General features: G+C 45.9%; 4 protein-coding genes and 1 non-coding gene across 5 annotated transcripts; 1 reads left to right on the forward strand and 4 right to left on the reverse strand.

Annotated features, from left to right (window-relative positions):
* Window positions 1–12,186: 12,186 nt before the first annotated feature.
* Window positions 12,187–24,519, reverse strand: chrnb3a (cholinergic receptor nicotinic beta 3 subunit a). Its single transcript, XM_023812423.2, has 6 exons — window positions 24,089–24,519; window positions 18,050–18,201; window positions 15,756–15,800; window positions 15,028–15,137; window positions 13,949–14,834; window positions 12,187–13,379 (listed from the first exon to the last, which is right to left on the reverse strand). The coding sequence occupies exons 1-6, from the start codon at window positions 24,147–24,149 to the stop codon at window positions 13,245–13,247; spliced, it is 1,389 nt and encodes a 462-aa protein (XP_023668191.1). The 5' UTR covers window positions 24,150–24,519; the 3' UTR covers window positions 12,187–13,244.
* Window positions 24,520–41,357: 16,838 nt separating this feature from the next.
* chrna6 (cholinergic receptor, nicotinic, alpha 6) lies at window positions 41,358–59,972 on the reverse strand. Its single transcript, XM_023812456.2, has 6 exons — window positions 59,769–59,972; window positions 50,049–50,188; window positions 48,298–48,342; window positions 45,288–45,397; window positions 43,816–44,821; window positions 41,358–42,356 (listed from the first exon to the last, which is right to left on the reverse strand). Exons 1-6 carry the CDS (start codon window positions 59,824–59,826, stop codon window positions 42,231–42,233), a joined length of 1,485 nt encoding a protein of 494 aa, XP_023668224.1. The 5' UTR covers window positions 59,827–59,972; the 3' UTR covers window positions 41,358–42,230.
* Window positions 59,973–71,001: 11,029 nt separating this feature from the next.
* On the forward strand, window positions 71,002–71,073 carry trnaq-uug (transfer RNA glutamine (anticodon UUG)). The gene has a single exon. It is a non-coding gene; the product is annotated as a tRNA-Gln (tRNA).
* A 2,751-nt stretch (window positions 71,074–73,824) lies between these two features.
* On the reverse strand, window positions 73,825–94,000 carry chrnb5a (cholinergic receptor, nicotinic, beta 5a). Its single transcript, XM_023812453.2, has 6 exons — window positions 93,539–94,000; window positions 81,226–81,371; window positions 80,387–80,431; window positions 79,281–79,390; window positions 74,934–75,888; window positions 73,825–74,560 (listed from the first exon to the last, which is right to left on the reverse strand). The coding sequence occupies exons 3-6, from the start codon at window positions 80,411–80,413 to the stop codon at window positions 74,414–74,416; spliced, it is 1,239 nt and encodes a 412-aa protein (XP_023668221.1). The 5' UTR covers window positions 80,414–80,431; window positions 81,226–81,371; window positions 93,539–94,000; the 3' UTR covers window positions 73,825–74,413.
* Window positions 94,001–97,492: 3,492 nt separating this feature from the next.
* On the reverse strand, window positions 97,493–123,830 carry LOC111844193 (E3 ubiquitin-protein ligase RNF38-like). The gene is made up of 13 exons (XM_072707101.1): window positions 123,516–123,830; window positions 122,097–122,686; window positions 107,696–107,754; window positions 103,710–103,888; window positions 103,348–103,621; window positions 103,094–103,270; window positions 101,831–101,998; window positions 101,511–101,672; window positions 101,005–101,108; window positions 100,700–100,784; window positions 100,389–100,510; window positions 100,168–100,267; window positions 97,493–99,683 (listed from the first exon to the last, which is right to left on the reverse strand). The coding sequence occupies exons 2-13, from the start codon at window positions 122,650–122,652 to the stop codon at window positions 99,621–99,623; spliced, it is 2,049 nt and encodes a 682-aa protein (XP_072563202.1). The 5' UTR covers window positions 122,653–122,686; window positions 123,516–123,830; the 3' UTR covers window positions 97,493–99,620.
* Window positions 123,831–144,179: the final 20,349 nt, after the last annotated feature.

Here is a 144,179-nt window from a genome sequence, read left to right on the forward strand (position 1 = left end):
GGAAATCCATTTCTTAAGAAAACACACACTTTATTTACAGAGGTGCTGCTCGAGTGTATTCTGATAGAATGTCAGGCCCTATCTGCGTTACGCTTGTCTGACGGGCTCCATGGTTCCCTTGTTTATTGTGGTCTCATTACTGTTACTAATACAGAATCGTTTCTTTTTTTTTCTATTTTCTGAGGAAAAATTCTCCTTCCCTTTGGACATGATGATAAGTTAAAGATGCTCCTTTTACCGGAACCCAGGTCATCTGAACATAGGAGTCTTAGCTGGGTGTTAAAACCCATCTGCGTCTTCAGTGTCTGTCATGTACACTCATGCAGAAGCGGCAGAGACGGCATTGATCAGATAAAGAAAATAAAATCACTTTATGTGTAGTTTGGAGGGACGGATACAGTTCACAAAGAAAACTCTTTCTGAGAGGAGGCGTGTGTTTGTACGACGTGTGTATTGTGTTTAGGGATCGATGTAAGAAGCAGCTTCTGACAAGCTTTGGAAACTGAGAAGTGCTGCGTTCCTCCTGTGGTGACGTGGGGAGCAGCAGATGTTACCCAGAGGCCAGTGACATCAAGAACTGGAAAACCAGACGAAACCACGACAGATCAGCAGTGGCGGCCCAGTGGCAGCCCAGCAGGGCTGTTTGTGTTTGGTCCATCCCCAAACCCAGACTCCTTAAGAATGCATGATAATTGGGCTCATTCCATATTGTCTCCATCATTATCACTGCACTGCTCTTGCTGCTACACTGTCTCTCAGGTTTCTTACTGTCTGCACTGCTATAACATTGCGCAGTGCACTTTCACTTCATTACTGCACTGCTCTTGCTGCTACACTGTCTCTCAGGTTTCTTACTGTCTGCACTGCTATAACATTGCGCAGTGCACTTTCACTTCATTACTGCACTGCTCTTGCTGCTACACTGTCTCTCAGGTTTCTTACTGTCTGCACTGCTATAACATTGCGCAGTGCACTTTCACTTTATTACTGCATATCGCACATCTGCAATTCTGTATTATATTCTAAGTTCTATTTAAAAATTGTATTTTTATTTTTTTCATATCTTTTGTAACTATTCCTGCTTGTTCCTTCTTAAATTATTCCAATAGTTGCACAGTTCAGCATACATTTCACTGCATGTTGCACCTGTATACTGTAACTATGCATGTGACAATTAAAAAATCTTGAGAAAAAAAATGTACTTAAATTAGCATACAAACAGGAAAACAAATCATATACATTTTTACCATAGATGCAAACCTTCACTCCATTACTACCACAAACTTCATTCAGAAGGTTACAGATATATCGATATGTTTCCCCAAGTCCAACTGCCCAGAACCCATCGAATTCCACTATAATTTGTAGGTATATTACAGCCCTAAGGGGAATTTAATATTCACATAAATACATTTAAACCAAAAGTAATCACCAAACGTTATTCCCTGGTCATTTCAAATCATAATTTCCCCAGTATTCCCATAGCTAAAATTGAGTAGTGATGCTTCAAACCCCCCCATAGGGAAATTGTCTTGGACTTTTCTTCAAAGGGACTTGCCAAAGTCAGTACCCTGATGGACCTGGTAGACGCCTGTCCTTATACAGCATGGGATTAGGCACCAAACTGGGAAGTTGGGAAGCGCAGGACTTCAGGAAACCATCTTGCCATTCCTCACACTGAATTCCGAAAGCCTCAACCTTGTGCCACACCACTCCTCTCCCAAGGGGGTACGTTTGTGACAAGATCTCACAAGACATTGCGTGCGTGTAAAACATGTCGCATTAGTCGCTCATTTCATCTGTCAAACCTCCCAGGCCCCTTAAGATTGCAGCATCCCATAATTACGAAAGTAAACACAGCTATATATTCGCTTACGCATCAGAGGAGTGCGCTGAGGTCAAAGAGACAGGCAGACTAGTTGATAAGATCATTTTACTCTTTTGCTTTTACATATGTGGCAGCCACAAAGCACTGACCCACACGCAACATTTGATGCGCTCTAAGCAATAAATTGTAATCGCGATAGTGTGAAATGTAAATTAAACACATTTAAAGCAAAAGCTATTGTGTCTCAACTAGGTAAAAAAGCACAACATGCTGCATGTAACCATCCGTCTTCTTCCAGCCTGGTCCGGGTTGAGGGGGCATGTAGCCATAGCTGATGTAATATTCATCACAAGGCTGCCCGAGCCCTGCTGCAATATGGCGCTGTGCCCAGTCGGGGCCACCAGGTGCCCGTGGCATATGAAGGAGCCCTGACGTCCACATGAATCAGCAGCCATTTTCACAAAGCACGCAGAGCCGGGCGCGGCTGTCTGTCGAGGTCGATTACGGCCGAGCGCGGGGAGCAGCGGAGACCCGGGATGCTAATGAGGCGCGTTCGCCGGCGAGACAGCAGCTCGTGCTCGCGGCGCGGTCGCCCCGGTACGACATGAGACCCGGGATGCTAATGAGGCGCGTTCGCCGGCGAGACGGCAGCTCGTGCTCGCGGCGCGGTCGCCCCGGTACGACATGAAACCCGGGATGCTACTGAGGCGCGTTCGCCGGCGAGACGGCAGCTCGTGCTCGCGGCGCGGTCGCCCCGGTACGACATGAGACTCGGGCTCAGATTTGAGCTCCGGAAACATTTTCCTGTTCATTCAGTGACCGTCATGTATCTTTCAGAAACGATAACGTGACGATAAAGATGTGTCATAAGCGAAAATTAAATGCTAATATAGTTTACATTTTCATGCAAAAATGTACCATTCTGTATTCTTATGATAAGCAACTCCGACTTGAGTGAAATGAGTTCAGTTTCATTATTCCTGCCCTCTACACCTTTCACTACTAGGAGTTGTGAAATTACTACTTCTGAGTAACACGGCCGTGTTAAACCTCCAGCCAGTACCGCTGGGACCTCCTCAGCTCAAATACGAGCATCGCTCAGTATGTCTGACACTCTGAATGCCCCATATCAGGGCTGAAATGCTCTGCTCCTTTGTATTGCTTTTTGGCAGTGCTTGTCATATTGACGAATATAAATTTGTTTGACAGTGGCAGGTTTTTGGGAACACTAGGTGGTAAAGCCATACACCTTCTAACAACTCACGGCCATTTTGTCCCATATCCTGTCCCGGATGTCCACTGCCTTGTGTCTCCTGCTGCCACGAGGTCTCAGACTCGCTGTTACTCTGTACTGAAGAAGCAGTTAAAGAGAATGGATTCCTGAAAGCTAAAGTCTGGTAGTTCAGGATGACCTTGGATATAGTGTTTTATTTACACCTGAAGACCGACAGAGATTCCAGGGAAACTCACGGAGGAATCAGATCCTCTGTTGCAGACACACACACTACATAAATCTTTTTATCATTTTTATCTTTTTAAATGGCGTTGGAAATTGTGTGCAGTTCAGCCGTGTGGCAGGAGGATTTTGTGACAGAGCGGAGTTGAATTGGCTCCGTTCCTGTGAAATAGTGTCTGGGACAGCAGAGAGAACCGCAGGGGACAAGGAACTGGGCAGGGAGTTGGACAAGGAGCTTCAGAGGGAGCTGGACAGGGAGTTGGACAAAGAAGGACATTTCTATTTCAGGAAAACAATGGTTTTTACAGGAGGAACATAATGAAGACGGAACATAACTACCGGCACATATTTTAAGGTAATATTAATATCGACTGTCGAAGAGAGACAGAAACCCAGAATAAAACCAAACAAATGGGTGAGGGGATGGAGAGGGCCTGCAGGACTGTGAGGGCTGGGATACGTTCTGGGGGTGGAAAACAGCAAAGACAAAACAAGAAGACAATACCTTCCTATTCTGCGAGGGGCAGGAGCACTACAACAGAACATACAGTAAAAGTTATTTATGAAGACTCAAAGAAGCAAAACCCAAAAGTGCACATTCAGCCACCTGGTGAATTCTTTGGGTTTGACCTTAAGAAGCCTTTGCTTTGGGATACATGCAAAATAAAACAGAGCATTGTGTGCAAGACGAGGGATAAGCGGAAGCAATCAGCCTGAATAACTGTGGTCACCTGACCGTTCCTCCTGAGTCAGACGGCAGCTCTCCATTCTCACATGTAGCTACTTATACAATGAATTTGCCTTGATGAAGAAGGTCTCTAATGAATGAAATTTTGCATTTCGACAGATTCCTCTTTTAAGCTGACATCCTCCTGCAAAAAGCTATAATAAAATGTTAATATATGAGAAACCACGGCCACAATAATCTCACTGGGAGACGGTTAGTCCCGTGCATTATTCATTAGGTTTTATTACACATTTCAAAGATTTAGTCCTCCTTGAACCTCAGCAGGTCTTACGTTTTTATCTAGTTCTGTCTTATCTTGTCCCTGCTGTCTTATACCTCTATGTTGAGGAAATTGGGACTGAAGGGTTGTAGCCAATCTGCTACTTTAACTCTTTTGGTGAAAGTACTGTAGGTGATCAAGACAAGCCCCTCCCTATCTAGGACTGGGGGACCATTTCTCCTGCTTTTTTACAGTGTGGACTCACGGTCTCTGTAGCCTAAAGAACCACGAATACACCTTTAACGGGGCTCTTCAAATCTGGACCTCGATTCCAAATCCAGGCCTTGGTTTCAGTTCTCCCAGGTAGTTAGTTTAATAATTACTGATTCTGATTGGTCAGAGGCTTCACACCTGACTGACAGGTAAAGGAGGGCTGGAAAATCAGCAGGGCTCAGACCTTAAGGACGGCCTTAAAACATGAGCTGTCTGATCGTCTGTGGTCTCTGCATAGTAATCAGTCGGGGTGGGGTGGGGTGGGGTGGGGGCTGTGATCAGAGTGATTTTGCCCTTAACAAGGCCCTTAAGCCCCAATTACCCCAGGGGCTGGCTGACCTGCTTCCTGCCCCTCGCTCAGGATATGAGTGTCTGCTAAACGTAATGAAGCTTGTAGGATTCCCATTACCTTGTTTCCCTGTCCTCCTCTCCAGTTGTCCTCCTCTCCAGTCGTCCTCCTCTCCAGTCGTCCTCCTCTCCAGTCGTCCCCCTCCCCAGTCGTCCTCCTCTCCAGTTGTCCTCCTCCCCAGTCGTCCTCCTCTCCAGTCGTCCTCCTCTCCAGTTGTCCTCCTCCCCAGTTTTCCTCCTCTCCAGTCGTCCCCCTCCCCAGTCGTCCTCCTCTCCAGTCGTCCTCCTCTCCAGTTGTCCCCCTCCCCAGTTGTCCTCCTCTCCAGTTGTCCTTCTCCCCAGTTGTCCCCCTCCCCAGTTGTCCCCCTCCCCAGTTGTCCTCCTCTCCAGTTGTCCTTCTCCCCAGTTGTCCCCCTCCCCAGTTGTCCTCCTCTCCAGTTGTCCTTCTCCGCAGTTGTCCCCCTTTCCAGTTGTCCTCCTCTCCAGTCGTCCCCCTCCCCAGTCGTCCCCCTCCCCAGTTGTCCTCCTCTCCAGTTGTCCCCCTCCCCAGTATGGACTGTCCCTCCTTACATACCAGATCAGCCTCCGCTATGAGTGACAAAATCATTATTAGTGCTCCTACACATACATGACTAAATATAATTTCACATCTTTACATAAATTTATTTAGCTAACTTGAGAATTATTGACCACCACAGCTAGTTATAGTTGCGATCATAATAACGTCTCGCACTGCATTTTTTTACAGTCTTGCACCAGCTTGCGCCAAACCCTGCATCCTGTCATTTACTGCACGCCTGTTGCTTTTCCTAAAATCTAGATATTTCTTCAGTGCCTGTTCCCATTTGTTTGCCGTAGTGCGATAACCAAGCTGGGTCAGCGAGTGATAAAACGAAAAAAGGGAAACCATTTTGTAAAAGGTCACATGCTAATCGTCACAGTTACATGCTGGTAATGCGAGTCAAGGTCCAAGATCCAGCAGCCCACGGGGTCGCATCACTCCTGCTAGTCGCTTGTGCTGCCCACCTGCTCCGAATATATCTGTAATCTTCCTCCATTCCTTATTCCTTTCTTTCTTCAGGCCTATTAAATACCACCACACTCCTTTGTCCTTTTGCTGTCGCTTTCCTTCTTTTTTTTGACATGGTTTGGGCCAAATTAGCTCCCAGAGAAGTTCACAGGTGTTCTTTGTAATTAGCTGCAGTTCAAGCCATCCTGGGGCTGTACCACTTTCGGGGGTGCTCATTTACCCCCATGAATTCTGAAGATATAGACTTGGTTGCAACCACCGTTGCAATGTTTCGAACTCTTGTGTGTGTTTAGGCTGCACTTGGGGGGCAGTGGGGGCCTGTTTACACTCCTCACTAGCTACTCGATGGGGAATCCTGCACATTAGGGCTCCAGCAGTCGATCTGTCAAAAGCTGACAAAACTGAGGTAAAACAGAATCATCGGGTTGCCCTGTGCTCGCCCACACCCAGTCCCACTAAAACACTACAGTTACTAACTAAGACAGGCCTCAGCTGGGATGGCATGAAGAGTACAAAGCCATTGCACATACTGAAGGCAGCACAAAATCACTTTGGGCAAACGGCTGTGAACAACGGCAGGATTTATGTCACTTTAGAGGCATCACACATTGGTGCTGCTCTGCAAACAACACAAACTGGAGGAGCAGCTCTGCAAACAATGCAAACTGGAGGAGCAGCTCTGCAGACAAGGCAAACTGGAGGAGCAGCTCTGCAAACAACGTAAACTGGAGGAGCAGCTCTGCAGACAACGCAAACTGGAGGAGCAGCTCTGCAGACAACGCAAACTGGAGGAGCAGCTCTGCAAACAACGTAAACTGGAGGAGCAGCTCTGCAGACAACGTAAACTGGAGGAGCAGCTCTGCAGACAACGCAAACTGGAGGAGCAGCTCTGTCTAATGAGTGGAAACTGGAACGTGACTTTGTGGGGGTTTCTTGTTACCTTGACTTCCATTCAGCTGTTCTTCTTCTTCATGTTTTCCAGACACTCCTGAGGGTGATGATCCAGTGGTATTGGTTTTGTTTGAGCTGTAGCTGAAGGTCAATGCATTTGTGAGAATATATTTAACAGGAAAAAATATCTGTAATCCCCTTTGGTTCCTTATATATGAACGACTCAAATGCTGTTCCAGGCAGAACTCTGAGCTGGAAATATAACTGGCTTCAGCATGATCCCTTACCGAAGTCCCTGTAACATTTTAAGACATATTGGCGTTAACATGAACCACGCACACAAACACTGGGCAGCCAAACAATCACTACAAGAAATATTACATTAAAGCATTTTTTTTAGGAGATGCTGAATTTGCTTGTTCTGTAACCAGCTAAACAAACATTATCTTCTGACTCTGCTGGCTATTTATTTATTTAAAATATCTGACAGTTTGACACTAATGTATTATTATTTATAGCCTTCAGGAGTAGACTACATAAACCGATTGTACACATGTAATTTTATTTAATCGGGGTTAAAGAACATTGGATTGTCTGACAGAGAGTAGCACTGGCTGAACATCCTCAGAAATTCGACACGGTCCTGAGGTCATTAAGCCTCCAATAGTCAAGTCACGCTGGAGAACCAGGGATAATTAAAGCAAAACTACTGTTGCCCCTTTAACAAAACAAAGGCAGTAAATCATTTTCCAAATGCCAGGTTGCCCATCATCACCACGTTTACACCGTGCCCCAAAAACATGCAAAGAATCATCTTGTTACACGAAATAAATAAGAGACTGCTGAATATATCGAAAAGCATGTAAACACATAAAATGTGGGCCATTCAGTTGGACTAAAGCTGCATAAATGTTACCTTGTATAAACATTCCCAGGGAACAGAAGACCCATCCTTCACTCTAAAGGCCTTTCATGCTCAGTCTAATTTAAGAACAGGACAGAACCGGACTCACATAAAAGTAAAGCTGACAGTTACCTTCCTGAATGTCCAGGCACTATGAATGACTTTCCTTGTCAAAGCCATATAGCCAAATGCAGAAAATCTTATCTTTTCTCTATAAAAACAGGTAGCTTCCCTTGGCTTTAGATGCACAGCATCAAAACAAACAACACACACACACACACATATAGGACCAAAACCGCTTTGGGGAGAAATTCTCTAGAGAAATGTGAACGCAGCTACACTGAAAATTATTATTATTTCATACATATAAAAGTCCCGCCGGAGCCAGCTTACCTTAATCTCCCGAACCGTGTTTGTACCCTCAAAAGGTTCTGCCAAGTTATTTATTTTAAGTATGTTAATAAATAATCCGGCCGTCAATTATTTATTACGAATTATTACTGCATAATGATGTGCCAGTACACAGATAAATTATTTTGCCTAAGATGTAATTAGAGCAATATGAAAGTCAATGATACATGATAAATAATACAACCCTATTTTACAAACACTGGAATGTTTAGCTAAATTGGGCATCATTAAGTTCCTCAGAGGTAGGTAATATGGTGTATTCAGTTCAGTTCAGTTCAGTTCAACTTTATTCGTACCCAAAGGTAAATTTGCTCACTAATTACTATTCACATAGTACGTTAAATGAGTATGTGTGTGTGTCCACCCTGAAATGGGTTGGAATCCGATCCAAGACGTCACACTCCTGGTGATAACTGGCACGGGATGTCGACAACCCAGTACTGGATAAGCTGTCATGGATAATGGCTGAATCCATGAATATTTTAATTAGAGCTTTAAGGGAATCTGTGTGCGTAGGGCTTAATTGGATATAAATATTTAATATCAGAATTTAAACAGGGAGAGTAGACCTAGCGTTATAAATGAATGCATTAACTGAGCACCTTTAAACTATTTGATGGCTTTGTTTTGTCGCTGCGTGGGCACATGTGAGTTTGTCAGTGACAGACCGCAGTGTTAGTGCCCGTGGTTTCCCAGGGTCAGACAGGAAGGCTGCGACAACATAACGACAAGAAATAAATGAAATAGACCGTGGGGGAGGTTAACGACCCGATACGAATAGTTCAGGGCCAACAGGACACTCAAAGGATGGCCGGGGGCTCCATCCGGGGCGAACTCGAACACGCCGATATACGGAAATGAGGAGAAAACGGAGAAAGTCAGTATGGATGAAGCCAGACTCCTGAGGCTCCCTCTAGTGGCTGCTTTTGGCCACTACCACACTCTCTATCATCGGAGTGGTTTATATCAGGCGATAAAGTATCTTTAAAGTTTTCCTTAACTGCGTTTACAACAGCTTTGGTGCTAAGGGGTTACCTTTCTTTAGGTTCCCAAACCTGCCTGTTGGTTTTGGTGTTTTTCCCTAAAACTGGGTCCGCTTTTATGTTTTGTTTATCTAGGATATGTGTTTATCTGAAACAATATACATTTCTGAGAAGCGGGCATAGACGGTTCCTGACGGAAATGTGAGTTAACGGTCAGATTGAACTGGCAGCCGTGTGATTAAAGGGTAGCAGCCTAACCCAACCAGCCGCACACTATACATAAAGAAACCCTACTCGTTAAAATGACGTTACTCCATCGTGCAGGTAAAATGAGCGACCTGGTTTGTTACCCTTCCCTCACGCAGAAATCTGTATACAGGTCCACCACAAGGGGGCGGCATAGCGGAGCAGAGTTAGCACCCCTGAGTCTCCACCGTGGCTGTATGTGCGTTGAGTTTGCACCTCCTCCCCGTGCCCTCCTGGGGCTTCCTCTGGGTTTTCCAGATTCCCCCCACAATCCAGAAACATGCTGAGATTAATTTGAGTCATCGACACTGACTATAGGTGCGCATATGTGACCAAATGGTGTGTGAGCGTGTCCTGCGGTGGATTGGCGCCCCCTCCTGGACTATTCCGGTACTTGATGGATTATGGATAGGTCAAGTGGGAATGGAAAATGAATGGATAGTCCTCCATGCTTGGTATTAGACGAATAAAGTGAGGGATGGACAGCAGGGGAAGGACTAATTATCATATCCTTCTCAATACGTCTAAATCATATGTCACAAGCAACACTTTCAATCAAGCGCTGATGGGCGACAGCTGCCTTTGCTGGATTTGTTACTGATTGCATCTGATTAAATTCTAATCATAATTTACCCAGTTTTCACATTTTTTATCTTGCACCCCTGTTAAAAAATTCTAGACCTTAATATGCCCATTAATATAATTATGCAGTGCAAATTATGGACAGTAATTATTTTATTAAGCAGATTACCGAATAGTTTTCTTGTCATGCAGAATTAAATTGATTGCTGATTTATCCTTATTATGTTAAAATGAATATTTTTGCTATTGCTTAGGTTCACAGATGATGCTAATCAAATTGATGTAACATATTTGAATTTTCGTTCACTCACACAAACACGCCCGTAATACGCTTCCTTAATTATCTGTACTTTCTAATGCCATGATTGCAATGCCTATAACGTAACTTCATATCTGCCAGGTGAGATCCATGAGAATATGGGGACGATATACAAGCTCAATACTCATAACAGTGTGGTTGGGAATCGACCCAACAACCCTGGACAGGGGAGGCCGAAGAGCTAACCAACCCAGCACTTTTAAGCGTTAAAGCAGCACTTTTTGCCTTGTGCTTGTTGAGGGTTTCCTCTGAATTTCCAGTAAACCATGCAATGTCTGCAGTAATTCCCAAGAGGCTTATCGTGACCCAGTACTGGAAAATAGATGGATTAAACTAAAAACATATGAAAGCTACATCCAATCCATATGACTGATTTGAGGTTTGAGTATATTTAACGATTAAATATTCAAACAAAATGTTAGAATTTCACAGTAAGTCATATAAAACAACAGCTTGTGTCGGTTTACAAACGCATAGTGTATAAAAACTCGTCTTAAACATTGTGTTATGTGGCAGCGCGTTCAGAAACCAAGGACCGGGAGCCGCAGAGGAGCTCATAATCTCTCCACTCGATGCGCCTGCGCGGTCCGGCCAGAGAGCGGCGACGGTAAGCGCTGGGTCTCGCCAGAGGGATCGAAACGCTTTCCGGTGTTGATTGTTGTCCTCTCTTGTGCCAAGTCCTTAATCATCTGCTTTTCATTTCGAGCACATGTTCACCGAAAGGAAACTGTTAAGCTGCATCGTAAAACGGTTGTATAAACCGTGAGACAAATTTTATAAGCGCATCACACAGCCATCAGGGAGCCTTTTGAGAAAGAGTCACAGTGTCTTCCCAAAGACTCCAAAGCAGGATCTGGCAAAAGACGAGCACTAAACGTCGGAATAGCTTGAAAACAAATGTTCTGCAGTTGTCGTCTCAACCATGTGTGCCAATACAGCTGCAGCCGTTTGTGCTCATTTTTATTTATTTTTATGTTAACGCTCATGTTTGTGGTTAATGGTAAGACAGTTAAAAACGTTTCAAATTAGGGGTAACTAGGCCTAAGTGAAGTAATTTCACACCCGGTGATTTAGAAATATTGCCACAAAGAGCATTCGAATTCATTTTTTGTTTTCATAATAACAACCTATTTGTGTTCTTTTGTCGCGATTATTATAGCCTTGTGGGACAATTAATCAGACATGCCTATTGCGTGAGTAGCCTGTGTATTTGCTGGCTACAGTGATAGCGACGTCACGGTCACTTCTTTGGATTCAGTCATCAGTATCTCTTGTACTGCTAGTAATTTTCACTTTCTATATAACAGCCTTATCAGCTTGTGGAATTTCACCTCATATCCCTGACATTGTGGATCTGATATTGTACAACTGCGCCACTGAAACTGATTACAGCTTTTTTTTTTTATGAAACTAATAAACAGATGGACGCCTGATAACTTCCTCACTTTCACATTGGTTATGTTGCATAAACCTTCATTTAATCTATTTACCGGACACTTATGTATGTATTTTATATAATGTAGCTTAGTATTTTAATATATTTCAACTACATGTTTTACTACAACAATTCAGGCTAACCTAATGCACGAAAATCATGAATAAAATGAAAATTTGAAATGTAATATCGTTTCTGCACACTGCCTACTGTATATAGTTATAGCTTAATCAATGCGGAATTTTACTGTGGTCACTGTCATGACTGTAGGGATAGTGGGAATGGGACATAATATTAATCCCCCCCATAACTGTCACTATTGGTCTCATGAGCAGCTGCTGCCTTGACAGTCATCTTTATGTTACTGTCTTTCAGCCCATATTGTCACAAACGCCATCAGCTGCCTCTCTTCTGGCCAGTATTTTCTTGACATCGCTCGCTCCAGCTCTGGATACTATAAAGCAGATATGATTTCAGCCCACAGTGTGATGTTCTGTCACGGGAAACGACAGAGGAAGCAGTCAAGACAGAACGGGGGCTCTTATATTTAATAATGTGAAATAACAGCTGTAGGTTAAATACAGAACCAGATGATAAAACCCATGCGTTAAAAACGCAGACAAGTGATGACATAAGTCAAGAAATATGGGTTATAGTTAGACAGCTATTACCTATTTTTTTTAAATGGCTTCAAACGTAAATGAACATTTGCTGCCATCTAGTGGTCAAACCAAAAGTTGTGGTAAATTACATTACTTAAAGTTTAACGATCCCAAAGGGAAATGCTTGAACTTCTTGAGTTAACTATTCTAAAATCAACTAATCCTGAGTTTAATTTAGCGTACCCAAATGCCATAAATGTTACACATATTACATATATATAAATTTCATCCTCCCTGGAGTCTAGGCATTGACACACGTAGGCAGTTTCAAAGAGTAGGATTTTCCACTCAACAAATCATGCTGCTGTTCTTCTGGAACACAATCGAACGTGTGAAAGGGAGCAGGAGCTATGGATGACGTGACTGAAGGGACTTTTTCAGTGTGCAGGGGAGGAAAACGTAGGTTATTTCAAAGTCCCATGGATGTGTGGTTGTGAGACAGTCTGGCACATTCCGCCGACCCATTTCTGACAGGTGCTTACTGTATCATAGCTGATGAGCACCCAGAAGGTGCAGATTCTGTACAGTAACTGCAGTGTTGGCAGGATTAATGAGGCATCAAGCCAGACTGTATATTTTTTGCATTTTATGTACCGATCATGTCCTTAGATTTACAGTACATACAGATTTTGGGAATATACAGTCAATTTAGGTTGGGAAACTGGTACAAGGATGACATTTGTAGGGTTTTAAGGGCACTAGGCCAAAATCTCACAGCTCACCTTGGAGCCAAAGTCAGCCTATACATGATGATGGGGATACAGCAACGACGATGATGATGACGATGATAATGATAATGATGATGACGATGATGATGTTGATGATGACGATGATGATGACGACGATAATAATGATGATGATGTTGATGATGATGTTGATGACGACGATGATGACGACGATGATGATGATGTTTGGCCCTCCAGAAGGACTCAGGAAGGTGTGCTGAGGTACATCTGCAGAGCTGGGGTAAAGATAAAAATGGTGCCCAGGATGGACACGGTGAGGAAGGCCCACAGAAAAATACGGTCCAAAACCTGGGCCACAAACTTCCAGTCCTGGACCACCTAGAAGACGGGAGACACGCAGGCAAGAAAGGGGGAAATGAGAGAATCAGTGCATGGCAGTCACAGCCTCTGACATGATGATTTGAGAAATTTGAGCTAAACTCCTAGCACACACATCCATTGTATGCTTGTAGAGACAGACATTCAGTGACAAGATGAGTGAAATGCTAAAACTAGGAGTGTAACGATTCTCCAGATCAAAGGTTTGGCTCAGACCTCATTTGTAGGGGTGACAACAAAAATCAAGGAAAACGTCTGGATTTTATTAATCACAACAATTTGGGAAACCGCCTCTGTGACAAACATGCAATTCACTAATAACTAGTTTAATTAGGTGTGGTTACTAATTGTCACCCTTTTGAAACATTACAATGAAGCAGCTGTACAGCTGTATCAGTATTTGAATTGACCAATTAAATGTTTGGCACTCTGAGACACTTTAGCAAAGTCAATAAAAAGACACATTTACAAAGGGCATGAGGTTTAGAACATCATTTCAGAAAAGCATCCTTCTAAAAAGCCCTTAGGGACTCCAGTCGAGCAGTGATGTGGTTTAATTTGTCTCTCACCTCACGGATGAAATGCTCTTTCTTGATGTGCCGGGAGATGTACCGCACAGAATCGGTGGCCCTCTCCAGCAAGGCCAGCCAGGCGATGTTCTCATCCTCCTTGCCAGCCTGAGGCCTGGCTTGCTTTTTGCACCGGGGCTTGAGCTCAGGGCTACGTAGCTGAATGTCCGGATAGCGGTAGCGGTCGGTGTGACCCCGCATGCACAGCAGCCTGGGCAACTTCTGCAAGAAGAGGCTCTTCACCCAGGGCGCCATGGGGTGGTAGGTGGCGGACGAGCGGTGATGAACGTTGATGACGAAGACAGTTACGATGATGGAGAAGGTGACGAAGATCATGATGAAGAGGAGGTACTCGCCGATGAGTGGAATGACCTTGGACGAGGAAGGGATGATGTCCTCGATGACCAGTAAGAAGACGGTGAGGGAAACTAGGACGGAGGTGGACAACGAGAGCTTCTCACCCTCATCGGAGGGAAGGTAGAAGACCAGCACGGTGAGGAATGACAGACCCAGGCACGGGATGATGAGGAACAGCGTGTAGAAGAGCGGGAGCCTCTTGAGGATGAAGGAGTAGGTGACGTAGGGGTAAGAGTACACCCCGTCCTGGCGGCTGCCTCTGGCCCCGGTAGCATTGAGAATCTCCCACTCCCCGTTGTCAAAAAAGTCCTTGCGGTCCACATGATCATCCACCAGGACCAGGTCCACCATGTGGCCGTCATAGGTCCACGAGCCGAACTTCATGGAGCAATTCTGCTGGTCGAAGGGAAAGAAGGTGACGTCCATAGTGCAGGAGGATTTGTAGCTGGCCGGCGGCGTCCAGGTAACGGTGCCGTTAAACTTGACGATCGCTTTCGTCATCAGAGAGCCCTCAAAGCGTCCATCAGCGCTAAGGACGGAAGAACAGAGGGTGTGAAAACAGGAGATACTCTGAGGAAATGGAGGAGAATTAACTGTTCACAAGTGGTCAGAGAACCTCCACTGAATAGATATATCTACACCCAACAAATAGCTTTGTTGCTAAGACACCAGATCGATACATCAACCTGTCAGTTCCGCACTTAAAGGCACACGGTGCTCACTTCTCATACAGCACGATGTCAGGCAGCCAGATGGTCTCTGAAGGAACTCGGATGGATGTGATCCCACCATAATCTTCTGGGTTCCACCGCATCTTATAATCGATCCACTCCTGGATAGACGAATGGCCAGAAAAGGAAGGATACCCTCATGTCACAAACAGACTGTCACTATGTTTGTTTGTTTGTTTGTTTGTTTGTTTGTTTGTTGGAATTTATATTCCACTCACACACAATAACACACTGGCTCATTGCCTGAACTACAACAGAATATGGGGGAATATTCTGGAAGATGTGGCATTTTTAGCCCAGAGTGCGAACTGTCCTGGGGACCATTTTAGACCAGTGAGCTTCACCATCAAACCGGCATCAAAGACGCCAGCCACATTACGTAATCTTTCAAGTAAGCGACATATTCACATTCGAGGTATAGGACATAAATAATATGACAAGGAAGGTTAAAAATAAGTGACATCCTATAAGATTTTTTTAAAATATCATGCAAAATGTCATGTATGGATTTAAAAGAAGCAACATATGCTGACAGGTTTAAAAAAACAGCATATGTCAGGCATTAAAAGAAGGTGTATACACCACAAAACGATGCAAATGGCAACAGAGGGATTATAAAAGAAGGTTGACTAAAGAAGTGAGATAATGAGCAAACTGGCATAACTGAAGGGGTAGAGAGGATTCAGCGGCAGAGTGTAGGTGTGGAACTTCAGACCGACCTGCCACAGCCAGACGTTGGTGGTCATAAGCTGGTTTTTCTCATCCTGCGTAAACAGAAGAGTGAAACAGAGTCAGCGTGCTGTCTCTCGACTACATTAGCAGCCCGTTTGGTATGTTATCGCCGTAACCACGGAGATGCCACGCAGGCGGCCGCGCAAAAAGCAGCACTTGGGAAGAAATGGAAGACTGCTGGGTACTGAACCAGTGAGGCCAGAACACGCAGAAAAGTGCTATTATATGTAACAGGACACAAGACACCACATTTTATCAGTGGCTCAATGCTTCCGAAATATAATTCTCAACAGAAACGTTGTTTATTTCACTTTTAGGGTCAGATTTTACCGTGGACAGACACCGATGTAATAAATGACGCACAGTGTTTGATAAAAATAAAAACAAAACAGTTCACGTCCAATCTGTGTTTTATATCAGGAAAACACCTTAATCCTCACAACAAAACCCCCCCAAAAAAGATCTGCAAGCTGAGAATTTATAAGCAGCAAGGGAAAATGGTGTGAGTACATTAGACATAAAAGAAGGTGCATCATATTGATTTGAGGCTTGATTCTCATATACAGTCATCAAAACATGCACAACAAAAGAAGATGAATGAAAATATTTGTGCTGAATTATCTGAAATCAACGGGAGAGAGACTCTCTTATGGAATCGGCTGTATTTTATAGTTATGACTCGGGGTGTATGAGACAGCTTGGTATTGGGCGGGCGACACGATTTAATGGCTTAAATATAATATTATATGTGGTTTAAACGAGACGGGAATAAATGTACGAGGTGACTGAAGTAATAAGAAAAAAGAGCAGAATTCTCCTATGACCAATACGCGTAATAAATGTGTTTAAAAAAATGTGAATTTAAATAATAGTGTTTAGTCCCAGATTAAGTGTTTCTGGTGGCGAACTGGAAAACACATGTAAATAAATGGCTGAGTAAATATGGGCATCGCGAGCAGCGGGAGCCGCCAGCCGCCTCATCGCCATTCCGTCCCCGCGGCCGCTGAGTTATACCGCCTCGCCGGGCGGCATATTTCAGCACCGCGGACAGCTCCGGATGGATTTACGGCGGCCCTCCTCATCGCTTACCACGCAACGAACGGCCATACGCCGCAGCGGGATTGATTCCCCTCCAGGCAAAAAGTAAATAGCCAATTTCTTAAAATTACCCCCAGAGCTTTCCTTATCAGAAGGCCTGAACCGGCTGTCCTCCTGTACATCGCCCGTCATCGGCTCCCCCTGTATACTCGCGATCTTTTCTATTTACAGTATGTCTAATTAGCATTTTAATTTTTTATAATTGATTCCGTTTCCCTTCTTCCTTCAATGCACCATAAGAAAATTACATTTGGTGCAACAGCAATGTATTTCTGGGATAAGAGTTTCTGGAATATGTAGCCTATGATGAATGCAACATGCGACGGGTTGGATTTACATTTAATCTCAGTCTTCAGTCAGGTTTATAATCACGTAATAATGTTATGACATGAATGCCCCCCCATGCCCGCCTCCATGCCTGTGAGTCACGCGCTGGGTTGTAGGCCTATCATACTCTCGTGGGGTGTTTTTCTTCAGTAAGTCTACAGAACCAAGACGTAGTTCCCACAACCAACCAAAGGGGGCGGTAATGAGCTGTCGTCCGACTGTTGTACTGCATCGGTTCCATTCCTGAAAATCTTTGTAATGAGCAATATTACGAGTCTGTGTGCATCAAGGGCGTAACTTTGGCTGGAACATTGAGGGGGGGGGTTGAGGTCTCCACCCATTACGGAGGAAACATGATTATTGGGGGCGTTGTATTAGCTGGTTTTGATTTATTGGGGGGGGGCTACAACCCCCCCACCCCCCAGTAATTTACACCCATGGTGTACATTACCGCTTTAATGGTCGGATCACTCTGCCGAACCAGGGATTTGAACCAGCTACCTTCTGAGTCCCGACCCACAGAGCTGCCCCCAACAAAACATTATTTTAACACTTTTTTGATCAGTGCATAATTTTACACAAGTTCTTTTTCATAATTTTGATGTCTTTATAATTGTTTTTAAATGATGTAGAAAAAAGTAAAAAATAAACCTTTCTATGAGTAGGTATGTCCATACTTTTAACGGCTGCTGTACATAACGATCCATATCCATCAGTGTCTAATGCATCCCCTGAAAGGTGAGCCTCTACTTTAAGGGATATTAATTTATAAAGACAATGTAGCTTCCCATCGGCCTCCTGAAGGACAATCAGACTCCATCTGTTGCTCCATCTGGAAGAGGGAAGACTTCCTTACCACATCCACCAGCTGGGAGATCTTGAGGCCAAATCGGACGGTGATGGTGTCGTTGGCGTGCAGGACAGGCCGGACCCATTTCTGGTATCCAAGAAAGAGGTTCCTCAGGAGGGAATCCTCCATCTCGGCCAGGGATACGAAATCCTCCAGGGCTGCCCAGGGTGCGGGGGGAACAGAGTGATAGATATTAGCAATAATGTGCTAAAAACACTTACTAAAGTATGTGGCTAGACTGGGCATTGGCATATTGAATGTTTTATTGGGTCGATGAATATGTCCCCCTCCCCGCACTCTGCAAAATTTCCCATGGGGCTGTGGGGGACCCTAAAGACCGAGGACGATTTTTAATCCCATTCCAGCCCTGGCAAGATAAGCGATACAGAAAATCATATAGCAGCCATTATTTATCTCTGGAACTCGTGCACGGCGTGTTCCGTCTTATAGGTAATACATCCTAATTTAGCAAAAACATTCAGGGATTGTAGAACAGGCGTGGACTTGCTCAAACTGATGGTGGGGGGGGGGGGGGGGCAAAGGCTCCTCATCTTCCCATCTCCATAATGAAGTGGATCCCAGCCAGCGAGAATGTCACATGCCACACATCTGCACCTGTCACTTCCTGTCGCACAGCCAAGATTTCCCTCCAACAGTAAAACCACAATAACCGCCAATCCAGTGATTCTGTACCAGGTTTAAGGACATTTATAATTCCCCTTCCCCTGTGCGAAACTTTATACAATGAAAATTACGGATGGAAATTGAATTGCGAATTCGTCTGCAAAATTCTTGAAACGATTCTTTGCTCCGGTGTCTCCGGTCCCTGTCTCTAGGTCCTTGAGGACCTAGAGACAGTCCACATTTTTGCTCCTTCCCAGCTCCCAGAAGAAATGCAGACTGTCTGGCAGGGAGCTTGCAGGGAACAAAAACATAGACCAGCTATGGGTCCCCGAAGACCGGATTGGGAAACACTGGTTTACACTATAAAGACTTTAGGTGCGAAGAGTGTGCTGTCCCACTGTATCCATTCAGGCCTGGCTGAATACAAATACACCCCTAACCGACGCCCAGTGCTGTCCCACTGTATCCATTCAGGCCTGGCTGAATACAAATACACCCCTAACCGACGCCCAGTGCTGTCCCACTGTATCCATTCAGGCCTGGCTGAATACAAATACACCCCTAACCGACGCCCAGTGCTGTCCCACTGTATCCATTCAGGCCTGGCTGAATACAAATACACCCCTAACCGACGCCCAGTGCTGTCCCACTGTATCCATTCAGGCCTGGCTGAATACAAATACACCCCTAACCGACGCCCAGTGCTGTCCCACTGTATCCATTCAGGCCTGGCTGAATACAAATACACCCCTAACCGACGCCCAGTGCTGTCCCACTGTATCCATTCAGGCCTGGCTGAATACAAATACACCCCTAACCGACGCCCAGTGCTGTCCCACTGTATCCATTCAGGCCTGGCTGAATACAAATACACCCCTAACCGACGCCCAGTGCTGTCCCACTGTATCCATTCAGGCCTGGCTGAATACAAATACACCCCTAACCGACATCCAGTGCTGTCCCACTGTATCCATTCAGGTCTGGCTGAATACAAATACACCCCTAACCGACGCCCAGTGCTGTCCCACTGTATCCATTCAGGCCTGGCTGAATACAAATACACCTCTAACCGACATCCAGTGCTGTCCCACTGTATCCATTCAGGCCTGGCTGAATACAAATACACCTCTAACCGACATCCAGTGCTGTACCAGTTCTCTGACGCTCCATAATCAGCTCATTGAGGCTGACTGTCACCAACTGGGCCTGACAGCATCTCTCTTTTGACACGTCTTCACACCCATCTAACTCTGCTCCTCTACCATCTTCTCTCTGTCCAGCCCTGCACCCTCTACACGAGCCCTACAATTCTGTCCCATTCCACCACCAAGCCATCGAACCACTCTTGAATTTTCCTGTATCAGCAAAAATTTGATGACCATTTTCCACAAGTAGTTCAACGATAACATCAAGAAAGTCAATGGTCTGTCACAATTACTTCACCTCCTGAGGTCGATTATCATATATACTCAATGCTAGGTATTCCAGTCTGTAAGTCATTATGAGGAGCTCTGCTGGAAAGAGTGAGGTGTACCATTTAAAGCTGGAACATTCTACCTGCACACAGTGGTAGAGATGAGAGTCCAGCCAGAAGAAGCAAATAACTAAATAACATCCATCCAGCTTCTAAATCGGTGTTTCCCAATCTGGTCCTCAGCAACCCATGGACAGTCCAAGTTTTTGCAAAAATGTGGCAGGGAGCCCGGATGAAGCAAACACTGTTCGAAATCTAATTATCCAGTACAGGATCACAACCAGAATGAAAGCCTATGTAAGGACCAATAGGGTACATCGCAGGAGACGCATAGGATGGAATTCCAGTTCATCACCAAGCAGGGCAGCTGGGGGTAAAGGGCCTTGCTCAAGGGCCCATGGACATGTGACCTTTCTGCTGAGGCTGGGCTTGAACCAGCGACCTTCTGATCTGAGTCTGCTGAGCCACATGCTGCCCCCATGTTAACCACACACGGATTGTTGGAGAACGCTGAAGCTCCTGCAGGAATCCCATGGAAAGTCCCCACAGATCCAGGACAGGAATCGAACCCTCAACCGCAGTGCTTTCAAGCTACACTGCCACCCAGCTTCAAACCACCAGTGTAACGATGCTTCAGAGCACCCAATGTGCAGTGTCAAATGAGTCACAGAAAAGGCACTTTCTAAAGCAAAGGGAGTTCTTTGCAAAGCGAGTGAAAACACAGCTCGCTAATGAGTCCTTGGTTCGACATTTGTTATGATTTGTTGTGAATCCTCATTTAATTACAGTCTGGTTATTCAGACAGGGGTTGGCAGGGCAAGCAGGCAACGACTTATTTAGACAGCCGAAATTTCAGCGAGTAAATGAGTCCCGGAGATGGGCGTGCACCCTTGGAGCGTCTCACGGGAATGAGCTACTCTGAAAGCATCTTCATGCGACGCCGCACGGCGCTTATCAAGCCCCGGGCAGGAACAGTCCAAACAAATACGCAGAATAATACATAAATGTACCAGGGACTGGACTGGACATCTTCTGCAAGAATTCACAAGGGGACGGCTTTTTTCTTGGGGTGTAGTGAGAATGCAGTTATGCTGTGAACCACAGCAGCAGAGACCTTAGTTATGGGCATGTTTACCAGGAAGGAGGGCTGTTTACCGCGTGTGTGCATAAGGGCACGTGTTTGGGTCGTGAGGCTGGAAGGAGAAGCAGTTCTTCAGCACAATCAGCATCTGAATCACCGCTGTGATGCATGTGAATGATGACTGGCACTGTGGTTGCAGCCTTTTTGCCAAACCCAATAAGGACTTCAGTGTGGCCTATCAGATCCCTACAGTTCACTTAGGAATGATTCCACTGATATCGTCAGTCAAGGTTAAGTGAAAAAAAAACCCATTAAAAGCCAATTGCATTACAGTGCAGGTAATAATACATTTTATGTGAAACTTACAAGGACATGATAAATGACCACTAGAATATTTTTTCAGAATAAACAACCGACCCATTTTTTTTTTTTGCAGTATGGACACACATGTCAGCCATCCAGTTGTTCCAGATCCAGGCCCGGGGGGGGGGGGGGTTGGGTATGTGCGGGCCGACACGACCTCCAATCAATTACAAGAAATTCTTCAGGAAGTGAGGCAGGGAAGTAGGTGTGAGGGGCGCTGTGGGGGGCGCTGTGAGGGGGTGCTGTGAGGGGGCGCTGTGAGGGGCGCTGTGAGGGGCACTGTGAGGGGATGCTGTGAGGGGGTGCTGTGAAGGGGCGCTGTGAGGGGGCGCTGTGAGGGGCGCTGTGAGGGGATGCTGTGAGGGGATGCTGTGAGGGGGCGCTGTGAGGGGCGCTGTGAGGGGATGCTGTGAGGGGCGCTGTGAGGGGATGCTGTGAGGGGGCGCTGTGAGGGGCGCTGTGAGGGGGCGCTGTGAGGGGGCGCTGTGAGGGGCGCTGTGAGGGGATGCTGTGAGGGGGTGCTGTGAGGGGGTGCTGTGAGGGGCACTGTGAGGGGGCGCTGTGAGGGGGCGCTGTGAGGGGGTGCTGTGAGGGGGCGCTGTGAGGGGGTGCTGTGAGGGGGCGCTGTGAGGGGCGCTGTGAGGGGGCGCTGTGAGGGGCGATGTGAGGGGGCGCTGTGAGGGGCGATGTGAGGGGCGCTGTGAGGGGGCGCTGTGAGGGGGTGCTGTGAGGGGGCGCTGTGAGGGGGCGCTGTGAGGGGGCGCTGTGAGGGGCGCTGTGAGGGGCGCTGTGAGTGTGGTAAGGCCCTTCAGAGGATGCACCACGCGTCTAGTCACTGTGTGGCACCCTAGAGGGGACCTCAGACCCAGTAATGAAATGTGCCTTTCCGATGTCCCACTAAATGTGCAGGAGTCCTGATTCTGCGGACAGTTCCACTGAACAGGTGCCCTCTGTGCCAAGAGACCTGCAGTAACTAACCAGTCCCAGGAAGAATTTTGCATCTTGTCTAGTAGCGACACACTGTCACTGCAACTGTGATATTCACTTTTTTTCTCCTTCTAAATTACTCAAGGCGCTGCAAACATCTGATGTAAGGAAAATGGGCAGGTGACCTAGAAATCATTCATTAGGAAAGACCCCAGTTCTTGTGAATCATAAATAAGCTCTGGGGCCCCAAGTACCCCCAGCTGCGAGGTGCCACAGTGGTGTGACGGAGTCAGCATGAATATCCTTTGAGGGCTGATGGGCTTTTAAAAGACCTTTAGGAAAAGGCTGTGACAAGTCCTGGAGCTCAGTCAAGACGGTGATTAAGAAGAGGGAGATGGAAAGCGGCATACAGAATGGGTTTGGAGCAGGACGTCCCGCCAGGTCCAGCTGCTGAATGCGGCATGCAGGCTCAGGCAAACCCCTCAAAGGCCGAGGAAAATCGAAGAGTTCGGCTGAAAATCCTCGTTAAGTCCTGAACAAAGAATATCCAGCAGACAGTACAGGTTCCACAGCTAAATTGCCTAAACACACCTACTTTTTTTATTTTATTTTTTTGCTTTCACATTTATTTGAGCCTTTAGCGTTTGCAAAGGGCATTTAGTGAATATAAAGTATTCACACATCCTCAGGTCATCTCCTCCAAACAGCTTAATAAAGGCTACTGAGCACCAACATGAAATCCCACTGCTCTGCTCAGAAAGTCATTCTCATTCTAACATGACCTTTAATCATTAGCTCTCATGGCTATTTTTGACACTAATAAAAACAAAAAGTACATATTAATTTGTCAAATACGTATAATCACAGCATTCCCATAATGTACCTATAACACCAGAATAAAATGAGAAATGGGAATAAGAATCCGGCTTCAGCTCATAAACCACAATGCTGGAAAGGTAAAAGGACAGACTAAAAGTGCTCCAGCTGTCGGGATCTATATTAATGCGCTATTCTCTCAACTTCATGCTATTTGTAAGCAGGTAACCAATGGCATTTTAAGCATTATACCCGAACAAAGAATAAAACATCACAAGCGAAGATTATTGCATCCATCTATCCATCCTTATTCTAACCTCTTATCCACAAGAAAAAAAAAACACCGGGATCAACAGTTCATCCCAGATGAGGGCGCTACACATCTATCGATTAATAATAAATAATTTCTCGAAATTCTGGACGGTTTCAGGAGAATATCCCCTTCTCGTTCGTTTGGAATAAGCGCTGAGTATGAGGTGCACTGGCGCCTCGTCCTTTTATCGGATGACAATGCTGATAAGCAGGCGGTAATCGATCACTGTCATTTGTATTTAGCCGAGCACCTACCGCACGTGAAAATCAATCCCCATCATCACTAAAAGCTACTTTTAAATTACCGAAGACGGCTGATCACGAAGGCGACGGGCCGGACTGGGGGACCCGGCAACGTGCGCGATGTGGACGCGATGGGACAGTGACATCTTCACCCGGTTTTCACCCCGCTCTCACCCCGCTTTCACTCGGCTTTCACCCGGCTTACCTCGGACGGTGGCCGCAGCCAGCGAGAGCGCCGCGCAGAGGAGGGCAGCGGCCAACTTCATGACACCTTCCCACACAGCGGCACCTCCCAGCCCGGGGCTACTTCATTCTCATCGGACGGGACGCAAAGGGAGAAGAGCAGCCCGAGAGCGATGCTGTTTCCGCGAAGACGCCCGGGGACGTCCAATGCAACCGTGAGACACTTTATCCGCCGCGCCGTTATTCTGCTTATCAGCGCCGCCTCCCCCGCACTGATGTCCCATTGATGTGGCTGCGCGACCCGGCGGATGGTGAGAAGCCGGCCGAAAGGGAGGGGCGGACTCGGGGAAGAGGAGGTCTGGGAGGGGGGAGTACGGCGCTTTTAACGGGCAGCCAATGGTAACAGCATCGCGGGGAAGATGAAGGGAGAATGGAGGAAGAAGGCAGAGGGGATGAGCGGAAGGCTGACGGATGGGTTGAGGATGAGCGGGGCATAGCACCAGCTGGAGAATGGATGTGGAATCGTGGGGCCAACAGGCAGGAGTTCTGCAAATGTCTAAGACTACTTAGCTGGGAGTGTAATCAGTTAGTTTGTGTATCTATAATCAGTTTTGTCAAGAAAAAATGTTCATATAATGTTTTTTAAATGCTGTATGTTGTATTGGCCCAGATTGCAAAGATTGTTATTTTATTTATTGTATTCAGAGGCAAATTTTCAACACAATACAGGGTAATGAGTTTTTTTCTGCATAATAAAATGGATTTCACATACGGCCGGCATGGAGCTACATCACTTCCTGTTTTCTAAGCTGCACGGGAAGAAGGTGCAGGAGGAAACCCCAGCTTCTACACCATTTATCATACCGCAGGAGGCAGTGCCATCCAGTCGCACGTGCTAATTGTGTAGGTTTGTGCATCATTCTCGTGCGAGTTGAAAGGCACGGGCATTAGCTATTGGCGGCTGGTGCCTTTATGAAAGCATGCATTATTTAAGCTCATGTAAACCTGGAACTGCATCCATTGTATCCATCCGTTTTCAGAGACCACTTATGCAGCTGGAGTCTGAAGCCGCGTCACCGTGCACAAGGTGCGGGACTCGCCGAATGGGACACCAGTCCATGGGATGGAACTCGCAGACATTCATTCAGGACCACCCTGTGAAGCATACGGCCCTGACTGTGGGTGGAATCTAAATTAAAATAAATTAAAGTAAATATCTGAGTATGATGCCCCTCAGCATGTATTTGGACTGTGGGGGGGGGGGGGGGGGGGGGGGGGGGGCGGGGAACCGGAGTACCAGGAGGAAACCCCACCAAGATATCCAGTTTGAACAGACTGTTCCCATAATAATATCACTGAACCAGTTTCCACATCAGGGGAAGGCAGTGCTGGTCAATTCATTAAGCGACATTGGTGGCTGCCTAGGGCACCATCTTCTGAGGGGGCGCTGCCTTAGCGAGCCGATTGGTGGTGAAGCTGGCCTAGGGCACCATCTTCTGAGGGGGCGCTGCCTTAGCGAGCCGATTGGTGGTGAAGCTGGCCTAGGGCGGCATCTTCGGAGGGGGTGCTGCCTTAGCAAGCTGATTGGCAGTGAAGCTAGGGCACCATCTTCTGAGGGGGCGCTGCCTTAGCGAGCCGATTGGCGGTGAAGCTGGCCTAGGGCACCATCTTCTGAGGGGGTGCTGCCTTAGCGAGCCGATTGGCGGTGAAGCTGGCCTAGGGCACCATCTTCTGAGGGGGCGCTGCCTTAGCGAGCCGATTGGCGGTGAAGCTGGCCTAGGGCACCATCTTCTGAGGGGGCGCTGCCTTAGCGAGCCGATTGGCGGTGAAGCTTACCGGCGATGGAGCCTGGCTAGGGCTTTATCAGCACTGGGTGAAAGGGGGGGGGGGGGGTGTTTAAAGGGTGCCCAGTATTGCTGGCTGTGCCAAAGGCCTTCAAGACCAAACTTTATGCAGATGATGCAATGACTCCCACACAGGCAGTAAAAATCAGTTTAGGAGGAAGTTCTTGGTTTCTGGAGTGAGATAGTGAATTATTGCTATGTGGGATGTATAACTGCATGACTGTGGTATTCAAGAGTTCTGCGGTTGATTATGGCCTGATGGTCCATCATATCTATCTTTACCCCTTTTCTTGGGAACTGACACAGATCTTCCTCCATTTTACAGGCAGACTTTCCATGGTTTAAATCAGCATTTCTCAGTCCAGTCCCAGGGGACCCACAGATGTGCTGAGGCTGGGTTGGAACCGGCAACCTTCTGACTACAGGCACACAGGAGTAGCCCACTGAGCCACACGCTGCCCCAAAGTAGAGCTTCCCAGTACAGTCCCTGGGGAGCTGCAGACAGTCCGCGTTTTTGCTACTTTCCTGGGAGGGAGCAAAAACACAGACAGTCTGTGGGTCCCCGTGGACCAGATTGGAAGACGCTGGTTTAAAGCTCTTTGTGAAATGCACAGTTGTAGCTGTCAGTAGGAGGAGGGTTCTGGGGTGGAGCAGAGTGGACCTGAGGTACGCGTGCGTTACTGTGTTTATGCAGCTGGAGCCACGATGGCAAGGTGGACGCATCATCAGAGACGGTCTGCTCCCCAGTCCCTTCCCAATCCCAGGCTAATTAAGGTGGCCTCCAGCCTCATCCTCCCGCTTGCATCACACTGGGATGCTGTTCTTCCTGTCAGCGCTTTCCTTGGCTCCACTCTCACTCTTCCATCTCTTTCCCTTCCCAGCTCACTCTGCTGTGACTCCAGCCTCCTGCATGTCATTTACCACAGTGTAAACACACTCAAACACAGCAAAAAACACTGAAGGACTTTTCTTCTTCTTCTCCTTTCAACAGAAATCGACTTGTGTGCTCGCCCATGCTCGAGCCATGAAACCGGCAAGGCTCTCCCTCATTAAAATGTCGTCATCCAAACCCTTTTCCTCCATAACGAGTTCCCCAGGAAGTTTACATCAAGCAACATCATAAAACGGCATGTCGAGGATGGGAAGCAGAAAGCTCTATCGATGAAGCAATACTTTGAGAATCTGACGTAGTCTACCCACGACCAGGGATAGGAATTAAACTCATCCACTCGCCCGAGGCAAGTCATTTAGACAAAGGGAGAGTACAAGAAGCCCAACATTAGCCCGCTAGCTAGTAAAAAAAAAAATTGCATGTGGGACTAGAATTTTTACTGAACTAGCTCAGGTGGCTAAGAGCAAAAATTCTTAACTTTCACACCTGCCCACAATATTGTGCCTAAGGCAGTTGAGTCCTCCGTTGCTCTATAAAGACTTTGAACACAACTCATCTTAAGCCAATGCATGCTGTATATGGTATAAAATATATTTTGTCAAAATTGCCCTGTAAGTAGCTGAAGAGCTTAATGATGATAGTACTGATTTATTTGGGACTCTACAGCGTCTACATGAGCACGATTCCCTGAATTGCCCTCATTTGAGCCAAGACTCAGGCCATGTGTCTCGCATGGAAAAGCATAAAATCCAAAGTCCGGCGACGTTTCACACACTGTCCCTATGGTTTATCTCCCAGCTGATGCCGCATCACACTGTCATTTTCATGCCACGCTGCCCTTTCCCATTGACACAATGACCTTCTGTTACATCTCAGAGTGGTTATGCTGTCATGAAGGCTGCTATGTTTAGCAGACACATTCTAGGAGATAATGTTGTTTTATTGTTCATGTTAAAGGCCATGGAGACGGGGGGGGGGGGTGGTTTAAGTGGTGATGAGCTTGCAGACTGGAAATGTGCTTAGCTGAACAGTGCTGATACAGCGTTTAACAGGCGTGCTTAAGGAAAATATGTGATATGGGTATATTTATCATCTGGTAGCCCAGACCAGGATAAGCAGCAGGAAGATGGATGGATGGATGGATGGATGGATGGAGCTCTGACAGGAGCGTCATTCGGTTGCATGCTGCTATTTTCCTGCTGCCAATGAAATAAATATGTACACCGTTACAGAAGATCATCTAGTCATTCAGAGAGGTTAATATATGTAGGATTAAGAAGGTAACACTGCAATGTCATTCCAAGCACATACTTTACATCATACACCTCACCTAAAAAAGATTTATTTAAATATATTGTATAAAACTTCAGAGACAGTCCACTAACAAGCATGAACTTCAGCAAACCTGTCAAATTTTGAAGTTTGCATATAGCGTTAAAAATTCACTCAGCCAGGATTTTTGGCTCCTTACCTGAATGGGTGTATAGCCAATCACAGCGAGGCTGCATCAGCCCGAAACCTGCAGCAGTCCCACCTGAATTATCATTGGCCCCCTGGTGTCCCGCCCCCATTGCCAGTGGCCTAGAGAACTGTCAATCTGACAATGCTCAGCGCCATTGGATCAGAGTGCTGTCAAATGCTCCCTGATTCTGTGACATTCGCTGCCTGTAAACTTGACAATGCTCAGCGCCATTGGATCAGAGTGCTGTCTGTAGCTGCTTGATTTGGGATGCAGAATCATGATACCAGATTTTTCAAACAGGAAAAGAGACACAACATGAATTATAAAAAGTCAAAACATGCACGTTGGAGGGCCGACGGATAACACTTTATGCTCTATAGGCACATAGGTCAATAATAATGATGATAATAATAATGATAATCAAATCGTGCTCAGTGTTCAGCCAATTCTCAATGCTGTATTTATTTCAGATGGAATTTTCTGATTTCCCCTGAGTCCCCCTGACTGGCGATTGGTCCCCCCCTGAGTCCCCCTGACCGAGGATTGGTTCCCCCCTGAGTCCCCCTGACTGGCGATTGGTCCCCCCCTGAGTCCCCCTGACTGAGGATTGGTCCCCCCTGAGTCCCCCTGACTGGCGATTGGTCCCCCCCTTAGTCCCCCTGACTGGCGATTGGTCCCCCCCTGAGTCCCCCTGACTGAGGATTGGTCCCCCCCTTAGTCCCCCTGACTGGCGATTGGCCCCCCCCTTAATCCCCCTGACTGGCGATTGGTCTCCCCCTGAGTCCCCCTGACTGGTGATTGGTCCCCCCCTGAGTCCCCCTGACTGAGGATTGGTTCCCCCCTTAGTGCCCCTGACTGGCGATTGGTCCCCCCCTGAGTCCCCCTCACTGAGGATTGGTTCCCCCCTTAGTCCCCCTGACTGGCGATTGGTCCCCCCCCTTAGTCCCCCTGACTGGCGATTGGTCCCCCCCTGAGTCCCCCTGACTGAGGATTGGTTCCCCCCTGAGTCCCCCTGACTGGCGATTGGTCCCCCCCTGAGTCCCCCTGACTGAGGATTGGTTCCCCCCTGAGTCCCCCTGACTGAGGATTGGTCCCCCCCTGAGTCCCCCTGACTGAGGATTGGTCCCCCCCTGAGTCCCCCTGACTGAGGATTGGTTCCCCCCTGAGTCCCCCTGACTGGTGATTGGTCCCCCCCTGAGTCCCCCTGACTGAGGATTGGTTCCCCCCTTAGTGCCCCTGACTGGCGATTGGTCCCCCCCTGAGTCCCCCTCACTGAGGATTGGTTCCCCCCTTAGTCCCCCTGACTGGCGATTGGTCCCCCCCCTTAGTCCCCCTGACTGGCGATTGGTCCCCCCCTGAGTCCCCCTGACTGAGGATTGGTTCCCCCCTTAGTCCCCCTGACTGGCGATTGGTCCCCCCCTGAGTCCCCCTGACTGAGGATTGGTTCCCCCCTGTGCCACCCAGAGGTGGACATTTCAGGTCCAGAAAGTGCAAATCCAATCCAGGATTTTGTTTCAACCAACCATGCAGCATAACGAGTCACAATCACAGAGTACTCAACTGATTGGATGAAAGAAAAATCCTGGTTTGGATTTTTACTTTCTGGACCTCAACTGTCCGCCTCTGGTGCCACCCCTTTAAAAAAATCCTATAACCGCCCCGCCCACATATTCAGCCGTATTGCTGGGAGCAGGAGGCAGCTGATGGTGGGGGGGGGCGGAGGGGCTATACCCCAGCCTATGTTCTCATAAGCTTATGCCTGACCTGATTTACTTCGGTGGTCAGGTGCAGAAACCGAACACGGGAACCCCGTGAAGAGTTCCGGAATGTGCTCAAGCGACCTGGTTCATCTGCTCCGTCAGTAACGGCTTCTCATTTTAGCATGAAATTGTGGGACAAAGACGGAAAAAGTTCAGAATAAAGGTAGGAATTTTCCAACGAATGTCAGCCCCACTTGAAAAAATATAAATATTTCCCTTTATTTTGCCTACTTACAGCTATTGACTCGTTTGCGATTTTGGTGAGAGCTCCTTGGGTTTTAAGGCTGAAAATAAAAGAAAATCAGGGACCAGGCTTGTGTCTGCTATTCTTCCCAAGCTGACGCAAGTCGAGGAATGAAGAGCGGAAAGGACAAACAACCAGCATTTGTCTTTGCTAGCGAAGAACCATCTATTGAGGCGAAAATGTACCACAGAGCAGAGTTTTCGCAGGGCGTAAATAAAACTCCTTATATAAGACACTATTTGTGGCTCTGGAGCTTGTAAATTTCACAAAGAGCACCTCCTAGTGTTTGAGCCCGAACGCTTCAAGAAGTCCAGGAGAATCCCAACACCTGTCAGATAGACTCGGCATATGACTGTATCTTGACATTTTCTCTGTTTGTCTGGCTAGAAAAAGATGAGAGACAGTGACTGGCTGTGTTTAGCTAACCATAGGTTATGCTCCACTGTAATCTCTATTAGGATGATCAGAATCATCCTACTGTGCGTATGGAGTATAGTTGAACTAAACAATTCAAAGTAGCTTTATAATTTTCAACTCTGTGAAATTCAGATTTGATTTCAGAACAGTGATGACAATAGCATATCACATAAACAGCTGTAGCTTACTGGAAAACTCAAATAGGAGTGTGTCTCGTAAGGGCAGGTTTGAGCCCCCAGAAAAATTCATTTGTAAGCAAGAGCCTGTTAATCACAATTAAGTTCTTTCAATTTTCTGCTCCGGTTGTGTCAGCAGCAACTGCGGTTGTAGGCTAGGTGCTGCTCAGGAACTGGTCAATTAGTAATGAACTGGAAGGAGAAATCGCTTTCAGACAGAGCCGTGTGCATGCAGGATCAACAACAGCTGTAAGGCCGCACTCCCATGCAATTTCCCATAGAGGAGGCGTTTACACTCAAACTGTGCAAGATGATGCATGCAGATCGACTCCCCTCTCTTCCAAACGAGTGTGAATATTTTATTAAGCGCAATAACACATCAACCCAGCTTGTCTGCTTCACATTCTTGTTAAAAAAAAACAGCATAAAACATCTTAACCGCTATACAGCTGAGAGGATAAGTGTTTTTTTTTTAATCAAATGCAGTTAGAATCTTAGATATTATAAGAAGAAAATGCCACGAATAAGTAAGTGAATGATTTGTTGTATTCAGGTTCTTGCATACATTATGATTTGCCCCTAAGGCAGAAAACATTCTAAGTTTTATTATTAATATAATAAAAATACTAAAACAGAACCAAGAGCCAGTCTCATGCAGCACACCCCTACAAAGGCGACCAGTGTAATTTAACAGCGCATCTGTCCATGACGTCTAAGCTGTTTGTGCAGTTATTTAAAGTTTCTACCATAAATCCTCTGGCCCATAAAGTCGTTTTACTTACCTTGCTGCTATATGCAAAACAATTTTGCCCTTGGGATCAATAAATTTCATCTTATCTTATCTTTTTCTACGATATATGAAAATACGGCCACCCCTATATCGCTCACAAACTTCCAGACATCACTGTTTATTAATTTTCCACGCAAATCTAAAATTAAAATGAGATAAGGGACGACTGATTTGTTTCGCACCAGTTCTTTTCCTTCTGCCACCTGAGGCTCCCATTTACACCCCGACATCCAGCCAATCGCAGGCGGCCCTGGTTACTCGATGCATCACGGCCCTCTGTGAGGTTGCAGTGTCAGCACTGTCAGAGAGCTGTCCAGCCAAGTGCAGAGACACACATAAACAGGCCCAACTGTCTCAGTCAGCATTTTCTGACCCTTATCCTTGTGTGGGGACCAGCTAAGCTTTCAATTTATTACACATCTGAGCTATAAATATGTGAATATGAATCAATTTACTTTTCATTGGTGTTAAAACAGATGGTTGTTGGGAAGTACTGCAAAATTTACTTCTTAAATGAGGACTAATTAAAGATGAGAAAATAGTATAAAATATAAATATTAGATTCTTCTAATGTAACAGGAGTTTTTAATTCCACACATGGTTGGACTAATCTGTCACAGCGCGAACATCTAGAGGTATTCTGAAACATCTTTTGATGTCTTTGACTTGAATCTGACAGCAAAAAAAAACAACAGAAAACCTAGAAATCTAGGAAGGAAGATAAGTGACCAGAAGAGAAACTCATGAGACTTTGGGCGTAGCTGGATTGCTGAGACGGTGCGTGAAATGTGTCAAGAACAGGCCATCCAAAGATGACTGCAGTGGATGAGGGAAAGATGTTTTTAAGCAGAAACTTGCAATGTTTGTTACTGGAACATGTTGCTGAAAATAAACAGCAGAGGTGTGCATACTAGGGGTGGCTATCAGCAGAATTCATGAGCGACACAAACTGTACAGCTGGGTCTAAGGCCATTTTTAGGCAAAAAACAAACAGACTAAATTGGCAAATAAAAATAATACCAAGCACTGTATGTGTCTTGGGTAGTGAGAGGAAATGTTTAACACGTTTTATCTGGGTAGCAAATGCACATTTGCTCAGAAAAAAAAGATTTTAACATTGAAACATGTGCAAATTAATAGTGACACAACAAAAACTACGAGGAATATCTTTGTTCTCCGGAACATGACTGGTATCTTGCTGGATGGCTAGAAGAACATCCTCAAGGGTACCTCAGCCATTGCATGATTTTGTTCAATTTCACCAACCAGCTGAATTAGCCCAAAACAATATGCTGGAGGTCAAATCAAAATATTCATGGGAACAGTAGATGTAATAACATAGTTTTACACGTACAGGAAGATCATTCAAACATAATTTTCTTTAACTGCGGAAGGGCGGAATCTGGGGGGAGTGCGCTGCCCCCCCCCCCCCCCGTCACCTGAGTGACCAGCATTGCACATTTTCTGCACAGGCACTTACCATTACCAGTATGTTGGTACCCTATAGGTGGACAAAATAACAGGTTATGTGTGCATCAGATACATGCGTTAACAGATAAGGCAAGCAAGATGGATTTTTTTTTGCCCCCTAAGTGCAAATATCCAACTCCGCTTATGACTGCTAAGGTAGGACCTGCCTAAGACATTTGCACAGCACTGTAGTTCTAGAACAAGCTTGTGGGAGTTTTAATCAGATGTCTTGGTCCCGCCTCCTCTAGTTGCTTGGACAATCCGATTGGTTATCTCCCTGAACCAATCATTTTTTGTTCTGCCCTCAGAGCATTTTTGTGTAAGTAAAACTCCCACGGGCCTGGGAGAACATCAAACTGATGGGATGGCTGAAGTGTGGTGGAAAACAGCCGATGACCGTACCATAGCACCTGCACAGATGCTTCCAGAAGCAGCCTCTAGAGAAAACACGACATTCATAGTTTATCATAATTATTTTCAGTTGTAGTGATTTTAATGTCACACTGGGTGTATCCACAGCAATATAAAGAGTGTATAGGCATTTGTGGTAGATGCCATTGTGACACTTTTAGGTGAATGAATGGAATTGAGACTCTGAGAAAGGTCAGAGCCAAACTCCCGCCAAGCCAACAAATTTCATTGTGTCTAATCATCTCCGTATGTCTTTGAGGCATTTTGAACAATTTGGCTGTTAAAAGGCACTTATCGTGTCAAAGTGCTTTCAAAGGTGTCAATGACTCATCATTAGGAAGTGCAAATGAATGCTTTATTGATGTCAAATAAATTAACTTGGCTTCAATATGCATTTTAATGCCAGTGCAGTCAGAAACTATTAAACTATTACTGAGAAGATACTATTAAACTATTACTGAGAATTAAACTATTACTGAGAAATACAGCAGTATTTATTTTTTAGCCTTTAAAAAGATCTATATTTCCACCTTCTTGGTAGTAAATAAAGCAAAATAAAACCATAAATAAAAACGAACAATTTTTCAAGAGTGTTATTACAACACAGTGGTAATTGTTGTTAGCTGTAAAAATTCTTGCATGTGAATGACACACCTGTTATTAGAGTTAATTGTTTTGCTCTGGTCTTATTACAGAAAAATGACACAGCTTTGTCTGTAGGGAAAACACTTCAATTCAATTTGAATCAAATAGATAAACATTAACTTTATAGAACATTTCATGGCATCTCTGTACTTTGTTCTTCACACTGAATACAGTACAGCTCCCTCACAATGCAGTCCATGATCATGCATCTGTTTGTAAAATCAGCCTTTGTTCAGTGAATATGGTTGTCTGGGGCTGCTTCCGACACAAAGACATCTCCATTCCGATAAAAGTCTCATTATTCTGCTTGTCACAACCAACATCTTGCCTCCTAAAATGACACCATTACAGAGCTTGTTTGTTCTCAGCGTTGACATACTGTTAATGATCAGGCTCCTCCCACTTCCTCATGCAAGGCTTGTTTTGGATAAATGCACACTCTCAAAGAGCTCAAGTAAGATCAAGTTGATGCGTTACGAACCATCCATCCATCTTCAGTGCACCTAGACCCTATCTTGGGAAGCACAGGGACCAGCTCAGGAAGACCACGGATTGGGATGTCTGTTCATTGTTGACCACACACTCATATCAACGCACACATACATTCACACACCATCTAAGCACCATTACATGTATTATTCTGGCAGAGATGTTTATCTAACAGGCACATACCTAATACAGAAAGACTAAGACTTTTTTCATAGAGCTGGTTATTTCTAAGTCAATTGCCAATATACCATTTACCATTCTACCATTTCTTTTGTTATGGGATTTGAGCCCAATAAACTCTTGGTTACGATTCCAGTTGATTAAAGGTTCAGGCCCAAGAAATTCACTATTCAGATGGTATCACAGCAAACCATTTGGCATGTTTATGGTGATGTCACTGAGGGTTTGTGAGCAGCACCAGCACTTGGTTGAAGGATGGAGCCAGCAGGTGATAGATTCTAGGAAAATTATATTTTTGTCATCCCAAAAGCAACATCTGTGAAACTGCCTCTAGGCCGGTCATGAAATGTGCATCCTGCAGCCAGTCCGAGAGTGAAACATGTTTAAAAATTTAGGGACAGTTTGAATAATGCATGTTGCCATTTGGACTGCCTCCATAAGACCTTAGAAATTACTTGAACTGAGTCACCTAGAGTCACTACAAAAGTACAGCTCATATGAAGCCCTATATTCTGAAATGAGTCACAGTAACATTGAGTCATACCTCTAATTTCCCAGTCAGATTAGGTTTTTCAGAGAATCTACATGCAGGAAATGGAACATATCATTGCTGTCTGACATAAACCATGTTTGTCCACTTTTTGAAGATTGTGACTGTTTACTATAGATGGAATACGCCCATTATCCTCTGTCTACTGATAGCATTTACATCTAATTAACCAACGAAAAGAACAAGTGACAAGAGTGTAAGTTTGATTTCAGCTGGGATTGGGAGGGACCAAATCAGCAACGAACCCCCCACCCCCAAACACATACGGTACCCCCACAGTATTGGTTGGTACATATCTGGACCTTCCACACCAAAATCTATACCCTTGTTTAGGAACCCATCTGTTTAACTAGTATTTATGTTTGTACTGGTTATTATTTGTATTCATGACGGTCATTAGTACGGATCACTTAACATTGATAGCTAGATAGCTAGCTAACTAACATCATTGTTAATTGTGAATATAAAGCCAGATTCATTTTGTATCTTGTTAACACTGACATATTTGCTTTGCCGCTTACAGCCTTTTAAAACAAGCTGTGTAAAGACAGGTCTCTATTTGCGCAGCTAAGGGTCTCTCGTTACATTGCAAAGTAGTTTATGAGAAAATGTGTTTTTATTCCTCTCAAAATAATGGAATTATGGGGATACATGTTTTGCACTGGACAGTGACGATATATTTATTCATCCGGACTTGTTAAAAAAAAAAACACAGCACTGATATTATTTACTAATACATTTCTAAGTTGCTTTCCGTTTACTGGTTTATGTAGATGGATATTTTAAAGCATCGCATCCCTGCACTGGAGCAGGGGTCCTGCAGCAGAGGCGAGTGGCTGATGTTTTACAGCACCTTTTCCGTGAGTGCCCCCGCCAAACCATTCCAGCTAATGGAAGATGTTTATTGAGGGCCCATTTATATATCTCCTGATGTAACCTTTCCATTTCCTGGTACTGTAGCATATCCTACTCAGGGTCACGGGAGGGGGCTGGATCCTATCACAGGCAACAAAATGCACAAGGCTGCAATACACCCTGGATGTGATGCTAGCTGATCTACCTTTTGTCCTACACATTTTCTAGTCCAGGCAACGAGAGCCGGTCTGCTTATCTACATTCGGGGGAGGGTAGGGGGAGGGAATAAGACAATGGGGAGTGACAGACTGGATTGGGAGACTGGACATATGCTGGGCCCGGCTGTCCTTTTATAAGGGAGGGTACTGGGGTGAATCGGAATCTAATCCCGTGTCCTGGGAACGCACTGTCCACTGTTCTACAGGACCGGCCGTAATGAGCCCATAATGAGTCCATTTGGATTATGCAAAAAGATTTTAGTCTGCATCAGCCCTGGATGTCCTTCATTAAAGGAACTCATTACTCTTTCAGCATTAATCTGTTAGCTCAAAGACTAGGACGGCACATGGGCCTCTCTGGATTAAATCTTAGTTTAAAATATTGATTCTGTGGTAAAATGTCTCACTATTTTAGAACCAATCACACACAACTGTAATGCACATCATTCATTCTCCTTACGCTATTTATGTATGAGGCATAAATTTGAGATTTAAACAAACCAAGAGGATTTGTATCTTCCAAGCCAATGGAAGGCCACACAGCCGCTTCAGAATATTTATTCGCTGCTAATCACCCCTCCCTTGCATTGGCTGATGTGTCCCCACCAATCAGAAACCGGCTCCCGTGTCCACGGAGACGCTTAGGTATTAGTGGCTGTAAACGTGTGAGTGTGCACGCCCACGAGACCACAGAAAAACGCACAGGTGGGCATCTCTCTTATTATTACATTTAAACAGATTTATCGGTGCTCATGCTGATTTTGTCGCTCGGCTGAATTCAGCCGTGCCAGTGAAACATTACAGAGTGACGCCTCTTTTGTGTCTCTGGATGTTCAGGTAAGCGAGGCGCCTCTTGGTGTATAGTGTGAGAAATCTCTTAAAGGCACATACACGCAAATCGGAGAGAGCGGGCCTGTCGTTAATGATAATGAGTCAGCTTCATTTTCATTGCTCTTGTTTACACTGGAATATAAGCCCTGCTTACACCGGTCGTGCTCGGTGCGTGACGGCCGAATATGCACGATGATATTCTGTAAGGAATAAATACTCTCATGGGGCTGTTTCCTCTGCCTCAAAGCCCTCTCAGTTTCTTTCTTTCTTTTTTTTTTTTTCCCCCCCTGTCGTGTCCGGCAGTTTAGCAAGCAGGATGTTAGTCTGGGTGCTTTATTGTGCCAACACTTTTATTTTGCCAAGTGGAGCTTTGGATTAAGCTCCTCTTGTTACTTGAGATATACTCTTTATTCACCAGTTTAGATTATTGTGCCACAAAGCCGGAGCTGACGGGGGAAGTTAACTGAGGTAGAGGAGATAGAGAGAGGAAGAGAGGAGGGAGAGAAAGAGGAGAGAGACAGAAGAAGAAGGAAAATAAATAAATAAATAAATAAATACACAAAAAATTCATAAAAAAAAGAGGGGGGTCAGACAGAGAGAGACAAGGAAAGAAAAATAATACATGACAACTGAAGAAAAAGTAGAGCAAAAAGGACAGAGTAACAAAAGGACAGAGTAACAAAAGGAGAGAGTAACAAAAGGACAGAGTAACAAAACGACAGAGTAACAAAAGGACAGAGTAAAAAAACGACAGAGTAACAAAAGGACAGAGTAACAAAAGGAAAGAGTAACAAAAGGACAGAGTAACAAAACGACAGAGTAACAAAAGGACAGAGTAACAAAAGGACAGAGTAACAAAAGGACAGCTTCTGCATCTTACTGCTGGACATTGTATCATCACACCAGCTGCTGTTATCTGAAAAATAATATCCAGGTACAAACACAAAAAGTATACATACAAAGAAACCAATGGTACCAGCATGATAGGGAATATGCTTGTACCAGTATCTGCTTCTGGAACTAAATACATTAATATCTGAGAAGAAAGAATGGAAGCCAAACACACACACACACACACACACACACACACAACCAGACAAGGAGAGAGAGGGATAAAATAGGGCAAGAAAGCCCTGGGCTCTCTTGTGTGTGCGTGTGTGTGTGTGTGTGTGTGTGTGTGTGGATGTGAAAGTGTGTGTATGTGTGTGCGTGTGCATATGTATGTGTGTGTGTGCAAATATACGTGTGTGTGTGTGTGTGTGTGTGTGCATGTGTGCATGTTTGTGTGCTGTGAGTGTGCATGAGTGTGCAGGTTAACATGGAATGATTCCCAATGAGTGTGCGAGGCCACAACCACGCCGCCCCGGGGCCCGCAGACAGCCAGGAGAGCCCCGAGCGTCATGGACCCAGCCGCCCCACAACGGCCAGGCACCCGGGCCCCCCGCCACCACAGGGCTGCACGTCCGCCCAAGGAGGCAGAGGGGGGAGGCACCGGGCGCCCCCTACTGGCGAGCATGAGCCAGGAACCCCACGGCCACAGGCGGCAGTGCACCGACCCCCCCTGGGGGCGGGCCACGCAGGCACGGATAGAGCCTGGAGCCTGGGCCACCCGCACGCCCCGTGGGGGCCCTGCCAGCCCCAGGGAGACCTGCCCCCCCCCAATAACCCCCACCCGGGGGACCAGGGGGACACCCTGAGAGCCACCAGGCACACCCACCCCTGGCTACCCCGACCCCCCCTTCCCTCCCCAGTCCCCGCACCCTCCCTCCCCCAAATCCCCTCACTGCTGCCCCCACACCGCCCCATCATCCACATGCCCCCCCATTCCAGGACAAACATGCAGACTCACAGATCCATGCATACACACATACACACTCTCAGTCACACACTCTCAGTCACACCTGCTCGTCTTTGAGGTCCGGCAGCAGATGCCCTGGACACTTTCCCTGGGGAGTCTGGGTTCCGTCGAGGGCCTGTTTACACCAAGCACCTCTGCACAGGTATAAATCCCACCCCTGGGTTATTCTCTTTTGGGAACAAATGGTGACAAGGGAAAAACTTATATTAGGCTGTAACAAACAGGGGCGTAAACAGGGGGGCGGGGCCTCAGGGGCACTGGCCCCAGCTGAAAGCCAATTGGCCCCCAGAGTACCCACTCCCCTGTCACTCACCACTTCAACACGTATCATTGGCTAATGGCCCCTTTGAATGAATTATCGTGCCTCATATGCTCCATCGTCAAAAAGAAATCCTAAACCTCCCCCCCCCCTCCCCCCGGTAACAAACACACGTGTTGAAGATACAAGCGACATTTCCGTGATAGCGTATTTCAAATAGTTTTCCCATAATCTCTATTTCCAGGCACCTCTACTTAAATAGTAACATACTTACGCCTACAGGCTGACAAGTAGAAATGAAATTATTTTTTTGCCCATAACTTGACTTTTGTGACTTGAAGTAAACAACTCTAATATCAAATATGCCCTGTGAGAAATTAGTGTATTTTTCTGTACAAAAAATAATGTTCCTGGTGGCTCATTGGGTGACACTGCTGCTTCACATCTCCTGAGCTTTAATCCTGCCCCTGAGTTTGCAAGTTTCTCCTCGCGTTGCACGAGTTTCCTTTGGGTGCTCCAGTCTCCTGCCGTAGCTGAAAGACCCACAGTAGGGTTAATAGACATATTTAAATAACCCTGATTGTGTGTGGGTGCACCCTGCGATGACCTGGCATCCCGTCCAAGGCCTGCTGTGTCCTGTGAGGCCTGAAATAGCCTCCAGCCCTCCTGTGATCCTGGCCAGGATAAGTAGTCAGAAGACAGATGGGTGGAAAGTGACTCTTCGCTAAGGTTTAACCTACACAGTCACAGGAACACAGATCTCCATTCATCACCCAGCTGCTTATCCTGTACAGCAGAGTTTCTCGACCCATGTTCATGTTCATGTTTTTGCTCCCACCGCGCTCCCTGCTAGACAGTCCACATTTTTGCTCCTAAAATCCGTGGACTGCCCGGGGCTCCATGAGGACCCTGAGAAGCACTGCAGTGTTGGGTTTCAGGGAGGCCAGCAGTTTATGCCAGGCAGCACAGGGCACAATGCCAGTCCATCACAGGGCACGCTATGGGCAAGGTAGAGATGCCAAATCAGTTAACTGCCTGCTTTTGGACTGAGGGGGGAAACCCACGTGACATTGGGAGAATATGCACACTGCACACACACAGCTTTTGGGGGGGGGGGGGGGGGATTGGACGCCTGGAGACCCCCACTGAACCAGCATGTCCATGCCCATTCAAACTCAAAAAAGGAGCAGAAATATATGCTATGAATGTGCATAACTTAATCACTATAAATTCACTCATTTTCAGCATTGTGGGGGGGGGGGGTGGACTGATGGTAAGCAGAAGGTGTTGGTGTTTTTGAGCACACTGGGACACTGGCTCCTGATGCCCTGGGCCACTGGAATTATCCAGCTACAGTAACGTCTGGGAATCCTGGCTTCGGTCTCCATTTTAATGCCTTCCCTTGCTGGCGCTTAAGGTCCGTCTGGCCATGTCGTGTCCTGTGCTGACTGGACCTACGGCGCATGAGCTAAGATCCCATCAGCCACGCCGAGGGCCACGACAAAACCCTCACGCCGTCACCGCCATTACCGCTACGCTGCTGTACGTTTAAGAGCACATTAGCAAATGAGAACACTCACTACACACAGCATGGTAATGATGTACGGATCTACACAGGCCTACAATACACTTAAAAAGAGATTTAGTGGTTCCACTTCAGTATAAATGCCCAAAAGGCAGCGAAAAAGAAACATTTTAAAGTAAAATTATCATTTTACATGATTATCATAATTGTGACACATTTAGTCAGTTAACAGCTATATAATCTTATTTTGTTTATAAAATGTGGCTCAATCCTTATTTTTCTTTACATATTATATACCGGTCTTAAAATTGTTCAAGAGTATATAGAATCTTTCAAATAATTTATTAATTTATTGTCTCTAATAAACCAACAAGCAAACAAACGAAACATTTTGGAGATTCACAAACTACCATGGAATACGTGTAATGAATTGCACTGAAGAATCTGGTACATCCAACAGTCCGACAGTACATATGAATATACATGAATGCGTGATTCCATTTCCTTCAACAATGCTAATAAAATGAACATACATTCCATGCTGCATCACAAGCGTGACATCTGTAATCCAAGGGCGTTGCATGCTTCTCAGTCTTGTTTACAGGAGATATTCCAGACATTTAACACACTACGTTGGAAGACTGTCCCAGAGTGAACATATTGCAGAAATTATTCAGTAAGTAGGGAAATGTATTCTAGCACATATGCGCATTGGCTGCAATGTGCACTGAGCACATCAAAGAAATTCAAACAGAAACACTGAAATGTGCTCGAGAGGGAAATAAGATCAGCCCCCCGCTTCCCTGTGCTGTGTTTTTTATTAATGTTAATGTTAATTAAATATGAGGAAAGGAGAAACAGGAAATAGCCATATGTTCACTATATGTAGGTTTTTGAAGTTTAAAATATACTCAAAGCAATATTCAATAGTGCTTTTCAAAAATAATTTAACAAATGTATGATTAGTCATCATTTTTATGGTGGAAATCTGTAAACAATTATCCACATTTTCGTTATTAAATAAGGTTTTTCCATTGAAAAAGTCTCTCCTTAAATAACAGGAATTCATCTTCATTTAGCAGTGCCACCCCAGGGAACTGGATGCTTTTTGTTTTTTTATTCGACAGCAAAGTCTGCAAAAATGTTATTCGTCAGCATGAACAAAAAAATCCGGTGGTCTTCTAAAATTTATAAGTCATTTACATTTTACAACAGCATATGCATTGTCACTGTTTCCCAACAAAAACAAAGTCCTAAAATGTGGCAATGGGAGGACATTGTGTGGGATTTATGTGAAGAAGCCAATGAGAGGCTGCAGGAACAAGCCAACGGTCCCCGAGACACAGACCAGCACAAAGACCCAGAGGAAGATCCGGTCGATGACCATGGCAACGTACTTCCAGTCGTCTTCCACCTGTGAGATAAAAGGCCGTCCGGGGGGGGGGGTCAGTGGTCCAGAATGCAGGCGAATTGGAGAAGAATGAGGACCAGAGCAGAAACACAACAAAATAAAATTGACCGAAGATACGTGACAAAAGGGTAAGAAGCATGGAAATCGTAGTTACGTAACGCAGGGTAAATATTCAGGGTGGAATTGAATATGGATAAGTGGAGAAGAAAGGAAGAAAAGAGGAAAGGAGAGAATAAATAAGAAAAAGGAATAGCTGCGATACTTCAGCTCCTCATTAGGAGATCTTCTGAATGACAGCGTGATATATTTCTAGCAAATATTCATCACCCATACAGGAAAACCTCCCCATCTATCATTCTATGCTAAACAAACTAAGAAACTCTCCAGTTTCTCTATCTATTCCAAGAAACTTTCTACATGTCAGAGTTCATTATAAGCATATTACTGCACTTTGTTAATTTGGTATCTGGTATTTTGGACGGTCAGTTTTAAGAAAAACTCCCAACAAAATAATGCCCATATCCACTGATTTCCTTGCTTGAGGTGGTCGTTTGCTCTGTCTCGCGTGTGCGTCTCAATGAGAAAATTATTCAAGGGGACCAGACCTGACTTCCAGACTTCTGGAGGAACTTGTATTATCACTCGACTGGACAAACTCACCTTACACATTTCTCTGTTTTTAGAGGTGCCTGAATTATAGGATGAGCCTAGCTAATCACCAGTGAGCTTTTGGCCACAGGAGAAATGTCCACCACTTGCTAACGTAATTTTTGATAGTATTCTTCCTGTTCCCCCCCCCCATGTGAAGTTAACTGTAATTTTTTAGGTCTTTACACCAATTCTACTGAAAAGTAATCCACTGAGTCAACGCGTTCCTACATATTGACTCAATAGGAACATAGCTGTACAGCATCCCTTGACTAGCTGCATGTCCTTCCTTGTTATATCTTATACTGGGGTCTTGAATGGAAGCAAATCCTACAGTAAGAAATCCTACTTGTGGAATGTTAAGCAGACCTACATCTTTTATGCATATTTCTTCATGATCAAAGTCACGGTTGGCCGTGGGGTACGGATTGCAGAATGTAGGGGTTGCTGTTTTATTTCATTCTGAATTTTATGTGTCTGCAGCTTCAAAAGGGAGTTAAAAGTATTTTTTTTTCCACCTCTTTTCCTTCACTGGTGTTAAGTTCGACCTTTCTTGAGTCTAGTTCTACTTCTTTGGTAAGACTAGACACCAGATCAAGGTTCCCCAGTTCCGGTCCTGGGGGGCCAGTTTGCTACTGCAGATTTCCCTGCTCAGAGACACTTACTAAACCTGGTAATTAGCTGATTAATTAAGATGTGTCAGCAGGGAATCTGCAAACTGTGTTGGATTCTGGCCCTTCAGGACCAAAATTGGGGAACCCGGCACAAGATGCTAATTAGCAGTTCGACATGCATAGTAAAAAAAAAATGGTACCTCTTTGGCTTTGTTGCGACTCCGCATGTTCTCCGCAATGTACTTGACGCTCTCGATGGCCTGTTTAATCTCGGGCGAGACCACGGAGAAGGCTACCACTTTGTTGATGGGCTGGGAGCTCAGCTGTTGGACCAGTTTGCCAGAGTCCGCATCCGAGTCACTGTTGGTATGCCGACACGAGCACTTGTTGGTGTCCGCGGGCAACGTGCTCTCACTGTACTCCAGAAAGTTTGTGGCACCTTGCTCAGAGGAGCTATTCTTGCTCTTCTCAACGCTGGCTATGCCTTTGGCTAGCCGATAGTCCATAGGCCTACGCATGAGCATGACACGGGGTAGAACCAGCAGGAAGACGGAGCGTACCCACCCGGGCATGGTGTGGGTTGTTGGCGTGCGGTAGTGCACGTTAAGGACGAAGACGGTGATGACGATGGAGAGCGTGACGAAGATCATGGTGAAGAGCAGGTACTCGCCGATGAGCGGGATGACCAGCGAGGTAGAGGGGATGGTCTCGGTGATGACCAGCAGGAAGACGGTGAGGGACAGCAGCACCGAGATGCACAGGGTGACCTTCTCCGCACAGTCTGAAGGCAGGTAGAAGACCAGCACAGTCAGGAAAGAGATGAGCAGGCAGGGGATGATGAGGTTGACGGTGTAGAAGAGAGGGAGCCGGCGGATGTAGAAGGAGTAGGTGATGTCAGGGTAGATCTCTTCACAGCAGTTATACTTAATGTCGTGCTTGTACCCAGGAGCATCAATGATCTCCCACTCGCCACTCTCCCAGAAGTCCTTGAGGTTGACCTTGGACCCGATCAGGACCAGGTCAATCTTGGCCTTGTCATACGTCCAAGATCCAAACTTCATGGAGCAATTCTGGTAGTCAAAGGGGAAGTAGGTGATGTCCATGGGGCAGGAGCTCTTAAAGATGGCCGGGGGAACCCAGGTCACCGTCCCGTCAAACTTTAGTAGCGCTTTGGTTTTATCTTCCACCAAAAAATCGCCCACAGCACTGACAAACAAGAAGAGTGTCACATCTAAATGAACATTATTACTCAATTTCAAGGTCTAGCTCAGGGATCTTCAAACCTGGACCTTGATTCCAAATCCATGTTTTCAGTTCTCCCAGATAGGTAGTTTAATAAATACTAAATCTGATTGGCTAGAGGCTTCACACCTGACTGACAGGTAAAGAAAGGCTGGAAAATCAGCAGGGCTCAGACCTTGAGGACCATCATCTGAATAACCCTGGTCTAGTCTACCCTAAAAATGTTATAATTACGACTTTGAGAATAAACAAGGGGTAGGTAGTTTTGCGGTCACTGCGTAGCTTAACCACCTAAATGTTGTCAGATAAAATCCCAGTTTTCACACCATCCTGAACTGCTTTAGCGATTATCCAGCTTTACCAATAATAAATCCGCATTACTTTGGATGCAAAACACCGACAGTGTAATACAATAACCACGGTAACTTACTTGTTGTACAGCACAATGTCCGGCCTCCATATTTTATTTGAGGGTACACGGATATACTCAATACCATCAAACTCTGCCGGGATCCACTTCAATTTGTAGTCATTCCAAATCTGGAAGAAAAAAAAAGAAAAGAAAACTTTTAAAGTTACATGATCGGAGCTTCTTTAATTTCTCTTCTCGTTCTTCTTGTGTCAGTTTTTAGTTCTGAGACAGGATTCCTGGGACAAGCTAAAGGCTTTAATGGTCTGAATCAAAAGGTCTGAATTAAGCACATTTTTTTAGCATGTAGCTAAAAGGGAGAAAGTTCTCTTTAATTCAGGAGAAAACCAACATTTGAAGGGATTCAAAACCATTAACGTAGACCAGTAGACTGCAAAGTCACCATTAAAATCTTAAGTACAGCCACAGAAAAAATTAAGAGACCACAGCACAATTTTTTGTTTCACTCATTTCTCAGTTTATGGGTCTGTGTCTGTGAATAATATATATCTTTTTAGCAAACTCCAGCCTGGTTCTTCCCTGTTCCTCATTGATGAAGGGCTTCTTCCTTGCTTTATGGTCTTCAGTCCTGCTTCTAGGAGCCTGATATGAACTGTCCTAGCAGTGCACTTCACACCTGCACTTAATGTTTCTCATTCTTTTTGAAGGTCACTTGATGTCATCCTCCGATTTATGAGGCACTGCTGGATAAGTTAACGGGCATCTCTGGCATTAGAAAGTCACTTCCTCTACCTGGCTGGTTTCTGGTCATTCCCAGTGTCTCCTGCTTCACCTTGTGTTCTGCTTTCTCATATATTTTGAACCTGAAAGCAACCTGCTGCTCAGTGTAGCCTCTGCCAGCAGAACCAGGATTAAACCGGGATTTAAAAATGCAGATTTGTTTAAAAATATAGAGTGGTCTCTTACTTTTTTCCATGGCTGTATATGGGAATGGATTATCAGTGTGCAAGTATATTGGGAAAATCCCAGTATGTATTGCTTTCATATGAGTATTTTGATTATTGGGTTGTTTTTTTTTTCCATATTTTCTGGAATGTTGCCGACTCAATTCTGTGAATCAGCTACTGTAACTCATTTAACGCAATTTATTGTGGTCAATAGCTACAGTCTTTCATTATTTTTTTGTTAGCTCAAAGCACTGTGTGCTAAAGCTATTAAAATAAAGTCTTTGCACATGCAAAATGCACAGTATTGACATGTCATCTCCCCTCAGTACACTAATCCCCAGCACGCTTTGTTAACGAGGTTTCACTCTGACCTAATGATGCACTAGCACAGTGCTCTCCTTAAGCTGTAAGAGCAGCGAGAGCTCTCAGCTTGGGGTGTGCATCACGCTATACCACATAGGGCTCCCATTCCCTGAAATTGCCCCGATACACATTGTAAATATTTAATTTGATGCTTACGCACCAGCTACTGGCCAATACAGACTCGGTTCCATATCTGCTGAAAGCGTGCTGGTCTCCTAAAGAACAGAATAGCATTCAAAAGGAGGAGGGGAGGTGCCTAATTCAGCAGCGTAGCAGGAAGGGTTGGGCGTAGATGCAAGCATTTGCAAACTAAAGTTTGCTTTAGTTTCAGGAGGGGCTCGGTTGTGGAACCGGGGGTCAGGCCCATATTATTCCGATTAAAGTTCTAGCAGTATACAAATTATAAGTTGGTTTGAATAAGTGTTTCATGTGAGCTGGATAAGCCTTTGGAAATCTTTCATGCAACGTTAGACAGGCACCTTAAACATCCGCCTCTCGTTTGAACAGCTCTCCTGACTATTTAACGCGCCGTATCACTGAGGGCACCTTCTGAGCTCCAGCTAACCCTGCTCTCGGTGATAGCACAAGCTGGGCTCTTAGGCGCTGTGCTCCGCTTGATTAAACTCCTGCCGGGTGTTGTGAACCACTCCATTAACGGGTCGCGCCGGCGACGGCAGAAAGCACGGACGGAGGTGACATTACTGCTCAAATGGCAGGCAGCACGCTGACTCTGACGCTGAAATAACAGTGTGGGTGTTAGCGTCAGCCTTTTCGGGAGCGGCTGGATGTCTCATCAGTGGCTGGATGCCGTCTGACCCCCAAGTAGCCTTCTCATAGTTTTTGTACTGTAACATGTCATACTATACTATATGACAACACTATACTGCACTATACTGCCAGCTGAACCCAAGCTAGTTTTCTGACAGTTTTTGTACTATAATATTCTATTCTATACTATACTTTACTATACTGCTGCCTTAACCGCAGCTAGTTTTGTGACTGTTTTTGTACTATAAACACATAGTCATACCATAACATTATACAATTCTATACTATAGCATAGTTCACAATACTATAACACCGGCTTATAGTGATCATCCTACAAAGGGAAGGCTGGCTTCACCAGCAATGAAAGGCAACCGGATGATCTTTCTTGCCAGTAAAGAGCCTTTTTAAGGGAGCTTGCCAACGGTGAGCATTAAATACAGCAGTGCTTGGCATGGCACAAGAATCGAGAAGGGGGAAAAAACAGGTGAAAGCAAAAACAGGACAAATTAAACCTGCGATTATCACCAGCAGATGTTGACACAGCTTTCCAAATATTTGATTCCAGTCTCTCCAAACACATTAAAAAATGCAAAATGAAGGTAAACAATCTCTCTTTAGCATACATACATACATAACATTGTTGTGATGCTGTTTATTCTGCACTCTGACAGGATGAAGATGCCATCCTCTGTCAGGAGTCACAGAAATCTGGCTCTACTTTCTTCATATTAACAGTCATCTATTGCAATATGGACACTGACCCTCTGGATTTCCGTGCAAAGAAACTCACAGAGGGCGTACATCAGGGTCAGAGGTTCTGCCGTCGGAAGGTTTTAATCTCATACTCAGCAGAGCAGCCCTTGAGCGAGGTCCTTAACCCCGGGAAAATTCTCCATGGGTGCGGATTGTGCTTCCAGCCCTGCGCTCAGACCCTGATCTTCACCTTCATCTCTATATATGCAAGACTTCCCAACGTAGCTATTTCAACTTACATGTCTTAGCCAAAGATTCGTCTCCATAATCTGATTCACTTCATCCTGCAGTGTGGAAACCAAACACATTATGCATCATCAAGGATCACACTGCAGAATCACCTTTAAACTGGACAGCAAGGGTGAAGTGGAAGAAATCTGGGGAAGGGCCTCAAAACACAGTTCCTGTTCATTAGTAATTAAAACCTCTTATTCATTTAGTTTTATTTGTGGCTTTTTATTGAACAACTTAAGGAATGGGGAATAAAAGTTTATTGTAATAAAATGCTTTTGCTCTCATTGTGGGAGTTTATTAAATAGTAACACTTGGCTAATAATTATCAGTGTGCTGGTGGGTGTGTGATTCAGTGGGTTAGAGCACTATAGACTGGGTTCAAATCCCAGGGCTGCTGGTTCAAATCCCAAGGTCAGCTGAGTTATTTCGCTGTTGGGCCCTTGAGCCTTAGCCCCAATTACTCCTGGGACTGGCTGGCCCAGCGTTTTCAAAAATGTTTGTTGCTTCAGGTAAAAGTGTCTGCTAAAAATAGCTGTTCAACTTGCAATGTATTTAGTTCTGCAGCTTTGGATCAACTAAAATTGTGTGATGTAACAGGCCATTCGTACTTTTATTGTCAACACTGTTATCTAACTTATCGGCAGGTCGCATATTAAATAAACCAACTGTGAAGAAAAATGTATGTATTTTAGGGTACCGACATAAGACATTCTATTTTTAACTGTTGACTATTCAGCAGCTATTTTACTGGCATTTACATTTAAAGTATTACAAACTTTTGTTCAAATTAACATGCATTTTCTTTAAGAAAACAGCAGCAGACGACTCTTAGAGCAGCTGGTAGTTACAGGTCTTGCTGAAGGGCCCAGCAGTGAAACCGCCCTATCAAACCCAGGATTCGAACCAGCAACCATCAGGTTACAGGCGTAGGAGCCTAACCGACTGAACCCCACCCCCAATGCTTCACAGTACATCTATATTTAAAGGCAATATCTGAAAGGAAGTGCACATCTTCCCTACGCGATTTAAAAATGTTTTTAGTAAGAAATTCTCAGACTATTGCCATGACACACACACGTGAATAATAATTAGCTTTTAGCGACGGGAGCATTCATCTGAGCTGCTATCTCGTGTAATGCACTAAATTGAAAATGCAAGTGCATTCAGAGGCAGGCGCAGACTTTGAGGGCCCCCTGCCGCGAGGTGTTCTGCAGGGCGGTGAGGGGGCTGCCGTGTGAGCATGATGGTCTGGTGGGAAGCCAAAGGCACCACCGCGGCCTTGGCGTGTTCTCCCCGTGTTCTCCCCATGTTCTCCCCGTGTTCCCACAGTCCGATTTTGCTTGGTTACTTATGGTTATGGTTAGAGCTGGATAGGGGTTAAGGTTGTCTTAGTTAGAGTTAGCATTTTTCCCCATAGGAATGAATGAGTGGTCCTCATAAGGATATATTTATCCAACGTGTGTGTGTGTGTGTGTGTGTGTGTGTGTGTGTGTCGTGTATGTATGTGTGTGTATCCTGTGATGGACAGGAATCCTAACCAGGGCCCCCTGCCCTGCGCCCAAGTGATTCTTTATCAGGTCAGTGGCTTAGGATGGTTTATTGAATATATGTCCTTTAAATTGTACCTTATACAAGTCCCAACCTATGTTGTACAAAGCATAATATTTTATTTTAGTGAATAAACAAGAATGAACAATAAATGGTCTACAATTTGTCCACTCTGCTTTAATGAAGAAATGAATATTTCCAGGCTTACGACTTTCACCAGCTGCGATATTGAGACTTCGAACTGCACGGTGACTGGATCGGACACGTTTTCCACGGGCCGGATGTACTGGTTGTATCGCTGGAAGAGCCTCCGGAAGAGTCGATCTTCCCCTTTGGATGAGAGGCCGTCTGGGCAGATGGTAGAGGAAGGGGGGGGGTTACCAGAAACGTCTGTCAGACCACTTACCGCCACAGCGAGTTCGCAGTCTATTTACATAAACACGAGACTCTCTCCAGAAGAGCGACACTAAAATAGCTCATCTCAGACTGTCGCACTAAACTTTTAAGCAATGCTTTACTGAAGCTGTTAGTAAATATCCCTACTACTTTTCTTACCAATAATGCAAACAGAATGACAATAATAAAGATTAAATTAAAAAAAAAAAAATAATTCAAGAACCACATAAATAGTTTTGACTGCTAATTGTGCAGCTAATAATGCTACTATACTATTGCATGACTTTTATTTAGAAGATGCTTACATCCAAAGGGTCAGACAGTCTTTGGGGCTGTTAGAGTTAAGGGCCTTTGTTTGGGGCCCCACTGATGACATCACCATGCTGATCCTAAGATTTGAACCAACAACCTTCTGATTAGCCTGTGAACCTGTAATCACAAGGTCGCTGGTTCAAACCCAGCCTCAGCACGTCTGTGGGTCCTTGAGCAAGGCCCTTAACCCCCAGCTCCCTGGGCGCCCCAACGGGTGGCTGCCCTTCGCGGACAACTTACTCTACAAAGAGCAAGTTGAGGGAGGCGTAAAAACAATTTCCCCACGGGGATCAATAAAGTATCAAAAAAAAAAAAACACTACTTAAAATCATCTTCTGGTATTACTAGTGCATCGTTGCTCAGCTTCAGCTCTTCCTGGAGACTCTAAGGCCACTGAAGATGAGAGCAGCTGCCCGACGGATAGATGCCAGCGTGGGGACGATCGGGCCGGGCGTGTCGCCCCACATCTTCAAGAAACAGCAGCACACGATGCCAGAGAGACTTCAGTTAGTCATGCTCTCCAACAGCACTGACGCACACAGCAAAGAGAAAGAAAGTCTTAGCGTCTTACAGCCGGAGCGTTCAAGAAGGAGCCCGCAGAGACGTATCATAAATTGAAGAAATGTTGCTATTGTTATCCGCCTTATGCAACACAAGAAGAATTCGGGGGGGGGGGCTTCATTTGTAGCAAAAAAAAACATTCAACCCCCCGAGAAAGAAATATCAAAGTGTCACCAGTCCTCATTACTTAAGTGATCGTGCATCACTAGTAGGGGGTCCTAAACTTTATGGTCTGTTCTCATTTGGGGGGTTTTCTTTTAGAACCCCATCCTCTAATAAAGCACAGCGACAGGCCATCATATTCGTGGATTCAAGGTCATCTCGTTATAAATCTCACGGCCCAAATTACATCCGGTGTCATCAGTGTCTAAAAGCCTCGATGAAAGTAAGGGGTGGGCGTAAATATGGGAGACTCTGATGAAGCTGTCCAGAGAAACCCCACGAAGTTCCTGCAGATATGTTATTTTCAGCCGTTCTCCATTTACGCGCACGTCGACAGTGCCCCGTCCACACGACGCCCCCGCAGACCAGACCTCTGATAACAGCCAGCTCTACGTGAGAGGATCTGAGCGTCCGGGGGACAGGGAGGCTGTAGCGGAAGCGATGTTAGCGCGAAGCGGTTAGCACCCCCACCAGCGTCATGGCTTTCAGTCGCGCATATATTCCAGAGGCTCCCGGCAGGGCATCAGCTGAAGGTCAGCCACGGACATCTCGCTGGCAGATGTGCTTTTCTTAGCTAGCCACAGGGCTAAGGGAAGACTTAATTCATTCTGCCTCAGTGAAGAAACGACCCTCTGTTTGATCTCCTCTCCAGTGGATTCGCCATTTGCTATGAAACCTACGTTTCAAAAATTATACGTTGCTTAATTTTATATATATATATATATATATATATATATATATATATATATCGATGGCATCATAACCGTCGGTGAGCGGCAAGATTGACAGTGCCTTCCCATTTTGGCATGACAAATATGCCCACGGGCTCCCAGAAATCTGTCACCGGTCAGCTGAAGGCGCGAGGAGCTCCTGCCCCAGGCGAGTTACAGGTAGGGTCACTTTTTCACAGGGTGGTAAAAACACAAGCCGCATTTCCCCCTCCCCCCCCCTCTCGTCCTCCTCCCAGTCCTAAAGTTTAAGTGCAGCAAGTCTGGGATGCAATAAGGACTCAAAACCCAAAGGATTCCTGCTTAAATTCCACTTGGGCTGCTGCTGTACCCTTAAGCAAGGCACACAATTCGAGCCGCTCAGAATATAAGTGGTAAAAATACAGGGTTACAATCTGCTTTGTATAAAAATGTCAACGTATGGGAAACCTATGATGCAGTGACTCAATTCTGCATCAGGAAATTAAAGAATTTGCGACCTGTTAATTAACTGGCCCTTCTTTGGCATTCTTCCCCCGCAGAGCTGAGCGATAACCTTTGGAAACGGACATGACACAAAGTTAATTTACAGCTAATCATCACGGCCTGCTAAACCGGTCTCGAGTAATAACAGAAACACTGTATGGGATGGTGCTACTGTTTTCAGGAAGCAATTATACAAGTCTGACATTTGGCGTCTTTTAACTCGTGATGGGTTGGAAAAGTGTAGGATTTCAATGCCGCGTCAAAACCTCGGGCTTTTGGAGGAAGCCACTGTGAAAACTAGAGGAAGAGACACCCACTCTGTCAGCCCGTTGGCTTGGCGCTCTTTTTACCTCACAAAAGGTGACTACATGGCATTTAAACTTAGCTTAAAACTGGGAAAATTCCAGACATACTTTCTGTTTCACGGGGAACCTGAGATACGGATGAACTGATGCTGACTACGATACAGCACAAAGACACGTATACACGTCCATCCATCTAACCACTTATCCCAGTCAGGGTGACGGGGACCCTAACCCTATCCTAAGCATAGGATCATAGGACACAAGGTAAGGGGACACCCTGGATGGGATGCCAGTCCATACATACATGCAATTTAGAGACACAAATTAGCCTACCTGCATGTCTGTGGAATGCAGGTATAAACCAGGAGTACCCAGAGGAAAATTTGTACCACAGAAATAACTTTCGACCTCCACACCCAGAGGCAAAGTGGTGGTTCTGAAGCTAAGGAGCTGTACTAGCAATCAGGAAGTTGCTGGTTCAAATCTCATGATTGCCAGGAGTAATTCTACTCCATTGGGCCCTTAACCTGCAGTTGCTTCATTTTGCGTATCATGTTAATCTACATCTAGTCGAGCAAGCAGGTCCTCTGAGTTTCACGGGAATATTTGGGGGTTGGTGGCAGGACTGGCAATCTAGCTGCCAGAAAAACCTTCCCAGTGTTGCAATCGACTCAAATTAGTGTGGTACGGCACCACTGCACTTGGGTTCCTATCCCTGAGGTGGCGAGTGTGTCAACATGTGCTCCTAACCTCCACACACACACAGAGCAGAGGCGGGATTCGAACCAGCAACCCTGGAAATGAGCTACTCATTGGGTCACCCCCATAGCTGTCAAGTCTCCCGTTTTGGCCGGGAAACTACCGTATTTTACCCCTCTTTCCCGCCGTCCTCCCGCATTAGTATTTTCCTGTAAATCTCCCGTATTATAATATCATTATAAAAAAATTCCTCTGCCTCTCCAAACTGAACTGTCAGTAGCCTCGAGACCTGCCACCTGCAGTAGCCTGCAGGTCATTTACAACATTAACCAGGTCATAAATGCGGAGGTTAAAATGGCAATGCTTTGTGCCAAAAACAACGTTACTTACACCTTCTGTGACGACTTCAACAAGGATACAAAGTCTGCAACAAATCTGTATAATAAGTCATTAGTGAATGCCAGAGAGCCACATGAGTGAACATGAGAAATGAAAAGAAAATGTGTAATGAAAATAAAATGTAAATGACAAGTGGTTATTTTAGATTTCTTGTACACCTGTCTTAGAATGTAAGGGATACTGGAGCTTGGTTGGGGTGGTTGGGTGGTGGGGCGGCTCGCGGTGGGTGCCGGAAAAGTTCCCTTATTTTCAAATCCAAAACTTGACAGGTATGGGTCACCCCATGGGCAAAAATAAGAAAAAAAAATGGCCCAGACCCAAAATCGCAAACCATTAAGCTTTTAAACAGTCTCAACAGCAAATAGCCAGAAGATATTTTGGAAATTTTTGAACTCCCACACATGTATTACTTTGAATTTTGTATCAAACATTTCAATCTTTTCATGATTTTATCTTTGTGTACAAGAAGACTATATAAGTGAATTTCCCCGTTCAGCGCACTGTGTCCCACCTGCTCACTGCAGCAGTGCGCAGTGACGAGCAAATGGCGGCACAGGGCCTGGGATGACATTTTATTAATTCTAGCTAATTATTTGACCAATGATTTGTTGAGACAATTAAAAGCATAATATTTTCCAATGTTGGGTTTGGCCCATTTTTTGCCTCGGAGTGCATGTATAAATAAACATGGATGTCAATAAAGCCTAAACAACGTCAAACAAAATCCATCCATCTGAATCGATTGGGATACAAAAAGAAGATATCCTATGAGGTCCAGCTAACCTAACGGATTTTAGCGATTATCTTCTATGTGCCACTCAATTGTTAAAGCATCTGCTTACAAACAAGCACAAATCCGGCAATTAAAGAGGTTTTTCTGCTAGTTTTGTTCACCGGCAACTAATTCTACCCTTTGATCTCCACGCCTGTGACATGCCAGACTTATTAATGTGACCGAGTTTCATGTCCACGACACAACAGAGACGCCCATGTTTTTTTTTTTTTTTGTTTTTTTTTTAACAACCGGTTCAGATCCGTGTGGAAATAAATCACAGGTTTCGATTGGACTTCGAAATGGGGCCATAGGGCTTGTAAATGCCAGCCGTTAGACATGCTTGGATTATCTGGGTCTAATGACAACAATAGATAACTCTACTCATTTTAATGTTCTGCTCTTATAAAATGCTACATGTCAAATTTGAAAATGAGCATAGAAATATATAACAGGAAGCCCTGCTGTAAAACAAGGATTGCAATACAGCAGTAATGTAATACATTTACATTTACATAAATAACATATACACTGATGGACTGGCATCCCATCCAGGCTGTGCGTAGCATGTTATGATCCTGGGTTTCAAACTTGGATCTATAACTGCTTCTTGTTTACTTAATACAAGGCATTTAATGTAATCTGACCATACAAAGAATCCAAACAACTAATGGTGACACTTTGCTTGACGGGGTACAAACAATGTAGTGTATTACAGTAATATACCATTAATTACGTATTAATTAACCACGAACTAAGTCTTAGTTGCATACTGATTTTATGTTAATTCATCATTAATGAATCGTGACATTTTATCTCATTTCTTGCTATCTATATCTGTTAATTCTGTAAACCTTTGTGAACTATACTAATGGAACAAGTCATGAACAACACAAGTTGAATAATGATCTCATATTTGTTCATCATTAATGAATCATGATGCATCTTTTATCTTAAGTAGCAACTATATAAGTTTGTGATTTGTTCATAATTTGCAGTTCAGTATAGTAACTGAATTATTACTAAGTATTTGTGCCCCATCAAGTAAAGTGCTACGGAACTAATATTTACCACCACGCCAAATTTGCCCAAGCTCATTTCCCAGGCTCACTGTGTTTGAATATGATTCCCATATTTATGATAACCATAAACTAAAAGGAAGTCCGTAAATCATGCTCAAAAGAGGCCTTAAAAATTATATAAAACGATAATTGATTCTGGTCTTGCGACGACTCTGAGAGTATCCTTAAAACACGAAGACCTTCTCCTGACTGGTGAACTGTGAATATCTGGGATGCTCATCGCAATTACAGGTCTGCTGCGGTTGAATCGATGTCAGTGACTAATGTGCTATCAGCTGTCTCCAAGAGGACAAGCCGGGGCTATTCCGAAGCGAAATCGCACACAACTCCAGTCCGGAATCCTACGCTTGGTTAACCTGCGGGAAGCGGAGAAGATGCGGCATTTGGCAGTCGGGATTCTCGGTTCACAGCTGGTCTTGCGGAAAAGGGAGTCTGATAGAAGCGGAAATACCGGAATCCACTCGCTGCGTGCGGCAGAAACGGGCAGCTTAACATGATCAGACAGATGATGCGTTTGTAAGTGCATTCCTTGTTGCCCTGCTGGTCACTATATACATCGTTCCCTGCAGAGACAGGCATACATTCTCATGCAAGGGCACGTGTCACGTAGCAGAGGACTTATTACAGACACAGACAGGTAATACTTCCATGTCACTTGGACATAAATCGCCTTAAGTAGATGTATGTGACAGAAGCTGTTTGCAGGATTATCACAAATCCCACTCGAAGAGTACACTATATAACATATAAATATGAATGAGAGGATTTCATCAAGGTTACCAAGGGAAAGACATAACCAAACTCTCAAATGACGTGTTTGAATCTTTCCCAGTCTGCAGGCGACATTTACAAGGCATCAGAATAATAATAATACTAATTCATTCAGTAATCAAAACGAGCTTTGCATAAGCTAAATTAATTCTATGCTCCAGAAAGACTTATATAAGATGCATTGCAACATGCACAAGTATTTTAAACTTCTAGATGCTGAAAAAAACAGAATGCTTATTCCAGTATTATCTAGTACATTTTTCTGCATGAAGTCCAGTCTGCAGCTGCTTGTCAGTGTAAAGTTGCTGATCCCTGGTTTAGGAGATCATATGCTGGAGAAGAGAGGAGGAGAAAGACTGGTGACAGGATGTAAACAGCCAATATAAGACTGAACTGCTTTGTAAGATATGGTTATGCTCTCCAGCCAGGTTTCATTGTTGCATAACACATTTCTAAAAACTACCCTCCCTAACCTTAGGTAAACCTTCACTCAAAGAGAAAGGGAGATACTGGATTGTGGATGTCAGAAGGGTTTTATAGCATTGTGGGCAGAGAAGCTGGCAAGTGTTCACACTTTTAACATTAAAAATAAAGACTGAAGATACAACCAGATTTCTCGACTGGGAGACAGGTCCTGAAATAAATCCAGAAGCTCCACAGCCGCTGAAAATCCCATCAAAGGGATGACACTCATGTTGAAGGACCATAACATTGCCAGACATGGATAATTGTACTGCATTTCCCATCATGCTCTCCACCGGTCAGCTGATTTTGTCTACGCAAATGAAGTGCACAGGAAGTGGAACACAACCTAGTTACTTCTAAAAGTCAGCCTAAGAATGCTATACTGTATGTGCATTGATGACTAAAGGGGAGATTAAACATTAATGTTGGGTGAGAATTCCTCCAGTGTGGATAGCAGACAGATCTGTGTGGCACTGGGATTGAGAATGGAGTTATATTTTTCTTAGGGATGATTTTATCCGTCCACAGTCCACTGAAGTAGGGAAAGGACAAGTCAGAATGAACACAAGGAAAACAAAAGATAGATTTTGGTATGAGGGCCTGGGAGTTCTAAGCCCAGTAGAAGTCAGGTCAGGCACTGGGATCTGGAATGTTTACTGGGCCAGACAGAAAGAATCAATTTATACAGTCAGTTATGAACAAGGGTGTGCAGAGTGAATCGATGAGCGACTCTGGTCACCTGGGTCTCCCTCTCTATTAAGTCATAGGTCAGCCAATCAGTTCACAGGAAAATGTCAACAGAAATGGAATCAAGCAATCGGGGCGGGGGGAGGGGGGGTTTGGGGGGAGAGATTCACAGACGTCGATTCCCGGGGGCTCATGGTGAGATGGCAGAAGCACGGTTCCCAAAAAGCCACTGTGGGCCTTTGGGGGGGAAGCGGGGATAGAGGGCAGCAGAGGCACTGGGGGGGCGGGGGGGGATGGGGGGCAGCAGAGGCACTGGGGGGGGGGGGGGGGGATATGGGGCAGCAGAGGCACCGGGGGGGGGGGGGATATGGGGCAGCACTTGAAGCCACCGTCTCGCCTTAATCATTTGACTTCAGGGCTCCCATCCAGGTCACTTCCTCCTCCTTAATCCTCAGGATGACTCACTTACATGCCTCCAGCAACATACTTCAGCTATTTCAGGGAGAATCAGCTGCAAATGGGAGGCTGGAAGTGGGATGTGACTCTCCAAGCTGCACGGGGCGAAATTCCAAAACGCCGACCATCCTTTCCGAATGACAGCTAGATGCATCACTCGGCAGCAAAACACCGGAGTCCATAGCAGACATTCCTGTCCTCTGTCAAATCTGTCAGCTGTCTTTTATTTGACTGTACTTATCGGAAAGGATTAACTCAGAAAGGATTAATCTCTGCTTCTACTACATTGTAAGACCAGTGTAACACATGGAGCTGCATTCTCACACTGACATAGATCGTCATTTCATCACATCCACAACCTTCAATAAGATACAGACTGCAGACAAAGTCCAGCGCAAGCCAAGAAACTACGCAGTGCAACATAAGACCCGTCTGTGCGGCTTCTGGCCTCTCGTAAGCAGGCTGATGCCCTTTCCGTCACAGATTCACCAAGGAATCCATCAAACACTTGCCAAGGGACAGATGCACATGCAGCACAGTATGGCAAACTTCTCACATCTAGGGTACGTCTTCATCTTTTCAATACCTGAACAGTCACAAACATACAAACATGAGCTCCAGCGAGTAAGATCTTTCCGTATGGAAGTATGACTTTGATCATCAATGCCGCCAATAATACGTCACACGTCTGCAACCAAGTCAACTATATATGTGCTTAGAAATCACAGATGGCAAGTTTCCAGATATGCAAGATCCAGCAAGGAAGAACGTATACGAGGTGTGAATTGATAGTTAATGATAACGCCATTATGGATAATAATATTAATGAAGACGAATCATTTGATCATAATTTTAATAGTTATCTGGTTTCTCTATTACAATGAAAAAAATTACCCGTAAACAAGCAACCTTGCTTTTAGTTTGGTCATGGAAACGCATTAAACTCTAATCTGTCATTTATTTCATCCACTTCCAAAACGCGCTCAAATACCTTCTTTAATTCGGGGGGGGGTGCAGATCCGTAGGGCTTCATGTAACTGTATACGCTCCTTCGTGAGGATAAATGAGAATAAAACCAGGGAAATATATTAAGCCTGTACGACTAAATGGTATTTCAGTTCTTTCATTTAGTTCCAGTGGTTGCTGGCCAGCCTTGTCATGACTGTCTACCGCATTTCCCAAAAAGTTTTAATACAAAAGCACAAAGGAAATCTCTGCTTAATTAATCGCCCATTTTAATACTTCAGTAATACCGCGGGGAAATAAAAAAGCAAAACCGAATACGATTATCCGTTCGCTTCCTTCATTCACAAACAAGCAGTTCATCCAACTATACGGTAAAGCTAATCCGGAGTTGACTGCCAAATCTAACGACACATCTCGTCAGATATTTAGGACTTTCAATACTCAAAGAATGAGAGGGAAATCGCATCTTTATTTTCCCCCGATGACTGGCGATGCCTACAGGGTCCAAGCTGAACCGTACTGCAGCTCAGCGGGTCCCACGGCTCGGGAAACGGCGCAGATCCTGCTTTTCAGTCAGGGGACGTAAGAGCCGCGTGTTTCCCATCCACAGCCCCGCGTCTCACGTTTAATTGCCAATCAGCCCCGACAATCGCTGCGATGCACAAAGGAAACTCCATCAGGAGAGCATCCGGCGCGTCTTACCTTGCGCAATTAAAACCACTAGAAGAAGCAGCAATGTCTTTTCCCCCGATGGATTCATCTGGCGTTTCGGCGTTGGGGATGGAAGTTGGAGGAGATCAGACCACTTTATGAGAATAATCACCGGTGTACTATAAATATGCGGCTTCTCCTTAGGTTTGCAGCACGCTTTCTGACAGCCAGAAGTTCATATTGTGCCACCTCCCCCCCCCCCTCCAGCCGCAATCTCGCTGTCTTAAAAGGGACGCGGCAATAGGCTCCCCAGATGGAGATGAGCTTCAGCAATTGAAAACTGAAACACTGAAAATCAGAATCTGTTTTAACCTTCGACAAACAGCAAATCGGCTTTCTTTCATCTATACGAATCAATGATGTGCATATATGGATGATTTTCTCTTTTTTTTCAATCATAGAGCGCAAAATCTGGGATTTTTTATATTTCGGGGTAATACTCAAATATATTGATGAACATATATTTCAAGGTCCTTTCGGGGCGCGTGACTAACCTATACAAGACTTTTCCCTTGTGCTCGGAGAGTTAAATTCCGTTAATAGGGTTATTATTAGGATATGTACAGTAATTTCCAAGGTTACAAAACCTTAAAGTCCTTCCTGTATAAAATGAGCAGCGGTCCCTCGCACCGAGAGGTCTTTGGTCTATGAAGGCTCAATTAAGACATGAAGTGAGAAGGAGCAGTTGAGCACATTTCAGCAAATAAGTTGCTTAAACGAACAAATGTCTCCGTGTCAAAATGAAACTTAATCATTATTCTGCCTTCTGGTGTTTATGTGTAGCCTATATTTTTGGGGGCGCGTCGGAGCAAAAAAAGGGGGTCTTTTTCATGTGCAAGTTTCTTTTTGGGGTTCGGGGCGATTAACCTCAAAAAGAATGGAAGTACGGTGAAAATATGGCTTTCATCGGTTTAAAACCGTAACGAATAGATGACTGTGTATTTTGAAATTGCACTAAATTCGATATAATAAAAATAATAAATCAGTCTAAAATAAATTGTCAGCGGTTTCTGGCTGCTGTTCTCCTCGAGTTGGCCGATGCAGCGGTTTGCGCTGCTTGTTTTTCATCGGGGAAATTGACCCGCAAACCAGGAGCAGGTGCGGGGCGGCGTGCCCTCGGGGCGGCAGGTGCAGGGCGGCGTGCCCTCGGGGCGGCAGGTGGCCGCAGTGTGGCCGCGATGGGGCTCACGCCGTTCGGATAGGACCATGTGTTCCCAGGGGGGTGGGAGCAGGTCAGCTGAGAGCACGTGGGGGTCCTGGATGGACAGAACCGCAGCAAGAAAAGACAAAAAATGGATTCAAAATATAACTGGGTGATCTAGAAGCACTCAATTCCTAAATGAAGTATAAATGTCACAGCCCTGTATCAGAACCAGTATCTGTGCTTTACTACCTCAATGTAAGAAAAAAAGAGTATCAATTTGTACCTTTGCTTGTCACTGGGGCTGTACCCTCAAGGGGCTGCCAATTTTAGCATATAGCTGTAGGTAATTGTACCTTTTAAAGTACAGAAATGGTCTATGAGGAACATTTTTGTACCATTGGGGGTACATTAATGCTGTTTGTACCTTTGGGTACATATGTTTCTTCACTTACTTTTAGCCCAGACTACCTTAAATCTGACAAGTTATCCTAAGGCAGATACGACCCCCAGACAGGGGAATGCGTCACCTACCACAGAGTCTGCGCCACTCGTGACACCAACAGCAGGAATAAACTCTATCGAAATACATGCCATTATATATCTGTTTATTGGCGAGGCTGATATATAATAAGCAACACTGCTATTCCCTACAACGGCGCCAACACCAACATGTTTGTGTGAAGATTCAAGATGTTTTATTGCCCATTTGTGACGTCGGAATGCTAACTTATTCAACTACACCCAGTACAAAAAAAAAACAACAGTATATAATTAGACACGACTGTTAGAGACATCTAACATGTAATAGCACTTGGAAGATACAGTAGCAACCTCACCAGCTCCTGAATTAAGCTTCGTCGTTTTTTTGCAAAATGTGCCCCTATACCCTTCTGTATTGCCCTTCACGGCAGCCCAGTAACCTATAGACTGTAAGCTACGTTTGATCTCTTTCCCAGTGTGCCGAAAGGCATCCAGTGCACTGAGAGAACCCACAGTAGCCTTATCTACTGGAGGTTGCTTTGTGATTATGTGCAACACTGACATTTAATTTATGATACAATTCATCACTGGAAAGCAATGCTCTTGTTTTATTGCTTTATTGTTCAATATCAATATAACAATCACTGCAAAATGGCAAATCATGGTGATCTGTATTTCAGGCGGGTTTCATAACGCTTAATAATAATCTGGCATTGTACATTATTCAAATAGTTGTAAACAAACCTACTTGTATGGATTCTGGCCGCAAAACAACTGTCAGTAGCAAAAAGGTACCGAGCTGTTTGTGCAGAGGAGTTGATGAAAATAGCAAACTAACCTACATTCAAATGATGTTCTCTTCGTATAAACGTTCACGTTGTAAAAACGTGGTTACAGGTATAAATGTCGCAGTAGTGCAGTTAGGAAGAAAAAAACGGGGAGAAAACTTTTTTAACCTGCAGCATTGTTATGGGCCTATAGTTCTTTCTGCACAAAGTCTTAGTGATCAAATGGTGATGAGACAGAAGAACGCATTTCCGTTCGAAAAAAAGGTTTAGTTGCTCAGTAGCCTTCCAGGAAATTACACGGTACGAATCTTTCGGAAAAAGATATTTTGATTATTTTCAGACTTTGGTTCGAACGGGCAGATGCAATTATCCCCTTCGGTGGGCTTTTCATAGCGGCGAGATGTGCCAATTCGTCAGACCACTGGTATTAGGACTCCAGGTATGCTACATCGATAGATACAAACCTCCTTTAATAGTGATTTGATCCATCTCTCTGTGTGGCTGTTCGTAGGTGCCTGATGGTGACCGCTACGTGGATGCTCAGCAGATGAATGTGTGCTCTCTGCTTCTCCACTAAAATGCTAGAACAGAAAGTGGAACGTTCCGCTTTTGTCTCAAAAGTCCAGCGAATGGCATTTTACGCTTTGCCGGTTCCCCTCTCATCCATGTTTTATCGTGCATCCCTGAATGAACTCTGCTCCCATGAATGAAACCATTAAACGCGGCTCGTCGCTCCGTACCTTTCCCTCAGATTTTAAAGCTTTTTTCTTAATTCCTTGTTACCCTTTTCCTCCATCTCCAAAAGAAAATGCTCCCCCCCCCCCTCCACTATTGCTGGGGGCTTTAAGTCATTGAATGTTTGAGCTGAACAGATAACCTGAGAAAAAATGTTATCCAGATTTAGAAAAAGATACACTTGATGCATTTTATTTATTTAAGAGGGCGATGACTGTACAACGCACACCCTATAATGACTCCGGCCATAATAAACAGTAGGTACTTTGTAAGCAGAGATTCTTTAAGGGGCAGGTGCTCGACTGGTGGGGGGGTGGTAGTCCGCCTCGGTAAAATACGCCAAATTGACCGACCGGCTTGTAGTCAAAAAGGGCGCTTCAGAATTTCAAAGGAAAGGTACTTCCAATTGTTCTGGGGCAGGTGTTCTGGCACCCCAAGCAGGGGCGATGCCAAAGACTTTTGGGTCCCATGAAAGTGCATTATTTTGGGTCCTTAACCTAGAGCAATCCGACTGTGCTTGAAAAATTTTAGGAATTGTAGTTTAAAAGTTATCCTCCATAATCCCAGATTTGTAATGGAATATAAAAAGCCCATAATATTCCCATGTACTGTATATCTCTTCATTATATTTGCAGTTGCTGTTAAACAATAGAACGAGTGATCCTCAGTTAGGAAATTCAACAACTGTCCTGTGTTCGGGGTGAGAAGAACAGACAGGCTGAATTAATACCCTATGGAATGCACCTGGGCCCCATGATAACAGGCCATTTCATCCCTCTTTGGAATAATTACCTTATAACTTCAGATGTAAAAGTCACAGACACATGCCGATTACCTAAAATCAAAGCTGACCCCTTCACAATTAATTGTAGGAAGTTCAATAACCAAAATGAATAACCTGTGTATGATTTATGGACATGCAAATATAACAAGAACAGCTGGAAAAATACAAAAATCTGTCTTTGTGTCTTGGATTTTTGCAAATATTTCAAAAACTACATGATGGATTAGGTCCAATTTAAAATTCTGGTTCCCAAACTTGTTTTCTACATGTGTGCACAATTTCACATCATCTGATGGAGCCCAACTGGTTTTACGGAGGAAAGAGCAAATGGTGCAACTGGGAACCCTTTCTATCCAAAACCTGATGAAACCTGAAACCTATCCAAACTGTCCAGTGTAACTAGCGGTGTTTTTTGGGATAGCGTCTTTCTTTCTAAATGCATTACCACTTAGTCACACATCACCACCACACATTTGGAGGAAAATCTATATTTTATTCATACAAATTGTGGCAAACATGTCCAAAACAGCCCATAAGAAATTATTTCACACAATATGACCACATATGCTGGAAAAAAAAAACTGCATTTTATTTACATGCAAAGCACCATAAGAAACATTGTGGTCACAACATTACTACGCATTTGGGGAAAAAATCTATATTTACAACTTGTACCAAACCCATCCAAGACAGTGTACCCCCGTGTGCACTGCCCCTCCATCTATGTGTTTTTCTGCAGATGCCACTCTGCAAAACAGATGCGGTCCGCAACTATGCAGAGTGGCACATTGCATGCTAAGCATTTGTAAATAGTTTTATTACTTAGCTTCTTGGAGTGGCAGTGCACACAGTACTTCCGGCCCTGTGTGGCCTTCACCCTGGAGTCCACAGCAGAAGTGTCAGTAATAGCCACTGGGACACACATCTGCTTCTGTGGCTGTGGCACTTGCACTGGCACCACTGACTCAGTGTGTCCACAGGCAGACAACTGCTCACACAGAATCTCTCGAAAGCGTTTCTGTGTGAGAGGCCTCTGCTTCTTCTCCCTGGCGATGGCTGCGTGGATGATGAAGCTGTTCACCACCGCAATATCCACGAAGTGGTAGAAGAACTTCTTATACCACTTCGTGGTCTTCTTGGCCACAGTGCAGTGCTTGATGAAGGCGCCAGATAAGTCCACGCCCCCCATGTATTTATTATAATCCAACACTGCATCAGGCACTGGTACACGCTGCTGTCTCCACCCATCAGCTGCCTTCACACTGCGAGAAACCCGATTTCCACTGAAAGCCTTGTGGATGGAAGAACACATGGTAACTTCCCGTGTGTCCTTCCATTTCACATACAGGAGAGGACCTTCCCTAACCCACCTGATGTCCCCTCGTGTAGCTTTCTTTGGTAGATCATTCACCTTGGTTTTAGGGAAGCCAATCCTATTTTCCCTGATTGTGCCACAGGCCGCAATGTTTTGAGAGTAGAGATGGGTGAAGAGAGCAGTGCTGGTATAGAAATTATCCACATAAAGCCTATATCCAGTTCCAAGAAAAGACACAGGAAGGAGGTTGACCACAGAATCAAAACTCAGCCCTTTCCCACTAGGTGCAAGCTGTTTGCCCTGGTACACGCTAAAGTCGAATGTGTACCCTGTCTGACTGTCTGCCAGGGCAAACAGCTTGAAGCCCCATTTTGTTGGCTTGTCCTTCATGTACTGCTTCATCCTGTGCCTACCTTTGGAAGCAACCATGCGCTCATCAATGGTGATGTTCTGATGTGGGTGGTAGTATGCTTTGCAGGACATGATGATGTCATCACGCAGGGGCCTCAATCTGAACAGGGGGTCGTAGCCAGGAGAACCTTTCAGCCTGTCGTTGGTGACGTCAGCTTCTGGATCACTCATGTGCAGGAACGACGAGATGGCCTTGAACCTGTTGCAAGACATAACAGAAGCTGGGAAAGGGTGGCGATGCAGCTTATCAGTGCTCCACATGTCCTTGATGTGTGCAAACCTCACCAAACCCATGTAAATCGTGAGGCCAAGATAGGTCAGCAATTCTCCTGTGTCGATGTTCTTCCAAGTTTGCTTGGATCCCTGGCTGTGCTTATGCCTTGCATACTTGTTAGTATGTAGGCACAGGGTTGCCAGCACAGCCTTCGTGAAGAACAGCTGGAAAACATCAAGAGGGCTGTATTCTTGCTGTAGGTCCAGCTGAACTCCAGGATCCCTCCTCGGGCAGAACATGAATGGCTGAGGCTCCTGATCAGAAGTGTCCACTTTGTGCCATCCACCCTTGGCTTCTGGGCCAGAAGAGCTGGGGTGGCTAACCTTTCTTCTCTTTGCACGAGTAGACTGCCTCTGACGTGCAATTGGAGGTGGAGAAACCGGTGGAGATTCTGGCCTTTGGGGGCTAAAACAAAGAAAAAGGAAAAATATTTAGGATCTAAGCAACAAAAATATGTGGAATTGCTTTATGCAAACAAACAAAGCCGACAAGTGCCGGACAAGACTTCGCCCAAACAAAGCCCCGTATAACTTCGCCCAAACAAAGCCCCGTATAACTTCGCCCAAACAAAGCCCGACATAACTTCGCCCAAACAAAGCCCGACATAACTTCGCCCAAACAAAGCCCGACAAAAGCCCCGTATAACTTCGTCCAAACAAAGCCCCATATAACTTCATCCAAACAAAGCCCGACAAAAGCCCCGTATAACTTCGTCCAAACAAAGCCCGACATAACTTCGTCCAAACAAAGCCCGACATAACTTCGTCCAAACAAAGCCCGACAAAAGCCCCATATAACTTCGTCCAAACAAAGCCTGACAAGTGCCCCGAATAACTTTGCCCAAGTAAAAGCCAAAAGCGCTGCATTACTTTGCACACGCAAAGCTTGACAAAGGCGATGCGGAACTTTTCCCGATGTACCACAATACAATTGTTACCAAAGGAAATGTTAATTATAATTTGAATCACGGAATTATAAAAATCTATAGAATAAAAGAGTAAAATGTAAACTGTAAATAAATGTACTTACATGTCGAGGGTTGCATCCTCTCCGCGCAAAAAAGCGTCCTCCTCCATCGAATCAACGGAGTCAGCGATGGATGCCTCACTTTCTTCTCCCGAATCACTCTCCAAAATCATCTTCTGTACTTGCGCAGCAGTGAACGTCTTCCGAGCCATTTTTCTTCAATCAAAAAAGTTGTTGTCCGAAAATAACTGTGGAAACTCACGGAGACTATCTGCGAAATGCGTACTTGAGAAACTCCCACAGATACTGCACCGGCAGAGAATCATTTGCACATTTATGTCCCCAGCGCGACAAACAATGCCCAATCAGCACATCCCATACCATTTTGCAAACCTTAGACGCACCTCTATTGGATGAAGCAGATGACACTGTAAGTTGATGTTCATACAAAAAGTTTATTATGGTGAGACATAACCATGTACGGAGCCCCTAAGGGGACAAAGAAAGAGAAAAAAAACAGCAGAAGAAAAAAGAAGTCGTCATGTTAAGTCAATTATTGGTCGTGAAAGAAATAGTTTTTAGTGCTTAATTTTCATTTTATTAACACTTATATTTCACTTCCGGACACTCGACCTGTTTAAAGATGGCTACCATGGTAATTTTTTTTACTTGTTACAAAAAAACCATGGTACAAAAATTGTGCAACTTTCTACATATATTATAATAAACGTTTTTTTGTAGTGTAACAAGCCGTTTTTGGTTGATTTGTTTCTTTTATTGAACGTCATTTTACTTTGTTATTGAAAACTCGGACGTATGCGTCCGAACCAATAGAGGGGGAATACTGAAGGGTTTTTAACTTCATGGGGCGTCTTTTTCGGACGGAAGATCTGCAGGGTATAGAAATTAGTGTTTTTGCCAACATGCCCTGGATATCTCTGGTCGAACACAGCAAGTTCAGAAATGCATAATTGGATGTGCAAAATGAATGAACCCCTTTTAACTGTAGATAATTGGTTTGGCTGCAAGGAGCATTCCTCCATTCCGTTTTGTGAAGGCTGCATTCAACAACATTGGAAAGAGAGCCATTTTTCGGTATTAACTGATCACGCGCTTGTGTGCGCCAATAAGGTGTTGTTTGAAGTCACTTAGATTGTTTCTCCTCATCTACAAATGCCTCCATTGGTCTATTTTCTCCAAAAGAAAAAATGGACAAATACATCCATCCTCAAACCGCTTATCCTACTCAGGGTTGTGGAGGTCTGGTGCCTATCCCAGAATGCACCAGGCACAGAGCTGAAGTACACCCTGGATGGGATGCCAGTCTTTCACAGTTGGATAGACGCAGTCTGGAATATTAATTAAAAGAAGACCATCCAGACAGAACAACCCTAAGAGCCTTTTCTAATTGTCGAAAAAACAGTATTGGTTGACAAGCTTCAATCCCTTAAACCAAACCTCAACCTTTAATTCATACCACCAGTAATGCAATGAATTCTATTTAATCTCTTAAGCCAGCTTTAATTGTAAGGCACTGCTTTGTTGAAGCCTGACCTTAAGTTAACCTTTAATAAATAATCAAAGCACAAGGGGGCATGACAGAGATGCTATATTTTTCCACTTAATCTCTGTCAGTTCTCTATTTTCTCATACGGTTTTCCTTTTCCCTTAATTGGCTGACATCCAGTAGTCCGTCCCCAAAACTGCAGTCTGCTTTATGAATCTGCTGCAGTGTACAGACTGAACAGTCAGGAATCCGAACAGAAGGTAGTGTATTTGGGCAGTAATCTGTGTTACACGGCCCTCTGCGATTCACCCGGTTCCTGTCGGTCACAGGGCGCGCCAGGCTGGTCTCCGCACAGGAGATCTTTCAAATAAGAAAAAAGCTAAATTAATTTTTCGTCGATACGTGGACGGTTATATTTAGTGTTTGCTTGCAGGAAAATACCTTAATTGTGTCTGTATGTGTTTAAATGTGCTTCGTATCGGTGCGTTCAGTACTCAGAATATTATCAAATGCGGACTAGGAAATAGGAAAGGATAGGACAGCTATTTCAAGACACCCAGAGTTGGGATGATGTTGCAAATATCTTGATTACTGGTTGAACCAGACACAGATTGCGGGTTATCCGGAAAAAAGTTAAAAAAAAGTCAGCTTCTGGTTGAAAAACGTTTTTTCAGGTTTTTGATATGCTTGAGTGGGACATCCCCCGCAATTACTGCTGCAGGCGGAAGACGTTTTTTAATAGCAATAGCAGCTTGTTAGTAAACTTCAGGGAAACCTCTTTTTGTACAAACACCCAACTGTCAAATGCATATGCATGTGGGTATTTGCATATGTATGCATGGGCTGATGTTTGCAATGAATACGGAAAATTCCTTTTTGAGTTTTTTTTGCTATGTTTAGTAAATGACGCATATACTCCTCAAGCAGACTGCATCTTCACATTAGACATGGGGTCAGACTTCAGTCAGGTCAGCCGTAATAACTGGTTTTATTTCAAACAATGTTTTGCATAAATGTGTTTTTTACAGCCGTATCGCGATCCTGTTTTGGAGGCTGGATGGGCGACAGGCTCATATTCGGCAATAATGTTAAGGGGCACACAGTGCTTAGAATCTTTATGGCAAGTTACTATTTAGTCTGGTCGTGGCAAAAAAAAAGCCATCCGTCCAATCGTCCAGTCGCTAATGCAGTGCTTCTGCTTAAAGAAGAAGGTGGGTCGGTGATGCTTACTGATCATTTCCACTACAGATACAACCTGATTCACATTACAGAAGATGAGTAATAAGCAAATATTCCATATATGGTCCTTCATTCCCTCGGGATGAAAAAGACAAAACTAGAATAACATGCAACTGTAGGCAGAATTATGCAGTCGTGACATCCTTTCCCCAAAAATCGCCCATCCTCACTGATTACTCTTGGTACAGCTAGAAGTTTTTCAAACCCAAAGATCAATCTTCTGTCTGCTTTTTCTCTCCCAAACACTACGATATGCTGACTCAAGTATAACTCAGTCTCAGTTAACTTTCCTCTCATCCATCTTTAGATTAGTTATTGGCCAGATGAATTGGAAGGTTTCTCCTGTTTATTTATGTTTTGTTTTTTGCAGTATAGCACTTCAGGAAAGCTGATTGAGTACTTAAAATTTAGATATCTGTAGTATCTTGGGTTGCCCATTGGGTGGCCAATGATCCCTGCGGACCACATTTCTCTCCAAGTTCTCTCAAGTGGCCAAAAACATCTAAATGTTGTCAATGCACAACACTTGGCGCTTTTAATAGACAGACCTTCCTTCCACCTGCTTTTTCTCTTGCACCTGTGTTACGAACATACATTCTTATCACTCTCTCCTTCTCCATCTCTGGAACACAATTCATTCACTTGTTTTAGCAAGCAGTGCATCCTGGCTCTCAGTTTGTCAATCCAGCATTAGTGTTCTATGGAATCTTTGAAACAGGACTTGGCAATCTCAGTTCTGTTCTGACTTTGTGTTTGTTAAGTCCATCGATTTGCCTAAACTCTGCACGCACCAGCAGGAATCCCTCAGAAAGTCACATGTAAAGTTCTGTCTCACTTCTGCTCCTTCTGTCAGGCTGACTTTCTTGGTTGAGCGAAGTCACATGTCACATCGAATCCCATTAATTAATTTAATTGCATTAAAATGCGACAAACATGAAAGCTTGCTTATCTGAATGAATATTATGTTGATATCGTGCTTTTTTCCCCCAAGACATCCAAAGTGCTTTACAGAACCAATGGAAAGTCACTTCCACCACTGTGTAGCCCCCAACTGGGTGATGCAACGGCAGCCATTCTGCACCAGTACGCTCACCTCACACTAAGGTGGTGAAGAGGCAGGAGAGAATTCACCAGTTAGATACAGGGAATGATTAGGAGGCCAGATCTGAAAGGGCCACAGTGGGCAATTTAGCCAGGGCATCAGGCTACTTTGTCCCAGTGACCTATTATGACTTCAAAGTCAGAACCTCAGTTTCATGTCTCATCCAGGACAATTTTTACAGCACAGCATCCCCATCACTGCACTAGGACACTGGGATCCACACTGACCACAGGATGGGCTCCCCCTGCTGGCCACACCAACACCTCTACCAGCAGCAAGACAGCTTTCTTACTTGGTCTCTTATCCAAGTACTGGCCAGGCCCAAACCTGCTTAGCTTCAGATTACCTGGTCTGAACTGCATGTAGCCTGGTAGCTTAAAGTGGGAACTGGCCTTCACTGCGATAGTTCTGACAGTGTGTAGCAAAGATGCCGAGGCTGGGCTTTCACTGGTTCTGGCGTACAGTGTAACCCATCTACAGGTTCCATGGTGTAATGGTTAGCACTCTGGACTTTGAATCCAGCGATCTGAGTTCAAATCTCGGTGGAACCTTCATTCTGATTTTATCTTATGACTATGGCATTGCTTTAGCATGCAGTTTACCAGCTTCTGCTGTGAAACCGCTGCAAATGATTCAAAATGTGGCAGCACGTCTGGAATTCAATCCGCCGGAATTCTTTCATGTCACACCCCTCCCTGTCTCTCTTCATTGGCTCCTTACAGCTGCCCGTGTCAAGATCAAGACCCTGGTAATGGCTTTCCGAACCATTAATTGACATACATCCCATCTCGGCCTCTTCGGTCAGCAAACCAATGCCACTAGGAGATGCCGTCACCATATGAGACTCATTCCAGGCGTTTCTCCTGTGCCCCCCCTCTCCCCGGTGGCATGGACTGCCAAGCTACATCCCGTCGTTGTATTCCCACTCCACATTCAAGAAAAGCCTCCAGACCCCCCCCCCTTCTGGGAATAGCTCCTCTTTACCTTCCCTGAATGCTACTTTGTCTGCAGATTTGAACAGTCATCTTATTAGGCTCTTGCTCTGCTCTCACTGCTAAAGTCAACTAGGCATTCATTGGAAACTCTTGGTTATGCTTAAGCCTAGTCAGCTCCTTGACAGCATGTACATTTATAAAGCGCTATTTGCCTCACAGGAACATCTCTCATGGTCTGCATATATATATATATAATTTCTCTTCCAGGAGAGACTTTCTCCTGCCATCTCAGCTTCCCATCATCGGGAAAAACTAATTCCATCAGGGCATCATCTCACGCAGCTGGAAACCTCAGAAGCTTTCGCTGTTAGACCATCTCATTAGCCACCTCCACAGATACCAAAGGATGCAGAAGCTCCTGATCTTCAAGTTCACACACATCACGTGTTCAGGTACGTTCAGCTACCAGATGCGTTACATTTATTTGTTGTAATTGTATTTATGTGTAGCACCACAGGGGGGCCCGGGGGAACCGGCATTTCAGTGCACTGTGTACTTGTGCATGGATGTGTTGACAAACGAACTCTTGAGTCTTGAGTCTTGGGAATCTCTCCATCCCCGGGTTGCCTCCATATTTCCCAGTATTGGACACGGATGGATGGATGGATACCTGGAACTTCAGCTGAGCGTGCTGTGTGCACGCGTTTCCCCAAAACCCAAAGGGAGAAAATCATTTTTGACATAGAACACATGCGACACAGAGGCCCAGCCAATACCCAAAAGAAGCAGATTAAGCTGACGTCCGCTGGATCTGGACGCACGACCTTATCGCTTTGGCCGACGCACAGATACGTAGATTAGCGACACGCAGCTGTTTACAGCCAAGCGATTACAAATCGTCATGGCGACGCAGACCTCACTACCATATGTTTCAGAGGGCCCACATGTGGGGATTAGGTTAAATAGTTGTCCCAAAAGCAGTTAGTTATCTAGATATGTTTTTCTTATACATATTCAAATATTCTGAGCTCCATAGTGAAAAGCGGGCTGTCATTTACATTTAAATGGAGTCATTTAGAAGATCTGTCTGCAAGAAATGTTAGGAGCAGAATTTATGAGCAGTTTAATGTATCCAAGAATGGCATATAATGTCATATACTTTTATGTATTTAAGTAGTAACTACAGTGTGTTAGACTCTCTTAATGCCTCCCCTCCCCCATTTGAAAAACAATTTATTATATGGATATTTGAATACAATTATCCCAAATGGTGGGGTATGAGTTGTTAGCTGGAATCTGAGACGGCATTCCTGCCAGGGCTGAATCAAAGGCAAAACTGCTATAAAGTATCTGAAACTGTGAGAGCAGAAGCTTTGATCCCATTGAAATAAAACATCCTAATGTGATTTTTGAGAATTCTAGTTAAAGTGTTTCTCATGCAGCTATTGATGAGAGTTTCCTCTGTTGAAGTGTCAAATGAAGATTAAAAATCCCTTCTCAGACAAATACGCGGAAAAAAAAAGCAATAAGCTATTTTCAGAAACACCCACATACTCTTTCCTCTTGCTGTCAATGATTCACGGAATCTACCCTCTACCTTCATCCCTGATGTACTCTGGTGTCCCAGTTATAATGTGTGTGTGTGTGTGTGTATGGGGGGGGGGTGTAGTCAGGAATGTCATCCAAACACACTGATGCAACACACCTTTAATCTAAAAGTAAACACAGTTCAACCCACAGTCAGAGCGCTACATTCTTGATGAAATCCATTAGTATTCGCCGGTAACTTCCGTGACAATCAGGCCCCAATCTGCCTCGGTATACTTGTAGAGAGTAATAATGAACAGCAGCAGACTACAAATTAAAATGATATTAGCTAAAATCTTAAATGATAGCCATTTGGATAAATGCATGATTACTTATTAAATCCACCCCACTGTTCACTATGAACGAGCTCATATTGTGCAAGTTTAGTAAAACGTTTGATGGTTAGTGTCTTGTAAGAGACCATGATTATTTATTCATTCAGGCCTTAATAATATTCAACTTAATTTTCAAATATCTTTTATTTATTAATCCTTTGCGTATTATTTTTCAATTAAAGTGAAGGGCGTCCATCACACAACCACATTTATTAACACTGAATATAAATATTCACATTTATATAAATATCACATTTAACAGCAGGAGAAAATCAAGTTCAGCGTTTGATGCCAACCCTTCAATTCTCTTAATGTTTCATGTTGCATCATTTATTTTTTATATATATTAATCTCATTAATATTTATTGATTTTTTAATAAATCCCTCTATCATCACATATTTAATTAAAAATAAAACCAATGATAAAGAAGGTATTTGTCCAGGAAAATAGTCATAATAACAGTCACTTGATGTTAAATGAGAGATACATCACTGTGTATAAGTTTAACAAAACAGTAACAGATTTATTTCACCTTAAAACAATCACAAAGACATGCATATTGAGTGTATTGAGCCCCACAGGCTCAGTGCCCCACTTTGGTCATGTGATCTCAGTGGGATCATCCCACTTTGGTCATGTGATCTCAGCTAGAGGCTGATGGCAGCCATGTTGGCGCACGGTGTTTCTGTGTCCGACCTGCTGCATGTGTTCGCTGGCTTGCGGTCTGCAGACAGCAGCTCATGCCATCACGCCCAGTTTGGTTTGTCTAGACATCAGCAAACCTAGATAAATAAACTGATTTTTTTTGTTAGTAAACACATCAAGAATAGACTTCAGTCATGAAATGTTTTGTTGGTTGTTTTTATTATTATAAAACTCTGAGCAATAAGTTGTCAAAACAACATTGCAATAACCCACCAAGAACCAAAAAACATACAGCCTGTTTATAAAAATGCATTTTCTGACCTTATCATAGCCATACACTGCATCTGATATTAGATTACGAGCAGTTGCTGAAGGTGTTTTCGACCGTTTACCAATCATCTGTAGACGGCCTGTTGTAGCTTTGAAACAAGGGCTGTGTGAACATCGCCAGTGTTCCCAGCACGCAGACCAGGATGAATATCCACAGGAAGAGTCGGTCGATCACCATAGCCACGTACTTCCAGTCTTCGATTACCTGAAGAAGCAGACAATCTCGTCCACATCAGGTATCCTTTACAGTGGTCAGTTTGCTACATACCATGCTACGTCCATCTATGTTTTCCAAATTCCTAAATTAAGAGGATTTAATTAATATTACTATTACAATTTTCTCCATTTACAGCAGTGTTTTGTGACCTGTCCCTCAGGGACCCACAGTCGGTCCATGTTTTTGCTCCCTTCGAGCTCCCTACCAGACAGTCCACATTTTTGCTTCTTGCCAGGAGCTGGGAGGGAGCAAAAACTTGGACTGTCTGTGGGCCCCCAAGGACTGGATTGGGAAACACTGGTTTACACTAAATGAACAGGCAGACTGACAGAGCAGAGCTTCCGCTCCTTGGCCTACTCACACTCTCATCATCGTCCTCATTCCTCAGGTGCTCCGCAATGAAGCGAACACCATCCACCGCCTCCTCCATATCGGAGTTACAGCTAAAGGTCAACCTCCTCCTGAACTCCACATTCTCAGGATAGTCGCTGAGCTTCCACCCATACTTCCTGGCTGACTCCTCATCCCCGTAGGAGGAGTCTACGTTGGTCTGGTCAAGCTTGAGGTCGCTGTAGGACATCTGCCGCTGCTTCTGGTGAAACTTGCCCCATCTTTTGGCGCTTCTGGGTCTGTGCATGAAGAGGAAGGTGGGTAGCATTTGGAGGAAGAGCTTTTTGACCCAGTCCGGCATTCGGTGGGTGTTTGGAGAGCGGTGGTGCACGTTAAGCACACACACGCTGGTGACGATGGAGAAGGTCACCAGGACCATTGTAAACATCAAGTATTTTCCAATCAGTGGGACAGCCAATGAGGTGGGTGGGACGATTTTGGAGATCAGGAGGAGGAAGACAGTGAGGGCCAGGAGGACGGAGATACACAAGGTTATCTTTTCACCGCAGTCAGAGGGTAAGTAGAAGACCAGGATGGCCAGTGATGTGATGAGGATACAAGGTATGATGAGGTTAATGGTATAGAAGAGAGGCTTCCTTTTGATGATGAAATCGTACGTGACGTCAAGGTAAGTTGCATCATCTGGGTCTTCGTTCTTCCTGCCCGGCAGAGACACGATGTCCCACTCGCCGCTGGGCGTGAAGTCGTCCTGGCTGGCGAAGTCGCTCGTGAGGACGATATCGATCTCCGTGCGGTCGTAGGTCCAAGAGCGGAACTTAAGTGTGCAGTTCTGCTGGTCAAACGGAAAGTTCTTCACCTCGATTTTGCAGGCACTTTTGTAGATCGCCGGGGGAAGCCAGACAATATCGCCCGTGTTGGACAGCACAGCATTGCAGTAAAAGGACACTTCATATGTCCCATCAGCACTAGCAGGAGTAGGCAAAGAAAAAACAGTTCAGCTTGTTATTCTGCCATTTGTTTCCTTCCCGTTATATTGGGATAAATAGTACTGAAAGGTATTATTATTATTATTATCATTATTATTATTATTATTACATTGGAATATTTCTGAAAGGTGTATTATTCTAATTAATAATTTTTATATAAAAAATATAATATAAAATATATTATAAAATATATTTTTTTTCTGTCAGAAATGCAAATAATTTCTATTCTATCTCTACTACATTCAAAGGTACAGGTGTGAAAAAAACTTGATTGAGCTGGAAGAACATTTTACATTGAACAGTTATTGATTGATGGATGGATGGATGGATGGATTCTGCTATTCCAAACCATTCACTGGCACATCACAGATAAAAAATGTGCTCCCAAGGATACAACCTGCAGAGAACAGCTGCTTAAATTCCCATCCCAAGGATACAACCTGCAGAGCACAGCTGCTTAAATTCCCATCCCAAGGATACAACCTGCAGAGAACAGCTGCTTAAATTCCCATCCCAAGGACACAACCTGCAGAGCACAGCTGCTTAAATTCCCATCCCAAGGATACAACCTGCAGAGCACAGCTGCTTAAATTCCCATCACAAGTATACAACCTGCAGAGCACAGCTGCTTAAATTCCCATCCCAAGGATACAACCTGCAGAGCACAGCTGCTTAAATTCCCATCCCAACATCCGTTCACTTATCATCTGCGAGCAGCCACGAGCACGAGCAGCAGAGACCGGCTCTTCACAGAGAACAGTCATCATTTCGCCAAGTAAGCCAACTTCCTCACATCCCAAACAATACTCAACAGAATAAAGGAATCGTCCACATGATGACGTGACCTGGCTTCTACCCTTTTTAACGTTGTGTCCTGCAGGTGAAGCTTAACCTCATTTTCATGTACTGAATCTAACATACCGTCTATGTAGGAAGCATTTTAACAAAATCTAGCTTTATAAAGCCATTCAGTTCACAATGGAACAGCAGCCTGAATACATAAGAAACTTTATATTGCACTGATATCACACATCCAGTGCAGTCTGTGTATAAAATATCAGAGCAAAGTAAACATTCAGTATATTTGTAAAACAGTGTATGTAGCATATTAAATCAGCTTTGGTACAATTCATAATATATGCCTGGATGTCTTTCTGATTGGATTTACCCGTCATATTGGATTATGTAATAACAAATGACCAAATGATCACTATTGATGCAAAATAATTACATTCAAAGGCCTGCAATTACCGCCCTCTCGCTGTAACATTTTTCTCATGATAATAACAAGGGGACGAATTACCATATGTCAGCCTTAAGTTTGTTGTGACATGAGACACAGATAAGAATGTCTTCCAAAGGCACCCTCCTGGGGCGGGGCCAGAGAGGGACTGGTGCCAGCTGAAATCTGATTGGCCCACGGAGAGTCCCCGGCCCTGTCACTCACCAATTCAAAACATATCATTGGCTAACGATAAGGCTGCCCCCAGTGTATGAACTAAAGCCCCTCTTACGTTATGTCCCTACCTTAACAAAAATCTTAGAATGGCATAAGCACCCCCCACCCATTGAATTTTTAAGATGTAGCTGAATTATTCGACTTAATCTATTAAATCTGCTTTTCTACATTTAAGGACTTGCAACCTACATTTTACATTTGTTCTTATATCTGTGCCCAGAACTAAATACTAATTCTGCATGTCTACTTGAGACACACTTCGGTTTTGACGGCAAACATGTGACAAAGCTTACTGGGAATCCCTCTGCAGAATTAACAGGCACCGAGCGGGAAAGAGGTCAGGATGACAGAAACCATACACGGCAAACATAAAGGGGTGCTTCGGCAGGCGTGAGGGAGGGTCTAAAAATAACCGAGCGGGGTTGCATCAGGAGTACAGGCTCTCGGGATCGCTGTCAAGGATATTCAGGTCATGGGGGTGAGGAAAAGAGAGAATTAATTCATGACCCAAATCAAGGGCAGAAACTAGTGGATGCAAAGGTGCTCATTATAATAATGTGTTACGATAAAGGAGTTATTCCTTTTAAAAAACACAATGGACAGTCTACCGTCAAAACAGCATTATTAGGTTAATATTCTTCAGAGGCTGAGCACACATTGTCTTCTTCATGTGCTCCCTCTGTCTATCAATGACTCCCTCTGTCTATCTATGACTCCCTCTGTCTATCAATGACTCCCTCTATCTATGACTCCCTCTGTCTATCTATGCAATCCAATCTTTTTCCTTCCGCGAGAGGCTGGCCATAATGGGCTCGTATCGGTCCATCTTTCGCCATCATGTGGGAAAGAAATGCGCCTTTTTGTTTGAATATTTCTTCCAGCCTAGATTTTTTTCACGGACAGTCATTGCTGTGCAACCAGGAGTCTCCTCCGTCCACACTGGACGGTAGCTTAGGAATCGTTTATGTCTAATCATTTTCATCAGACTATCAATGCATTGCATGTTATCTGTTGCCTTCTTGCACAAACACAATCGCTGTTTTATTTGACTAAGTGTCCTTGGTCTCTGTTAAATTCGAATCACCCAGTACCTACATTCAGCACTCTTTTACCTGTAAATTACTGCAGGCTCTCTTACTGAAACGGTATTTAATGCCTCAATGCAGGTAGATCTCACTTTCCGAGCTCCTGATTTACGAGTTTATATCTTTATGAGAACTGTCTGCAGCAAAAATAAATTTCTGAAAATTTACATATAACCCGTGGCAAATAAGGTTTGCAAATAACTTTGCTTTGTGAAATATCTGACTGCGCATGCCCGATTTGTACCCTGTATGTCTGCACATGTGCAGCATGACATTTCACAGCATATTTTACAACAGTGTCCGATTTGTACCACTTCGTTTCACAACCTAACCTGATCCCATTTATACACCAGGTTCATTTTACACACCGATTGTGAGCCACACTACCAGCTCAGAATGGGACACATGAAGAAGAAAAAACACCCCATCTACTGAAAATCAATGGGACCAAAGCTGACTGTGAATATTACAGTTTTAGCAATAAAGTGTTTCTTGTTTTTGTTTTTCTCCAAGGATTTTTTTTGTTTAAATGTGCATATTTTTTTGATTAAATATTTATTCTAATAATGCATTTGTGTTGCCTTTATTCGGTAAAAATCTATGATACAAATTTTTTTACTGGAACCAAAGTCATAATTTTTATAAAATTTCTATGCGAAAATGCGTCCCGCTTTACAAGTTTTCGACAAACGAACGATAATTTGGAACAAATTAGCTTGTAAAGTCGAGAACTACCTGTACTTAATTGATGCCTTAATAAAGCCTTTTGAGCTTTCTGCTAATTATTCACCCCAGGGCCCAGCCAAGTGTCTCTGCGGCCATCTTACTTGTTGTAGAGGACGATGTCGGGTAGCCATATGTCATGAGAGGGGACACGGAGCTTCTTGATGCCCTCATATTCTTGGGGGTCCCACGTCAAACGGTAGTCATTCCATTCCTAAGGGGGTAAAGGACAGCAAACCAAGGCCACACAGTCATCAGAGACACAAACTCAGCAGTCACTTTATTATCTTGTTAACGCAAGCAGCGGTGTCCTCTGTATGCTGAGTCATGTGGCCAGCAATACCTTATTAAAGAGAGGTGAGAGGAGAATGAGCAGACTCATTAAAGCTAACAGGAAGGCCACAAGTGTTAGAGTAATGGCTCAGTACAGCAGTGGCTGTGTGGAAAGGCTAGCTCTTATGTTATCATGTTAGCCTGAATTTTATCATGTTAACCCATATGCTGTCATGTTAGTCTGAATTTTATCATGTAAGCCCATATGCTATCATGCTAGCCCTTATGCTATCATGCTAGCCCTTATGCTATCATGTTAACCTGAATTTTATCGTTAGCCCATATGCTATCATGCTAGCCCTTATGTAATCATGTTAGCCCTTATGCTATCCTGTTAGCATGAATTTTATCATGCTAGCCGGCCGTTATGTAATTATGTTAGTCCTTACGCTATCATGTTAGCCTGAATTTTATCATGTTAGCCCATATGCTATCATGTTAGCCTGAATTTTATCATGTTAGCCCATATGCTATCATGTTAGCCTGAATTTTATCATGTTAGCCCATATGCTATCATGCTAGCCCTTATGTTATCATGTTAGCCCTTATGCTATCATGTTAGCCTGAATTGTATCATGTTAGCCCATATGCTATCATGCTAGCCCTTATGCTATCATGTTAGCCTGAATTGTATCATGTTAGCCCATATGCTATCATGCTAGCCCTTATGCTATCATGTTAGCCTGAATTGTATCATGTTAGCCCATATGCTATCATGCTAGCCCTTATGCTATCATGTTAGCCTGAATTTTATCATGTTAGCCCATATGCTATCATGTTAGCCCATATGCTATCATGCTAGCCCTCATGTTATCATGTTATTCATGGCAGGGTATCAAGAGAATGGGGGTGGGAGGATCCCAAACCCAGCACTGGCCTGGTTCAGCCACACGTTCGTGGTCATGATCTGCTCCCTCTCATTCTGCAACAGACAAGGCAGACAGCGTCAAGTGCCCCCTGCTGATCACAATCATCACACGCATGCTTGACAGATTATGGCACACACAATATGCTTCTGATTAACATCATAAATGTAGTTTTATTTGCATTCCATTTCCATACCAGTTCTACATTTGAAAATGCAAATCAAACCCATATCTAACAGAGATGCATGATTAATTTATGACATGTAGAGTAATAACATGTCACCCGTTCACACCAGGCTACCATCACTGGTTGTTTAGATGCCAATTATACTAAATCAAGACTCAACTAAACACAGCAACTAAACACGGCACTTGCTCTGATTGTCTCTAAAGGTGAAGAGACATACAGGCAGGACAGATTCAAACACACCACGCACACATCCAACTAAAGCTCTAATTTGTTCTTTCAGGGCTATTAGACGATGACCAAACGTCTACTCTGGGCCTGAAGGTTAACGGTCTAGCACGGATTTGTACATTTAAAGAGACAGTACTGTATTTAACAAGTGTTTCCTGATACTGACAGGAAAGAGCAGGAAACTTAAAAAAAAATTAACCAAATCTGATAAATTCTTTGTCTTAGAGGAAGTTGGTGTAGCTGTAAGGAACATTTCACCTGCACATCAGAGTGAGCTGACTGCGGCTGATTGGTTTGAGCAAGGTGGTAAAAATGACTGAACGACAAAATAATGTGTCCCTTTAACAAGGCAATGGGGGCTTTTATTTATGGAACGGCGGGGATTTCCGTCACGCAAGATCAAGAATCCCATGATGAAGACGAAAAACTGACCACACTGATGAGCTGGGACAAGGAGACCTGGATGGCGACGGTGACCAGCTGGCTCCTGTTCGCTGCGGGTCGGAGGAGCTTGTTGTAGTGCTGGGGACCCAGCAGGTGGCTGAGCAGCCTCTCCTCTGCGTCGGAGGCCAGGCTGACTGGGGAGAAGCACGGCACACTGGACTGAGACCCATGCCGGACATTCTGATGAGAAGGCTGACTGGGGAGAAGCACGGCACACTGGACTGAGACCCATGCCGGACCTTCTGATGAGAAGGCTGACTGGGGAGAAGCACGGCACACTGGACTGAGACCCATGCCGGACCTTCTGATGAGAAGGCTGACTGGGGAGAAGCACGGCACACTGGACTGAGACCCATGCCGGACCTTCTGATGAGAAGACTGACCGTCTTCTGGCGCCAAACGAACTAATTCCTTCATTTCTTCCGAAAACCAGATATTGTCAGTGCAATCAAGGAGCAAGTCAGGGTACTCCCTCTGTCTATCAATGACTCCCTCTGTCTATCTATGACTCCCTCTGTCTATCAATGACTCCCTCTGTCTATCAATGACTCCCTCTGTCTATCTATGACTCCCTCTGTCTATCAATGACTCCCTCTATCTATGACTCCCTCTGTCTATCTATGCAATCCAATCTTCTTTATTTTAAATACCCTTTTTACTACCTTATATTCTGATTTGACTATATTTCTCTTTATCTAAAACTATTATCAATGTGAATTTAAACATGCTGTTGTATGATTTTGAATGTATTCAAGTATTCTGAGTTTCTTTCGGGACGATACCTTGCTTACCTTCCAAAAACATAAAGGACATATAACCATTACTGTTGTATTACATCATTACGGCAGCTCGGTGTACTATATTACACAGCAAGATAATATCCATGCATCTGTCTTATATAGTACAGGGGATTTAAAAAAAAAAAAACCTAAAGCCCAGTCCTGAAGGATGTAGCCAAAGATAAAAAACAGCAGGACCCACAAAATCCACAGGAAATGTCAGATAGGGACGGCAGACGTGAGTTAGGGCCACGTCGTCTAAGTCCACTGAACCTGCCGGGCTTAAAAAAAACGTAACTCTCACCACACTTCAGTGCTTAATGTATGGATTCGACATTGTATCCCGGCAATCGAGACGATTTGGGATTCTCCACATATTTGAATTGCAATCGCATTCGTGGACACGGGCTGGCTGGCCACAGAAGTGTATGGGTTCGCCAGACCTCTGTGTGTCTGTGTATCGGGATCTATGTGGCGGTACTTGGACGTTTCAGTGAAAACAGAGATGCATATGCCTGTCTCTCTGGCCTGCTGGCCTATAGCCTGGGTGTGTAGGGAAAAATACACAAAATTACATCCATCCATCCGTCAGCCATCTTTCATAACTGCCTATCACGTTAGTCTCAGAAACCTCAGGGCACACAGGGTAGGACAGACCCTGCATCGGATTCCAGCCCATGGCAAATAAAGTTATAGCTTAAAAAACAGCAATGTGTTGTTTTAATCACATTTAATATTCACCTCAGTACAATGGCTGGCATTTCATATGACAAGACAAAAATGAGTTATTTCAGCTGCCTGTCAGGACCGCGGCATGTCGTCTCCAGAACAAATGTGTGCGTGTGCGTATTTGTTCAGGTTCAACAGAAATGTCAGGATGAGTAGGAGCCGTGACTCTAGAGGCCCCTTCCAGTGAGCCGGGGGGTGGGGGGGGGTGGGACAGGCCCCAGCTGCTGCCCCCCCTCTCCCGCTGGCCAGACAGACTCCCCTGGCTCTGCCGTGATCCGCGTGCCGTCGCTCTCGATCCGTCAGATCCGTTCCGCTTTCCTTCTCCTCATCAGCCATCGCGCGGAGCCCTGTCAGTCACTTTTAGGTTCAAACCGGGCTCAGGTTCGGGGCTCATCTCCTCTCTCCCCTTGCTGGCAACTCTGCTAATGCTGGAAAACTCAGTAATATGTCCATAAATGGCTCGATCCTCTTTTGGATTAATTTTATCCATCTGTCTTCCAACAGCTTCAGTCCAGGCTCTGGGGGGGGGAGTGTGGAGCGTATCTCAAGCAGCACAGAACACCCTGGATGGGATGTAGTTCATTGTATCTCTCACACACACTACTGACATGCAGTGTTAAACTGCAGGAGGAAACTCATGTAACAAGGAGAACATCCAGACTCCAAACACACAAATCTGGGGTGGAGTGCAAATCCCTAACCCTGGAGGTGTGAAACAACAGTGTCACTCACATAAGCACCATGTCGCCTGAGGATTCATATTTAACCACCCTGGGGCCTTGCTGCCAGCAGTAAATGCTGTTAATTCACTGCCATGCAAAAACCCGGGAGGGAAGATTAAAAACACAGATGACAACCAATGAGGAGTCCTGGCCGACATCAGGACACACCTACAGATGACAGCCAATGAAGAGACTCGGCTGACATCGGGCCACACCCACAGATGACATCCAATGAAGAGACTCGGCTGACATCGGACCACAACCACAGATGGCAGCCAATGAAGAGACTCGGCTGACATCGGGCCACACCCACAGATGACATCCAATGAAGAGACTCGGCTGACATCGGACCACACCCACAGATGGCAGCCAATGAAGAGATCCAGCAGACATCAGGCCAAACCCACAGATGACAGCCAAAGAAGAGAATTGGCCAACATGGACCATACCCACAAATGACAACCAATGAAGAGAACTGGCTGACATTGGGCCACACCCACTGCTTCAGGATAAAGGGGGTCCAGGGAGCCGACATGGGGTGAGGACTGAGTTCTGCTGAGAGACTCCCCCCCCCCCCCCCCCCATAGAGACTGTTGCTGTCCCTGCCACTCAGAAGATCTATTCAGAAGGCATTAGACAAATAACAGTCCTGCTGCCCCTCAAGAGTAGAATAAGTCATTTAATTATGCGTTTCATCTAAAAATATCTGTTAGTAAAGTGTTATGGGCAATTATCTGAAAAATTCACAAATCACCATCCTGCTTGAGAGCCGAGTTTCTCAGACCAATCCCCGGGGACCCCTACACAGTCCACATTTTTGCTCCCCCATGCAGTCTACGTTTCTGCTCCCCCACGCAGTCCACGTTTCTGCTCTCCCACGCAGTCCACGTTTCTGCTCACCCACGCAGTCCACGTTTCTGCTCCCCCACAAAGTCCACGTTTCTGCTCCCCCACGCAGTCCACGTTTCTGCTCCCCCACGCAGTCCACGTTTCTGCTCCCCCACGCAGTCCACGTTTCTGCTTCCTTGAGTAACACCGCTTTAGAACACACAGCACCACTTCAGATCACACTGTTTTCTCTGTGAATTCTTAAAAATGGCTCCCATCTCCAGAACCTTCCTTGAAGAGATGAACGTTTATTATTGCGTAGTCCCCGGGAAAAAAAATCGGAACAAATCCTTACGGTGAACTAATTCATGCACTGAACCACGTTATAAGAAATTCGTTCATTTGACTCAGCGACATTTATTTGACTACGCTTGCTAGATAGCAGTAATACAACCAATACATCTACTACACATCTGCCATTAACTACAAGCAATACAGATGACCAAAGATTGTCTATACTCCGATAACAAAGAACAGAATTATCTAAACATTCATGCTGCATTCATGATCCTATTAATAAATTGTTTTACTGGCGTTTTAAATACATATATTTGAAGAAGGCAATTAATGAACGCGTGACAATTTTCAAACAGTACAAGCAGTTATCATTCGGCTCCAAACAGTAATTATGCTACACGTCACACCTCTCAAATATTCTTAAACATCCATATGGCTGGTATGCAAAATCCACTACATGCTGTGAAGATTTACACTAAATTATGTGTAAGTCTTGAATTATGCAATGCTAATTATTAATTCAACTTATTATTTAATTCCAATATTTAAGTTCAAACGTTCCAAAGCACACGTTTCTCATGCAAAGGCTATTGTACTCCAGAATACAGTTATATGGACACACTTAAAAAATACATTTAAATCATGTGTATCACAATAAATGCATCACAAAATAAAAACAGAGCAAAAGACGTTTAAAATGCTAGCATATCAAAATGAGCGTTTCCTACTTTTGCACATTTTATTATGTAGTGTCATTTATGTTTAGAGATCAGCGTTAAAGCGTTTCAGGAAGTGGGCAATTCTGTATATCAATTAAATTAGATTATCGGTTTTTCTAACGATCGCCGAAGGGCTTTGCTTACCTCCCACAGTGGAAACCAGGAGACAGAATGAAAGAGTCCCAGCAGTAAGCGTCACCATGTCTGCTCAATCCGTATAAAAGTTACTGCTTTTAAGAATATTTGTTTTCATTTGCAAAGTATAAGCTATATAAAAATACGAGCAAAGCAACTGCCGTTTGATCCTCTGACCATTTTAAACAAAGTTGCATCTGTGCACTTTTCCAACTTCTGTGTCTTACTCCCCAGATTCAAGCACGGTGGCAATGGCGGTAGTGTCACCGAGAAAAATAATATCGCAATAAATATTGCAAGCTGACGTGCGGTCTTGGGTTATGATCGCGCTGCGGCTCCCGCCCAGAGCACGTTTGCAGAATCAGATAAGATTCATGGTTTAATCCCATCCTGGCGCCTATCAGGTGACAAATGTTAGCGGTATTAGATATCAATTTACCTTGATGGAGAATATGTCACTTATCGGTCACGTTAAGGTCATAGCAAGAGAGACGTAAATTAATGCAAGGGTGGATTTCTGACATAATTGTTAATATGCGGTTAAAGTCATTCATGATTTATTAATACGATTCAACCAGTCCGGTGAAAATTGGCGGGTCATACCCTCACCTCTGTGTTCCTGGAACCACGTGATTGGGGCAGGACATTTTGGGGACACGAATTAATAATTTAAATTCAAAGGTCTCTTTATATGAGGGGATGAATGAAGCCAAATTAAATATTTGCTCCCCCCCCCCCAGTTCCTACACCTACTGAAAAAACATAAAAATCCATTATCTTTTTTTTCTACGTGGGGGGGGGGAGATTTTAGCTAAAGTAATCAATTAATTCAGTTTTATCATCTTCACCTTTAATTTTAGTTTTCTACCAGATGTTCTGACTGTAGAAGTTGCACTGTCAGAAAAAAGAGTTACCAATCTGTACCTATGCTTGTCCCTGGGGCTGTACCCTCCAGGGTCTGCCAATTGTACACTTAGCTGTAGGTAAGTGTAGCTTTTAGTCTAATTTAATGTACGGAAATGGACTCTGAGGAAAATCCCCAAGGTAAAAGCAACATTAATGTACCCCCAATGGTACAGAGATGCTACTCCGAGTCCTTAGGGTACAATTGGCAGCCCCTTAAGGGTACAGCCCCAGTGACAAGCAAAGGTACAAACTGGTACTCTTTTCTGACATTGTGACAAGCACTGGGTAAAATGCAAAATGGAGCCGTCATGGAGCCAGGGGTGGAAATCAATCCATCCATCCATTTTTTATACCCACTTGTCCTATGCAAGGTCACGAGGTCCTGAGTCTAGGGTGGAAATATACAAATTTATCATTTCCTTTTACGTGACAATGGCTTGGGGTCCCATATGGTGAATTTTGAGTTGGTGGGGGTCCCACTTACCCATTAGCCCACCAGGAAAACGCCCAGTATGCCAGATGGCCAGTCCAGCCCGACACTCCACTCACACATCTTAGAACTAGAAGCAAGAAAAGAGATGCCAGGTCTCCGAGATTATTGGTCCGTGTTTATTTCTCTTCAGTTTTCTGACATACTTTAAGGGTAGTTAGAGTACAGTCGTCCAATTCATACCCCTACTGAAGTGTACTGAAATACGCCAACATCCTTGTCATAACAGTCACAGTCACTGCAGGCACACTAAAGATCCATTATGCCCGTGTGTTATCACTGAGGTTCTCCTTGCACTCATCCTCTAAAACAGTGTTTCCCAACCCGATTTTTGCTCCCTCTCAGCTTCCAGCCAGACAGTCCACATTTTTGCTCCCTCCCAGCTCCCAGCCAGACAGTCCACATTTTTGCTCCCTCTCAGCTCCCTGCCAGACAGTCCACATTTTTGCTCCCTCCCAGCTCCCAGCCAGACAGTCCACATTTTTGCTCCCTCCCAGCTCCCAGCCAGACATCCGCATTTTTGCTCCCTCCCAGCTCCCAGCCAGACAGTCCACATTTTTGCTCCCTCCCAGCTCCCAGCCAGACATCCGCATTTTTGCTCCCTCTCAGCTCCCAGCCAGACAGTCCACATTTTTGCCGCCTCCCAGCTCCTGTCTGTGGGATCGGATTGGGAAACAATGCTCTAAAACCCTCCGGACCACAAGTTCTTCCCTCTATCCACCTCTGTGAAGTGATGTCACTGGGAAGGTCACATGACTAAATATCAGGTTTTTGGAGGAAAAGGATTTCCCCCGATTCTTCCAGCATATTCTCCAGTTTGAGTTGATGTAATTGTCAAACAGAGTCTTTTTAAGGTATGATTTGCATACTAGCGATGGAAGCTGACCACGCACTTGCTGAAAGCATATTTATGCAGCGACAATGAAGCGTGGAACTGGAGGGGCTGATCGTATGTCTCTGACACTATATGCACCAACAGAACGTCTTTGGTTTCCTGTGTCTCATGAGCCGCTTGTGAAATTTCAAGAGCTAGTTCGTCCGCCTCACACACACACACGCCACTCTCACTGCCCCTCCTCTGACGTACGATTAAATGGGTTCACCCGTGAGGATTATTTACGACAGCTGATCTTGACACATGGTGATGACTCACTTAAATCTGCTTGGCCTACAGTCTCTGTGCTCCGGGGGGGGGGGGGGGGGGGGGGGGAGGGGGGGTGTAAATGTGGAGCCCACATACTTCAGTCACCCAGAATAAAGCCTCGGTGGGGATGATTTAAAAAAAAAACACTTGAATGAGAAAAGGACGTCTAATTTACTATAAGCAGATGTACTTGTATCTCTGCACCTACTCCGAATGAAAGAGGAGAATCCTGCCAGGAGTTACAAGCACACAAACAGAGTTTGCTCTCAAACACACATATTAAAACAGTCTGACCTCTCAGCTCATAGTCATTTTATATGAATATAAATGAACACTTGCATACAAATATGTACTGTATCTAGTTAGTAGTCCATGTAGTAATTCTCCCCTTAAGGGAGAGGTGTTTTTTGCATATTTAATATGAAATTTTCATTCCCTTCTGACCTGATCATTGTGCTTTCTATTATATTACAGTTGTTAATTATTAAGCTGTTAATATTAAAAGGGGATATTTAAAGAAAGTGCATAGCATTGTATTAAACACAAGTGCATTTCTGCTTGCGCACCGAACTTATTTTGAACTGACTACCGATCAGCTCTGTAAATGATAGCTACCATCAAACGCTTCTCTATCAATGGTGCAATTAGCCTGAGATGAAAACTGAAGACCTTTCTGATGGGAAAATGAATGAAGGTTGTTCTAAGTTGTGTTGGTGTCTGACTACTAAGGAAAGCCGCAAAACACTAAAATAAATCAGCATTATTTTGAACTAGCTCATCCGTCTGTTGCTTCTGTGCTGGTCACAATATAAATAATGTCCCTCACAGCGATGTGAGAGGTGCCCTGTGCTCTGTACGGCCTTCTTAAACGAGTCTGTGAATGACAGCAGGTCTACACTATACTCTGTCACTTATGCAGCTTGTTTCTGTTTGAGAACCAGACGCTTATGTGCACTTTGGTGGCTTTAAAGAGCTGGTTTACTGAAGAGTGGCAGCCGATTGCAGGTCCCCACATCCTGCTTCCCCAGACCTTTGTTATCCTTTAACTGAGCAAGAAGAAGCTTTGTTTGTATGGAACAATAGACTCAAACTTCTAGGGCTGGAAGTTTGCACATCCTCTCGGTGCAAAACAAGTTTCCTCCGAGTATTTTTACACAACAAATTGGTGTCATAGTGAGAGGCCATGCAGGCGTTTGCCCGGTAATGGATGTTCATCCCATCCAGGGTATTTCTACACCGTGTCTTAGTGGTGCCTGGGATATATTTTCAGCTCACTGTGAACCCATACAGGTATTTCTTGACCATACAAGTATTTCTTGACCATACAGGTATTTCTTGACCATCTCCTGCTACACCCATTCTGGTTTGTTTCTCAGATTTGAGATTCTTTTAGAAAGGACATAATCAAAGACGTCCCTCAATCTATATTCATGTTTGTTTGCATAATATATTAAAAAATGGTGGTTGTACTTGAATCTGACCTGGGTTTAGGCACTGAGTAGAGCACTGGCAAAAGAACAACAACAACAAACAAATTTATTTTTGTATAGCGCATTATCACGACATTACATTATGTCAAAGCGCTTTACAGCATCCCCACCCAAAGCCCCCAGTGAGTAAAACAGTGGCAAGGAAAAACTCCCAAGAAGGAAGAAACCTTGGGAGGGATCAGACTCAAAGGCACGTTCTGCTGGAAACGAAGAATAAAACAGAATTAGACAGTTAGTGAGGTTGTCTCACAGCTGCAGAATTGCAATTCAACCCAAGCTGAGTTTTCACTCCTACTGGTTTCTTGTAGGATTCTGTCTGGGTCGATTTGTAAATCTAACTGGCCTTTGCTATACCAACAGATCACAGGTGTTTTTAAACAGCGCTTGCGTTATTTATTTTTTTTTGACTGATTGATTGACGAGTTTATTGATTTATCAATTGATCGATTGATTGGGATGAAATGTGTTCCCCCTAAGCCTGTAATTCAAGCTTCCAGGACCAGTGCCCGCAGATCCCTTGTGGGTAATGGTGCCGTCCATCTATCACACTCCATTCCCATTCTGAGTAACACACATAAAATTGCGATAAATGCGATAAACCTACTTCAGCCTTAGGATCTCGGTGGCATAAATTGCCGGGGATGAGTCGGACTCCTTGCTTAAAGACACTGACAGCTGGATTGCTGCAGGTGATTAACGAACAGGCCACAGGCTGAAAGGATCTCTGCAGCTTTCGGCCACTAAATTTATGCTGAGGGATGTATGTTGTGGAACAAACTCAGCAGACAGCAAATGGCTTTAACGACGCGATGTGATGGCTTGGAACTGTGGCTCCGATTATGTATTCATGAAGACACAGGACAGTAGCTGGGTCCAACGGGTGTTTGCATGTTCAGCCATGCAGCCTTCACAGGGCCAGGTGGCGAGACACTTTTTTTCTGGATGGAGGTGGGGGGGTTACAGACCTAAATGGTTCCGAACGTGTCCCAAAAACCGCAGATAAATCTCTGTCCGTGTTACCAGAGAACCCAGTAACAGAATATAATCCTAATGAGATGCAAAATCAAGGTCCACTAAGAGGGGAGACATAAGCAGAAACATAGAGGCAGACAGCTTTAAGAGAAAGCAGTAAGTGTCGACCAATGCCGGACCCAATTAGGAAAGTCAATTAGACACAGGTGCACCCCCTCAATAATGATTAGATAATGCACTCACAAGAGAAGGAGCTTTAATATGAAAAGCTGATGTTGTTCTCTGACTCCCTCTGGTGGTCAGGTCAAGAAACAGAATTTGGGAAGTGCGGGCTGACATCTCACTAAATTTTAATTAAGGCCCGAAAGGTACATAACAGAGTGATTTCTATAAGATTACAGTTTACATAAACAACCCAAGAGGATTTAATAGGTTTACTTACCCCCGTTTATACATGAAATGATGTTTCAAAGCCTTGAAGTAGATTTTTTGTGTGTTTTTTCTTAAGACACCTAAATCAATATCATACGCAAATGTAATTCTCACTTTCACACATTCAGAGAGAGTATTAATTTAATGAAGTGAATGCTAGTATATTGACTGTATTCTAGCATAACGGTTCCTCATCTCTCTTGTACTGCTTACAAATTCTTTTTATTATTAAATGTGGTACATTCTTATGCTGTCTATCTGCCTTGTGAAAAATCAATAAAGTTTAAACAAACTATTGGAATCAACAATCATCTTGGTCAAATTACAAAATTTGTATTACTTTGATTTAGTATGCTATTTATTTTCTCATCCATCGTATCATCTTCTGTACCACTTGGGCGTTACAATGTAGCCCAGAAGTGAGATACAACTGTACAGTCAAGATAAAAGCCTGAGGTCAGTTGGTAAAGCATCGGGTTTCTAATCTGGAATTCCAGGATTCAAGTTCCTGTTCAGGCTATAATTCCTTTGTGCAGGAATAGCTCAGTTGGGAGGGGGTTAGGGTGAAGATTTAAGGCCCCTGGTTTGCTCTTTGGTTCCAGCAGTGTACAACAATGTGTCTCCTGGTTCCCCAGTGTAACGGCTAGCATTCTGAATCCAGTGATCTGAGTTCAAACTTAGTGGAACCTGCTATCTCATGAATAGACTACTGCAGCTCTATTGTGAGGTTAAACAGCTGATTCAAGACGTGGCAGCACGTCTGGTATTCAATCAGCTGAAATTCTCTGAAGCTCAAGTCATTGCTGCTGGCTTTCACAGCCGTTAATGGACAGGACCCATCTCCATGTTCGGCCAGCAAACCAAGGCCTCTCAGTGACCCCCCCCCCCCCCCCCTACCCATGCGACTCAGCAGACTCCCCAGGTACTGAAGCAAGGCTGACCCTATTTTGTCAGTTATCTGTCATTTTGGTTAAATAAATGTAAATATCAGGGAACAATTCACTTAGACAGGAAGGCATATAATATATTATAGATTACAGATTCACAGCAGCATTATGGGTCAAATACCACCCTTACTGGCTCACTTATAAAATCCATTTTGGAACAATATCCATCTATTGGTCTGCACATTATATCATTCTTATATTTCCAGCACCGACTTCTGTTAGCACGAGCAGGTCACGGCACATTTGTTATGGCACAGCGCTGTAACGTGCCCCTGGAAGGCTGGGTTACTGGCTTTGTTGTTGCAAATGATCTTCTGTGTGATTTGATTTGAAGTTTCAGGCGGTCATTTCGTATTCCATTAGCCCTTAATGCACGTTACACGTCCCTCTCTACACTTCAGACCAGCATATTGTTAATATTCAATCCATGTTAGCGTTTTGAGACACCGACTGTGATGCATGGGCATTCGTAATCTCTCTGTATCTCTGATAGCTCCACACTGAAGAAAGAGAACGGGCTCAACAAAGGAAGCGCGAGAACAAAGTCTGTTGCAGTTGCAGCCATGTCTGTCATCCAATTATCACATCAAAGGACTGGGTTAAGATCAAGTCAATATTTCATGCATGCGCTTTTTGCTGCAGAAAGGAAGATCAATGCCACAGCCAGATCTGACATGTTTAAGCAGGCATCTGATGTCCTTCGTTTAGGACAGGGGTTTCAAACTTTTTAATCACCTCGGAAAGTATTGGGCTCTCGACCCCGGGGGCTGCGATGGCATGTACCACCGCTATAACTGAGGTTTAACTACATAAAGAGGACCCTGCATACCACATAATATGGGAACCACTGGTTTACATATACAATTTACGTCAAAATAGAAATACGGTGGAGTTTTAATAAAATGTTACTTTATTTTTCATTCAGGCATACAGAAAAGATGCATTGTCTTTACACCCTATTTTTACCGGATGAACTTTTGAAATCTGCCCATTGTGGGAAGTTTGAGTCGACATTTCTTTATTCTAAGCAATGTTTTCTGCACCATCTCCCCCTCACTGGTGGTTAGGATGTCAACACCAGGGTCTCACAGAGAATAACAAGTCTGGATCTTATTTCGAGGTCTAAGTGAAAATGACATACAATTGTAGACCATTAAAATAAGACTGAAATCTGATGAAGAGTTGTTGTCTTTCATATGAATATAAAACAACTGTTTCATTAGTTGCTAGGACATTTAACACTTTTAAATACATTTTGTTAGACCACTACCCAGATTGGAAAATGGATTGTAAAAGTCTGTGTTTGCAGCTGTAAATGTTTCCATGTCTCGACAGCCAAACTCAGTCATGTGCAGCCAATCAGGGCCAAGAAGCCCATGGGACAGTCCAATCACAGGTGTTTATGCTGCAGAGAGACCGAGTGGGACCAGCAGCCACTGGAGCCCGAGCACTGCTCTCGTTAGCCAGCAGGAGGCGACACCAACGCAATACCTTAACACACCCAACCCAGGGGAAACGGCTCCGTCCCAAGTGCAGATATACGAACATGGATACCCTGGGTCTTTATCACCTTCATCCAGGAGGCTGTCTGACAGCAGCGGCCATTTATGAAGGTGTTTATATGGCATCATGATGGTTTAAAGCCTCACAGATAAATTAAGCTTAGTTCCAGGGGGAGTTTGGTGAAAGAAGGGAAAAAATGTTTCATTACCTTTGTAAACTGCAGAGTGCGCTCACTGCCATTTTCGTGTGCATCCTTGAATCGTTGCCAATACCAAATGATTTCTTGTTTGTCAGTAATTGTCTGTAACTGTCAGGCTTCTCTGAGAGTCCCAGAATATGACAAAGGCTGTGCTTTTCAGCAGTGCTTGGAAGACAAGCGCCTTGAGAGACGAGCGCCTCTTAATTACCGCGCAAACTCACCGATCTGCATCTCTAACCCGTTTGACTTAAATCCAATATGACCCCAATTAAAATGTCACCACAAACTCCCAGAGCACAATACAACTCAGGCCCTGCCTCAAGCTGCTCAGTGTAGAGGTCTTGCCGTAGCTTAACCCCCCCAAGAGTGCATATCCACAGCCCTGCCTACAGCTCTCCTCCCCACATTGGTCGTCATCAGCTAGATCTGCATGAATTCCTCCTCCGCATTCTCAATGCTCGTTCATATGTCGAATGCCTGATAAACACAAACAGCAAACACAAATGACATTAATACCGTCACACTGCCAGTGATTTTTAATTCATAGTATTATCTTGTTCTATAATTGGCTCTTTCTCCCTTGTGCTTGGCACGCGGCTGTACGTTACTCATTCTCATTTGTTTAATGCAAGATGCTGGTTTTAATTGAGCTCATAGGCCAGGGTCCTCAAAGCCCACAACATCCAACACTGCACCCATACTCACATGTAGTATTTGTCACAAGTTCCTAGAAGCAAGGCATGAACCAGCGACTCTAACGCTGCCTGGTGATTGGTGATGGCAACTGGATTAAACACACATTTAAGTGTTTATCCCGACAGGAAAACAAGTCTGAAGTGCGGTTTAGATATTTTTGACAAAATGAAATTAGTCCCAAAGTTATTTTATTTTTGTTGAAGATGGTCACTAATTCAGGATTATGGAAATACAAATGGCACTAACATTCTTTTCCCGAGCTATGGAGACACATACTGAGACACTTCTGCAAAATCCCCAGTTACGTTACAGTGTTACTAACTGAACCATCGTACTGCACCTTTAAATATGTCTAAGAAAAAAATATAACAAATTTGTTTTGGATTTCTATCATCTTCCACAGGGGGGCGCTACGTTTCAACAGGTAAAGCGGTGTTAGACGGAAGTACACCTTGGGTTTTATTAAAGCTCTTGGTCCCCTGTTATGAGTCTTAATCCAAAACAATCCCTTGCAATCTTGCGCGCATAATAAATAATAACGTCAGTATTATTATTGCCGGGCAACACATCCCTGAAGAATATATGCATGATTCAAAAATGCCTTGCTGATGAATATGTTTACGATCCAATCACCATGGTACCTGCGGCACGTCCTTCCATCCTAAGCCGCGAGCTTTAATTATAGGGAATACGCGCGTCGCTGCTGACATCTGCAGGCAGAAAACAAAACATCCGGCTCCCTCGCGCTGCCACTGTGGTTTTCCTAGGGCGGTCTGCGCAGGTGGGCGCTAAATCACGTCACGCCGAAACACTTCGGTATTTCCCCGTCGATAAGCCCCGATTTTTAAACTTCCTTTGTTTTTTTGTTTTTGTTTTGGTGTCTATTTGTATTATATAATGTTTGTAGTTCCCTTTCATTAACATGTTGAAAATGTCGGGGGTGGGGAGAGTGGGTGGGACACTGACTGATTTGTGTCGTGACTTGACCCACGATGAAACGATCGGTATTGTTGTAGCTACGGGATCTGATCCATCCCTTAAGCAGTTTGTTTGGTGGTGGGGGGGTGGATCGCAGGCAGGAAGCCCACGCCAGCACCAAAAGCTCAGTCAGACACAAAACACAAGCTGACAGATCAGCAGAGAGGATTATAAACCAGAAACAGGGCAGATTCTATGTGGATAGACGTGTGTCTTTCGGCAGGAGAGACGACACTGAAGCAAAACTGAACGTATGCTCTGTGAGAGACTCGTGTTTTCAGAAGGTACATAAAACGTGATCGTGTCAAAGCGGAATTCCCATTAAGAGGACTTAGCCATGAGCCGGCAACATAAGGATGGAGCTATTTGAGCTGTTTGATGTAGAAAACAAAAGCATGACAAAATGTCATCCCAGCCCTCGAGCCAATAGCAGCTGCCAATAGCTGAGCAGATCGGCCGTAAACTTGGGCGATTTGGACTCTGACGCAGCAGTCAGTCACCGAAGGGCTGCTGAAGGCTCCGCTGAATGTTCAAGTTACACATTAAGCGGAACACTTACGATGGGAGGTGGGGTGACAGGGAAAACCAGTTTTGCCATCCGGGTGGCAGCCGTGCGGGGAGGGGTGGGGGGGCGTCATGGCCACAGATTTGGAGAATAACCGTTTGGAGACGACGGGTTCAATTCAATGCACCTCGTCTGAACGGCTTCGGCGAAATGACCACGGGTGATGAAGGCGTAGACTGCAGAGGAAGCGGAGAGGATTAAATTCTGAGGGGGACATCAAACACCCCAAGGCTCAAAAACGGCAGGAAGTACAAACGATATCAGGCAGAACGATAGGGCCTCAATAGTCACAGCTGACGTCTGTCAAAGGTGATCTCAGCTGAACACAATGTTACTATTGCGACACGTCCATAGTTTTGTACCTATTACATAACATAAAAAAACTATTGCGGATTGCATTATCTGGAGGTTGCGCATGCTTTTACTTTTTAGGAAAAGTCATTCCTTGTGTAGGAGGTATGAATGATTTTCACAAAATGCGGTTATCTAGCACAGTGTTTTTTTTTCTTTTTTTAAAAAAAAAAAAAAAAACAACAGATTGCGACATGCATGAATATATTCAAGCATGCTTGCTAATGAGATGCTTTGAGATAGATGGACCCTGCCTGCCTTCCTTTTGGAGTGAACAAAGTCATTTTTACTGTGAATATCAGCCATAAGCAGCTGCACATTCCGCAAACGTATTGCAGCTGCACTGATCCATTCAGCCGGTGTACTAGACTATTTTTGTCCGGGTTGACGCCCTATGAAGCACCTCGGAACAAAGCAAGCATCGCTCCAACATTTGCAATTGATCCAGGGCTAGGACCTAGTTCATGGTTACGCCTGAAGGAAAACTAGGGATTGCAGAAGCAGCAGAAGCAACAGAAGCTTTCGAATCGGCCGTTGTTCAAGGGCCTTAGACTGGAAGACAAAGGAGTTAGTCGTTTTTAATAATGAGGATTGAAGGACACTAGAGATACAGGAGTGATTCAAAAGCATTCAGTTGTTCCTCAACATCAATTTAGCCTCTTAAGCACCCAGCTTGCCCACAGGGAATCCATATTCATTAATGGCAGTATATTCAGCTAGAGCCAAAGTACAAAGTAGTTTATAGATCAGCATATAGTTTGGCTTTTCCTTACACATTAACACGAGCAGTGGCTTTCAATTTAGCGTTTTCAGGTCGTGTCACCTTTGAATTCGGGCTTCTTTAGTCTCCTGGTGTATCTGATATCACTTTGTCCAAAAGACAAACTTAACTAGGCTAGAAACCGAAAAGCAGAACAGACATCGGGAAATACCAGCAAGCAGCTGACGTCAGTCCCCATCGCTGATCGGGAATTTTTAATGACAGATCGGGGCAACTTCTTTGGCAAACATCCCATGACCTTTAGCAGGGAAGGCGGAGGAGAACATTAGACGTCAAGCAGGCCGCACAGCAGCGGAGAACGTTAACGTCAAGCAGGCCGCACAACGGCAGAGAACGTTAACGTCAAGCAGGCCGCACAACGGCAGAGAACGTTAACGTCAAGCAGGCCGCACAGCGGCGGAGGGTCGGCAAATACACCGCAAAGCTATTTAAAAGATCCTTTTAAATAAATGCCACTCTGGTGTTCTAACAGAGGCACTGAGGGCCAAACTGCTTCAATGCTAATAGACATTTCCACCCCTGAAAGTTCAAAACATGCCTATGACCTGCATCTGAACACCAGGGAGAGGAAGAGACAGGGAAGAGTCATTCGAAGTGTACATTATACATTTATTGAACCATCCTCTCAAATCCAAAAAATTGGGCACAGGGATTAAAAATAAAAATTCATTGCACTACTTAGTAAAGCATTACTAGTAATAACTCTCATAAAAAATGTACAAATGTTTGTTAAAAAGATTTATATCAAGCCTTCAAATTATTTTGGTTACAGATATAATACATATATGAAACTACAACAGCATGTTAAATGATACAGTCGTGTATTTTAAGGGACGAAACCAGAAAAGAAAAAAAAAAAAAAAGCTGATACTGGTAGCAAATTCTGAAAATATAAATAGTAAAAATGAGGTAACTGCAAGTGTACCAAGCAGGGAAAAAAAAATCAATAAAAACAAAACATTTACGACGACAAGGTAACACCCGGGGCACCTAAAGGTTCAGTGTCGGGATAGGAATGGTATATTTCCTATTACCACAGTAACCGATGCTAACGTGAGCTCAAAAAGGCATCCGTAATAAGACACTGCAGGCTGCTATTGGAGATTAGTTTAAACTAAAGACACTGAGGGAGAAGACTGATCCAGGGCAGGTGAATAGGGACTAACGGAACAAAAAATAGGGCAGAGGAAAAGTGTGGGGTAGTTAAGGGGTAATGGGTCAATGTCAGTGTTTCTCAACCCAGACCTCAGGGACCCACAGACAGTCCATGTTTTTGTTCCCTCCCAGCTCATGCTAAGGAGCAAAAATGTGGACTGTCTGGGGGTAGCAGAGAACCAGGCTGATGAACACTGGTCTAGGTTGGAAGTTGAGTGGCCGCACTCGTGAAACAAACAAACAGCTAAACAAACATTTGAAACATTGGGAACGGCAGATGGTCATCTTATGATGGCAAACGCTCCACCCGTGCTCGTGATGTGGTGTGCCCCGAGTTCCAATCGCACTCCGGAGAGCGAGTCCCAACAGGCAGACCTCACGGTTCAGGCCCGGGGTGTCTGACTGACATTAGAAGGTGAACTTCCCTTTTCCACGGCAAACGTTTGTTATACGTGTTGACAAGGCTGAGCCTCACCCGTTATGTGCCTTTGTCTAAACATGACCGGAGATACATGATACCACTCAACCGTGAATGACTTCTTCATGATTCCCGCTTGACTTTGGCAGTGACGAGAGGCAGCGGCCATCTTGTTTCTGTGATGCTGTGCATGTCTTACTTGGGACTCCCTCAAGTGAAAACTCGGGCCCCAAACCGTCATTTGACAGCTTTTCCGAGAACTGATCGCCCTCCCCAAGCTGGCGTCCGACACTCTAGCTTAGCCTCAGTCGACGAAATCAAAAACCACTGTGCAGATGAGAGTCAGAACAGCAGACTCAAAATTGGAGGAAGAGCTTGACAGAAGCTCTCCCAGGTGGACTGGGCCAAGGCAGCGGGACAAAAATGGATTAGAGATCGAAGCAGTGTGGCGGACACATACACGGGCTCCCAAGTCCGGCCCAAAGTCTCCATCTTAACGGGAAGCAGGAACCAGTGGACTGCACTACAATCACCATGTCGCATGTGCCCATGTTACAAACAAAATATCACACAGTATTCCTGATAACTCCAGCTCCTAGGAACCGCTAAGCTGCGTAGCACGTTACACTAGACGGGAACTACAGGGGGGGCACTGATCTTGCCGCTGCGCCATGACAAGACGACAGACGGCTGCTTTCGATAGGGCTCCGCTCTTTCCTCAAAATGCGGGATCACATTCCCTTGCAACAGTGTACGACGCTCAGACTATGGAAAGCAGATCGAAAAGGCGAATATAGCCGAGTGTGCCGGGTCGTCGGCGTGCACACAGCAAGGCGGGAGAGATCTAGACCGTAACAAATGCAAAAATGACCCAAACGCTCTCAAGTTCTGATCACACAGTTTATGCAAAGAAATCTGAAGATTCTCGCTTGGTTAGTTGTCTGCAGGTCAACTGAATATTATATGTAAAACTCAAAACAAATACAGTGCAAAGAAAATCTACCCACTGGATGCTTATGTGTGTAAGTCAGTGGAATTGAGGGGGGGGGGGGTGCGTCCATGAAGGTTAGGAGTGACGAGGGGTGTGGGAATTTATATACACGTGGATGCTGGGGCAGGTTGGTGCTGAGCTTGCCGCGCCTTGTGGTCACTCCGAGTCCCTCTGGACCTCAGACGCATCTGCCCGGCAGATGGGACACGTTCTGTTAGCCTGGGGTTGGTGGAGAGGGGGGGGGAACCGGTCAAACAACAGAGACAGAGCCCAATGAAACCACAGCCCTACACACACACACACACACACACACACACACACACACACACACACACACACACACAGAGTCATGTGCCATTTGATAACATTTTCGAATCAGTGTGCACAATGAAACAAAATACTTATCGAACAGGCAGAACCTAAAATTCACAAGTAGTTGTGAATTATGCAGATTGTGGTCATGAGTTGGTTTCCAATAAATTACACCAACGTCTAAGACAGAGCAGTTGATAAGACCTAGACCGTCTTTTGGCTCAGTCATAGCAAATTCGGATATGTTGCTGGAAACAGATCCAACGTGTTACAGATGCAACCCGGATCGATAGTCAGCGAAGGACAAAGCAGTGTCACTGACAGACAGAGAGCGATAACCCTAACCCTAACCCTAACCCTTCATCAGGCTCGCTCCTGCCGCGGCGCTCACCTTGAGCCACTTGTCGACGCACTTGGCGTGGAACTCGTGATTGCAGGGCAGGACGCGCAGCAGCTGCCGGGACTCGAAGTCGCACATGCAGACGACGCACCTGCGGGGAACAACAGTGACTCAGTTCCACGGACCCCCCCCCATCCTCTCCCTTCTAAAGCCACCTCGCTTCCCACCCTTGCACGCCCCCTCCTTCAGTGCTGCCCCTCCCCCACACTCACAGAGTCTGCTCCGACTGGTGGTTGTTGGGGTTGAAGCGGTAGGAGGGCAGCTGCTCGATGTCGGCCTTGGTCAGCCCCCGGGGCTTGGCCTCCCCCAGCCGCTCCGCTAGGTTCAGTAGGGCCTGGAGAAGGGGGACAGGACAGCAGCTCTGAGTAGTGCTTCCCTCCGCAAACAGGACAACTGGGGCCTTCAGTGCTGGACGCGAGTGTAACATCACCAAATTATGTTCATCTGAAGGTGGCCTCCTTGCCCACTGTGCCGCTCAATTGAGGATTGGGTGAGGGACGCGGGAACGGGGGCAGGAACCTACCTCATAGTTCTCCACCTCCCCGTCGTCCACATCCAGGTCCAGGCTGATGGTGGGGCCCACAGTGGGCTGTACGGGAAGCATGGACCTGCCCACAACAGGGAATTTTATGTTACAGGCAGGACAGAGATTAAGGATTAAACCTTAAAGCAGAGCTGGACATTTTAAAAAGTATCCAACCCGCAATATTAGAGTCGTTGACTGAAACCGTCCATCCATCCGTGTCACAAGGAGGAGCGCCCCCCCCCCCATTGAAGGTGATCAGTAAGTATTAGCATTAGCGGGTAAACCGTGGCACTGTTACTTACAGGAAGTACGGCAGGAAGTTGGGATGGTATGGTGGGGGCGGCACGGCCTGCTGGGAACGGAAGCGGCGGCTGGTGATCCGTCGGGGCATGAAGTGGGGGTACGGCTGGGGGGGGGGGGGGGGGGGGGGAATCATTAGCAGCTTGGAGAGACAGTGCTTACAGTCAAATGTCACACAGTGGGGAGCTAAATTAGAGTGCTGCTCCAAAGCAGCGGCCCCCCCAGGACCGCCGACCATCAAACACGGCAAAACAAGCGCCACCTAGTGGAGAGCCTTTTCACTGTCCTTTGTTTTTTCTTCTTCAGTTACACTAAGTAAACCACTATCAATGTCAACGTCAATGCTCAAACGAGCCACGTTTCCCCAGCTAATGTGGAAAGACACCCCTAAGCAGAAACCCGGCCTGAACAGGGGAGGGCAGCACTGAGCAAACTGCCAACCCTTACTGATTAAGGTCACCTCCCAGTCTGAGCATAGAGGATTGTGGGTAGGGAGCCAAGGGCTTACCACTCCAAAGAGCTCATGCGGGAGGGGCTCGTGGGGGAGGAACTGCAGCGGGGTGGAGGGTGGCATGGTGCTGGGGTGGGCAGAGTGGGGGTAACTGAAGCCGCCGCCCACCGACAGATGCTCGCCAAGGAGCTCCACTTCATTCTCGATTCTCTGCAGAGGCTGGGGGAAGGCGAAAATGCGGTTAGCGTCGCGCAACACCTTCAGGAACGCCGAACGCCGGCAGGAACGCCGAACGTGGGCCCCACAGCCAATGGCGGGCTGGTCACCCATACTCAAAATGAAAGCCACTGAAATAGACCCCCCCCCCCCCAACTCACCGAGCGTGACTGCTGAGCCTGGAAGGGCACAAACTGCCCAGGCGGGGGCAGGTGGGGCGGGTGGTGAGACAGGTGGGGCGGATGCAGCAGGAAGGGGGGCTCGCTGGACAGGAGAGAGGGGAAGGGGTAGGGCAGCGGGAGGTGCTGCACCGAGCAAGCCTGCAGCATCTGAAACGGAAATGGAGAAACGCTTTATTTGCTCATACAGGACTGCAGGTACGTCAGTGCTTCTTCTCGCAAATCCCATCATGCTCTCCTTTGAAAGAATCACACACACACACTTGACAGAGAAGCACCCCCTGGAGCACTTCGGAGATTCGGCCAAGAATGGGATTCAAACCAGCAGCCTTCTGATCACAGAGGCTTAACCCACTGAGCCTCAGGCCACCCGCCACAGTCTAGGGGTCAGACTGACTGCTCAGATCAGCCCCCACACACACCCAGCGCCAGGCCGGGGTCGTGGCCATGGGGGGCGGGGGTGGTTCTCAGAGAGTTTTAAGTAGGCCGCGTGCCTCCTGGTCTCCATCCCAGTCCATTTCCCTGGTGCGACCAGCCCAATTAGCAGCAAAATCTGGACCGTCTGTTCCAAATCCTTCCTTCTAAAACAGAGTCTTTCTGACTGACACGCCACCAAATATCAGCGGTGCGCGAAGGGAGCTTTTTCGGGCGGAAGTATGAAAAGCAGGATGAAGGGGAGAACGGAGGAGAGCGCGACACCTCTGGTGTGGATCACGAGGTGTGAGGAGGTCAGTAAAGATACCGCCCTGTCAGGCGAGTGTGAACGCGACGAGCCGTGCGGCGCCAGACGCGATCGCGGCTACATTTTTAAACTCGTGCCAGAAAAGTGCACAAATACTCCTCGATTTTATTTCACCGCTCGCAGGGCCCAGGGAGACGCGCATCTCAGAATATCTGGCTGAAAGTTTCCCATAAAAAACGTGATAAAGGTCAGCTGCTGGTTAAATATGAGTTTTAGCATTGATTTAACATTTATTAACAACCAACTTAAATGTCTACTTATCTAAATGATCCCCGGAGGATGATCTCTCTACGCTGACTGACTGAACAGGCATCAGGAATGAACCTGCGGCTCCAATTGCGAAACAGATCCTCTCTTTGTCCAGTTCCTGAACCCATTTCCCACTCATACCACCCACACGCCGTGTTTTTCCAGCATGCTGGCTGACAGTGTATCAGAGACCACCAGGGGGCAGCAGAGTCCAATGAGAGGCCAGCATGGGGGGGGGGCGGCGTGTAACTCACGGGCGGGGGGACGCTGCAGACGGGGTAGTGCTGACCGCTGAAGACCACAGAGCCACAGGCAACTTGTTGCTGGGAGGAGCATGTGGGGAGGTGCTGCCCGTTGCAGAGGGGAGGGGGGAGGCCGTGGTGGGGCACTGGAGACACGGTGTAGGAGACCGGCACTGTGCCCTGTTGCAGCTGCGGGGAGGGCGAGGGGGAGTCAGTAATCCAACATGGAGCTCCGCTAACATGCGATCACAGTCGACGGGCCCTACCTGGTCGTGCAGGTCGACCACCACGGCGCTGGGCTGCTGGGAGTGGGCAGCAGGGTGCAGCAGGCGCGGGGACAGCGTGGGCGGGTGGAATGCCCGCGGCTCCTCCATGCCCGCCGGCGCCCCCGGCTGGCCGTACGTGTAGCTCTGGTGGGGGGCGGGCGGGTGGTGCGGGTGCCGGAAATTCTCGTCTTGGCCGCTCCCCACGGCGGCGTGGTGGGGGGGGTGGTGGCGGGAGAGGCGCTCGCGGCGGCCGCGCTGGCGTCTGGCTGGGGGGCTGGCGGGCGCGAGGGGCGGAAAGGGGACGTCAGTCGGGCAGAGGGGGGGGGGCATAATCAGCAATCAGCTACGCCGGGGACACTCACCTGCGGCGGCAGCGCTCAGGGGGGTAGTGCGGATGCGGGTGGGGGTAGGGATGGGCGCGGCGGCTGGGGGGCAGCTCCCAGGGCCGCATGGGCGGCGGCGTAGAGGGTGGGGCCGACGTGCGCTCCAGCACCGACTGCTGCGATAGGCGCTGTCGCTTGGGGCTCGGGCTGTCCTCACTCTGTGGGGGGAGGCAGCGTAGAACATGGCCGTGAGCAGGCGGGGCTGCAGTTAGGGAGCGGTAAGGCCCCCCCCATGGGGGCAGGGTTCAGCCTGGGGCTCACTTCTCATTGGCAGGCAGACACACACACACACACACACACACACACACACACACACACACACACACACACACACACACACACACACACACACACACACACACACACACACACACGTGAGCTGTTACGCGGCCGGCTGAATCGCCTGCCGGGGGGTGAAAGTGTGTAGTCAGACGCTTGGCTGTACAGGCAGAGCGACAGCGGCCCTGAGTCACACAGGCTGTGCAGACGCTTAGTCACGCGGGGAGAGGCCCAGTACAGGCCGGCTCAGGGCGGAGACACAGCAGCCACAGACCGTGAGGCGCAGCAGAGACGCCAAACCCCGAACTGGGTGCACAGCTGGGCATGGGGGGGGTTTGGGGGGTGGTCGTCCCAATACGCCTTCCGGCCAGAAAAGCTCATTCGCCCCACAGACCGCACCCCCTCATCCAAATTATTCCTTCAGCTGGCTGCACGCCCCCCCCCCTGGCTCTGATCACAGGAAGCGACTGGCTGCCCCCCTCCCCCGCCAGCTCGCGGCGCATGGAGACAGGCGTAGCCCATTAGCATGAAACATTGATGCGGCCGCATGGCTGTGGAGGAAGGGCTGCCGACACAGACACGGTGCCAGCAGCCCCAGAGCACAGGGCAGCAGAGCATTCTTATCAGGCGTGTTCCACAAAGCGGTCTCCAGTGCCCCCGAGAGGGAGGCTTCACCCAGCCGGCTGTGTGGCATCACACCAAAAACACGACCCCCCCCCCCCCGGCCGATCGAGGTGGGAGCTCCTCTGCGGACGCCACGCCCAGCGTGCAGGCCGAATAGGCGGAGAGTCACACACACGGCCGTCCGCCGACTGGGGGATGGTTCACCGCTCTGCCTCATAGCGCCACCTACTGGATGGTCATGGCTTGCATTGCCGCTGTCGACTGAGAAAAGCGGCGGTCAGCACTGACGACCACGGCCGTCTTCGTCACGGTCACCAAACCAGAGTGCAGTCAGACTAAATATACACCATCGCTTTATGATTTACTTCTGAGAAGGTCTGTACCGCGTGACATTCACACAGACACAGAGGGACAGGCAGAGGAAACACCTGTAACTCTGCAAGTGTCACATTCACATCTCCGGGCCGGGAGGGGGGCTGAGGAACGTGGCCATACAGACATGCCAAGGGGGGGCTGGTCACCCTCTGCCAGGATAACAACTGGGGGCCATGGCTTTGAATTAGCGTTTCCTGAGACAAAGGCGTTTGCTGGACGACGTTTGCTGGGGGGGGGGGGGCGGTGGGGCCTAATATTTAATGAAAAATATGACTATAAGCAAAGTGCTTGAAATTTGAGACAGCAGTCCAAAAGCACGGGGGCCTGTCTGTGTCTGCCTGCTGTGCCACTGCCCAAACGGGACCGGTCCGTCCCGCAACACAGAACCAGCTGGGCGGCTTGTCACATTCCAATGGGACGCTAATCCCAGAGGACCTCCTCTGAATGTCGGGGGTACAAACGTCGGGAGGGGGGTCTGTGATCCCAGAGCCACGGGGTCCAAGAACGCGAATAGCGGCCGCGTGCGTGTGTGTGTGAGTCTGCGTGTGTGTGAGTCTGCGTGTGTGTCAGTCTGCGTGTGTGTCAGTCTGCGTGTGTGTCAGTCTGCGTGTGTGTCAGTCTGCGTGTGTGTCAGTCTGCGTGTGTGTCAGTCTGCGTGTGTGTCAGTCTGCGTGTGTGTCAGTCTGCGTGTGTGTCAGTCTGCGTGTGTGTCAGTCTGCGTGTGTGTCAGTCTGCGTGTGTGTCAGTCTGCGTGTGTGTCAGTCTGCGTGTGTGTTACACCACCACAGTGGATACCAGACAGAAGGAAGTATGGAAATATTGCTATTGCCGTCAGTTTAATTCATAAGTAGGTCTGGTTATTTCAAAGATATTCAAGCTGCCATGTTTTACAGTATCAAGTTGGTATTGATACTGAGGCAGTGAAGTTGGCATCAAAGTCAAAATTTCAATATTGATTGAACTGTACCGCAACAGTATGACTCTCCTCGCAAGTAAAACACGCAAAAAATGACATTGACGAGTCACGACAGCCCTCCTCGCACTGCTCCAGAGCACCCGAGGTGTGGAAACATCGTGGCGGACGGGTTGTGCAAAGACTTTAATATTCGAATGTGAAAATATTCAATAGTTGCAGCCCTAGAAGTAAACTACGGTATTTCCCAAGGATCAGTAAAGGCAATGCATTTCAGCTTCTCTTCTAAAATTATAGAACAGACTATATATTATATAGTTATACATTACGATGTCTCGGAGACGCTGCTGTTTGATGATCTCAGACAGTTTACTGGGGAGAGTAATGGGAATGGAGTGGGGGTGGAGTATCTGCACCGGGCAGATTTCACCCAGATCAGCCGTACTCCCGCATGCCGTAATCGCATGCGCCCAGACCACTGATCCCAAGCCCGGTCCCTGCAGACATCGCCTCCCCGCGGCTACAGGAGCATCTGATGCATTACCGGTCTGCTCGGGGAGCCGGGCCCGCGTGCCTGGGCCGCTCCCCCCCTCCCCACAGGCCTCTGGGAGCCCCCCGCCCTGGGGCCTGTCCATCACTCCAATCACCAAGAGCCCCACGGCTGGAGGCGAGGTCGCCGTGGCCGCTTGCCCACCCTCCCCCGGTCCCCATCCGCATTCCTTCCCTCCCCCTCCAATGAATTCAATCAATACAGAGGGGTTTGCAACCACCACCCCCCCAATTCTCCAGGCCCATCTGCAGCCAATGGAAACACAAGAGAATCGACCACCCCACCCACGGGTTTCCTGGCCGTAAACAAGGTTCTGGGAGCAGTGATGAAATCCTCCTTTTGTTTTATAAAAGGGGAAAGCGCGGTCCCCTGATCCCCCCCAACCGCCCCCCCGCCTAGGCTTGCCGTCCAAACAGCTGCCTTCACACAGCATTCGCTCGCTCTCAGCTGCACGGTTCGGGCGCGAGAGACGCCGCATGAGTCACGGGACGAGACGCCCGTCGCGTGGGTCATCGCGAGGCGCCCCTCTCCTTCCGAACTCCGCCGAGGAGGAGAATTCCACACCGATGATTCATGATGATCGGCAGTAAGAAAGAAAACTTTCAAAAGTTACGTGCGAATTCAAATTAACACATCTCCATTTGCCGGAGTCCTGCCTGATAGGGACACAGCACAGGACGTTCTAGATGGGGGTGGGGTGGGGGGCAGCCGCAGGTAACCGGCCACATTATCCAGCACACGTCACCTGGACTCCGCCTCTTTCAAAAGTGACTACAGCCGACGGCAGGAATTCCCCCAAGCGGCGGCACACACTACAGACCATCAAGAGGAAGGTCACCTTACAGACAGCGCTACAAACAGCTACAGGTGCCGGAGTGCTTCACCAATATCGCCCACAGCCACAGAAGGCATACTTTATTTGGTCTGGTTATTGTCTAACAGCATTTATAAAGAAGAGAACATCCTTCCAGGAGTGTTCACGCACTCGGTTTCAAATGTACATTTAAAGATCGATGCTCATGCTTGCGCAACCTTTAGTCAAATTCCACGTAAAAGCTAAACGTTGGCCAATGCGAAGCTTGAAATTCAGTTCAAATTATTGCCGCTGAGATTAAACTTTTAACATTAGTGTGCTATAAAAGATTAAAAATACTGTAAATAAAATATACGGAACAAGTATTTGGAAAAGTATTTAAAGAGCCCCCACTGGGGCTAGAGCCTTACCTTATCGCTCTCCTCACTGTAAGCATGGTCAGGATGGCAGTGCACAGCCGCTACGCCCCCTGCAGGACAGAGAAAAATTATGACTTCATGTTGCTTTTGTGATGCAGGTCAGGTGTAGGCTAATAGGTTTACAGGCTCCTTAAGACATGGCCACGAAGAACAGAGGTAATGGGTAATGGGCCCATTACCACACACTCAAGGTCACCCGCTTCCCACGATGCAACAAAACCAGGAAAGCGGCCACACGGACGGACACAGCGATGCTTCGAAACATTGCAGCTCGCAATCTCCGCGTTATAGAATCCAGAGTCAGACGAACGTCTGCTGATAGTTGTGGGTAAGAGCTTTAGAATTTCAGAATTTCAGGCACATGAAAAACCGTTTGCACTTAAATGGAAAAAAAAAACTGAACATGTAAGCAGCTGAACAAAGACTTCACTGCAAGGAGTATTCTTTAAAGTTAACATCCAGCTTAGTTTAAATAACTTCAAGCTGCTTTGGTATTTCATTCTATTACAAAATTACCTAAAGCAGCAGTTTTTCCCCTTTACAGTTAAATGCCTTCCTGCATTTTACAGGCTATTTGCTCGACTATAACAGCAGATCCCGCCCACAACCTGCAAAGCCCCAAAAACGGTCTCTCTGACCACGAACATCACCGCCTGCCCACATCCCACAACAGCCTTAAAAGTCCGCACGGAATTCCGGGTTTCGCGGCTATGAATTTATTTATTAACACAGTAAGCTGGAAGCGTGCTTAGGTTATTGTAAAAGCAGGAGCTGAAATGCTAAATGACAATATTCAATAATGATTTCAGATGCCTGCCTGGCGATGGGCTGCACCCCAGCTGGGCTAGATCAGCAGTCTGTAGCGGGCAGCTCGACCCAAGCAGCACATCATTTCAGCACCAGCTCCCGCGCTGTCAGAACAGAGACGCTAGCTTGTTGGGTCACCATTCAGACTCATCACTGTGCCCGAGCTCAGATTCGGCCCAATAATTACGTAAATCTGCTCGCGCCTCAGTCTTCCAACACAGGAAGGGGGGAAACTGAATTGAATACAGAAGAAATAAGAGCAAATGGACGAGAGAGCAGCAAATGACAGAACAGCCTTAATGAACGAGCCCTTTTCTGAGGGTCTACTCGAAGACCCCGGCCCGTCAGACACTGCACAAGACAAGAACTTCATAAAGAACTCCGCTCATTTCCGCCATCCTGCTCTCTCAACGTAAAAACATCAATACACCAATCAGCCATAACATTAAAACCCATCTGCTTAATAAGGTGCACACCACCAAAACAGATCTGTACTCCACAAAACCTCTGAAGGTGTCAGACGGTATCTGGCACCAAAATGCTACCAGCAGATCCTTTAAGTTCTGCAAGTCGCAAGGCGGGGCCTACATGGATTAAACTTGTTCATCCAGCACATCCCCACAGATGCTCAATTGGAATTTGGAAGCCAAGTCAACACCTTCAACTTTTTCATGTTCAGGGCATGTTATCTTGTTGAAAGAGGCCACTGCCGTTGGGGAATTCCTTTGCCATGAAGGGGTGTACTTGGTCTGCAACAATGTTTAGGTAGGTGTTTCTTGTGAAGCGTGAATTCCAAGACCTAAGGTTTCCCAAAACATCGGCCAGAGCATCACACTGCCACCGCCAGCTTGCCTTCTTCCCATACTGCATCCTGGTGCCATCCCTTCCCCAGGTAAATGACGCACACATCCCCACATGATGCAACAGAAACCGTGACTCATCAGACCAGGCCAGCTTCTTCCATGGTGCAGATCCGACGCTCATGTGCCCATTGCAGGTGTTTCTGGTGGTGGACAGGGGGCACTGACCAGTCGGCGGCCCCATACGCTGCAGGCTGCGATGTACTGTGTTCTGACACCTTTCTATTATAGCCAGCATGAATTTTTTCAGCAATGTGTCATATAGTAGGTCTCCTGTGGGATCGGGCCAGGCAGGCTACCCTTCACTCCCCACGTTCATCAGTCTTAGGCGTTAATCAGTTGGCATTCCTTGCACCACTTTGGGTAGATACTGACCACTGCATACTGGGAACACCCCACAAGACCTGCCATTATGGAGATGCTCTGACCCAGTAAAACCATCAGTTTGGCCCTTGTCAAAATCGCACAGATCATTACGCTGCACATTCTTCCTGCTTCCAGCACATCAACTTCAAGAACTGACTGTTCACTTGCCTGATACATGATGGCACCCTTGACAGCTGACATTGTAATGAGATCATATTCACATTCACGTCACTTGTCAGTGGTTTCAATGTTATGGCTGATCGGGGTATAGCAGAAAATTCGGACGCGGCTGCAAAAACCATCGAACTCCGCCACGCTGCTCCTATAAAATCGACGACCTCAAAAGGCCACCGAAGGCTTGGGCACAAACTCAAACTCATCTGCAACAAGTTCATACAGTGTGCAGCTGCATAAGCTGCTTGACTACTAGACAGCAGATCACAGGAAAACCAGGCCGGCCACAAGTCTGCGCAACAAAATCAAGAGTTCTCTGCTCAAACCTAACCAAAATAAAGCTTTAGTCCATGCATTATGAACTGTCCCCATAGTTTGAGATTGCATAGATCCATAAGGTACAGTATTATTTTTTTAAAAGCGATTTGCCATTCATGGTACTCTAAACCTGAATTTGCATCGTTTCTGCTTATACATTCATAGTTTTGGCCCCAGCATTATTTAATATTATTATTATTACTACTACTACTCTACTACTATTATCACTACTATACTTTACACATTTCTGGCAGCTACCCTTCAATAACGCAATTAACACTTTCACTCGAACGTCCGAGTTTGCTCCTTGTTCTTCCCGCGCCGTGGCAAACCACTGGGCCCCACCGCGTCTCGCCACTTCCCCTCGGCAGAAGCAGAACATCTGCAGAGCAGCAGCTTATTAGCTCAGGACTGTCAGCCTCCGTTAATGCTGATTAGGTGCTGGTTTCATGCAGCTTCCCATTTCCCCGATGCAGAGTCGGCGGCGGCACGTGGCGAAAATGTGCGCTGCTTCTCTCCAGCTCCGCTCCTCAGAACGGACTCGAACTCAACAGCAGAAAAGCACCAGCTTCACTAAAATAATGACGTACATTGCGGCTACCATAAAATAAAAAGAACTGCAGACTTAAGGTTTATAAAACGAGAGCTGAGCCGTTTAATCCTGGATTAAGACAGCTCCCGTCGACAACACTGGCATCTTGCGCATCTGCCTTCAGATGTTTCTCCTTGTCGGAACATCGCAGATGGGTCACGCTTGGAGTAATGCGCTTTAAAGAGCATCTGAGTGTCTTCTCAATCCTGAACCCTACTGCAAAGTCGAATAAAAAATAAACCCACAGCAAAACTTTTCCTCCACTGGCTTGCCACGATGGTTAATTTACCTTTATCCCCCATGTCTCTCATCGCGATCGAGCCGTCACGCGACAGACGGGACAAAGCCATCCGGTCTGACGGACAAGTGCCCAAAAAAAAGCAGGCCGGCACTATGCACGCCACGTCCATTTATAAACAGATACAGACACGATAAGAGCATAAAGGCTGACTAAAGCAGTCTGCCGCTTGCCATCTGGTCCACACAGGCATCTCGCTCAGAGACCCGCAGAACCAAAGCGGGATCGGCACGAGGGACACGCTTTTCCGTTTGAGGGACGTGCCGGCAGCTGCCTGACACCCCCCCGGCGACATTCGCTTCATGCGCAATTCGAATGCGGCTTCCCCCATTCAGCTATAGTGGCGCCGCAGCGACTCTCGCTGCCTATTTAATTTAAAACCGTTTTTATCAGGGCCCATTTTTGATAAGCTGAACAGTGATACAAGGTTCGGGGGCGAGGGGGGCGGAGGCAGCACAAGAGCAAGCAGACGCACAAAATGCACAGCTGTTTAGAAACCGCGCTGCCCTCCAAGGCTGGCCTGCGTGAGAGCATGAACACTCAGGTGCAGCACCCCGAGACGAGAAATTCATGAAGATGCAGGCATGCACACCAACAGGAGTGTGTGCATCTACTGCGACGTGGAGACGGTGCGCAAAAAAAAAAAGCGGCAGCCCAACTTTTTCAAAAAAAAAAATATGCGAATTCCGGACTGTAGAGCTCAGAGAACGGGCGCGAGTGTGGGAGCTGTCCCGAATCGCTCAGGCCTCCCCACTCTCCCTTGGGTACTGGAGGTCCAGGGGAAAACGGCAAAGGAAGGTGGGAGGAGTGAGTCAGCGGCGACAGTCATATCTGCGGGGCGGCGATCTGTCGTGAGACCAACCACCGGACACTATAGTCAAGATACATACTACAGCCCTGCGAGCTGATTGCCTCAGACGCGACTGCAGATTTCGTTGGGGTTCACTAAACGCAAAGTGGCCGACCACATATACGGTCTCACTACAGCAGCGGCCCTGCCCCCAACAGCATGCGGCCAAGGGCTGTGCAATCACACCCCTCCTTCCCTGATCAGCCTGCCATGAGGGGAAGGGAGGCGAGGGAATGGGGTGGGGGGGGGGGGATGAGCAGGGCCAGGAAAATTAACCTTTTGTAGCGAGACTGTTGTTCAAGACCTTTTGTTTTAAAACTGGAGCAAAAATGTATTTGCAAAATACATGAGTATAGAACGCTCGCCGCCACCCCCATCGTACCGGCTGCCGATTCCCCCCCCCCCCCCGCAAGCAACCTTGCCCCTAATGCGCGGCGGTGGCCTCTACGTGGGTCTTGGTGCCCATGGGGGGGCGGGATCTCGCATCCAGTGACTCATTTAACATACACAAATGAACTCTGTGTGTCAGAGCAGAGCACGGGGGTGGGGGGTGCTGATTAATGTGTTTAAGATGCGAGAACCAAGGGGGAAGCCACTCGAGTGGACACACCCGGCAGCGTGGCGACCCGATGCCCATCTATCCTCCATAAACAACAAAAGAATATATACAATCACGGAAGCCTTCTTAATATCCTGAGAATGCAGCCACCCCCCTTTAAAAGGGACAGCCCGGGTACGGGGGTATTTATTACATGGCTGTGCTAATGGGGCAGCGGAGGGTGAGGAGTGGTGCCGGGTTGCCATGGGGGATGGGGGGCGAGAGGCTGCCGTGTGTCTCGGCACCAGGCAGGACTGGGGGGGGGGGGGGGTTAAGGCTCCGTGGCTCGTATTGATTTTCTGGGAGCTGTGAGCACATCAGCTATTTCTATCCATTTCCTCTCCAGCTAACCCACCCCCAGCTCACCCCCACACCCCTCATGCTCCCCCGCATTCTACCACATCTGTCATGTCGTCCCTGCCGCCCCGCTGCCCGCAGAACACTCCCCACCCCCACCCCGACCGTACGGAGCCACGGTAACCGGGACAACGGGGCCAGCTGGGCCCCGGGGATGGTGCCTGAGCACGGAGGAAGGAAGTGACGAGACGGCCGTTTCCTGTGGCCACGGCGCTGCCCCTTCTCCGGCCGAGCATGGAGCAGAAGTTCACCTTGAAGGGGGGGGGGGGGGGGGGGGGGGGAGCAGAAAAGGAGGTGGTGGAGGTCACCATTTGCCCTTTGCAGAGGGGGGGGGGGGTCATTGGGTCCCCCAGGGGTCATTGGGGGTCGCACATACTTCAGCAGTGTGCTCGAGGCAGCAAGCACAAAAGCTGCTGTTGTTAGGAACAGCTGGCCAGCGCTGCACACGGCCATGGAGACGGGGGTGGGGCGGCCTTCACAGGCCACCCAGAGGCTAAACATACAGCTCCGCTCCACTCAAGCAGAAAAACACTAACCCCGCAGTTCCCAAAAACACAGACCACCACAGCCCCCCCCCCCCCCCGCCTCCCAGAAACTTCCATCATGGAACAAGGAGGTCAGAACTCGCTCACTCCCCCGCTTTGACTGCACTTTGGTATGGACCACGGGAGGGGAAAAGGCCACAGACTTTCGGTGCTGCCTCAGCGAGCTCTGGAAACACGTCTGCCCTGTCCAGCTCCAGCCATGTTCTCACGAGCGCAAGCTCTGTCCTACTTACTCTGCTGAGGAACATCACCTGTGGCCATTTGGCAAGCTGGGTTCAAACTTTTGCCAGCAGTGTCAAATTCTTGGTGTCCAATCAAGCATGGAAGAGCAAAGATTCTATGAACAAGGCCAAGGATGAACATGACATAAATCCATTCAATGATGCTGAACTACTTTTAGACAAATGTGAAGGCACAAAGTAATCCTCAATTTCCTTATAAAGCCATGAAAGATACTGCATGAAAATACAGCGGGACGTCTGTGGTCTAAAGGGCTTTTGGACAAAGATTTACCAACTGAAATAGGTCTGGACCTTGACAAAATCCTGTATAGGTCTAGGTCCTCAAAGAACATCCCTGCTTTCCCACATATTCACAAGCTTTTCCTCCCTCTGTAGAACAACTCTGGAGACCAAAGCCACTGCCCACACGCTGCCCCTTCCCCCAGTTAAGCTCACACACCACACGTCCCAGTAGCTTATGGTGCTTTTCCACTACCACCAAGAACCGACCTGTACCCAACCCACACTGCTGACATGGCACTGCTAGCATGAGCACACATAGCTGGAAGCATCGCCACCATCTGAAAGGTCAAAATTCAAGGAGATGCCAGTTTTCTGCACAGGGATTATCTGAAGGAAAATGCGTATATTCTATATATTGCTCGTTATCGGTAGTGTCACACGACATGATGCATTCCCAGAAGCTCAGAACTTGAACATTTCCAACCTCCTACTTAAAGTACTATAGAACAGCTGAACGGAATGGATTCGCAACGCAAATTTACACAAGCGAATGCTAATTCCACTAGCGTTTGATACTTGCATAACAAGGCAATTCTCACAGACGTGCCAGGAGAGATTAGCACGCAGGAAAAAACAACTGCACATAGTAAATCATGATGTACACCATGGGGACAGTATATACGCAACAGTATATATAGAGTTTTACGTCAGTGATGCTCTCCAAATCCGGCAATGCCTTTACCTAGCCTCATGCAGTGGAAAACCAAAGCGAGCTGGAACCGTGCTGTACTCGTGGCACGGCTCAGGTACAAGTCTGTTCCTCTCTACAGTGGAAATGCACCATTACAGTTAACCTGGAACACCATACAACTGAGGGGCCCTGCTCACGAGCAAACCATCAGTGGTCCTGAACCCAGGTCCAAGCAGAACCGCTGAGCATCCAGGCTTTCCAGCCCTCCAACTGCTAACAAATTCAATACCTAGTCAGACAGGCACATTAGTTCAATTAGCATATTAATGAGCTTCAAGTAGCTACGTTTTTCAGTAGATTCAAAACTACACACCCTGTCGCCAGCCCAGACTGTTCCAGAGAAGCCATGTGGTCCTACACAAATCACCCTGAATTATCCATTCCCACAAGATGGATTCATCCATTAATTAGCCAACGCTGGCATTTGCTTAAGATCACCGAAGGGTTTACACTCAGATCTTGGACAAAACCTACAAACATGGATTTTATTTGCACAAAACAAACCATCGCAATTAACGTTACATTTGTAATCATATTTAAAACTCCAAGCCTTGGGCTCATACTGCACTTCTAGTGACAAAGAGATGCTAATACACCAGTTAGTATTTTTCACTTTGAAAAATTAGGAAGAACATTTTGCAGATGGGGGGGGGGGAATTGAAATCACAGCTCACTAGGATGCTTCATCACAAAAGGCTGCAGTTTCGTCCCTTTTGCATGACATCACATCTGTTATATTATTTGTGCTACAAAGCAAAGAGCTGGGCTTATAGGCCTGTGATTTTACGCATTTTCCACAGCAAATGAAATGATATCGTCTAGAAAAAAAAAATATTGCAAGTTCTGTGCTGGTGGCTAAGTGGCAAGTTAACAATTAAGGTCAATTAAGGAAGCACATAGCATAACGATTAATGAAAGAACGCGACACAGGGGCACGGAAGACATCACGGAAGAAATCACTGGGCGTCAGGCAGCCTGCATTGGCTGAAGAGCCTCCTGAACTCCACATACGACAAATACAACCTGGTCCCACCAGGCTCTGAGGGAACATCCGCGTCTGCTCGCTCTCGCTCACATGTGCACACGCCCCGCCCTGCCCTGCCGGCAGGTGCGCTCTTCCAAAAGCGTCGCCAAAGCCGAGCGGATGAGCTAACAGACGGGGGGAGCGGGGGGGGGGGGGAGAAAGAAATAGGTCGGCAACTAAATATGCTGAACCCTGAAAGTAACAAAGAATGAGAGGGGGAGGGAGAGCAGCGGATGGGCAGAGGAAGAGAAGACCTGAGGGGAGAGGAGCCGCCGGCCTGGCTGACTCTCACGGCCGCCCAGTCAAGCTCCTCTCTCACCAGAGCACACAAACACAGCTAACAGGGGGCCGCCAGGAGCTTCAGAGGTCTGGGCCCCCTTCCTCCCACCCACGTTTCCTCTCCTTTTCGCCCCCATCCAGTTCCTTTTCCCCTTGCTCCGTTCTCTCTCCCCTGCCTCGAGGCGAACACATTTCGTTCTGCTGGCCAAGCCCTCTCCTCTATTTCTCCCTCCCCCAGCCACAACCTCTGCCTCTATAAACACGGTGCCTCGCATGCAGGGCCGAGCAGCGCCTCATGGAGGTGGTTACCGCGATAAACACCCTGCCCCCACCTCCGCGTCATTCAAAACAGCGGGTTTTCCCCGTTCGTTTCGACTGGTTTCATTTCGCCCCTGCAGACGAACGTTTCGCCTGCCATCGCCTCGGAACGTACGCGGCAGCTGCCGCCTCTTCAAGGCTGAGGCCCTCTGTCTCCGGGTAGCCTCGCCCCCAACTCCTGGGGGCACTGGCCATCACCCAAAACTGGGCTTATCCTGACTGTTATTCAGACGCATCAAAGGCTGCCCAAGGACAGATGCTCTTCAGACATTATGCCGATTTGCTGCAAATAACTAGGTGCACGCTGCTCTAGACCGGAAGCAAACAATAGTAGGGGTGAAAGACCCCACTCAGAGTATTCATACCCAAGTGCACGCACTCCCTATTGGCCAAGCTCAACTGAAATTCTACTTGAGACAATGGCTATGAAGGAACAGCTACAGGATTAGTGCATTTTCAGGCCACACTCAGGTGACTCAAACAAATACTAGGGCTTTCGCTCATTTGGAAGCTAAATAAGGATTGGCTTCCATTGGGCTCAGCACCGCGCGGCCGAATCGAAACGTCCCCCGCGAGGAGCCGAGCTCACAGCCGCCGGCCGCTCGAGCATCACTTACTCCTTTCAGCCTGGCCATTCTCCTCAGTCCCTCTCCAAGGACTCTTGTGCCTCCCACCTGGACTTTGACCAGAGGAGGGGCGGCGGGGGGGGAGCAAAGGCGAGGCCACACAATGCCAAGTGCGGCACGCCACGCACAGAGCACCCCTCCGCCCGGCGGGGGAACCGAACCACATTGTTCGCAACCCTCTGTTAATTGCCTGTTGGTCTTTAAAACCGCTATCTGGGGAGGAGGGGGGTCCACCGCACGCCAACCATTAACCCGCCTCATCAAATTACATTTTTCTTATGTCTAAAAGTGATGAATGAAAAGAAAGGAAACTCACTGTTCCCCAGCCTCTCTACAACGTCCAGTAAAGCTCTCAAAATGAATGCAGGACGCAGAAGTCCACACAAGAATACAGGTGACAGATGTTAAGGCCAAGACTACAGACCATACATGTTTTAACCAGTGCTGTTGGTTTCACATTTACTCCAGCAGTAAGATGTATCATGCCAAAGAAACTGCTTCAAAGCATTCAATGAGACATTTCTAATTTTACACTTTATTACCATGTAGAATCACTACCATTTGATACTAGGTTTTAAAAAAATAGCACAGGCTCGAGGTTGAAACTGCCCGCCATCTAAATGGGAAGACCCAGCATGCCCCAACGCAGTATCAACTAACGTCGAAACATAAAACCCTAGGGCCAGCAGCAGACAGCTTTGTGACAGAAGCTGCCACGAAAAGGACCAGGAAGTGAGCTTCTGGTTGGACACAAGGCCAAGAAATATTCATGTGAAACTGAAGAGCAAAAACCAGGCTGTACGCCAGAAAAATACCTCTCTTCGGTTGACGGATTCCAACCACAGCTGTAAGCGGCCAGTGTGCCATGCTAACGCACATCGCCACTCGCTGCTCCTGAGGTCTCATGTTTACACAGCCACCAAGGCTGTTGACGCACGAATGCGAATCAGGTCACTTTAGCACACGGTCGCTGTGTCTAGCCTTTCATGTCCAGGCATGTGGTAGCGGACAGGCTCACCCCCAGAGGGCAGCAAAACCAAGAGGCTCCACAAGCATCCATGCCACCCCAATGCCACCCCAAAGAATAAAACTCCGCGTGGCCTCAGAATATCTGGGTAAAGTAGGCCTTCTTAAAAGATTCTTCAGCTTAGATCTTACAGTGAGGGAAGTTCCACGTCAAGAACCTAAAGTACCTTACAAAAACCCCCCTGATATTAAAATCACCCCAGGAAATGTGGCTTTTCCCACCATCCAGTTGCAAGCCAGGCCTTTATGTAGAGACTATTTTATACATTAAGTCAGTGTGTTTAAGGTGCTGGTCCCTGTACCTTCCACCAAAGAACATATTATATAGTCAGACGTTCGTGTTCATTAATCACGTACAGCTCAGTGATATTCACTTGGAGCTGTTGCACAAGAACCAGTACCTACAGGCTTCTGATCCATCTAGACTGCACTTCCAGAAATGAGATTTAAAAAAAAAAAACACACACAAAAATAAACAGCCAACAAGCATGAAATATTCAAAGCCTGGTTACAGTTTATACATAAGCAATTCAAGTTTAAGTCCTAGGAAAGAAGCAGCTACCTTGGGAGGCCTCCAGCCTTTACGTCCAGGTTAACACCCTGTTAAAATTATAACTGGTGTATCAATTCTTACCTGAAGCACATGAAGCTCACTGTAAAAATAATGAATTTACTTTATAGGTAACTCTTCAGAGGGAAAAAAAAAAACCATAAGAAAATTTCAACATGTCTTCAGTTATATTGTATGGAGCAGAACCGTTCATTGGAGGACACTGTTGCACCTCCTCCTCACCTTAAAAAAAAACATTCCATAAAGCTACAAGCCGCGATAAGCCAGCAGCAAATGTGCCAGTGGCCAAAAGGACAAGCCGCCCCCGCCCCCAAAAATCCCAAACAGCAGGACCCTCCTGACATCTCAAGTGCGCAGAATGGGGTCTAATTTTCACACAAGGGGCACTGGTTCCTCTCCACTCCCTGATTGCCTCGGCCTGCTGCATTCCCATGTGTACTGCCTACATTTAGTCAGGAACAGTGGGAGAAAAGATGTGGCGTGCGCAAATCTTTTAGATACCACAAAAACCTGACTGGGGTACTTCCCGCAAACAGTCTCCCTGGACAACGAGCCGAATGCCCTTAGTAACCTAATCAAATGATCACTCAGCCAGGCCAAGTGTGCAGCTCCTATGCACCAGCAAGCATCTGCACGCTCGAGATAAAGTCAGAGCGGCCTGCATCAAAACAGCACCGATCAAGATGCCGTCACTTGGACAGAGACGTGAGAGACTTGGATAAAGAAACGCAGCCATACAGAGCAGCTATCAAAGGTGATGGTCTGGACAAGGGTCAACCATGTTTTATCGACAGGAATCCAGAAGCCATAGCAACTGCATATTCCGCGGCAGAGCGAGCCCTCACTGAAACTGGGGTGGGCTGTCCCACCCGTCAGGCACTTCCAGACAGGTAATTCCAGTTATCACTTAAGTCTTTGTTTGCTACTAGTCAATCGCATAAGCTTTCTTAGAATAGTGCAAGTCACTAAGTAAGCACCACCAAAAAAGCATGACTCCATTGTACCTAATTCAACGTTTCGAAACCGACTACACTTCCAGTACCTGAGAAGTTACCACGGATAACGTTATGAACTTGCCACCCCCAAGCCAGAAGTATGGACAGTGTTAAACACTTCAGTCCGTCTCCCTGCAGCACGCTTTCACACAGCCACAGTATATTATACACCTCAGAGACTGGCAGCTTAGTTGTCTGTTGCAAACCGGGAACACGAGTTTGCGTGTGGAGCTAACAAAACCAGCGTCCTTGTGTGTATTCCGGTGGCATCTTCACACAAGCCGGTTTTTGTTCAGAATGTCTGATAAGAAAATAAATGGAACTATTCATTACTGAAGAAATGCACAGTAGGAAAACCCAAGGCACAAGAAATGAAAACTGCAATTTGACTCCAGTGCAGTAAATGAACAACAGGAATTGTGAACACTGCATTTGGATGTACAATTCTTTGCCTCTGCGCTGCTTAATCCTACAGAACAAGATCGTCACGACCCACAGGACGGCCTGAAAGAAAGAGCACTGGCATTTCAGAAAATTCAACCAGTCTCAGCCACTGTTTCACAACCAAAATTCTCTTTTAGAACAGCAGCACCCTATTTAAAATTTGACATTTTACACTTTTACTGGACGTCTAAGAATTACGCTCGTTTTACAAAACAACAAACGATCCCTGAGCTCAGAGTCAGCATCACCACGGCTACCATCGTCCGTCAATAGAACTTAATACCATTTATGTAACAACCACAAAAAAAACAAGATCACCCCTGCAAGTGTATACTACTACGACTCCAAAGAACAGAACTGCTGCATAAGAATCACAACTCAAAATCATTATAAAATACAACTCTGAAAGTTTGTTTTTTCAAACTCATTTAATAGGTAATACCTATAATTCTTGTGGCAAAGGCACAAATACTAAAATCTGTCGACTATCGACTTACATTTCAGATATGAGTAATGTAAAACTTGTAATTCCCACTGTACAGACTGACAGGCTCAGGAAAGTCATTGGTCAGCACCGGAAGCTAATCTCAATACTGCACAAGATCACACCCAAATACAGAAACAAAATTCCCTGTCAATTATCTCTAGAAAGTCGCGTGAAGTGATCAGCATACGCATAAGAAAGTTTTTTTTTTTTTTTTAAAGTGACGCAATGTCGTTCCGGCTCCTCCGCGCGGACGTTAGAAAGCATCAAGGACTAATCATCTAGCTTTGAATTAGGAGTGATAACAGGTGTGATAGAAGCGACAACCGAGACACGACAACGATGTGAGAGCTACTGCCAACTCCGTCAGTGTGTGCACTGGAAACAGTAATTTGGTCTCAACTCGAAATTTCATATATAAAATCCACTATGCCATGATTAACATTGCATAAAATTTTGCTGGGAATTCACCTCAAACAAATGCCAAGAGTCAGAATCATTCACAAGGACCAAAACAAAAAAAGCAACGGAGACACCGATCTTAAACCTTACTTTAGATGATACCTGCTTACTGACAGGCGAACACACATCACTGAGGATCACTCTCCCCTATAAATGTCAGCTAGCCGATTCCCACAACCCCTCATAAAAATAACCGAATACCCACTCGACGGCAGAGTCATTAAAACATTCAGTTGCGATTTTAGAGAAACGCACTCGCGGCTTCACGCCATAGCGCAGCGTGTGGCGCAGCCCGGAGCGCCCCGGGAGATGCCGTCTTTTCACGCAGGTTACCGTTTAGTCATACAGCCACTTAGGCGCATGCCTCAACTTGGCTCGCCTCTTACTCCGACGTGAAACTATGTTCATCTGTTGACAAAACCTACGATTTATGTTCGCATCCTTGACAGATAACGCTTTTCCATTACCGTAAATACAGACGCTACAAAAAAGAAAAATCACGGGCAACAGGTATAATAGTTTAAAGACACAAAAGTCAAAATACATATTGAGCTCAAGTCCATAATACTAATATGATCTTCACGCAACATAATAGCTGATAAAAAAGCGGCAAAAAAAGATTGATCTTGAATAAAGTGCGGCAAAAACAGACCTAACACTCAGAAAGGAGATCTCCAACCCGTTCCCACTCAAACAAGTACATTTTACAGCCGGGATGGCGTCCCTGGCTCCAGCAACCGAGGCAGGAAGAGGGGGAAATGTAACCAAGTAAATATTTTCACGATCCACATCCTTTATAAGGAGGGTTGCTATGCAGCCTCCTTTCCTTTCTAGAAATAAAACGATCCGTCCACATGCAGCCCCCTTTAGGATTGAAGTCCGAATCAATGGGCTCCTAGCTGACAAAACAGCGGGACGCTCATTCCTGTGTCCGTCGTGTTTGCGTTAAGGCTGATAAACGGGTAAGTAAAACGTAAAGCTAAAAGTTTAACAGCAGCGTACGTCCATCCACACAGCAGCATCGCCACGCCAACCCGGTCGATTTGCCCCCACAATCACCTCAAGCAGTAAATGATCTAATGAGCCCTTTAACCCTTCCTCCGACCGCTCCGTCCCTCGCCCCATGTGGTCCCGGACAGCCGACCGGCTTAAGGTGACCGAAGGCGTGAAGGAAGCTGCTCACCTGCACCAGTATTCCGATGAGCCCCGGAGCCGGGGTGTCTCGGCGCGCCGACGGGAAGGCTGCCTCCCGGATTGCGTTGGTTTTCAGTGGGACTCTGCGCTCCGAGCGACACGCAGCCGACGCCGTGCTGCTGCTGCTGCTGCTGTTGTTGCTGTTGCTGGGCGCCACTGAAGCCGCCGATCGCGTTGGCACCGCCGTGCCCGGCCCCGGCGCCGTTACCGACACACTGGTAGAATCCGGACCGCGACCTCGACCGAGTCCTCGGGGGCTCCATGGCCGGGAGGTGGGGGTGGGGAACGGAGGTGGCAAGGGGGGAGGTGGTAGGAGGGGACTGCGACTGAGAGGAAGAGCCGGCCGTTAGGGGAAGCCTGCCGTGGCTGAGACTCCCCGCCGCCCTGGCCCCCTCCGCTCCTCCGCGATCGCCGCGCTCCTGAGGCCGGACCCCGGCGCCTTCACATGCGCTGCTCCGCTTCGGGACGGGCTCGGGGGTGGCGGGCAGCTGGGAATAAACGCGGGGTTCCTGTGTCGTCGGCTGACCCACGGCAGCGATTGGCATTTCCTCTCGGGGTTCGTCCGCTGCTCTTTTCGCACTTGAGACAGTCCGAGAAAAGGGGATAAAAAATAAATAAATAAACGAAACAAAACCAAAGTAGTTAGTTAAACGCCGCTAACAACCAGCCCCAGCTGTAGTCGAGCCGTACAGAGAAATAAGCCCCTAAAGGAAGCCGACGCCGTACTTTATCCCCTTTTGTTTTGGTGCCTCCCCCTCCTCTCCCAGAAAAAGCCCAGCTGCACCCGGGCCGAACCCAGGCTCGGTCTCCGTCACGGCCTCTTTTTACCGGGACCCACTTCCTCTAAAAGTTTAACTTTATAAACGGTCGCCCTTTTGTCTAATTTCGGTATTTTAGACTGGGTCCCGACCAGCCGTGAAACGCAGCGCTGCTAGCTGCTTAGCCCCATTACTTCCGTAAAAAAGAAGCCCATCCGCGGCTCGGCGTCTCGCGTATCCGACTAGGCGACTAGTTACCCTCGGTACTGACTGGCGCGGTGTAAAAACAAGCTATATAATTACACAGGTTAGTCAGCAGCAGAGGAAAAACGCTCGTAATCCAAACCACACGGCGCACGAATGAGATATTAGCGCTTTAGCTAAAGTTTCAGAGCCACTTTCCGTCGTTTTATACCATTGATTTCATCCACTTTGCTCAGTTTCAGTCTAGTAATCCGTCTAAAGGAAAAAAAACACACTAAAACAAACGTGGCCGATAAGCCGAGGCGTTTACGGTTTAACCCCGTTTAGCGGACGCACTAGCTGAGTCCCGACTCGCCGCTATCCGGCTAGCAGCTAGCGCTCCGCATACCCACGGAGGGAACGTCGCCAAGGAAGCCCGGCAAAGGGTCCGAAGAGAAGCTGCTAACCTTTAAAGCGCATTAAAAGGCGAGAGAAGCGAGTTCTGACGAGACTCCCGGGTGTCCCGGGCGGATTGGCGTCGCCTTTCTTCTCGATTTAAATCCCTGGCAGAGACGCGGCGACCCGGCCGTGCGCTGCGCCGCTCGGCGTCTCGCTGAAATGTGACTGAACATCAATGAGGCTCCGCGTCCCCGCCGAGGCCAGGCCAGACGCATCGACACGGAGCAGGGAAAGTTCACTCAGGATCAACCTCAGCCCGTTTCCCCCCTATAACTCGTCAGCCATTGGGCCAAAATATGACTGGCTGAATAACACAATATATCGAAAATGTATTTAAACTGATTTCATGCGCCCACGCAGAATAATCTAACTCATGATGAGGTAAATGCCAAATACAAGGGGAAACAGGGGGCACTTATGTCACGTACAGTGTTTATTTACGATGCTTAAAATGTTGCCATTGATTTGCTTCTATAAACGTAAAAAACACAAGAAACATTTGGTTTGGTGTTTCCACTCTTTTATTTCAGGGTGAGTTTTGAACTTGTGTTGATGGATTGATTAGTTATGTCTGAATAGCTTTCCGCACTGAACAGTGGATAAGCGAGGAGAGAGAGAGGGGGCATAGAGTTGTAAATTATTTAATCATCCGGAATACTACCGTCCTAGCTTTGGTATCCGTGACATTGGTTGTATGTGCCATTGTGTAATTTTAGCGAGACTAAGAGGCTACGGCTGTATATATATAAAATCGAGCTGTGTTTATTTGATTTTGAACAACTAAATAGTGTTCAGAAGAGTAGTCAACAATGTATTGTAAGCGTTTATGGTGCAATATCCACATATGCCAGAATAGGTTACTACATAGTCTTAAAGCAACGGGAAAACTATGCATATTTCTCACAAATTAGGCTTAAACCTATTTTTATGATCCAATAAGATGTTATTCATTTCTAAAATATGACACGAATTAACACAAAGTGCTATATGAATAAAGTGTGACACGAATGTACTGTTAATATCAAATAAATGTTTTCATAAATGTTTCTGATTTAACACATCCTTAGCTGAATAATTGTCTGTTAAGAAGCCCTTGCATAACTACTTTTTGTACAACCTTAGTCACCAATTTTGCCTAAATATACATTTCATGTCAATATCAACTCTGGGAATAGTAATTTGGATATTGTATGTTGACAAATACAAAAAAAGTCACGATTTGCTATAAAGTAGAGCAAACATCTCCTATGTTTTCCTGTCTGGACACAAGATAATTATTAAAAGGTTACGTGGTTTGTGTGACGTTTACGAGAAGAATAAAGTGGACCAAAATAAATTTACTGAGCATGTTGACTTCTGCTTTGATTCATTCAATCCTGGGTCCTCCTGCTACAGTCTGTAGCTTAATGCCTGTCCTGAGGTTATATCTAGAGAATAAGTGGTGCGTAATCGCCGATTGATGGTAGAAGCGCGCAGCTTCTACTTGCTCCACATTAAATGGACCTGCCTCTTCTTCAGCAGCACCGTATGTCCATGTGAACAGAAAAGGCAGTTTCGAAAAACACGAATGTAAACGAAGCTATCCACATCTTTGGTGGATGCATTGATTTTGCTTGTAAATCTTTTATTTTTAGGAGCCACGCCTTGTGGTAAATGATATAACAGCGGCGGACGATTTCTGCACAATACAGCCACAGAACAGGTTTCGGTAAAAACAGACATCAGAAAATAAATCACTCGTCAGCAAGTAATCTTTCGCGTTAGAAATGTTTTGTTTGTGTAAACATTTATTGCCGTCGCTGTTTGTTCTGTCAAGTTTTATAAAGTGCTTTTATGCAGGACAACCCTTTCTTTTATGATTTTGCTTGATTTAATTTTATTGTGAAACGTGCCATTGTTAGATTATTTCAAATTATTTCTTCGAGGGCCTCCGAAGGAAGACCATTGATATGAGATAACTATCGCGGCGTTTGCTGGGTCATCCACTGAAGAAAGAAACACCCATTCCGTTGTAGCAGTAATATGTTTGGGGCGAATAATATGTAAATACAATTTCCCATTTAAGCAGAGCACAGCATTCTGTGAGAGATGAATGAAGGAACGGTTACTGCCTACAGCTCCTCTATCGCCCCAGATGATCCAGGTGCTGCTTGCGTTTATATGTTTGTTCCAGAGCTGGCAATTCTAATAAAGAGAATTTCCAGATTGGTTGACTCAGACACAAACCTGCCCTTTTCTTCCCTCTTATTCCCACTTATCATCCTCTTGTTCTTCTACACATACCCCCCACCCTTCCAGACACACACACTTTGATGGTATGCAAATAACAGCCCCCCCCCCTCTTTCTCTCTCTTTCCAAGCCTTCACACTCACACTCATGCAGTGGCACCCAGCGAATTAATATGGGCAGGCGAGGAAGATCAATTTTTCACCCAGTGTGCCGCTGATATTCATAAGATAAGGGTAGAGATTCGGGGGAGGCGGGGAGGGGGGAGCCGAGGGGTGTGAGCGGTTTGGGGTGGGGGATGGTGAGAAAGTCAGAAGGCTTTGAGGAAAAGGAGTTGGGGGGGGTTCTGCTGGCATGGACCCTTATTGGTTTGTTTAAATAGTGGGGGAGGGGCACCATACAGACGCACACACCAGCTGTACTGAGAGAATGAGAAGGAGAGAGAGAGAGAGAGAGAGAGAGAGAAACAAAGGCACTGCTCCAGACATACCTGAGACGGACGTAAAAACCCGAAGGCTATGAAGTAACAGCAGGGGTCTAATGTAAGGCACTACCCAGGTTTGTAAGTAGCTACATTAAAAGCAGACATCTAAACAGGCAGCTACTAATTTCATAACCCTCACTTGGGACTGGGTAGCATTTTAGTGCATATTACTCAAATCGTGGCATATGAAGATGATGCTATTATTCTCTATAAACCATCTCTTTCATTATTAAAATATGGTTCATAAATGTTTCATAAAACAGACTGTAAACGTCCAGTAATGATCTACCCCTTCATGCCTGATCAGTTGCTTATTACTGACTCGAGGTACCAGCAGGCAGGTCTACGTGTGACAATGTGGACGCGCCGTGCCTTACCTACCTAGTGTCAGGAGGCGAGCTGGATGGGAACGATGACATGCAGTGTGATCTCATGCGCAGATGTTGCCTTTCCAAACAGTATTGACATAAAGAACTAGGAATGTTCACCGCTAGTAAACAAACGGAGTGTGCCGGTATAACATTCTGATCGTAGGTTTGTATGGTTTGCGTGTCATCCATCTGTATGGAAACTAATGTAATCAGAGTCAAAATATGTGGTTTTGTTAAGGGTTCTATGTTCGTTCATCTTCCCTCTGCCTTTGGAAGAGCGATCCTTTTTAAGAAGATTACCTGTCAAGATGACAAGTCTCAAAAGAAGTTTTCCCATCGAGTTCATTTTGAGATGGAATTGATGCGTCGCCTTTTGACGGACATCCATTTATTAATAATTTATTGTATTTTAATCTCGCACACAGGAACGTCTGGTCCTTTATTTAACGCGCCAACGTTGTTTAACTTCCCGTTCTTTCCCCGAAACAGTTAATCCGGTGAATTGCACGTGGGGAGAGAAACATACATACTTCTGTTTTATTTTGCACTTTTTCTTCTGCTGTTCATGCACAATGCGTATTCACTTTCCCTATTATGCTTTTCCCCTGTGAGCTGTTTTTTCAAAATGATCTTTATTTTTCCTTCCCTCTGATGAGTTTCCTTGTGGTATGGCTGGCAGTGCAGTCCGTATTGTTTTGCAGCAAGAAGAGATTGACGCATTTCAGGGGAGATTCAACCCCCACCCCCCCCCCTTCCCGGTTCCCCTAACAAATATGAGTGGCTGCGGTATTATTATTTGCACGCTTCATATTAAAATGTTTTTCAGGGCTGAGATGGAACCCACTAGAACATGCTAGATTTTAGACATAGAGGACAGAAATTCTGAGCATCCTAGTTGTAAAAAGAAGATGTGAGCAACCTACAGCCAAAAACAACAACAACGAACAGTAACTGATCTGGCTGAGTCAGATAGAAGAATTTGGTTTTGTGGTATATACAGTATGTGCTGTATGTATAGTATAAGAGAGAAACTGCTTAACTCGCTTATTTGGATGTCTGCCTCTGACAAGTCTTGAGGCTGTACTTCTGTCACACTGGAAAGAAGGCTTTTAAACTGGTCTCCTCCCTGCTTTGCTTTCTTGAGTTATAGTCCTAGCATTAAAATATTCCACAGGATTATTTTTTTTCTAGGTTCTGTTAGGATTTTGCATACCCGGGCGACATCCCAATTTTGTGACATTTATTGTCGGTTAAGCTGTTACAACTTGTCAGTGTTCTTCTAATTTCCTGTAAAACTTCAAACTGCGAACTTCTAATGCAGCAATATACCTCTTCGACTGTGAAGACCAAACTGTTTTGCCTTAAATTCTCTGCACATTTTCACTGCTCTGTCTTCATTTGCTGCGTGAGGCTTTTCTCTCGTCATCTGCAGATTTTCCAAGTTCATTAAATATGCTGGATTTTGCTGTTAATGTAGAGATGCAGGAGAAGTGGCTGCGATCACGGGCTGCTCCGTTGAATGCAGCGATCCAGCTAGCGATCAGTAGCTCTGCCTTATTGCTAGAAAATTCTGTAAATAGGTGCAGAGGTGATTGAAGGGACTCTTGGGGCCCCAGGCATGATAACATGATTACCTTTATTTTACTGTGAAGTGTAAAATTATAATATCAACAAAGAGATTGTCTTGCGTTTATTTTCACTTTTCTTCAAAAACAGAATACACAAATAAAGCAGATTTGTCATTGCAATGTACTATGTAATCGGCCCCAGATCACTGTCTTCCCTGCCTGTCCTATCACTGCACCCCTGTATATGTGTATAAAATACAATACCTTGGAGTGGCCAATAAATCCTGTCCTAGGTCTTTCCCTTCGACCAATGGCACCCACGCCAGTTTCACTATGTGTGCTGTCAGCCATTCAGGATTCATTCCTGCCAGCTGTAGGGCTCAGTGAGTGAAGTTACACACTTTGAGTAGAGCTTCATTCACTCGATTCCACCCACAGCCTGGTAGAGCAGACTCTTCAATTCTGGACCTCAATTCCAAATCCAGGCCGTGTTTTCAGTTCTCCAGGGTAGTTAGTTTAATAATCACTGATTCTGATTGGTCAGAGGCTTGACACCTGGCTCACAGGTGAAGGAAGGCTGGAAAATCAGCAGGACTCGGTCCTTGAGGACCGTGATTTAAATAGCCTTGCTGTACAGCAATGAGATGGAGACAAACCCAATCATGGTGCGATGGTGGTGCAGGAGGTAGTGCTACCGTTCGGCAAGGGTTGCAGGTTCGAGCCCCGGGTCCTCCTGACCCCATCGAAGTGTCCTTGAGCAAGACACTGAACCCCAAATTGCTCCCGGTGAGCTGGTTGGCGCCTTGCATGGCAGCCTCCGCCACCGGTGTGTCAAATCGTGGTGTGAATGTGAGGCATAGACTGTAAAGCGCTTTAGTACTCGTAAGAGTAGCAAAAAGCGCTATATAAATGCAGTCTATTTACCATCATTCAGTCCACACAAGGAAACATGGGTCAATCTTGCGTTCTCTAGCTAGGCTTCACTCACAGTCTTTATATGATAGATATGGACCTTAACCGACTGTCTTTTTCCTTTTGGAATTCTGTCATGTTCTTGGGTTTTACTTCCTTTGTTGTCTTCTCGGAGAAAGGTTACGGATGGATATAAATGGTCTATAGCATGCAGTACCAGATATCTAGCTGGCCGACTGGTTTATCCACAATGCAAACCCAATGAATGCCAACAATATTAAGCCAACAATTAGTGACAAATGCATTACACCAACACCTGGAGGATTTACTGTACCAAAAATCCCATTGACAAATACCACAAAAGAGATTTTTTTTCCCTTCCTTTGAAGAGACTGCTCATTCCACATTTTTTGGTTTTTCAATAAATTCAGCTGTCCTTTCAAACACTTTGTAGTTAGAAAGAAAAACACATTAAATGGATTTATTGGTTAATCCATCGGTAACAAGGAGGCATTAAGGATTATAAATGGCCAAAGTTGTAAGACTAATATGTAATTCTGAATACAAGATAAATCCTTATAGTCCAGTTTGTCATTTTCAATCAGATTACAATCATTATATTTAACTAGTCATGTGCTATATGAACTTATTCACGTGCTTGGGATTCAGGTAGTGTTCCAGGGTACTTTATTTTTACCATAAGATATGTACTTATATGTTTGCAGTCATATGTTTGTGTTAAATTAGTTTGCCCCCTATTTATCTCTTTGTTAATGCCGCCATCCTAATTTAGCACGTGTTCCACATGTGATTATGGATATTTATTTCTCTTGTGAACAATATCACACGATATCTGGATGTTCCTTTGTGGAATGGATGTATGTTTATGAGTGCTGTAGAGTACATTTGTGTTTACATATCTCAGAGGCCAGAGTCAGTCTGCAGACCCATATGTTGCTATTGTGTTTCATTGTGAGTTCAATATGGAGGGTTTGAGGTTGACCCGGGGGGAACGGAGACCTCAGCCCACAAGGAATGTTCTTCAGCGTCACTCTAAACCACAAGCTGTCAAAAAAAAAAAACAATATGCAAAGGGAAGCAAATATCAGAGGTGGGGATTTCAAAGTAGACAAAGCATTCCGGATTAAATTCACAGCCACATATGCCATTTGATCTGTATTGAAGACAATTGTTTTTGTTAATGAGATACATTTTTAATAACCCCCCCCCCCCCCTGCTTTTAATAATCCCCAGCCATATGGGTCTTTCTGATCGTTGACCCTTTTTTTTTACCGTGAGCAGAAATATCTGGCTGGGCAATGGGGACAATGTACATATTAATTACAGTGCAGGATATTAAATCTAATTTTATATTGACCATCTCCAGTTAAGCTGAATAGGGGCCAATACAGTCAGTGTCTGTCAGTTTATGCACGTTGTCAGTGGTCTAGGACCTATATTCTAGGTGTATTACGGTCCATTATCAAAATGACACAAAACCAAGAAAATTATGTGATCTGAAAACTTGATTTAAATTCTTCTCCATCATACTTAGGATAAGGCAAGTATGTGATTGGAACACATTTACTCTATTAACGCAATTCATAACATCTTTCCGTTAATTATGCAATTTCTCTGTATTCTGACTGAAGCACAGTTTTTGTTTTTAAACCTGCGCGAGGCTGAATGTTAATTACCGTATACGCGAAATGAATCTGTGCATGACATTGAACTAGCGAGCTCACCTTGTATAGTCACACGCGAGCACCCTAAAAAATCTTTACATTTCAGATTCGCGGCGAATGCTTTTATGGTAAGAACCCTTTCGCTAATTTAATTACACAACCGCACAGCTCGCCTCATGAATATTTAGCCGCTAGTGCCCGGAGTCGCCAGCCAAATGAATGCAGACTAGGTGATTTGCAGCGGGTGCCATCACGCGCATCCCCACCTCCCGCAGTCCGCACGCGCTCTCCTGGAGGAGGCAAGTATGGGAGCGAGTGAGCGTCAGTGGATGAGGCTCCCAGCCCATGGAGAACAGGAGGATCCAGGCCCAGCTCTATGAAGGGACCGCTCCCACATTATTAGAGCGCAGGGACCCTCTGGGAAGGCCAGGGAGAGCTAGAGAGGAACAGAAGGAGAGAGAGAGAGAGAGAGAGCACTTCAGGCATCTTCCATCTCCTCCAGCCAAACCAAAGCAGAGGGAATTGGCAGGGGAACGTTGGCCTGAAACGGATGAAAAAAAAATTAAAAAAAGAAAATGAAAAATGAGGAGTTAACATAATGAAAAGGGGAAGAAATATGCCAAGAATGCAATGACAAGAACCAACACATTTTGGCTCTCCTCTGTCACGGGCGGGTTTCTTTGTTTCCGGAAAGAAAAGCGATTTCAGAAATAAAGGGGAGACTGGGGAGGAAAGGGTATTACACAGGAATACACGGCTGTGGTGGCGTTTTACTGGGGAATAGACTGGGACGTTCCGGGAACGGGACGGTTTTCAATGACGTCGCCATGGAGCCGACGGAATGAGTTTTCCGGCTATGTGTGGAGCAGAGTCTGACCTGGTGTCATCAGTATAATGGAAGTGCCCCCCCTCCCCCAACATGTCCCCCCAAGGCCTCAGCGAGTTCATCACTGGTTATTTATTTACATTAACTGTTTAATGCACAAAGCAGATCTTCAGTTCTTTAAGACGAAGGCACAATAAATGTTATCTTCTATCCCAGCTACCTCGGCGGAGGTAGTGTACGTCCGCGAAACGGCGCACCGCAAACTTTATGAAATTATGACAAATCTCCGTGACTCATCCAGCAGCCTGGAGTTGCAGAGTCTGAGTTGCAGATTTCCCTTCGCCAGTTATTTTTTAATCCATTTATTTATCTATTTGAAAATTCCTCTTTGTTTGAAGACCAGACGTGGTGAAAGTGTGATCCTGGGCGTGGATCGCACGAGGAAGACCTCGTCCCTGCTCGTCCTGCCAACGGGGCCACACGGTGGCTGGCTTTTGGGCAGCGGAGGACAGCCAGGCAAGCCAAGTGAACAATTAAGCAGGTGCTAATGATGACGTTTCTCCCGGGGCCCTGTGGGGCTTCCCAACGCGCGCCAGCAAACTGTTGCCCCTCTTGCATGGCATAGCGACGCGACTGCCCCTCCTCCGCTCCAGCTGCCTCCTTTCCAGCGTTTTTACACGACTTCCTTGTCATTTTCAATTCGTTCTTGAACACATTGTTCCGCAGAAACGTGTTCTTTTGTCACCAACTAGCTTTCACTAATTATTTTCAGATTCTTATTTTCACTCTTTATTATTTAATTTCCGAAACGCACTGATGTTTTCCTCAGGAGAGCCTAATCCCTTTTTGTCCTCTATCGGTTGTTTCATTTATCAGAGCTGTGGAAAATGGATATAAAGAATCCCTCGAGTGAACTGCAACGGACAATCACTACTGCACAATTAAAATTGTCTATGTTTTTTATATATATTTTTTTAATTTGTTAAAAATTAAAGTGTCGTTTCTTTGGTCCGTAACTTACAAAACTTTGTGCTGGTGTCAATTTACAAATATCTACTCTTGCAAGGTCATTGAATATTAATTTGTGCATATTTATGACCCGTGATAATGCAAAAAACATAGCCGGCTTGTCTTCTTATCGGCTCATATGTATTCGTGAGCTGTTTCAAATACATGCTTTTTATGCCAGTGTCACAACGATACTGGACCTCTTGGGGGAAAACAAGGGCATGAGGATAAGGTTGGATACACCCTGGACTGGACCACAGCCCGTTGCTCACACTTTATATATATATGTATATACACACACACACACACACATATATATATATATATATATATATATATAAAATTCACACAATAGGGGTAGTTTAGAATAACCCAGATAGCATGTCTACAGAACGTGGGCGGTAACTGGAGCAGGCGAGCGGAAAACCCACATGGACGCGGGAGGAACATGGAAACTCCAGGAACGGGGAGGGAGAGTCGGATGAGAAGGCATGGAGGCACGGAGGCTCCGTGGCGTGAGGCAGCGAAGGTCTGGGCGCGGACCTCGACACAGACCAAAAAAGCAAAACCCCACCAAGACATGACGACTACAGAAGGGGCCTTTGAGCGAGGATGACGCCCAGGGCAGACTGGCGTCTCCAGGCAGGCCTGCCTCTACGGTCCCTCCCTTCCAGCGAGCGAACATGCATACGGCTGCTGTGGGGGGGGTAGCTTTGAAGCTCAGCGCTTCCCTGCAAATTATTTTGATTAGACACATAGCCTCCCTGAGAGAGTTTTAATTATCAGCTGCCTTCTCAACCCCCACGCTTTACTCTCCCACATCTGATCTCTGCTCCTGCCCCTAACGCTCCCTATCTCTCCAGCCCTGCCTTTGTCTCCCATAGTCACATCCTCCATCCTTTGTTACATGGCAACGGCGGAATCTAAGGGAAAGCGTCGCCGTGGTCACGTTCTCATGAGTTCTGTCAGCCATTCTCCTTGCTGCTTTTGGTGTCACTGCCATTAATAACTCTAGTGGGAACAAATAAAGAATAAGCTGAGAGATCTGCCATATTGCCGTCAATTACCGTCAGCAGCCGTAATTATTACCCATTACGAGGTGACAGCCTTACGTCAGGCAGGCAGCGGTGTGCCAGGCTGATGAGATTTATGTTTGGTGTAATAAGGCTTCAGTGTTGTTCAGCTGTCCTGCCTGGCATGATGAAGGGCCATTCTACACCAGCGCTGGCGTTCAGGGGGTTCCCCGTTGCCAAGACGGCACAGACTTTCCAAGAAGAACTCGGCAGAAGGTTAAGGAGCCCCGAGAGTTCAAGAGTGCAAGGGAAGGGTTCACAGTGTTCACTTACTGAGCAGCCAGACCTCACCATTCCATTCCTTAACACAGCGAGATATTTACCGAGCTGATTCAGATTTTGTTCTTTGACTGATGTCACACTAATATTTGCCCTCAGGGGGGTTTGAACTTACAGCCTTCTGGATATAATTCAATATCCTTAAGCATCAGAGCACAGCGTTTCCTTGAACTGTCAACATCTTTTTCATTCATTATTTAAACAGATTAAAAGGCATTTTAATTAAATGAGAAGAAAGGGTTTACAAGTTCAATTTATACAGCTAAGCATCTTATTGAAGTTATTTAAATGAATTGACTTGCTTAGGGTTATAATCACTGATGCCCTAATTGGGCTTGAACTTCCTGTTCATCACTCCAGTTCATTAGTGGCTCAGAAACTTTAGCACCTCAAGACTTCAGACGTCGCATGACGGCGACGCTTAAACTGACACCAAGGGAATGAGATGTTTACTTCTACTTTGGGTTTATTTTTGGCCAAATTTAAAGGTTTATTTTTTCCCGCAGTCTTCAGCTAGCTTTGCTGGGGAATCAGCGCACGTCAGCAGACTGATCCCCCGGACGCCTCGGGTTCCGGCGCTGTGGGAACGGCAGTCCGGACATGAAGTCAGAGCGGTCCGGTCGGTTTAAGCTCTGAACATCAGAGGGAGATAAAGGGTCAATGCGATGAGCAGGTTTAAAATTTCACTCAGCTTTGTCTCTCGTTTTGCAATCTCCTGTGTTGAGAAAGGATTTAGCGACATCCAGAACACAGACAAAAAGCGCCCCCCCCTCCCCCCCACCCCAACAGCCCCCACTCTCCGGTGGCTTAGCTGCTGAAAAGCTGTGCGTGTTAAGAGTTTGGCAGCGTTGCTGGTGAAGCCCCCCCATTTCTGGCCGTCGGGAGACGTGGTTTTAGCTTTCCAGGGCTGTGTTCACAAACGTGCCAGTCAGCTTGCAGGGGGGGGGGGGGGATGAATCACCATGCTGATGGGGGGGGGGAGCCTTAGGGGCAGAGCAGGAAGCTGTCAGGGAGGTACCCCCACCCCACACAAGCTGGAACACACAGGAAGGCCACTGTGGTGTGCTGCAAATAAGTGGCAAGCCGCGGACTGAGCACTATTGCCCTGACGACGCACATGCAGGGGGGTGTGGGAAACTGGCCTGGGGGGGGACAAAATCACCGGCAGCTGGGAGCCAGAGAGTCACCGGGCACTTATTAAGCGAGAGGAGGAAGTGGAGGAGGAGGGTCCGGCCAGGGGGGCGAGCGATGGCAGCGCCAGGCTAACAATCTGCAGCAGCGAGACATTTTTTGGCGCTTAAGTAAGTCGCGGACACACAGAGGCGGGGCGCCAAAGGGGGGTGCGCCGCGCACGGCAGTTACCACACCGGCTCTGCCTTAAATAAACGGGCTTTAATTGGCTGAGCGCTGGGAATGTATAGAGCCAGATGTAGAGTCGGCGTGCCGGGACCACACAGGCACGCTCGCTGACGGGGAACGCCGCGGGGCGACGCAGGGGGGCGTGGGGAGGGGGCTCTTACAGCCGGTTCCGGTGCCTTCTGAAGCTTGCGGCCCCTTCATCTTGCTGCCCGGAAGAGCCCAGTCCACCAGCATGTCAATCTTTGGCAGATGACCCCCAGAATGGATGCTGACTCAAACTGTGATTGTGTTTGTATGTGTTGCCCCTTTAAATAAGTCTGAGGACATCCATCCATCCAACTTCAGGCCGCTCATCCCAGTCAGGGTCACCGAGGGCCTGGAGCCTGTCCCAGGTGGCACAGGGCAAGGGCACATCCTGGACAGGATGCCAGGCCTTTGCAGGCCACACACACAGAGTCACACGGGTGATTCAGAGATGCCCATTAGCCGAGCCGCATTTCTCTGGACCGCGAGAGGAAACTCATGAGCCAGGGAACAGCGGGAAGTATTTCCAGTCCACAGTTACTACGCCTTACACTGCAGCGTAAGCCAGAAACAAAAGGCTTATGAAGAATAAGGTTGAACAAACACATTTGTGCCCGAATCAGGTATTAGGCATGAAGGCCTCACCGCCATGGAAGAGCCCTTTGGAGTTTGCGGGTCCGTGACACTCTGACGTCACTCAGAGGGCAAGGGGACAGGTGCCACTACAGAAGAGGAGCAGCAGTGCCGTGTGTGATGTCAGCGCGGGACTGTGACGTAGAGCTTCGGGACGAGGTGAGAGGTCTGGGAGGGAAAGACGAGGTTCCAACCCTGGGATTTGTTTCCTGCAGACGACGCTAAGAGGGCCAAAGGCCGGGGGGGGGGGCGTCTGTCCCAGCGCCGCAAGGGGAAGGTCCAGGGAGATTCACCTGAGCCTCGGGCTGGTGTGTCAGCAGGGCACTGGAGCTTTGTCCCCTTAAACAGACCGGCGGTGTCTTCCAGGGAAAACCGCACCTGACACCGGGGTGGGGAGCTGAATGATGTCAGTAAGGAGAGAGAGCTGCTGGGGGGGGGGGGCATTGTCAGTATTGGGTTTCCGTCATTCAACGCCTGTATACTCTCAAACAGAGTTTTCTTATCTACTGGAAAAAAGAGGTAAGAAAGGAACAGAAAAGGGGAGAAAGATTTGAAATGCGAGACAGGCCCAGCTGTTGGCTTGGCTTTTTCTCCATCTTTTCCTTTTCTCTCTCCCTCTTTTTTTCTCCATATCCCTTGGTTTCCCCGCAATACCCCCCCCCCCATGCGATTCCACCCGATAAAGTCATCTGAAGGTATATTCAGACATGCAACTTCCATCCGTCGCACTGCTTCTAGCCCAGCGAAACCCCACACGCTGGATGTAAATAAAGCACAACACAGATGTTTAAACGTGTTGCAGATTTTGTCAGGACTCCATAAACAGTCATGTTTCCTCTGGTTTCTCGCACATCAGTCGTCTTTTATAAATTCAGTCACTGAGAGATGTGCAGTTGTTCCACATCATCTGTTGCGCTCTCATTCTGTCCTCCCAAGCAACCCAAAATCCATCTTAATTGAGTTTTTTTTCCTCTCCATTTTCAGGTCAAGCACAGCCTGCTGGTTGGGTTGAGTCCACCACTGGCGGCCATCTTGACAACACAGTGGTTGATGATCCTCCTGTTGGTCTGACTGCTGTCACTCAGTGAGGGAAGCCCCTGAATTACCACTGATCCCGGTGGGCTGTTGTCCACATCTCCTTTGCTTAGTCACCATGTGGTGCTCCTCCTGATCGGCCTCGTGTCCTGCTCCTCAGCCCCACTTTCTCAAGCCGCAATCTTAACGAGCTACTGATGTGTATATATCACGGTATTTTCTTCAAATGATTTCACTTTAAATGTGGTTTTAATAAAAGTACAGTGTGCATGGGTGTAATCAACCTCCGGTCTCCGGAAAAATTCAATTACGTGTTATGATTTCTATTCAGAATTTCCTTTTCATTAATTAGGCTTTCTTTGATTGTCAAGAAATACTGAGTCAGATCCCACGTCTATTGCTGATTATAAGCCACTTTTTTTTTTAAATAAAAATTGTTACATTTTTGTTAAATAACAAATAAAAAAGTCTCCTTCATTGTTCCTTGAAACAAACTAGAAAATTAGTGTAATCGATTACACTAATGATGCAAAATTATTTGCTATTTATCTACAGTATATAAAGGCAAATGATTGTGCTATATAGTTAACAATGCACATAAACTATATTGGATTTTAATAAATGTGTTGATTTTAAAGTAAAGCAAAACATTCTCCAATGCAAATATGAAAATTTAATTCAGAATTGCCTGGATTTTTTTAAAGCATGTCAGTCAAGGAGCAGGACCCAGGCTAAAAATGACTGTTTCAGAAAAATGAAAAGTAAATGTTTATAAATTAGGTCATTACAAAACACTGCAGCAGGCTGACATCCCGAACAGCTCTTTCACCCTCGAGCAAACAAACAAGTGATTCTGGAGAAGTTTGGGTTCTCGCGGCAGTAATCAAGTAATATTTCCCAATCAGGCAGTTATTATCGGGAGACAGACAGTTATTTAATGGTGTTGAGGTTGATACTGCTATCGGGATCGGATCTGAAATGGGCCCTGGCTGAGTTTGAGCTCCAGACGGATTTTGTCACCAGTTAATAATAGTTTCTACGCTGTTTATTATTTCCCGTCTTCTATCGATACCACACCTGATGATGTTGTGACTCGGGCTGGATTCTATAGTCGGTTTGGGAGCGCGACTGTAACTTAAACGTCGGGCCCTTGTTGGCTGAAGGTCGGACTCGCCGTCTCGCTCGGCTCTCAGACGCCCGGTGTGGCCGTCTCTCTGCGTCAGCGTTGCCGGAGCCAGCTCCCAGGCTCAGACTGAAGGGCTCTGTGGTGTGGGACGGGGGTGGGGGGAGCGAGAGAGCGAGAGAGAGAGAGAGAGAGAGAGCGTGAGACGGTCTGCCCTCAGCCACTGTCAGAATCTGAAGCAGGCCACTGAAAAACAGGAAGCGACTAAGGCAAGAGTTACAGTCTGTTTACGCAGCCCGGAAGAAGCGAGGGTCGCTGATTCCTACAGCTTAAATAACTTAAAGGCACTTATTCTATCTGTTTACATAATACGGTAAATACATATATAGCACTTCACCACAGTCTAATAGTTTCCAAATCTACAAACGACTTAAACCACCAACCACCAGTCCAACCCATACTGTAGCCTCCAAAATAACCGTTGGCAAAGGCCAGGTGACATCATCGGGGGGTGTCATCATCAGGGGGCGACATCATCAGGGGGTGACATCATCAGGGGGGTGTCCCACGGTGTGGCTCTCTGGCCTGATAACGCCAGGAGCCGTTTGTGCTACAGTGACTACATAATATGAGACGGCTTATAAAAAGTGAAACTGACGGCGCATCTTAAGAAAAACAGGAGCTGCTGCTCTTGTCAGTTTAGGATCAGCTGCTTCCTGAGGCAATCGCCTAACCCCCACCCCCCCAAAAAAACACAACCCCCCAAATACTAAAAACTGAACAATCAAGACATATTGAAGGCCCAGGCAGTGTTGGGAAGGTGACTTTTGAAATGTAATAGGTTACCGATTACTAGTTACCCAGTTAAAAATGTAATAAATAATGTGACTAATTTGATTACTTTGTCAAAGTAATGTGACGTATTACATTTGATCACTTTTTGATTACTTTGATTACTAAGTCGGGTTTTTTCCCCACAGCTTTGCAGACCGGCATTGTTTGCCAAAAGAAGCCATTTCTATACGGCAAAAGATATAAAGCAACAAAATTAATGTTATATTCTACATAGAAGATTTTCGTGAAAAGAGTATATTCGGATGTAACCCATTTGTAATCACCAACATCTTGAATAGTAACTGTGATTTAATCGTATGTTTTTCCTCAGTAACTGTAACATATTACAACTACATTTATTATGTAATTTAATTACATAAAACTGTCACGTGTAACTAGTCACTCCCCAACACTGAGCACAGTTGACACATCCTTTGCTCTCTTCCCGCTGTTCCCCCTCTTGCCTCTGCCACCCCCCCCCCCAACTCCCCAGTAGCTTTTGCTCTGCCAGCCATGGGATGTGAACTGATAACCTTCTGAGGTACCAGGTACCTATCCCACAAAAGCAACACCCCACCGCAGGCTACAACCTCACATATAATAAAACTTGTAGCTGGTGGCTGTTTATCCAGACCCCTTTGTGGTCCTGGTGTGTGAGAACCTCAGACCTCACCCTCCTTGAGAAGAAGCAATCCCAGGCTAGCAGCTACAGCCGAATAAGTCTCAGTGGTACAAGCGCTCGCTGACTTCTAGCTAACATATGGAGTTACATAGCGTTACCATGGCAGGTCAGGTGTCGCCGTTGAGCCAGGGCTCGAGGCCGCGAGCAGAAGAGCTTGAAATGAAACACTGTGTGAAATCCTGAGTCACTCCACATCGCGGGCACTAAAAATACGAACTTCGCAGATGTCCAATTAACACGTTTTCTAATTGCATGGAGGCAATCGTACAATTGCGCCACGGATTCACACGGATTTAAATCCGAAGCTTATCCTTTGGAGTGGAGGTATGAGGTGTGAGAGAAGGAACGAACGTGAGATATAAACTTTAATTGTGGAATGAAAGAAAATCTGGCAAAAACACAGAAAAACAAAGGTGGGAAAAATTTCAAGCAAACTGGATGTATGTGGATGAAAGTCGGCATCTTAAATAAAATAACCAGCGTGATTTCTTAGTATTGTGACATCGCTTGAAAAACAAGTTTGTTTACAGCGTACAAGTTTAGCTCATGTATGTTTGCAGCACATGTGTTTAGGGTAAGAATGTCAAGAGTCTGTGTAACAGACTGAGTCTCCTGTGTTCCCGCATGACAGAAATTCATCCTGCACAAACTGCTACATGACACACTTTGGCCCCAGAGCTGAGGCCTCACCAGGGCTGCACTATATCTGTGTCGGCCTAAATATAGGGCCGGACACCTCCCCTGGTCTGGGCCTGGCCCCGCCTCTCGCGAGAGCAGGACGTACGCAATGTTTGGGCCAATTGAGACGCTCGTCACTGTCATTGATTCCTCAAAATGACCTCTTAAGTGACAGCATACACAGTATTCTCATGTATAGAGAATATTCCAGTATATTGTGTAAAGCCACAGTCAAAATGACAGGCGGCAATTCTAGGATTTGTTTTAGGGCCGGGGGCATCAGAGAGGCCATACCTCATCACTAGCCAATCAAATGTTGTGAAATGCTGAGTGACGGGGAGAGGGATACTCTGGGGGCCAATCAGCTTTCAGCTGGGGCCAGTGCCCCTGTGGCTCCTCCCCTGTATACACCCCTGCAAAGTGAGGCGATAGAAGAGGAGATAACCAATAACAGAAGGACAGATCCGGATACAGTTGCAGTAGCAGTAACAGTAACAGTAACATTAGCTAAGGGGGCAGTTTGGTGCAGCAGGAAACCCCGAGGCCCAATCGGACTGCGGCGGCCCCTTCCTCGCTGCACCAGCAGCCATCTGCCAGCCGCTTCTCTGTTGCTATGGACACTGGTATGGCTGGGAGAGACCCAGTGGAGACTGTGGAATTAGCAGTACCGCTGATTGTCCATTGTGACATGTTTCAAATTGGGCTGTAGCTATTCGGAAAAAGCGCATTACCGTTTTTTTTTTTGTTTGTTTGTTTTCTTCCCCTATAGCACACTGGACACATTGTGCTTTTATATTCTATTTTGAAGTCTATTGTAAAATCTTCAGTATCGAAAAAATGAACTTGAGAAGGATCTGCTTGGGGAACGCAGCGTTCTGAAGGAGCTAAGATATATCCATTAAAAAGCCACTCCAAATGTCTCTGTCGGATTCCCAAAGGATCGTGGCACGAACAGAAGTCTCTGGGTCTGTGGGTGAGCCAAGGTTAGAATTCCTCACTGTTTGCCAGACCTTGGTCCCTCGCAAGAAAAAAACATTCTCTCCAAGCAAGGACTAACTGCAGACTGGTCTTTCCTTGGAATGGAGTGTGAGATGAAAAACGAGTTGAATTTGTATCTCTAAACTCCTGTTTTTTTAAGTTTAAAGCAGCCTATTTTGTACTCTAAGTTATCCCAGTGCCATATATTTCATGCTATCTTTGTCCCTCAGGTAACAGGAGACCGGCGTCAAATTGCCATCAGAATATAACCTCCTAAGAGATCTTCAACCCTACGCATGCGGCAGTGATTACGTGTGAAAATGCACAGCACAAGTTAGCAGCTGTAGCTATATACAGCCGAACTAGTCTAGAGTTGTTAAGCTGTGACTTTTTGGGATAATAATGCTCAGTACTAACATTCTCTCTTAGATATCCATGGAAATGTTAAAAGCAATTACCAGTATAGGACAGTACTATAGATCAACAAAAACCATTTCATGCACACAAATGTATCTATTATAGTTACTGTAAGAAGGAAGGTAGGCAGGTCTGCCGTGCATTTTGGGATGACGAGTCATGTGACTCTCTTTGTGCTAATTTATTCCACCAATTATTCATCCCCTCTGTATATTAATGTAGCTATTGTTTGGACGGCATCCGTGGAGCGGAGCGGCCTTTATGTTGGACCTGTGCATCACTGATAACTGGCATCCACTTACACAAGATAGATAAGACAAGACAACAGATAAGATAAGATAAGATAAGATAAAAGATAAGATTTTGTTGGTCCACATGGGGGGGGGGGATTTCTTTGTTCAGCAGCAAGGAAAGAAAATGGATAAAGTAGAAATAAATACAAGAAAGGATAACATAGGTAAGTACTTGTGAAGCGTTTGTCTTTCTCCCACCAAAACAGCATTTTTTCCATTTGTTTATTAAAAAGGCCCTTTTCTCTTTTGCATCGTCTCCAATCCCATTCACTCCATAAAGGGAATTTCCCTATTGAGTTCCAGTCCATCCCTGTGTTCTGTGGTTCTGTTCCTTGAGCAGAGCAGGATTTCCCAGTGTTCAGAGCAATAAACAGACACGGGGGAAAGAAAAAACTGACAGGGAAAGGGTTAACTGCGAAACCAAATGAAGGTGAAAAAAGTCTACAAAGATGACAGCAATTAATCATTTCACCAATCTAATTAAAAACAACACTTTTATTTCTAGGATAATAAACAACTTCATTGCCTGATTAATTTCACTAGAAGATGGGCTATTTCTCAAGTCTGTTATCCTGTGCTTTTGATTTCTTTTTTATCTGTTTGAATTAGCCAGTAACACAATATGACTTGCATTAAAGCAGTTTTTTCTTGAATATCAGCTTGTCGGTGTTATAAAGATGGAAATATGGGCAGAGGTAGTCCTATAAAGGATTGATCAAACCTATTAAAGGACTTAAAGGTAAAGAACCTATTTAAATCCTCAAACAATAGGTCTGAAAAGGACAGAGGCAGCTGTCTGTGTCGATGTGGAATGGGAAACGTCGGTAATGTAAGATGTAGTCCTGTAAAAAAAAAATTCCATGCAAGTTAAAAAGAAATGAGTTATTTGATCTTATATGCAATATAATTTAAGGTCCTGCCCCTGGTTGTATAAACGGCTTTGATTTCTGCTGAGTAGGGCTTTCTCACCGAGTAGAAGCAGGTCCACACTCCTGGTCTGGGATCTGCAGTACGCCTGCTTGTGTCTGGCTGCAGGTGACTTTGCCAGAGCACCACGCTCGCTCCCCATGAAGCGGGGGGATAATGAGAACTGTATGTTAATGGGGTCTTTGATGGGACCACGTGCTGTGATTGGGGGGGGGGGGGGGGGAACCATTCAGAGAGTGAGAAGAAAAAAAATCAGACCACAGCTTGTTAAAATGCCCCCGGTCCCCAAATGAGAAGTAAGATTCCTCATCAAAAAAATGCCAGTTTCAAGGGTCTCCTGTATACAACACACACACACACACACACACACACACACACACAGTGTTTTATGCAGTATCACTCACTGCCCGACAACGAAACACTGAAACTCTCATACAGAAAGCTGTGTGCAAAAATCTGTTGTAGCTCTTTCTTTCATACACACATAAACGCACAAATCCTCAGACTGCCTTTAAGTGGACAGTGATCCACACACACGCACGGACACGCATGGGGGGCTGGCAGCCTGGCAATCCAGGCCTCTCCCTCCTCGCTCCGAGCCAGCGGGAATGAGGAAGTACTCTGGCAGCCCTGCGTCCCTCGCCTGCCAATAAAGCTTGATGGAATTTGAATCTGGATCAGAGCGGAACAGACCTGGCAGCCCCTTTCTGACTTACTGCTGGGTACCTGCTGAGGCCAGGCAGCTCACTGTTGGGCAAACGTGTGGGGTTGGGGGGGGGGGGGGCGGGGAGGAGGGTAGGCAATTACGATAAAGCACAAAAACAGCTCTACGCCCGGCTTACGCTTCCCATTATCCACTGGGGTATAAACAGAGGGTGGAAAGAAAAGGGGGGACCAGGAAAAAAAGAAACAAAAAAATGAAAGGATGACTTGAAAAATGAAGAACAGAGGCCTTGGAATACAACCCCACCCCACCGAAATGTGTCAAGTAAACCCTGTGATGCCGGTGGTGCCGTCACATTTGCATGTGTTTGAAGCATCACAGGGATTCAGAATTAAAAGGAGAGAGATAGAGAGCGGCGCAAGTGGTTAAAGCCAGGCGTTACAGCCAGGCCGATGACAGATCGGGTTTAAATCAGCACAGGAAGGATCATCCAGCTCCGCTCCTGTGACGCGTCCATCGGCTGGTAAATGCGAAGAAAGCAATGCACGCCCACGGAACTTTGATTAATTATGTAGACTGGAAAAGGAAGGAC

Source organism: Paramormyrops kingsleyae, chromosome 25 (assembly GCF_048594095.1).
Source record: "Paramormyrops kingsleyae isolate MSU_618 chromosome 25, PKINGS_0.4, whole genome shotgun sequence".
Lineage (NCBI taxonomy): Eukaryota > Metazoa > Chordata > Actinopteri > Osteoglossiformes > Mormyridae > Paramormyrops > Paramormyrops kingsleyae.

Coding starts and splice junctions, on each gene's coding strand:
- chrna6 (XM_023812456.2), bottom strand. CDS start 59,826: ATGAATCCATCGGGGGAAAAGACATTGCTGCTTCTTCTAGTGGTTTTA. Junction 50,189..59,768: donor AGTGGTTTTAATTGCGCAAG/GTAAGACGCGCC, acceptor CCATCTGCCCAG/ACGGCCTCTCATCCAAAGGG. Junction 45,398..48,297: donor CGAATCTTTGGCTAAGACAT/GTAAGTTGAAAT, acceptor TTTTTCTTCCAG/ATTTGGAATGACTACAAATT.
- LOC111844193 (XM_072707101.1), bottom strand. CDS start 122,652: ATGCCAATCGCTGCCGTGGGTCAGCCGACGACACAGGAACCCCGCGTT. Junction 101,999..103,093: donor TCTGCAGCGTCCCCCCGCCC/GTGAGTTACACG, acceptor TTTCCGTTTCAG/ATGCTGCAGGCTTGCTCGGT. Junction 100,511..100,699: donor GGGAGGTGGAGAACTATGAG/GTAGGTTCCTGC, acceptor CCCCTTCTCCAG/GCCCTACTGAACCTAGCGGA.
- chrnb3a (XM_023812423.2), bottom strand. CDS start 24,149: ATGAAGTTGGCCGCTGCCCTCCTCTGCGCGGCGCTCTCGCTGGCTGCG. Junction 18,202..24,088: donor GGCTGCGGCCACCGTCCGAG/GTAAGCCGGGTG, acceptor CACCCTGGGCAG/CCCTGGAGGATTTCGTATCC. Junction 14,835..15,027: donor GACATCGTGCTGTATGAGAA/GTGAGCACCGTG, acceptor TTCCGTCCTTAG/CGCTGATGGACGCTTTGAGG.
- chrnb5a (XM_023812453.2), bottom strand. CDS start 80,413: ATGACCACGAACGTGTGGCTGAACCAG. Junction 79,391..80,386: donor CGAACGTGTGGCTGAACCAG/GCCAGTGCTGGG, acceptor TTACCCCCTTAG/GAATGGAATGACTACCGTTT. Junction 75,889..79,280: donor GACATCGTCCTCTACAACAA/GTAAGATGGCCG, acceptor TACTCCTGCTAG/TGCTGATGGGACATATGAAG.